General features: G+C 39.8%; 1 protein-coding gene across 4 annotated transcripts; it reads left to right on the top strand.

Annotated features, from left to right (window-relative positions):
- The first annotated feature begins 8,712 nt into the window (after positions 1–8,712).
- On the top strand, positions 8,713–92,840 carry GAUT7 (galacturonosyltransferase 7). Of its 4 annotated transcripts, none has more exons than XM_010280589.3 (10): positions 8,713–9,290; positions 9,934–9,965; positions 10,080–10,136; positions 10,292–10,351; positions 31,920–32,004; positions 32,132–32,181; positions 32,313–32,617; positions 60,079–60,433; positions 60,551–61,096; positions 91,964–92,840. In XM_010280589.3, exons 1-10 carry the CDS (start codon positions 9,155–9,157, stop codon positions 92,240–92,242), a joined length of 1,905 nt encoding a protein of 634 aa, XP_010278891.1. In that variant the 5' UTR covers positions 8,713–9,154; the 3' UTR covers positions 92,243–92,840. The 4 variants fall into 4 exon arrangements, with proteins under 4 accessions (XP_010278891.1, XP_010278893.1, XP_010278892.1 ...); XM_010280591.3 differs by having other exon boundaries at positions 31,920–32,001; XM_010280590.3 differs by having other exon boundaries at positions 8,820–9,290; positions 10,083–10,136.
- Positions 92,841–144,179: the final 51,339 nt, after the last annotated feature.

Consider the following 144,179-nt stretch of genomic DNA (forward strand, 5'->3'; position numbering starts at 1 on the left):
AGAAAACTTTTCACCAAAGAAGAAGGCTTGACCAGACACCATTTTCTTTGAAAAATCTTTATCCAATTTTGTGAAAAAGCTATTTTCAAACCCCAGTCCTTTGATTGGACAAATTTCATAACTCTTCCCCTTCCCTTCTCTATAAATACTGATCCTACTAGTGCTTAAGGAAAGGGGGATCTAGAGAGATGAAGACAAAAAGAAAGAGCCAAAGGAGCACTCCCAACTCCTATAGATGCCCCATTCGCAAGAAAACCCCCAAACATTTGAACTTGAAATTCCGAATCCACTCACCACATTTCAGATCTAAAACTGGCTCAACATACCCAAACTTCCAACTATCAGAAAGCTCTTCCAAGCTCATTCAATCTTTCTCTTCTTTAAGTTCAGCTATAAGAATCTCAATAACAAGGTAACATACAAGAGGTAAGCCTCTTACCACATTTGTAGCTCGAGTTTGTCTTTTTTAGGTTGTTTGAAAGTTCTAAGACCTCAGAGAACCACTGTTCTTGACTTATTTAAGACTGAGAATAGAGGAAAAGAGACAAGGGTCTTAGGGAAATTAATACCTAAAACTTGATAACATCTCCTCAAAATCGGTCTCAATAGAAGTTGAGATCATGTTTCTACAAATCTCAAAAATCCCAATAACTATTTTTGTTGTTTTTCATATGAAATAGAGCCTAGCCAACTCTCATATTAGGTTGTTATAGCAGCTTGGAGAAAGGGGTTCCTAACGTCTTCCCTCTCCCAATCCTTGGGATCCAAAATCTCTTGGTCAGGTGCTTTTCCTATTGAAGAATGAAATCACTATCAAAGCAAATAAATCAATTTCCAAATCTAAAAATAAAGGCCTATTTCCTTTAAAAAAAATGAGTGGCTACTCCATTCCTTTGAGCTAATTATGAGCTTTTTGGAGCTTACACTCACAATACTCCAACAGTGAGTAAAAAAAATGACCCAAGAACCTATCCGGGCCTGGTGCACTATCCTTAGAGAAAGATAGAAAATGGTCTCCTTGATTTCTTTAGAGAGGGAAGTGCTAAGAAAAGATAGTTATCAGCTGGGGAAATCAAGCTAGGAATCACATTCAAAAATTCATCATCAACCGTACATACCTCAAATGAGAGAATCCGCTCGAAGTAATTAACTATTTCAGATTTAAAGACATTAATATTAGTAATAAGAGCTCCATTAGCATCTTGGATGTTATGGAATGAGGTTCTCTGCCGCTTAGCCTTTACCTTTGCATGAAAGAACTTAGTGTTATTGTCACCATCAAAGAGCCACTATATCCATGATTTTTGTTTCTAGTAAATCTCCTCTTGCAACAAAGCATCATGTAACCTACTTTTTGCATATTTCACATGAAACATTATTCTCATTAAAGTGTGTGACCTCAGCCCTCAAAACATCATCCTACAATTTTTTTTTTTATATATATTTTGAAAGAGGTTGCCAAAAACATCTTTATTCACTCCCACAGAATACCATGGAGACGCTTTAATTTGAATACCACCTTTTGTAGAGGGTTACTTAGTGCAAAAGACATGCAAGAATGTTCCACAACTGATAAGAAATCATCATGCTTCAACCACATTTGTTGGAACCGAAACATGGATGGACCTGTCATAGAATTCTCTTGCAGTTTATAAATAATGGAGAATGATCCAAATATTGCCTATTTAGATGTTGGATAGGCTGCATCGGCATAGAGGAAACCCAAATCGGATTAACTAGAGATTTGTCTAATCTGGCCTACAAATAGGCATTCCCTATTAACCCATGTCAAGGAGATTTGTAGAGCTAATAAAGTCAGAAAAATCATGGAGGGAGTAAATATTTGGAGGCTCCCCACCTAACTTTCTAGAATTACTATTAATGGCATTAAAATCCTCCATAAGTAGATAAGGCATATTTAAAGAACTGAGCAACTGACATAAGTGGGACCAAAGAGTCCTACGCTCATTCAGTGAACACTTGGCATGCACAAAAACCACAATAAATGGATCCCAAGGATCCACACAAACTAGGCAACAAATAAAGCAATCATGAGCATAAATAAGAAAAACCGACCAGCCATCCTTCCACATAACAGCTATCCGACAAGAAAAAGAACTACTAAAAAGGACCCTGATACATCCAAGCTTCCTCGACACCCTCTTAATCCTACTGCAAGAAATTTTTGGTTCCATATATAATCATTTAAGAAAAGCTGGAAATTTGGGTTTAAAAATAAGCCATTATTTTTAAAATAAGCACTTATTTTAGGTTTATTTCTCAAACACCAATAGGTGCTTAATGGTGTGGTCCCGACCCAAATAAGCACTTATTTTTAAGCACTCCTAAACATGGCCTTATTCTGCCACATGTGCCAAATCAATGATTTAATGGGGTTAATATGGTCATTTTCCTTTAACCCTTAATGGTTAGCATTGTGCAAATGGGGGGATTTGAATTTTTCATACTTCAAGTAGTAAAGTGACACATAACCCATGGATTAAGGGCTATATAAACTTATATAGTGAATTAAGTTTATGAGTTTATATATATATGTGTGTGTAGATATACATATATATAGATAGATAGAGAGAGAGAGAGAGAGAGAGAGGGGGGGGGGGGGATTGAATTGAATTTGCAACTAATGCCTTCCAACCATGTAAGAAAACCCATGCAAACACTTGGGATTGAATAGGATTTTGGATATATTTGGGTTGAAAAATTTAGGTTTTGACATCAATCTTGTTCCAAGCCAAGGTTCTTGTTCAAGGTTGCTCTAGCATTGGCCCTTAACCCCACCCAACCCATCTAATTTATACCCATGCTTTATTATACTCTATGTGGGGCTTGTAGTGATAGATCCTTGGTCTCTACACACTGCCCTTTCTATTATATACATAGATAAGTAATTTATAACTAAATTTGCTAGTTAGATACAGACATAGACACAACAAGGTCTTTAATCCAATTAACAAGTATATATCGAGGAGATACAAAGTATAAACTCTGGAACCTCGCTATACGGTTTGCATTTGAGTGGCCTTAATATTTTCCTCCAAGCTATTGCTTGTGTTGGTATTAAACATGTTCATAGGTCGGGGCCAGGCTGATATTTGCCTCTATATTAACAGAACATGCTCAAGCTCAAGCCTGAGCCTGGCCCGACCATCAGGCCTAGGTCTTAAGACTAAGCCCAACCCTCATATAAAGCCCGAACCTATCCAAAATTTTGGAAAAAATATTTGTTTCCTTTTTATTCAATTAAAATTCTTTTTATTTATATTAAAAGACCTCAAAACCTAAAAAAGTAATGAAAGATCTCACAAGGCTGGGCTCGAGATGAGATTTTTTGAGAAGTCCCAAGGCTGGTTTGTATTTTAGGCCCGAGACCGAGTCTACAGGCCTGAAATCCTATCCAAGCTGGACTTAGATCAGGCCAGACCAGGCCATCAAACTACTCGACCCATGAACAGGTCTAGTTGGTATAAGGTGCAACTTGGGTCATGTTGGGTGAGGGATTAATTAAATTTTCAATGGGCTTAAATCGTAACCCAGGCCCTATGAACTAAGCTTCAGAACTGCAATAGTGGGGATGCAATTTAGTTGGGTTTGATTTAACAAGAGAAAGTGAAACAATAGAAATCGATGACTATTATAAGGAAGAAATGTAATATTGTTGTTTAAAATAACTAATCTTTATTTTAGTATTTTGTTACAAAAATAATTTAGTAATTTAGATTAATTATATTAATATTTTTTAACCAAAAATAATAGCTTACTGCTAATTACTTAATAAAATAATCTTTCCATATTATCTATTAGTGTTCTATTTTATTCATTAATGGTTAAATGTTACAATTTTTTTTTTGTAAATATTACTAAAATATTAGTAAATATATAAAATTGGGTTGTAGTCATGATTAAGTGCATCTATAGATTAACTTTTTTAGTCATAAGTAAAGCAATCTAAGCTAGAGCTCGAGGTTTAAGACTTAAAGTTGGGTTTGGGTTAATCCTCAACCTGACCCAGTCCACCCAAGTTGCACCCATGAGTAGGCCTATAAATGGATTGAATTCGAATCGAATCAGGTTAGATTTGATTTCGAATTCGATTCGATATTTGACGGATATCGAATGTATCAATTCGAATTCGAATTTGATTATTAAATCAAATATTTGAAACGATTCAAATTCGACTAGCATGTGACCTAGAATCTTAAATGACTGAGTTTGCAAAGAAAAGCAAAGTGATTAGCTTGAGAAAAGAGGTAGGGGATTGACGGTAGTAGTCGTGGGTGCCAGACAGTGGGCTAAGTGTGAGTGTGTGACGATGGCAGTTGTGGGTTCTTGATGGTGCAAATGCGATGGTAGTGAGCAATGTAGGCCGGTGATGCGGTGACTGTTGCAGCACAACGACCGGTCATGTTGGACTGTTGAGGGCCTTGAGGCATTGAGTTTTAATTTGAGTAGTGGTGAAAGAGATGGTAGTGGCCGATGATCGGTGCTCGACTAATAAAAAATTATTATCTTATGTATATTAGTATATATGTAGTATACTTATGCATACATATATTATGTATAATTATATAAAGTTTATAAGTGATAAATTTAATATTTTATATTTATATACATTTTTTATACATATATACTTCAAATATTATTTTTGTAGCTTTTTTAATTTTTTGGTTATTTTAAACACAATAAGATGGTTGTGGATTAAATCCAAAGTCCAGCATAATAAGAAAATGTGGATGTAGTTGTATTATGTATGGGTTTGATGCAGATCCAAACAAGACATAACTCAAAAGAAAATAATTGCTTGAGCCAAAAAAAATTATAGGTTTATCCGGATTGGGCTAAGTTATAAATGATTGTCAACACCCAATTTTTGTTTGCTCCATCCACGCTACCTTCTTAAACCCTCTATTTAAACCTCAAAACTTGAAAGCATAACCAAGTTAACTTACCAAAACCCAAAATCCCCTATTTTGGTACAATCCAGATGACAATAATAACCTTGAGATCAACATCAAACATAATTCCTAGACTTAAAAATCTATAACTTAGTTACACGTTAAATTTCATCACCATATCTTGGAGACTCGTTGTTCATCACACCAACCTCTTCTCTAATGGTCCCGATCTATACAACATTAAAAACCTTGACTCTACAAAGTCAAACCCAACACATTCATTTTTGTGAGGTCACTAGAATACACTCAACCCCCTAATCCCACCTCAAATCTACGATGATCAACATTGAAAATACCAAGATTCCATTTCAATGACCCAAAATAATTAGAGCCAAGCAACCAAGATAAATAAATTCTTTCTTAAATTTGAACCTTACACATGATTCATCATCTTAATTCATGTCTATCCACCGAATTTGATCTTAAAATTCCATCATTTGACCCTCCATTAAGCTAAGATTTTGTTTCAGCAAATCTTATTATTAGAGGATATCACCCGTAGATCTCCACCATCCAAGATTTGTTTAACTAACCAGACCTCAACATCATCTTTAGAGACCCAAAAAACCCAAGTATGCTAAATTTAATAACTTAACTCCTCCGTTTAACCATTAAAAAAACAAGATTTGATTTAAACAATACAAAATAAATAAAGCCAAATGATTAAGATCAATAAATTATTTCTTAAATTAGAACCATTCACTTGACTTTTCACCTTAATTCAAGCCTACATTCGAAAAAACCCTAGCACATCAAATTTCACAACCTCATTCAGTCATTTGACTATTAAAGTAAAAAGATTTCGTTTCAATGCACTAGATTAAATCACCACATCAATTGTCCCAACCTATGACTTCAAGAGGATGGGGGTTGACATCAACCCCTTACTTGACCTGTTAAAACACCTAGACCAATACAGTTAAGCCAAGTAGACTTAAAAAAAAAACTAAAACCCAAAGATACCCCACTTAAAGTCAAAGAAAAGACAAAATGACATTGATGGTTAAGTGAATTTTACATTTTATGCCACTAACAACCCCAAATACGAGAATGCAATGATAGGTACACCCCAATCTCCCATTGGATGCACAAAACCTGTGAAAATCAATCTCAAATCAAAGAGAATCATTTCACTAAAGAGGAAAGCTTGTTTGAGCACATTTTTTCTTTACCTATTTTAATGAAAAAACTTTCTTAAAGCACATACTCTCTGATTGGGTGATATTCGAACCTTTCCCCCTTTTCTTTATAAATAGAGACCCAACTCAAGATTGAAGAAAGGGAGAGACATAAAAAGCATCTCTTGCCTTTATAGAGCCTCTATTTGTTAGAAATCTCCAAACACTTAAGCCTCAAAGCTTCAATTTTGCCTCCCCTATGTTCGAACTAAAGATTGGTAACTAGAAGCACTCTCCTACTTAGTTGCTTGTCCAAGCTTCATTCTAACCTATCTCAATTGTTGGAACATTCTTTATCAAGGTTGCATGCGAGAGGTAAGCCTTTCATTATACTATTTAACTTAAATTCATAGTCTTTGTTTTTTAGTGTGGTTTTAGGTTCCTCAAAATCTTGAAACCATGGAGAACTCACATTCCCTATTTCCTCCAGATTGAGAGAAACAAGGTAGGGAGGAGAGGGTCTTAAGGAAATTAGTACCTAAGTCCTGATAACATTACCTCAAATCAGTTGTGGGAGAAATTAAGGACATTTTCACCAAATTTTAAGAATTCTTAATAATCATTCTTATTAGCTCTTTTGTTAGAAATTGGGTCCGAAGAATTACCATATTGAGTAGCTACAATGGCTTGGAGAAAGGGGTGCCTAATACCTTTCCTCTCCTAATCCTTGGAATTAGGAATATTTCATTTAAGTGCTTATCCCTTAGGGAATGGAGTCACTACTTCTAAGTTGAAAATGATGGCCCATATCCTCTAAAAAAAATTGGTGGTGACTTAATCTTTTTGAGTCGATTCGACTATAAGCTTCTCAAAGCTCACAATGATCACATAAGTAGGAATGTAATGACATTTGTAATTGGGCCATTATTAATTTTATTCAATGTTCAAGGAACCAACCAAGCATAAAATTGAAGAAGGGAGAGAGAGAGAGAGAGGCTCGTGAGTTAGAGCTTCAACTAGGGTTGAATTGTGGTGACAATGACATGGCATATACATACATACTCTTAGTTTACATTTTCTTTAAAATACATGCATAATAAAGTAATATGTATAATAAGGAGCCATTAATTAATGGACTAATGATGATTAATGTGCTATTTGGCAAGTCTTTTTTGAAAAATCTTTTAGAAGATCTGACAACAAAAAGATGATGTAAGCTTTTTGCATAAAGATCTTGATAGCCCACAAACCATTTGGTGGAGGCACGTCTTTCCATGCGTCTTTCGCACGAAGATGAAGCAAAAAGAAAAACGAAAAGCTCCATTTGGAGCTTCTCGAAAATAGCCCAAAATGGGTTTTTCATGCCTTTTTCGAGGCTATATCTTTTGGTAGCTAGATCTTTTTCCAACCAAATGGGAGAAGACAAAAATGCGAGTTGTCGGGCTTCTAAAGCTAATAGCCCATGTAAAAAGATGGTGTCACACGGAGACTAATCAATATATGGAAATAAGGAGTCATGGGTTTAAATCCTATTGAACACATTTTAAAATTTCAATTGGTTAAAGACCCATGCAATTCAATGTAACCAGGACAGGTTCATCGTTTTTCTGATTAACCTAGTTGATCAACTAGTTTTCACCAATTTTTAGCAAAGGTGGTTGTTGGGATAAGATTGAACAAGTCAAAATCTCGAGTCATGATTCAATCGATCAGACCCAATTGATTCAGTCTGATTTTCTAAACAGTGGTTTTACTATATTAATAATTGGACTCGAGCTTTGGGCGATGCCAATTCAAATTGTGTTAGAAGTCCAACTTGAGACCACATAAATTTCACCCCTGAGGTTGCGTTTGGAAGCGATATAAATAAAAAACGATGTAAATATTTACGCCGATTCAATTTTTTTGGCATTTAGGAGTGTAAATTAGGACCGTTGTAAAACTCTACTCTGCGTTTGGATGGAGTGAAGTTTTATGTCATAAATCAATGTAAAACATAATCTAAAGTAGAGTTTTACATCGATTATCAGTGTAATTCTATATCAATAAAATCAATGTAAAACTCGACTTTTCTTGTCACATTTTTCGAAACTCAAATGATCACATTTTATGATTCGATGTAAAGCATCTTCTACGATGGGCTTCCTTGAAACCGTTTAGAGCCCCAACAAATTAGCTATCACCTTCACCATAATTGGTAGTTAGTAATTTCAATATGGAGTATGTTACCTTTTAGACCCTTGGAGACTAGGTAGCAACTACACCTTTTCAGTCCTTGGTCTTAGTTTGGGAAACTTAGTGCCCCAATTTGATTTCCAGATTGGGCTGAGATTTATCATTGGTATATTGGTCTTGGCTCAGCCCCTCTAAGGGGATGTTGGGAACTGTGGCCGTTTTTCAAAAAAACGGTGTCACATTGGATCCACACAAGAGTTTCAACAAACACCTATGTATCTCTTTGTTTGGTTCAATTGATTATTAAAAAATCGGGCATTGCCTCGAAAATCGGGACCCCATCGTTTCCTCTAACGGTTGACTGATGTATATCCTATATGGTGCTTACCTATCGCACATACATGAAAAATGGTGATGAAAATCACGTTTCCCAAGAGCATAGTATTAAGCATTTTTTTTTTATGAAAAACAAGTATTGGAAGCATTGTCATTTTTTCTTGAAAATCTATCGCTAAATTGTTATAACTATTGGGCTTATCATATCTAAGGAATCGCCCAATTTGCATAGGTTTTATTCTGAAGTCTAAATTCTAAAGAGGTGAAGAAATGGTACAGTTAAGCAAGCATTGGATGGATGAAATATGAGATTCGAGGCATCTCATCCTTCGTACTTCCCAGTTCAATTTCTGCATGCGTGCCATGGTGCCATGGGTACGGGTGCCTGATTAGTTTATGAAGCCCGCTGGTTAAAAACAATAGACAATAATACTAATAGATATCAAATTTAGAGAGAGAGAGAGAGAGAGAGAGAGAGAGAGCATATGGAGGTGTACAGTGTGCAAAATTATGGTTACTTCATGACTTCTAAGTAGGTAGGGAGAGGAGGAGATGAAGGGTGGTGGCTCCCTTCCTACGAAGAGGGGATGGAGAGGACTTGTGGTTGCAGTGCTGGGTCTCGTCATACTCTCGATGCTGGTTCCCTTGGTTTTCTTGCTTGGCCTCCACAACGGTTTTCACTCCTCTGGTATTTCACCAAACCCTAGAATCTTTAGATCTATTCTCCTCACTTCATTTCCTCACCTTTTCTTCATTTTCCTTTCCTCTCCTAGATCCTTCACATCAAATTCTCTAGGATCAGGCTTGTACATAGGTTCTTTAGGCTGTGTTTAGTTAATACATTTTCCTTAATTTAGTTCCATATCTACTGAGCTGCTTTAGTTATTTGTATTTTTATATATTTTCTGGATGGTAGGATCATTCCTCCTTTCTTTTTCCTTTACAATGGTTGTTAATATTCCTAGATCTCGTTCGGTGTCTCACAGGCCCCCATTTCTATATCTCTTCAATGGGTTATGGAATTTCTATTTTCAACAATGTTTTTTTCCCGATGCTATGTTCGGTTTAGTAGAAAATAATTAAAAAATTCTGTTTCTTTCTCTCTCTCTCTCTCTCTCTTTTCCATCAAACCAAACACACTGCTACTTGGTCGATCCACTTCTGTTATGTCAATAATCTTTGCTGTTAGAATCCTGGTTATGTTTCATAATCAAGGATATTTAAGATTTTCTGCTTATTGGATTTTCCATCACTTCAATGTCGGGGTTCGTTGCTACTCCGATTTTGATATTGCAATCAAGATATTGACGTGCTGTTATTCTCTTTTGCAGGATATGCAACTGAATATCAAAGTCATTCTTCTGTGAGTATCTTTCTGTTGATTTGATGGCGTTGTTGAGTTATATTCTATGTTGCACTTAATTATTTTTTTTTTTCCTTTTTCCCATCTAAGTTTCTTGTATTGGCTGATAACCAGAAGGGCGTTGGAAATTTTGATGCATTGGACCATGGTAATTCTGGGACTAAATCAGAGGTGCTGAGTTTTACTCGATTAGTTCCCCTCTTCTCCCCCCCACCCACACACCCACACACGCACACGCACCCACACCCACACCCACACCCACACCCACACCCACCCACCTTTAAATTGGGTTTACCATATGCTGCTGCTTCTGCTTATTTCTACAGGGTGATCAATTGGAACATCTAGATAATCTTATGAGAAGATTGGGTCCGGCCCTTTCCAAGGTTCTCTCCATACTATTTTGATGATCTGATTTCAATTCCTTGTATTCTGGACTTGGTAAAGTGGTTATGGCATGCCACTCTGTTTGTTCCTAGCTATTGTAGTTCCTATTAAGAGAGGTCAAACTTTAAGAAATAACAACACAAAACTGGTCTCTTTATTCTTGCCTTTTCAATTGGGTGAATTGTTTACAATTTGCATGGTAAAAGAAGTACTTTAGATTTATCCATATTGATCACTTACATATTTCTGTTTTCCTGCTGATAAACTTTACACAAGTAAACATGTGGATGATTCATTTGAAGTTAAAAATATCATGCCACAATTATTCTGATCAACAACACTCTGTCAAAGTAGTTTTTGAAATGGTGAAAGTATGAGTGTGAAGGGTAGCCCAGTGCATGAGTCTCCTGCCAGTGCAGGGTCTGGGGAGGGACAGATGTATGCAACCTTACCCTGCACATACAGAGAGGCTGTTTCCAAGATTTGAAACCTGGTCACCCAGGTTGCAATGGAGCAACCCAACCATGCTACAAATTTAGCACCTTTAGAAAAGTTTAGGTGATCCTTCTTTTTGGGATTTTAAGCGTTGTATTCTATCCGATCTTTATGCCCCTCGGTTGTTACTTGGTCATGCATTTATTTGAATGTTGTTATTGTCTGGTGCAGTTTGGCCGTGACTCTAAGTATTTATTCTCCAACATTGGTTATTTGAAGTGTCACATGTTCTGTTTGAATAGCACTGTCATATTGTCCATATTGGTTTGGCTTAAAGGTTTTTATGCTGCTTGCCAACCTATACATAGCATGACAACCATTTAACCATTTAATGATTTAGCCTTTTTTCTTAGGGCGTAAAAGTATTTTCTAGTTTACCAGTATGGTTAATTGATTTTTCAAAAGCAGATGAATTATATGGATTTCTGATACAAGCTTTTATATCTATAGTGATGTCGAAATTCTTAAGTGAGGCTGGACATTGGATCTTTCAAAATGCCTAAGAATTATTCTATTTCTAGGCGATGCCTACTGTTTCATGGACTCTTCAAGTGGAGTAGTGGAAAAAGTGTGTGTTCATATTCTGATACTATGGATTCTTGATGGGCACTTTTCTTCATCTCTCCTTGTTTGTTTGACATAAATCAATAAACATCTAAGTAAATATTGACTAATGATGGTGGGAGAAGGAATTGATGATTTGAAGCAGTTTCTGGATTAAGAATTAACATTCATGAAAGTGAGCTAATGGCAGTGAGTGAAGGAGTTGATATGGATCAGTTGGCAGATTATGTCAGGTGTAAGATAGGCAAATTGCCTGAATGCGTGCAAAATACTTGGGGATGCCTCTTGGACAGAGTTGTATTTCAAAGAAGATTTGGGAGTTGGTGATGGAGAGAATCGAAACGAAATTAGCCTCTTGGAAAAGAAGATACTTGTCAAAAGGAGGAAATTTGAGCCTAGTCAATAGTGTTATGTCTTCTCTATCTACATATTTATTATCCTTATTCCAAATCCCGGCAAGTGCAGCCAAGATAATTAAAAGGAGAATGAGAGATTTATTGTGGAAAGGATGGAAGTGGAAGGATGATTTCAATTTCCACCTGGTCAAGTTGAGTAAGGTTTGCAACTCAAGTAAGGCAGGGGGTCTAGGGATGAAGAGAACTGGAAAATTCAATGTGGCTTGTTTAGGTAAGTATTATTGGAGGTGGAATGAACAGCCTAACAGTTTTTGGTGAAGAACCATTTTGGCAACAATATGGTTCAAGCAATCTGAATTGGGAACCAGGAGAGATCAACATAATAAATGGGTCTGCAGTATGAAAGGGTTTACAGAAATCAGCAAGAGAGTTTAGAAAAAGATATGAAGTTTGTAGTTGGAGATGGAACAGGGATAAAATTTTCATAGGACAGCTGGTCTGGAAATCAACCTCTTAAAGAGATGTTCTCAACCCTGTTTGAGATCGCGCAGAACAAGGAATGCATGACCTAAGAAGTCTTTTCCTATGACAAGGATGCAGGCAACTGGTGCTGCATTTTTAGAAGGAACCTGAATGACTGGTAGATAGGGCAGTGGATAGGGACGATGCAAAGAACCAGCACAATCAAACCTGATAGATCAAGGAGTGAAAAAGAATATGGGTGTGGGAGAAATCAAGCAACTTCACAGCAACATCTTTCTACAATAGGTTGGTTGTGAAGAGTTGGAGAAATGAGAAATTCCTTGAGGCCAGAGTGTGGAAAACTGTAGCACATCTTATGTAGCTGTTTTGGTATGGACAGCCACATTATGAAAGTGTGAGACATCGATGCCACGGAAGAGTTAGCTCATTTATTTATTCAGTATTTATTCATTGCAAGTTTGCAAGGGTGCTGTGGGCAAGGACAATGGGTTTTTGAGGTGGTGTTGTGGTGCTGGCAGCTGAAAGGTTTGTCAAAAAAATGGGAAGATCATATGGGGAGTGTTGCCTGCAGCAGTGGTTTGTTCAATATGGACACAGAAGATACTGTAATGAAGGGATTATGGCTTATGGGGTAGGCTTTACTCATGGGTAGCAGTACATAAGCAGCTCAAGGGTACATCTTAAAGTTCTCTGTCTCTCTCTCACTCTCTCTCAAAAAAAAAGGATACATTGTGAAGTCCTTTTTTGATCTTAGTAATCTTTTTGTAACTACGAATACAGAATACTTGGTCTACAGAGAGGACGATGGTCCCTGCACAGTATCTTATTGAACAGGGCTTTATATATGTTATTATATTTTGATCAGATTAATACAATACATTACCTTTTCTTCAAAACAAGTAAATATCAACCAATATCTTTTTCCTATTTAAAGTTCCTAGGGTAGCAATTAAACCTTGTAGATGTGATTTTAACTGCTTGTTACAATACACAAGATGTACTTTTTATTAGTAATTATTATTTTCTGGATGCCTCTCTGCATCCATTGTCTTTTAATCTTGTCCAATGATCCAATCCAAAGTTTGCAGATTCAGATTGGATATTGACTTGTGTTGCATACTGAGTTACAGATTGAATGGTCCTACCATTCAGTTCAATCACCCAACTTGCTCAAGTAAAAACTGCAAAAAAATCAGAAGTCATAAAACATAATACAGACACACACACACACATATTATATAGTCTTAAAACAAAAACTATTATAAGGTACAACACCCAATAATATAGTCATTTAGGGAAAAAATGACAAGAGAGGAGGAAGAGTGAGCAGTTGATGGTAGAGGAAACAAAGAACAAACAGACACAGAAGGTGGGGAAGGTGGTGATGATGAGAGCAAGACATGGAAGAGGTGAATAGTACAGTTGGGGAGGCTAAACACGGGTTTCTTTCTTTTCTCCTTTAGCAGCGAGGATGAAGCTCTTGATATTCTTGAGCAAGAACAAGATTAACTATGGGTTCCAGAGTTAAGGTTGGGGAGGTGGAACTTGCTTGTTGGAGCTTTGAGAAACGTGGGATCTTCAAGCTTTGTCTGGATAAATGTTTTTGGTATTCCATTACATGCCTGGAGCTTCCAAACATTTAGGGATGTTGGGGATGCTTGTGGGAGGTTCAGGTTTGTTGATTCAAGAACCATCGAGTGGAAAAGTCTAGTATGTGCATGGATTTTAGTCGAGGTGGTGGAAATTTACCTTGTTTCAGCATCTTTGATGTTTCATTTTGGCGGAGAAATCCTTGATTTAAGAGTGGTGGTAGAAGGAACTTACCCTGGTTGCTGTGTTGAAAATTTGGTTTTTTTGGAAGGAGGGGAGTGGGCCTCTGTGATCTGTCTTCGATAGGTTTGAATACGCAGAAGTTGAACTGGTTCATAGCAGTGGAGAAGTCAGAGGTTGAAGATGAGGGTGTATTGGGAAAAAATTCTAAAAGTCAATGGTGGGGTTGGTGATTTGAGGCTAATTGATTTCCAAGACCTTGGGATGGTGAAAAGGGGAGTTTCGGGAAGGTTCTAAAATAGGAGAGATGGGTGGCGCCCATACAAGATCAGCTAAAGGAAAAACTGAAACTGGCCCGTTGAACTTAATGAATTATGATATTAGAGGAGAGATAGAGGCTGAGATATATGTTCCAGGTCAAGAGGGAATGGGATTTGGGCTGGGAGAGGGAGATGAAAAGATGTCTTTGTCGCGAAGGGGAGGCTGGAATTGAAGCTGGGGCCCACCTTCTAAAGACCAGACCAAAAGGTGCGGGGAACTCATTCGATCCACCCAATCTAGGGGTAAGTAGAAAGAGGTCAGTAAATTTTAAACCCTCAAAGAATGTTAGACGCAAGAGATTGAACAAGCTTAATTTGAATAGTTTTGAAGGAGAAAAGAAATAAGGTGGGAATGGGAGATTTTCAGATTTGTTGAAGGCAAAAAGAAGAAGATTAATGTGAAATCGATAGAGGGGCATAATATCAAAGATGATGTTCAAAGCCTTGACAATGGCAACAGCGATGAGGATCAAGTTTGCTGCATGCGAAATAGGGATAAATCTGTGGAGGAACTTAAATCATTGACATTAAAAGAGAACAATGGTATGTCGTCCTCGAACCTTATTCCTATTGTGAAAGATATTTTGTTTATTGATTCCTGTGGGATCCATAAAGAAGAAAAGAATGGTCTGGTGAAGAAGGTTTCAAGGGAGGTCATTGTTGTCGAAGTAGGATGAGATTGTGGTGTTGGTGATGTAAGTAGCGGAATCTTGGTCGCGAACTAATGTGCTTTGATACAAACTGAGGGTGTTGAAGTTGGTCATCAATTATTTGAGGAGGTGGTGATAAGAATTAGGAAGTTTAGGGGTGGATTTGGTAGGAGGAGGGAGGCTAATAAAGAGTTAGCTGTGGCCAATTTAGTAAATCTCAAGGAATCTGGAGTAGCCTATGGAGTGAAATAGTCACATACAGTTCATGTTACCAAAATATTCTCTAGGTTGAAACTTGGGTTGGTAGGTGCTGGTCCTACAAGGAACTACAAGAGGGTGTATAAGAGGAGGGGCAGTAAGACTAATACATCGGCAAAAGAAGCTATTTGATGAGGAGGATTCTTTTGCTGCTCCTAATCTGGGTTTGCAATTGGGGACTTGACAACATGAAGAAGTAATAGAAGGCGAAGTCGTATCTACGGGAAAAGACATCAATAAAAGCTGTGAAGAGAAGGCAGAGATATGGAAGTACTTCTGTTGAGGAAACGGCTAAAAAAGATATAGAGATTGGCAAAATGCTGGGACTGTTTTTCTGGGAGGTAAGGAATTTGCCGGGAAAACTTTTGAAGTGTTTGAGAGGAAGAAGAGGGAAGAAATTTTGAAGAAAGGTCCTTTGGGAGGAGGGAAGTGGGATGAAGAGGTTGTTGTTCAGGAGGAGGTCTTTGAAGGGGAAGATTAGGATCCTATTTCCGCCAGGTTGGTTTTGTTTTTGTTCGTTTGCAGGCAATCATTTGGGAAGGTGTCAGAGTTTTACTTTAATGAAATTTCTGCTTATTCTTCAAACATATGATTTAGTCAACATTTCTATGAGTTGGGTCTCAATAACAGTTTTCACCAGCAGTTTCTGGTTCAGAGATTCCAACTATTTGGTCTGATCCAAAGCTGGCAACATTGGCTAAATCATACATTCTTACTTCTGGGCATGAGTCTGATTCTGATTCCTATGTCCATACCCATGTAACAATGAGCTGGCACTCATACAGGGACACAAGTTGTTCCAGAATCTAGGAAAAATCCAAAATAACCTTCATTAATACTTATTTTCTGATGCCGGCACTTATGCTCATCTGATTTTGTAATGCTGTGGTAAATCTTAAAGGAGAGGTCGCATCTTGCACCTCTCCTTTGGTTGCCTGCAACTCTTATTTACAGGATTAATAAAATGCTTATTCATTTATCAAAAAAAAAACTTATTTTCTGATGAGTATCACTACCAACAAAAGACATCAATTTTGATGGTTGGCTATTGGATGGAAATCAGGACTGATGAAGAAAACGTTGCTGGTTGTTTATGGGAAATAAGTTAAATAGTGCGTTTCTCTGGTTCACAAGCATCAGATTGCTTATTCTTGGGAGGGCTTCTGGGCTTTGTTTTATCACTAACAACTAACAACAAACAAAGAGGTTGAAAAAGGGAGGATCACTTTTGGCATTGCTACAAGGGAGATTGTTTGGCAAAGGGGCTAGCCAAGCAACTGGGGTTTATGTCAAGAGAGATAGCCACAATTTCCAAGGAAGTGGGAGATGTGTTTAAATGGGTTAGAAGAGCAATTAATGGACTGGCAGATTGTTTGGCAAAGGGGTTAATAGGGAATGTCTTTTCTGGGATGAATTGTAAATTGGATTGTTCTTGTAAAAGTAAAAGGGTGGCTGGGAAAGTCGCTAAGTACTCTATCTCTTTTAAATTAATGAATGGATTTTCAATTATTGATCTAAAAAAGGGAGGATCACAATGCTTGATGAAGATCAAGAAAAGGGAACAGAACACAATATACAATCCACTGTCAAGCAATAAGAGGGAAAAATAAATATACTCTTTTTTGATCAGCAACACAAAGAAGAAATTTTGTTGATTAGAAGAAGAAAGAGTAGATTACAAAAAGGAGTTGTGAAGGACTGTCTGAAATAGGGCTAGCCCCTCAAAAGATTACAAATGCGCCCAGTATATCCATCTGATTTGGATATACAAATCCTTGGAGATCCATTTGAACTGCCTGAATTAATCTTTGAGTTGCCAAATCACCCCTGCACTATTCCTCAGACATCCCACTATAATCATAGGAGTTGTGAAGGATTATCACAGGTGTAAATGCAACCATGAAATACTTCCCAATAGAAGGCACTGATCTTCAAGGGGATAGGGAATCACCAGATTTCCTTAACAGGAAAGGAGGGTGGAGAGGAAGAGGAAACAAGGGATTTAAAAAAGGATTTACAAGAGAAGGAACCACTTGGGGTAAGCAACCACACACAATTATTGCTTTCCTCAAAATCAAAGAAGACTGATCCCAAAATGCTTAACAAAATAAAAACTAGAGGATCCTTAGACTCTAAGATTTCTTTGAAAGCCCAAGTTCCATTTTAGCCCTGAAAGAGAAAAAGGAGTAAGGGAATCCACAAGACTGCAACAGGTCCATCTTTAAAAGAGGAAAGGGCAAAGAGAGAAGGAAAAACATCTTTAAGGTGGGCTTTTCCAATCCATACTTCCCAGAATCCTAATTTAGAGCCAGAAGCCAAATCGTACCTCACATGACAAAGGAAAGTAGGAAGGATATCATGTATAGCTTTCTAGGGAGCAGCAAAAGTAGACAGAGTCCTTCCGACAAGGTAAAAAACAGATGATTTGTGTACCAGAAGGTAAAGAGAGGCAAGTTTGGAGGAAGTTGGCTGAAGTACTGGGGGAGATGATTATCATCGAAGAGGAGAAGCTGAGAGTAGAGCAGAGGGCTGGTATGAAAGAAAAAGAAGACCCAGACACAGTGGAAGGAAGTTATGGAACAAGGTTGGAAGGAGAGAAACATAAATGGTGGCCTCTACCATGGGCTTAAAAATATTTTGGGAAGGGAAAACAACAGATTGGACTAGAAAAAAGGTTGTGATTGCAGAAACTAAAGTGAAAAGTTGGAAATAAGTGTTAGATGCTATAGTGGAAAAGATTCGTCTAACGAAGAAGGTGATCCTTATACCATTTGATGAAAGGAGAGCAATCCTTGATATTGGAAAACTTCCATTGGATCTTTTGGTGGTGGAAACAAGTTTTGGTCAAACAACTATTGAAAGTTTGTCACCTATCTGTAATGAAAAGTTAATCCCAATGGGAAAATTGTTGGACTGCTGTTCAACCTCTGGCAGGAGCAGTTCTTCTATAAAATCGCAGCAGTGTGTGGAGGGGTTTTGGAAGCATACTGTTTGAGGGACCTTCGTGCTACAAAGATGAAAGTGGTCAGGGTAAAGCAGGAGAACATTCCTCGAGCTTTACAAATCTTTACTGATGACTGTTGGAGAACAATCTGGCTGGTTACAGAGTTGGAGATGAAGTTTTGGTTCCCAGAGCAGAAGGAAGAAGACGACGATGATGTGGATGGTTGGGTGACACGTGATAGAAACTGGGTGGATAGACCAAGGGCTCAGATTGGGGCAGAGGTAAAGGAAACTGAAGAGTCCGAAGACTTTGGTAGAACGAATCCCTTTCCCCTTAAGGTTAATTTTTCAAACGCCTTTGAATTCAATTCAAAGACTCAATCAAAGACGTTTGCTGAGGCCCTTAAGACAAATGTAAATCTGGACCCTCCACATGGAGGTTAACAAAGCGGTGAAAGGACTGAAGCCTGCCTCTCCACTGAAACGAGCTGACCAGAACCGGGGGTTCAACTAGACAAGCTGGTTGGGATCGGGGGTAGCTAGGATAACTTAAAGAGTCACGTACATGGTCATGTGACTTCTCTTGGGGGTGATAGTTGTGGTCTATCATCGTCCCATTCAACTCCCAGATCTCCTGCCAGGACCTCTATAAAGGGAGATAGATACTAACAGAGGTGCTTTTCCCTCGGTTTCCATGGTGCCAGATAGCCTGAAAACTTCAAGTCAGAACCTCCTCTGGAATCATTGGGGAGGAGAGAAGTCAACAACGCTAGAAAAGCCAAATCCACGGTACCATAGAATGCTCCATGAGGAGTTTGAAGATGAGGCAGACTGGGAGGAACTCAGAGACGTAGAGGAAGAAGATTAACACCTGTGACTTGCTACAGAAAAGAAGGCCAACAAAGTGCCTTTCTCCTAGTGTTTTGTATCCTCTGTTTGGCTAGTGGTAAGACCCTTCCTCATTTACTGATGCTCTTTTGTATCTTGTATTTGGGATTACTTTTCCTCACTTTTTGGATGCAGATGGAATCCTCCACGAGATATGATGAGCCTTTTTAGACCCAATGTACTGTGGCAACAGAAAAAAGGGCAAAATGCTTATGGAGGACAACAAGAGCAGCTGTAGTTTGGACCATATGGGAAGAAAGAAATCAAAGGATTTTCTCTGAGAAAAGTAGATCTAAAGAGGAGGTAATTGAAACTGTAAAAATCAGATCTGCATACTGGGTAAAGACATTAGACATCTTCAAAGATGTTTCAACAAATGATATAATAAGAAAATGGAAGGAGGAGGTACAAATGGAAATGCATAAAGGAAGGACCAAGGTGGATTGGAAACTGCCAGAGCCAAATAAGTTGAAGTTGAACTTTGATGGAAGCTCCTTTGGAAACCCATGGAGGGCTGGAATAGGGGGAGTTTTCAGAAATCATCTTGAATAGTTGTGGCTTTATTCTCAGGACCAATTGGGTATGGAGACTCAGTTCAAGCAGAGACAATGGCACTCCTACAAGGTTTGAAATTAGCAATGCATTTAGAAGCTAGAGAATTGGAAGTAGAAGGGGACTCACTGTTAGTCATTTCTTGGGCTAAGCAAGTGAGCTTAGAACCATGGAAGTACAGATTTGCATTAAGGGTTATTGAACTACTGGCCAAGAAATTTAACTCTACATTTGGGTGGACTAAAAGGACAGCAAATGGACTGGCAGACATAAACAGGGAGCTGATAGGCCTTCTCTTTTTTGGGCAAAACTGTAGCTGAATGTGTTAAAATGGAGGATAGATGATTTTTGTATTATGGGGACTTCCTATACTGTATTACTCTGGAAAGTACTTGTAATCTGTTTTTAAATTAATAAAATTATCTTTCACTGATAAAAAAGTAGCTCTGTACAGGCAACTGACTTCCCCCGTGAATGCTAGCCACCACTTTGTGCCACAATCTCTCAGTTTCCACAGGGAATTGCCAACGCAATTTGCTTAAGAGAGACATATTTTTCACTTACATTACCAATTCCCAAACACCCTTTGTCTTTCCTTCTAACTACTATATCCCATCAGATCAAGTTATCATTCTTACTTTCCCCAGGCTCCCAAAGAAGATCCCTCATGAGCTTCTCAATTCTTTTCACCATTGGTGAGGCATCTTAAACACAGACATGGAGGTTAGCTAAAGTAGATTTAATCAATGTTGGTCTCTCCCCAAGATTTAAGAATAAGTACATTATAGTCTGTTGGCTGAAATTCTGCACCTACACCCCCCCTTTGAGACTGCTCTGTCCACCCATTTATCGTTGGCTGGGTCATTGCCTTATTGGCTGGGGAAGCCATCTGAATGAGCTGTTCATTGGCAATAATGATAATTTTAAATAGGCTGCCAGCACCTAGGTTCTATCTTTGTCATAGTTTGAGTTTGTTAAAAGTTTGCTAGCCATCCAAGCATTGTGGGTCAAATTTTTTTTTTTTTTTTCATTGATGACAAGAAAGTTGTTGGATAATTGATGGCAACAAAGGTTTTCATTACACCAAACATGCAATGGTATACCTACAATGTTAAATCTATACATGCTTTGAACTAGGCAGATGCTTATTGAACTGGTCAATGGAAACCAGTGGTTAGTGATAAAAATCAGGATCTGACCTCTGTACCTATCTTCTCACTTCTACTGGGCATGGTATTCTAATTAGGCTGTCACCCAACTTGCTCTCTCTTCTACATCTGGATTAGAGTCAATAAATTCCCCAGCCAAGTAACTTTACAACAAATCTAATCAATTATCACTATTTTACTTTTCCCTTATGTGTAAAAACCACTCTTTTATGCTTAAATAATGCTTCATTTATGGCAGTCACCTTTGAAAGAGAAGCATCATCCATGGCTTGGAAGTGGTAAATGGTAAGGCATTTTACTCGTGTGTGATCCAGGTTTGCAAGGATACAATAATGTGGCAACTACTCATGTATCTTGCATCATCTTCTACAATGTCAAATCTTGTACTTGGAAATCCTTTAGAACTTTTATGCCGCATTTTTGGATCACATGTATACGATTATTCACTTTATTGAATACTCTGATGCCTAACAAGTCTTGGTTTCCATTGTTCTCCACTAGGCCTCTCTTCCACTTTTGTATACTGCATAGAAAACCTTGAATATTTTTGACTTTATAAAGGCTCTATGAGTTGTGACATTAGGTTGACACTATTTTAACCAGATACAACAAGGGAAAAATTGGACAAGATGTTAGATATGGAATTTATACTAAAAGTTGAGTTATTATGATATGATATGACACCTGGGAAATACTAGAGGAGGATCTATTGTTATTGTTTGAGGAATTTTACAAAAGGGGAGTATTTAGCCCAGGGTTGAAATTGAACTCCATTTTCATTGCTTTGGTTCTAAAGAAGGATGCATCTCAACCAAAATATTTTAGACTAATCAGCTTGGTGAACAACCTGTCTAAGATAATTGCTAAGGTACTATCTCTCAGGATCAAGCAAGTCCTCCCATTTATTAATTGCAAATGAGATTGTAGAGAATTTTAAAAAGGTCAAGAAGAAGGGAGTGGTATGTAAACTGGATCTAGAGAAGGCTTATGACTTGGTTGATTGGTCCTTCTTGAGGGAGGTGATGGTTAACTTTGTAATTGGAGAGAGATGGTGCAAATGGATTATGGGTTGTGTTAGGAATTGTCACTACTCTGTGCTGGTAAATGGAACAATGGTGGATTTTTTCCCATCTTTAAGAGGCATAAGACAAGGAGACCCACTTTTCCCCTTCTTGTTTACCTTGATTGCTGATGTTTTAGGGTGGTTGATTGATAGAGAGCTTATTCGAGGAACCTAGTAAGAGGTTGGACACTAGAAGGGAAGAGATACCACTTATCCACCTACAATTTGCAAATGACAATCTTATTCTGTGAAGGGGGAATTTGGATTGGATAAGGAACTTGAAGTTGGTGATACGACTCTTTGAGAAGATGTCCAACCTTAAGGTGATCTTTGAGAAGAGTTGTATAGTGGGAGTGAACTTGGAAGGGAGGGGGAGATGGGGGAGTGTCTAGATATTTTAGGATGTGTAGTGTCAAGCTGGCCTTTGACCCACTTAGGGCTACCTCTAGGAGATAACCCCATGAAGGGAAGTTTCTGGAATCTTGTGGTGGAAAGATTTGAGAAAAGAGTTGCCTTGTGGAAGAAGAATTTTCTCTTGGGGGGAGGATGACATTGATTAGGGCAACCCCAACCAACCTACCCATCTATTTTTTATTTTTTATTTTTTTGTCAATGTTCAAGATTCTTGCAAAGGTTTCTAGTAGATTGGAAAAATTGACGAGGGACTTTCTGTGGGAGCCAGGAGAGGAGAAGAGGGACCATAGAGCGGGTTAGGAGTGTTAGACAGTTTTGTATGCCCTTAGCTTCAATCTGATTTGATGTACTTTTGTTATTTAGTGTAAATAAATAAAGTGCATGTTTGATTAATGTTGTTTGGTATGATTCTGTGTAAGACCCTAAAACTGGACACTTATAGAGACTCGTGTTAGTTTTAAATGTTCACAGCCATTGGATAAGTCTGGGGAGATTTATCTTGCCAAGGCTGATACTGGTGTGCCACCAAGTATTGGGATGGCTTGTCTCGGCCACCAGGGTGAGACCCGAGGCACATGCAGTATGGGATTACTCGAATCCTTGAACCGGACCAGATTTCCAATATTGCCTTGGACCTTGGAGATAGATGGGCAAAACTGGAAAGTTACACCTAACCCCTAGACTCGATTATGACACTTCACTAGGTGTCGGATCGGGCTGTTTTTGATATGCCAATCAGTGAGATCCTTAGATGGGGATCAAAACCTGGGTATGTTGGGACAGTCTGAGAATTCATCTGAGTGGGTGATCATAGTGATAGGATCAGCCCCTTTGTTGGACAAAGGTAATGATCGGGAATGCACTCTCTCTGATGGAAACCAAACTGCCGACAGTTGATTTCAATCGTTGGAATTTTGTTTTGCAAAATTAATATATATATGTATGTGTACGATTTGGAAATGTTTGCAAATGGTTTTAATTCCCGGGATCCATGTGAGTGGAGAGTGCAGTACTGTTCCTTGCAGCCGAGGTAGAGGTCCTCTCTTGTCGGACAGTGCTTGATAATTAAGGGCTGAGAGGTTAAGTGTAAGACCATTTAGGATAGTACCTGATGGGCTAATCTTGCACCTGCCCACAGTCCCTGGGTTTTTATAAGATGGCTTGGCCCAGGGACCACTTAATGTAAGTGTTGGGCCCATAGGGTCCATGTGATGGCTCAGGGGTTTACTGAGCTTTTCAGTGAATTCGGCTAGGCCTTGTAATAAAGGCTGGGCCGAACCCATGTGGCTGGTGTGTAGATCAATGCTTGGGTCCCACGCCATACAAAGAAGCCCAATTGTGTAGCAGATTGGAAACCAATTAAGCACTGAACACTTAATGGGCCAAAAGCCCATTTCGAGCTGGGCTGATATGATCACCCATCTATGGGGCGGATCTGAGATTAATGTTAGCAAAAGGATAGGGCCTTTTAACCTTATCCACTCTGGGAGACCAAATTCAAATCAGATTTGAATATGGTAACCTCCTGATAAGAACAGGAGTAAGCTAACTTAATCTGTAGATAGGATTAAGATAATACCCTATCCAAATACTGATTTGGATTGGGATAACTCCTAATTAGGAAGTTTCTTAATCAAGAAGAAAAGAGGAGAAACCCTAAGAGAGAAAAATATCAGATTTCGAACAAAGGGTTTCAGAGAAAGCAAGAAAGCTTCCTGTGAATAGAGATTAGATCTCATTCATACTCCAGAGAGAAGAGAAGCAATTCTTCTGTCTTCGTCCTTGGAGTTCTCCTCCAGCCGCCGCCGCCATTGCTTCTCACAAGATTCGATCTTTGTAGAGGAAAGAAGTCAAGAAACCAGTTCTTGACATCAGTCTTGCAGAAAAGACTAAAGAAGATTTGGTGTTCAGAGTTTCTAGAGGATTCTTGCAAAGGATCCAGTGTGTAGGACGCACTCTGCTGGTTCCGTTCCACCCATAGCTGTGTCATCTTCAGCAGGAGCGGATCTTGGTTTCTTCTTTGGGCGTGAACACCAACTTTGGGAGATACTGCTTATCCGAATCAAGTATATTCCTCCCTTTTGCTTTTTGGTTTAGATCTGGTTCGATTATGGTTCAAGTAGGATCTTTGAATATAGTATTCTAAATTTAGGGAATATGATTCCCAGTTGGAAGAAGGTAGGAAAACTTTTGAAATTCGCCCACCCATTCCGCAACCTTATTGGCGTCCATTAGATGGATCCTACCATTCTTTCAAGGAGATAGTGACTAGAAGTAAGAAGCTAGGAGGGCTTGGAATTGGAAATATTAGGAAAAGGAACATGGCTTTGCTAGGTGTAATGCAAGAGTAAATAGAGGAAGAAGAAGAATTTGTTATGTGCATTCATCAATCTTGTATGTATACAAGTTACAAATTCTATGTTAGGAAAGAAGACTAATCAAATTCCTACAAATCAGTCCTTTAATTAAGGTAAATCATATCTCCTACAAATCAGTCCTACAATCAAGGTAAATCATATCTCCCTAGTATTTACTTGCTATTCTGTAACACTCCCCCTCAAGCTGGAGCATAGATATTAATCATGCCCAGCTTGTTACAAAGATAATCAACCCGGACCCCATTAAGAGCCTTCGTGAAGATATCTCCCAGTTGTTCTCCTGTTTTCACATAACCTGTGGAAATCAAACCTTGCTGAATCTTTTCACGAACGAAATGGCAATCGATCTCGATATGCTTAGTTCGTTCATGAAAAACAGGATTAGATGCAATGTGAAGAGCAGCTTGGTTATCACACTATAACTTGGCTGGTGCTGAAGTTTTAAGACCTACTTCAGTCAGAAGCTGATATATCCACATTATTTCACACACAGACTTGGCCATAGCTCTATATTCCGATTCTGCACTCGAACGTGAGACACCATTCTGCTTCTTGCTTTTCCATGAAACTAGATTCCCTCCAACAAATACACAATAGCTTGAAGTAGACCTTCGATCTTCCTTGGATCCTGCCCAGTCAGCATCTGAAAAACATTCAATTCTAGTATGACCATGATTGCCATACAAAATTCCTCGCCCAGGTGCTCCTTTTAAGTAGCACAAAATTTGTTCTACAGTTGTCCAGTGATTAACTGTTGGAAAGGACATGTACTGACTCACCACACTAACTGAATACACAATATTTGGACGAGTTACAGTAAGATAATTCAACTTTCCAACCAATCTTCTATATCTCTCAGGATCTTCAAATAATTCACCATCTTTTGTGAGCTGCAAGTTAGGAACCATTGGAGTGCTACATGGTTTAGCTCCCAACTTTCCTGTCTCAGACAACAAGTCAAGTACATATTTCCTTTGAGATAAGAATATTCCCTTCTTGCTTCTTGTTACCTCAACACCCAAGAAGTATTTCAATATTCCCAAATCTTTGGTATGAAACTGAGTGTGGAGAAAGGATTTAAGGGATGAAATCCCTGTAGTATCACTCCCAGTAATGACAATATCATCCACATACACAACTAACAAAATGATACCGGCAACAGAGTGCTTGAAGAAAACAGAATGATCAGACTTACTTTTCTTCATACCAAAATTCTCGACTGCTTGACTAGACTTTCCAAACTAGGCGCGAGGACTCTGCTTCAACCCGTACAGACTTATGAAGATATCAAACTTTCCCATACTCCCCCTGAGCAACAAAGCCAGGCGGTTGCTCCATATAAACTTCCTCCTGAAGATCCCCATGAAGAAAAGCATTCTTGATGTCTAACTGATGAAGGGGCCAATTATAAGTAGCTGCCATAGAAATAAACAACCTGATAGAAGTAAGTTTAGCAACAGGAGAAAAGGTATCAAAATAATCCACTCCATAAGTCTGAGCATACCCTTTAGCAACAAGACGGGCTTTCAATCAGGCAATGGACCCATCGGGATTGACTTTAACTGTAAACACCCATTTACACCCAATAGCCTTCTTATCTACAGGTAAATTTACCAAGGTCCAAGTACCATTGTCCTCTAAAGCATTCATCTCCTCAATCATAGCATTATGCCATCCAGGGAGAGAAAGGGCTTCTTTAACAGTCTTAGGAACATAGATAGAATCAAGAGATGCAATAAAAGAACAGGAAGAGGACGACAAATGATTATAAGACACAAATGAAGATACTGGATAAGTACACTTACGCTTACCTTTACGAAGAGCAACAGGAAGATCATCATTAGAGACTGGTTCTGATGACGAAGGAACAGGATCAGTTGAGACTGGATCTGACGACGAAGGAGCTGGTGTAGGACATGGATCCGGAGGGGTTGGTAGCCGAGAATAAACCTGTACTGTAGGTGGCTTAGGCCTAGCAGGAGCAGATTCAATAGGATGTGAAGCAGATGATGTGGCAGTATAGATTAACAAATCATCATCCTCCCCCTGACTTGAATGAGTAGATGGAAAGAAAGGTGTATCTTCAAGAAAATTAACATCAGCTGACACAAGATATCTGTAAAGAGTAGGACAATAACATCTATACCCTTTTTGAACACGAGAATACCCAAGAAAAACACACTTCAAAGATTTTGGATCTAGTTTGGTAACCGGAGGACGAACATCCCGAACAAAGCATGTACACCCAAATACCCTAGGCTCAATAGGAAACAATGTTTTATTTGGAAACAGAACATGATAAGGAGTCTTACCCTGAAGGACAGACGAAGACATACGGTTAATCAAAAAACATGCTGCGGAAATTGCATCAGCCCAGAAAGGTTTAGGAACCTTCATTTGAAATAACAAAGCTCTAGCAGTTTCAAGAAGGTGTCTATTTTTCCGTTCAACAACCCCATTTTGAGATGGTGTATCTACACAAGAAGTTTGATGAAGAATGCCATGCTGAAGCATGTAAGTTTGAAAGGATTCTGACAAGTACTCCTTAGCATTATCACTTCTCAATATTTGTACAGAAACATTAAATTGAGTTTTAACTTCAGCACAGAAAGCAGAAAAATGAGAAAACACCTCAAAACGATTTTTCATTAAATATAACCATGTCATACGAGAGTAATCATCAACAAAGGTAACAAAATTCTTAAACCTAGTTTTGGATTCAACTGGACACGGACCCCAAACATCTGAATGGACTAACTCAAAAGGAGCACAAGCTCATTTATTGACTCTAGGACTCGAACTAAGACGATGGTGTTTAGCAAACTGACAAGACTCACAATTTAATGACGGCAAACTCTGAAATTGAGGACAAATTTTCTTTAACACATGGAGAGAGGGGTGGTCCAACCGACAATGTGCTTCAAAAGGGGTTACAACTCCAAAACAGGCTATGGATCTTGGAACTTGTGTATCAAGGATGTAGAGACCTCCAGACTCATGTACCTTACCAATAATCTTCTTCGTCGTAAGATCCTGAAATAAACAATAATCAGGAAAAAATGAGACACAACAATTAAGGGTACAAGTGAGTTTGCTAACAGAAATTAAATTAAATGATAACTGAGGTAAACTAAGAATAGATGACAAAGGAAGTGATGGTGTTGGACTAATTGTGCCAGACCCAATAACACAAGATGTTGACCCATCTGCTAAAGTAACAAGAGAGGTAGATTTATGTGATTGAAAGGTAGAAAACAGACTTGAATTACCTGTCATATGATCTGTAGCTCCAGAATCAATGACCCATTTTGAAGAGGAGGAAACAAGACATGTATTGGGTTTACCTGACTCGACGATTGCAGTAACAGGAGTAGATTGAGGTTTCAATGATTCTTGGTATTGAGCAAATTTGGGCAGATATCATAACAGACTTCTCAGAAGTATCCGTGGTGGATGCAATATGGGCAGACTGAGTTTTCTTATTCTGCAACTTCCTGCAATTCCGCTTCATATGTCCTGGCTTATGACAGTAATGACACACTATCTCTCCTGACTCCTGTCCACGAGTATTAGTATTCCTGTCATAGTTACTTGACCTGTCATAATTGTTGGATCCTCTACCACTACCACTCCTGTGTTGTTGTCTCCCTGATTCAGATGTATTATTGCGGCTGACAAGGGCACTACTAGGCTGAATAGGTGGAGAACTTTCTGTACGAAGGACCCTACTGAAAGCATCTTGTAGAGAAGAGATCTCTGAACTGGAAAGAATCTGAGATTTAGCAGTCTCAAATTTAGAAGGGAGGCCAGTTAAAAAACTCATAACAGCCATCTTTTCTCGCTGAGCTTGTTGAACAGTCACATCAGTTCTAAACGGAAGCAACATATTAAGTTCTTCATATGTTTTCTTGAAATCCATGAAATAGCTTGTAAGAGATCTATCACCTTTATCCGCCCTGTAAAAGGCTTTGCACACATCATAAATGCGGGAAATATTCCCCTTTCTGGAGTACAAGAACTCTAGATAGTTCATTAATTCCTTAACAAATCCACAGTGAGTGACTAAACCAACCACCTCACTTTCAATGGAGTTGCGTATCTGCAAGAACAAACGAGCATCCTCCCTCAACCAAGACTTTCTTGAGTCATCATTAGGAGGGTCATCAGTCAAATGGTTATCCATAGCAATACTCAACAAATATAGTTGAACGGTTTTACTCCAATCCAGATAATTAGAGCCATTAAGCTTATGCTCAGTTATTTTTGACATTACTGGAACAACATCCGACATAACTACTGATTTCTTGTCTGCCATAATCTCAAAATTCAAATAAATAGAATATTTTGAACACCGAAAATCAATGGAGCACACCTGTTGAAAACACTGGAATGGATATGCACGTAACAAAGCACAAATATGTGCTATACAGGACGAGGCGAGCCAAAAGACAATGACCGAAAAATTTTCTGGCGACAAACGCGCCTCCACGTGCCGGCGCGTGAGACGCACGCGCAGGGCTGCTGACTGCCGAACTTTGCAGAACCTCCGATCGGTGGGTGGCGCTTCTTCTTGGATGGGCGGTGAGAGTAAAAAATCTGCTCCAAGGAGGTGACCCGAAACACTCAAAAATTTTCCTCTACCTACTGTTTACTTAGGACAAAAACGAAAGGGTAGGCAGAGACTAGATGCTCTGATACCATGTAATGCAAGAGTAAACAGAGGAAGAAGAAGAATTTGTTATGTGTATTCATCAATCTCGTATGTATATATACAAGTTACAAATTCTATGTTAGGAAAGAAGACTAGTCAAATTCCTACAAATCAGTCCTACAATCAAGGTAAATCATATCTCCTACAAATCAGTCCTACAATCAAGGTAAATCATATCTCCCTAGTATTTACTTCCTATTCTGTAACACTGGGGAAGTGGTTATGGAGGTTCCCTCTAGAGAAGGATAAACTGTGGGCCAAAGCAGTGACTAACATTCATGGGCTAGAAGACAATGGATAGGATCCTTACATGATTTGTTTCTAGATTGATCCCCTTGGATCATGTATGATTTAAATTCAAGCATTCTTATAAAATTTTGGGAACAAACTTGGGTGGGGAATTCCCTATTGAAGACCCATTTTCCTTCTTTGTATGCTCTCTTTGATTTGAAAAATGAGCCAATTTCATCCTTCTTAGTTCCTTCAAACTCGACTTTTGGTTTTGGGTGGAATCTGGGTCTTAGAAGGGCTGTAAGGGACACAAAACTAGATTGCACTTTGTCTCTATTGGGCTTGCTTGATTCTCTCCCTCAATTGAATTTGCAAAGCTCGTTCTCTCCCTCTTACTTCAGATGGCCTATGAAAAGGAGGGAGAGTTTTGTGGAGGTGCATAAGGCCTGCTGTTTGCCGGGCTTTATGGGAAGAAAGAAACTCAAGAATATTTCTCAGAAAAGGAGAGAAGTGCTGAAACTTTAATAGAGCTAATCCTTGTAAGGGTGGTCCATTGGCTGAAATATTTGGGTCTTTTCTCTAGTGTTATTTTGGATGAGTTGTTGAGAAATTGGAAAGAAGTAGCTAGTTTTGCCTAGGTTAAAAGGACTATAAATCCTTCCTGTATACCTTCCCCCTACTGGCTTTATAAAACTGAACTTTGATGGTAGTAGTAGAGGGAATCCAGGACAATCAGGTATTGGGGGAGTCTTTAGGAATGAGGATGGGAATGTTTCAGCAATTTTCTCAGGACCAATTGGTGAAGGCGGCTCTTTTAAGGCCGAGGTTTATGCTGCATTGGAAGGAATCCAAAGAGCAAAAGAATTGAACATAAGGAGGCTTGTAATTGAGGGTGATTCAGAGGCAGTAGTAGGTTGGTTAAAAGGGGACAAGTCTGGTATGTGGAGTTACAACAATGAAAGGAAAACATTCAAATGGCTGGCCTAGGACATTTAGATAATGTACAGTTGGGTGAAGAGATCTGTTAACTCATTTGCAGATGGTTTAGCCAAGCAAATGGTGCTTAGGGATTCTTTGTTTTGGGCTCATTTTTAGTTCTGTTTCACTGTTTTTCTTTTGGGGCCCCAGCCTTTTTGGGGGGAGTTAAGATAGTTTATCTCCCCTGTCGAACTTAATTTCTTTTCTGATTGCTGAAAGTTTCTTGTTATTGGTTAAAAAAAAAAAGAATATGACACCCATGCAAGAGGCATCTGGGTATCATAGGGCTGAGCCTATTGATCTCTAGGGACCTTTCCAAATCCTGTGTTACAAAGCCTTGGGGTCAATGACTTTTCCCCATAAAAGTTTGCCAGCCTTAGGGTTAGAGTCAAAGACTCAAAGCTTTTTAATTTATTTAATCTTTCTTCTGAAGGCCACTCCTTATTTCCGTGTTACTGAGATAGATTTTATTTTGTAACTTAGTTTTCAAGGTGCCAAGGTGAGCCTAGGTGATGGGGCATCTAGGTAATGCCTTTCTTTTATATAATATAAACCATAAGTTCTATGGTAATTATCTAGGCTCTTTAGCAACCAGATGCCATCTTTCATCAACAATTATCTATAATATTTATAAAAATGTGTAAACTTCATATTAAAACATAGTCTCAGTTTGGAGGGAGTACAAATTCAAATATGTACAATGCAAATGCATACAAAATAATACAAAACACTTGGATTTGCACTCTACATATTTGTATTTGTACTTCCTTCCAAACTGAGCCATAGAAAATCAACATATTCATGAGAAGAAAAAAAAAGAAGGAAACGAAGAAGAAGATGCTTCTTTTTTGAGTTCTTCCTTGCTTATTGGTTTGGGTTTTGAAGTCTTTGAGGGATTAAGACAACATACACCAATACGTGTGTTCATTGAACCCTAACAAATAAGAAAATAATAAAGGAAACTAGTCTATAAACCAACAAAATGAATATTTTAGTTTAGTAATGTTTATTTTATTGTTGTAATGTAAACAAAATAAAGAAAATACATGTATTCCATAGGGCAATGAACAAAATAGGTAGGTCATTAAGCAAGGTGACCATGGGTGCTTTTTTGGGAACAATTTGTGAAGTTAACTGTAGTAAGCTATGTAGACTTACGGTATCTGTTCTTAACTCAAATTACTTACTTAAATCAAGAACGGTGAAGTTGCAAAGAGAAAAGCCACCTATATATATAAATGGTGCTTCTTTCCTGGGCCAGAGTTCATCTCTTTTTTTGTTTATATGTTTTCTTTTCCTTTTTTTTCCCTATAAATCTTTTAATACGAGTGATCTGTATGTCAGGATGTTCTGGAAAACTTCACCAAGGAAGCTGAGAATGGAACCAAGAGCAGAGGTGCCGTGCAAGTCAATGCTGAACCGAAAAGTGGTGCGCTTGTTCTTGGGTTTTCATTTATCCTATATTCATTTTATTTTTGAGCTTTTCCTGACGTCTCTGGACTTCTAATCTCTTTGGTGATGTCTTTAACCATGTATTACATTCTTGTCTCATGCAGATTTGCCAGTCCTCCCAGAGGTTCTGCAGAAATCAGATTCTGGTACAAATGTAAGCACTTCTTATCATGAATGCTTTGTTGATAGGTTCTGTTGGTAGCTTAATTTCTTGTCCTTGTATGCCTCTCAGGCTAGCAACTTTACAAGATCCCTTTTCAGGATTTTCTTTTAAATCTGTGACAGAACAAAATGGTTGGTGGTGCTGTTGATGTTACCGTGTATGTGAAAGATGTTACTGGCGGTGAAAGTGGAAAATCATGTCAGATGGAATTTGGAAGCTATTGCCTTTGGTCAGTAGAACACAAGGAAGACATGAAGGATTTGATGGTAAAGAAATTGAAGGACCAGCTTTTTGTAGCAAGAGCTTACTATCCTAGTATTGCAAAGCTTCCAGCACATGAGAAACTATCACGTGAATTGAAGCAAAACATTCAAGACTTCGAACGAATTTTCAGTGAAACAACCACAGATTCTGATCTTCCACTGCAGTAAGTGATCACAAAACTTGCATAATTACCTTGTGATCACAGAACTTACATCTTCCCCTTAACTTTTTGTATTTCAGCACTTTGTCTCCGCCATTAGCATTTCGTCAGTTAACTATATGGAATATTCTGTTAAGCATTTTTTAACCCCCAAACTGCCGTTATGTTATTTTTTTATTTTTATTTTTTAAGTACTCTCACATGTTTCTCTCAACTTTCCTTGAACATACAAAGTTCTTCAACAAGACCTTGAGAACAATTTATGCTTTAGAGTAGTTATTTTCATCATTTTGGTTTTTGTTATTGTTAGTCCATAGAATCTTGAAGGGAAGTTTTAATTATGCTTTCACTGTAAACCAAGGTTCAAAGTATCGATACGTATCGGCCCGTAATGGCTGATATGTATCATATCGGGAGCTTTCTGATACGCCTCCACAGAGGGTGTATTGGGGTTTTGACTGGTTCAGGGGGTGGATGGACCTTAAACCAGCCCCTCTGAACCAGATTTGGAAAAAAAACTACCGATACTGCCTGATACGCCTCTACCGGTGTATTAGGCGTATCGATATTTTGAACCTTGCTGTATACTTTGTTAGCGTGTCAGGGGCAAAGTGCTAGAACTTAGAAGTTTAAGGGGGGTCTTTATCACAAAACAAAGTTTGGGGGACTGTGTTACCACCTCCTAAGTACAGGGTAGCTATATGTAATTTACCCTAAAAATTGATTTGCGATTTTATTTCTCTGATTAGTGTGTTTTCCATGACTTGAACACTAAAATGATGATTACCCAATACGTCTTTGGTGGTTCAAGCAAGTAGTCCTGATGGGTGCAACTTGGGTTGGCCCAAGTTAATATTTTACACTACTTAAAGGTTGGGCCTTAGATGGCCGAAGTCCATTCAAATTTTGACAAAAGTTCTACCCAATCCTGCCCAAGTTGCACCCCTACTGATGAGTCTGTTATGTTTGGGAATGTGGTCAGAATTATGTTATGTCATACAGACTTGGTTGAGTTGGTTCATGTGTCTTTTGGGTCATTAATACATTTTTTTTTCCTGATTTGTTAATTCTATTTCATCTTTAAGGTTAGAGTTTGAGGTCTATCAAATGGCTAAACAATGTAGAGCTCTCTATTCATTATGCTTTTTTTTTTTTTTGATAGTTGAAAATTAAATCATTTAACGAAAGGATGGATCTGTTACAAATAAGCTCAGAGAGAGGCTCAAGATGCAGCTTCACTATTAAAAAGATATCAGAACTACAAGAAAATACCAATATAAATAACCCACTAGAAGATGGAATAAACAATTACAAAGCTGCCCAGAACAGAGAATCCCTGTTAACCCCTTGTTTTGCAAAAGAATCAGTCATCTCATTAGCCGATCTTCTTACCCAATGGATCTTCAAACTCTCTATTCATTATGTAATAAAAGAAGTTAAATTCCTTTCAGTATTTTTTTTGACAAGTAAAAGGAAAATTCCATTTAAGGGAAAAAGAAAATTACAAACTGAGTAGGTGTTAAGGCAACACCTAGAATCAACTCAAATAACAATAAAAACAAAACTATTTTCACCAATTGTTCAAATTACAACTTTATAATCCCAGCACCTCCCATAGACTATCCCCAAGGTTTTCTTATTTGTGTGTCATCACCAAGACCCAATCTGCTATAGATTTACCAACAGCTGCCACCAACCTATCCAATTTCCATTCCTTATCTGCAAAGAGTCTTCTGTTTCTCTCCTTCCGAATATAGTTTTCAAGGCGCCAAGGCGAGGCTAGGTGACAAGGGGGCACCTTGTTGCCTTGTCGCTTAGGTGGGCACCTAGTTATGATTTTTTTAAGTAAAGACCACATATCCTAGGGTAGTTCCCTAGGTTGCATAACCATCTTTCCTTGATAACTATCCATAATTTTCCTAAGAAAATTATAAACTTCATGTTTAAGTCTAGAAAATCAACATATTTATGAAAAAAAAAGAAAGAAAAGAAAGTTCAGAAAAATATAGGGGCTAAACCCCTACTTTTGTTATAGGAAAAGAAGAAAAGGAAATGTGGAAGAAGAAGAGATGTGTTGATTAGACAAAATTTTAAGTTCTTCCCCTACTTTGGTTCAGATTTTGAGGTCTTTGAGGGTTCAATACAGCAGTTTGCAATGTTTGTCTAGGCATCGCATGGACAACCATGCCTCCAAATATTTCAGCATTTGGCAAATGGTTGACAGCTCCAAATTACCCTAGCCATCTTACAGCCTTTGAGACTTGACCATGAATGAAAATCTCTGCAGGAGACCTTGGCTGAAAATCCCTAACCCCAACCCAAACATTGCAGCTTTGTCTCTTTTAGCAGCACCACATCTGGACTGAATTTTCTCACTACACTCCTTACTAAAACCTTTCTTCCATCTCTCAGACCCATAACATTCCAAGATAGCAGTCTCATGTCATGCATACTGATGTGTGGGGGCCATATCATATGCCTTCTATGGGAGGTTTTCCCCATTTTAACTTTTTTTATAGATTATTTATCAAGATATACATGGTTGTATTTGTTCAATAGTTGAAGTGTTTGAGACCATTAAAAATTTTTGTCATAATTGAGACAATTTGGGGGGAGGATAAAAATGTTTGGTTAGATAAATACTAAGTAGTATGTTGAGTGGAGTTTCACCTTGTGCCTCAAAGAAAAGGGTGTAATCAATGTCTTAAAACATGGATGCGTGACGTGTGGCATTCCACTACCTTGAGGCTTGAGGCTTAGTTCAGAACACAAGAGGCAGTGTAAGCCTCTCAACCACAAGGAGGCATAAGCCTCCTCGAGAGGAGGGGGGAAGGAGTTCTTTTTGTTGTTTCTTTTTGATAAACGACATCTTGTATTAAATAGAATGAGAATGCATAACACTAGACTTCCTTACCCTTCCCTTTGCTTTTCTTTTGTGTTCTTTTCTTTTCTTTCTTTGCTTCTCCTTTCCTTTCTTTGCTTTTTTTCTTTATTTTCTTTTTCTTTCCTTTCTTTAAATGCTTCCAACATGCACCTCAGGGTGTTTTAAGGGCACTTTGTTTCGAAGCATGCCTCCCACGCCTTTTAAAACATTGATGTAATACATTTGAGATAATTATTTTTATGCTATAACAAAATGGTGTTGGTGAAAGGAAGCATAAACATATTTTGGAAGTTGCTTGTCTAGTATGGACATTCTTGGGAAGTTAACAAAATGGTGTTGGTGAAAGGAAGCATAAACATATTTTGGAAGTTGCTTGTCTAGTATGGACATTCTTGGGAAGTGTTGGGGAGATGTGGTGGAAAAAATTGCTTATTTGATAAAATAAGATGCTTTCCAAGGTTCTTGTCTATAAGTCACTTCATCAAGTCCTTTATAGTAATGTACCCTTGTTCTTCCTTCTTTTCTATGTATATGGGTGTGTTTGTTTGATTCATGTTGTAGTTCCCTTGACCTACACAATGTTTTAAAAGCACAAGATGCAGAAAAGCGCAAAGGGCTTTTGGATTTTTGTGCCTTAGGCACAAGGCGCTAGGCGAGGCACGTGCCTTTTCAATGCAAGGTTCAAAATTCATAAAAAAATCAAAAAATTGCACAAATGTAAACCATTCAAAATAAATCAAGAAAATATGAAACATAGTATTAATTAAGATAATGCAAACTTTAAATTTTTACTAAATGTTTTAAAAAGTCTGTTAGCTCAAATTAAAATACGTAAACATAGCACAAAACATATTCAAAGTGAAAATGCAAACATAAAATCAAACATAGCATATTAAACATTGATGATTGGAATAAGAAAATTTAGAAATAGCAATCTCAATATTAATATAACTTTCTTCTCGACATGGGGACAGTGATGGAGAAGTGGGTGACAATTGAAGAAGACTGGAAGAAGATGTGTGTGGTCAAATCCAAGACGTTTGTGTTAGAGGAAGTTACGAGACTTTATCAGCATTGGTTGAAGATAAGGGAAGTAGGGAAGGCAATAATTTACCTAGACTTGAGCTTGATGAAATGGTTTAAGGAATTTGTCAATTATGCAACCTATGTCAGCTGGAGAGTACTTTGGAAGGATTCTAAAAGAGCTTCAAGAAAAAAATTTGAGTGGAAACTGGAAAGGAAAGAAAATGCCAAAGGAAGAAATATTTGTTGCAAGGAGTTTTTTGGAGACCAATGACGACAAATGATATGTATTCCTCAAGGGAGAAGATTGAGTGGTTGGTTAGAGTTAAGGAGAGGTGGGTTAATAAGTTAAAGACAAAGGCAAGAGAGAGGAAATGGTAGTACAAAAGGAATAGTAGAAGTTGGTTGAGAAAGATGAGGAGAGCCCCTTGGAACTTAAGAATTGGAACCCTATTTTTGTTACAAGGGTACAACCCTTGGTGGAGGTGGATGGCGTTGAAGAGAAATGGAAATAGGCACTCATGTTCTCGTCAAAATAGGGGGTAGCTGCTGATTGGGGAATAATAGAGGAGTTAGAAACAAAGTTTGTAGGTGGATGGGAGAGTTGGGTTGAAAACTTCTCAAGTTTTAAATCACTTTGATTGCATCTCAGACTTGAAGGTGGATGCCAAAATTCTATCTCTGAAAGAGAACAATTATGATTTCCAAATGGAGTCTGGTGTCTAACGCTGTGCAAAGGAAGTTTTTGATATATCTGATTGAGGTCATAATCTTTGGATTATTGTTTAATTTTTTGACAACAGAGATGTTTAAAAGAGTTGGTGAACTTTGTGGTGGGTGGACATGTGAAAATTGATGAAAAAAGGTTATGTTTCTCTAACCTGGGGTGAGTGTTGATCTGGGTGGTGGGAGACAAGCCGGAGATGCTTGGCAAGGTTGGTTTCCATTGGAGGAACTTCAGTTGTGTGAGGAAGAAGAAGATGATGAAGGCAATGATAGAGCCTCATGGGAAAGTTTGGCCCAACAAGGAACCAACGATGGAAGGTTTCACCTTTTTGGAAATCTTAAGGAAGAAAGGTAAAGCTCCTTTGTAGGGGGTTGATAATATAGAAGCAACTCCATTGTTGTTTTTGAATTCAAAGGTGGGTCTGTTGGCAAATGAACAAGGCCGGTCCATCCAAGCCTTGGTCTAAGCAGTCATGTGAGAGCTTTAAGAATCATGTGACCATGTCCACTTCTGGAGGAGTTATGGGTATGGCTCCTTTCGTTGTTTGGGTGTAGTTGGAATCTACCAGGTGATGTATGCATGATTTTTGACCACTCTACCTTCTTTTGGCCCCAAAAAAGATGGAGAATAATGTGGAGATGTGCCTGGGCAGCTTTGTTATAGACTATGGGAGGAAAGAAACACCAGAGTTTTCCAAGAAAAGAAGAGGAGTTGCCTATTGTTGAAGGACTGTGTTCTGAATAGGACAGTACACTGGCTAAAAACCACAGAGCCCTTTCAGCAATTCTCCTTTAGTGATCTTTGGAGAAACTGGTTATCAGTAACAAGTAGCTCCTCTTCCTAGATCAGGGCAGTTGTGAGGTGGCTTCCCCCATCTGCAGGTTCTGTGAAGCTGAATTTTGATGGAAGCAGCTTGGGCAATCCATGTCCATCTGGATTTGGGGAGGGGGTGGGGGGGTATTGAGGAATCAGATGGGTGAGGTTATCCTTCTGTGTTCGGTTCAAATGGTTGATAAGGAATATGTCTACTTCTATACAGTGGATGGGGAGATCTGCAATTGCTTTGGTGGATGTGTTAGCCAAACCAAGCAAGGGGCAAACATGGAAGACCTTTTCTGGGCTTAAACATGATCTGTTTTGCTTTTTATTTTCCTTGTATCTTGTTGGGGAGGCTGCAACTCGTGTCTCTCTGAGGGATGTATGAGCTTTCAATCTCAAATCCACTTGATATAATAAAATTATCATCATTTATCAAAAAAAAAAAAAGAATCATGTGGCTCTGCATCACGATGATGTGATACACCAAAACTTGAGTGGATCATCATCCCCTTCGAGCTATGCTTACAAGTTACAACTAGGCGTCAAGTAAATCTGCTACGATAGCAATCAGCAGCTTATAATGGAGGGAAATCCCATTGGATAGGCAAAACACAATCAAGAAACCCAACTCTATGATATGATAGAAACAAGGAAGATGCAGGTGAGGTAGAAGGCGACTTTGTCGAAGATTGGATGGATTGTAATAACAGTGAAGATGAGATTTGGGACGGGGACTAGAAAAACGAAGGAAAAGGAAATGAATTTGATGTGCAACTGAGATCCTACAAACCTTGGGGCTCCTTTTCGATGAAGATGACCCATTTGGAGGATCCTCTTGTAGCCAAAAAAGTTTTACCTTCTGCCTGCTAGAACCTTGCTTGGGTTCCATTGATGGCTAAAGCAGTGTCAGAAAACTCTCCTCCAATCGATTGTTGTAAAAACAAGATTTTTGTACATTGGTGGATTCTCCCAACTGATGAATCATTTTAAATATATTTTCTGCCATGGCCCCCTAATAGATGGATAATGGATATTAGAGCATTTGGGTTGGGAAAGACTAAATCAATCACAAGTGGAAGGCTTAGAAAATCCTGAGTTGGAAGAGATTAAAAGAACGGTCTTTTCTATTGATATATCTAAGGTACCATGCCCCCCCCCTTCCCCACATGTCTGTTGCCTTTGCTTAAGATGGTGAGATGGTGACTCATATTTTGATTTCTTGTCCTTTTGCTTCTTACTTGTGGGATTGGTTCTCTTCTGTTTTTAGTTGTGGGTGGAATCCCCCCTCGTGTGTGTTGAACCTTTTTGACTCTAGGTTCTTCCAGCAACCGAAAAAAAAGAGGTAGGGTAATGTGGAGAATAACAAGAGCAGCTGTCCCCCACATGTCTGTTGCCTTTGCTTAAGAAATGGTGAGATGGTGACTCGTATTTTGATTTCTTGTCCTTTTGGTTCTTACTTGTGGGATTGGTTCTCTTCTATTTTAGTTGTAGGTGGAATCCCCCCTCATGTGTGCTGAACCTTTTTGACTCTTTCTTCTCCCAACAACCGAAAAAAAGAGGTAGGGTAATGTGGAGAATAACAATAGCAGCTGTCTTTTGGTCGATTTGGGAGGAGAGAAACAATAGGATTTTCCAAGGGCAAGAAAAATCCAAGGAAGTACTTGTTGAGGGAATTACCATCCAGATTCTGCATTAGCTGAAAGTGCAACAACTTTTCAAGGATTTCTCCTCAGCAGATTTAATTATAAACTGGAGTTCTATAGCTGTATCCTCTCCTTACTCCCCTGTAGTTCAAGAGAGTTTGTTACTACCGCCTCAGTTCAGGGTGGAATTAAACTTTGATGGCAGCTCCTTAGGTAATCCAGGTACGTCAGGAGTTGGGGGTGTCTTTAGAAATGAGGAAGGAAGAGTTTTGGCCCTTTACTTGGGTCTGATTGGGGTGGGAGATTCTCAAGGGTAGAAGTCATGGCCTTACTCCAAGCCTGAGATTGGCGAAACAATGGGGAATGCAACACTTAAAGGTGGAACGAGACTCCAAGTTGGTAATAGGGTGGATGCGATCTTGAAACCTGGGAGTATGGTTACTTAGACAGCCTCTAAGAGAGATTGTAAACTTAGCAAGGGAGCTTAGGGTGCAATTTAAATGGGTAAGAAGGTTAGCGAATGGAATGGTTGATGCTTTAGATAAGCAAGGAGTTAATAGGGAGGCTTTGTTTTGGGCTTGTTTGTAAGGCTTGTGTGTTTTGGGATTCTCCAACACAAAGGTGAAAGTTGAGCTTCTAGAAATGTTAATGAATTCTTTAATAGAGGCCGAATTAATAATGGTCTGGATGCTACTTTCATCACTTTAGTCCCTAAATGGTTGAAGTTATTCACTCAAAGGACTTTAGGCCAATTGGGCTTATTGGAAGCCCTTATAAGATTATAGCCAAGGTGCTTTCCCTTAGGCTCAAAGAAGGCCTGGCATCCATTACCTGTCAGAATCAATGGACTTTCTTGACTGGTAGACGAATTATTGATCAATGTTTAATGGTAAACAAATGTTTGAAGGATTTGAAGAGAATTGGGAAAAGTGATGGGTGTGCAAATTGGACGTTGAGAAGGCATGCAATCATGTGGCATGGTCATTCCTAGAAGAAATGTTTAATTATGTGGTTTTGGTGATCGATGGAGACTTTGGATGATGATGTGCTTGAAATCTGTGAATTATTCAATCCTGGTAAATGGGGTGGCTAGAGATTACTCTGAAGCTAAGAGGTGTCTAACTGTCTAAGACAGGGGGCCCCCTTTCCCCCCTTTTTGTTCACCTTAAATGGAAAATGCTTCTAGTTGCCTAATTACTAGAGCAAATGATAGTGGTCTAGTTAGGGGTTGGAGGATTGGAAGGAATTGGGCCATTGTAAACCACTTGCAATTTGCTAATGACATCATGCTCATTTGTGAGGGCTTATGGGAGGTAGGAGCTAGGAATGTGCAGCTTCTAATTAAACTATTTAAGAAAATGTCCAATTTGAGAATCAACTTTGACAAGAGATGGGGGGGGGGATTAGAGAATTTTGCCTCTATATTAGGTTGCGGAATGTTGGGTGGCCTTTAAAGTATTTAGGGAGGGAGAATTACTTGGGATCCAAATGTTGAGAAGTTTGAGAAAAAATTGTGAAATGGAAGGCAAATTACATTTTCTTGGGAGGGAGAATTACTTTGATTAGATCTACGTTAGCTAAGCTTCCAATTTTAGAAGTGGTGGAGTTAGGTTCGACCAAGGACAATGGGGGTGGCATTGAAGTTGAAGGAGGTACAATGGAGATGGGAGAAGATGCTTCAACAATGTCTATTAATGCTAACATGGTGGAGTAAAGGTTTGATCTGGAAAAATTGGTTGGGAGTGACTCAGTGAGGTCAAGTTGGCAAAATGTTGGGTTTGTTCTTCTTGGGTGGGGAGGAGTTCACTAGGAAGGGCTTTTTGGCTTGGGATAATAAAAAAGAATGGAGAGCACTTCTTGACTTCTAGTGATATCGAAAGCATTACTGATGAAACTTTGGAGGTGGTTGTAGATGTGATTCTGTCCTCTAAATCTGATATTAATTTCTGATTAGAGCAATAAAGAGGAAGAAAAAAGGAATACAGTAGAAAAGAAGAAGATTGAGAAGAAAAGAAAGGAGAAGAGAGTTCAATGATGTTCTCTCCTCTCTCACTAATCTTTTATTAATCTAACTTAATTAGGATTAATTACAAGTCTGCCTTTAAGCGGGCGGCCAGCTCATCAATAACTTAAGAGAAGTTAAGTTCTCTAAACCTAATATTAATTTCTGATTACAGCAATAAAGAGGAAGGAAGAAAAGAGGAATATAGTAGAAAAGAAGAAGATTGAGAAGAAGAGAAAGGAGAAGTGAGTTCGATGAGGTTCTCTCCTCTCTCACTAATCTTTTATTAATCTAATTTAATTAGGATTAATTACAAGTCTGCCCTTAAGTGGGTGACCAGCTCATCAATAACTTAAGCAAAGTTAACAACTCACCAAAGACGTGTTAAGCATTAGGGTCCATTCGGCCTTGTCTCTTTACACTCCCCCTCAAGTTGAGCATAGATATCAATCATACCCAACTTGCTTATATAGTGTATCAGTTTTCCTTTTGGAACACCTTTGGTCAAGACATTAGCCAACTGCTCTTCTGAAGCAATGAACGACAAGCAAACTTTCCCTGAAGCAACTCTCTCCTGTATAAAATGTCTATCAATCTCTATGTGCTTGGTTCTATCATGCTGGATGGGATTATGTGCGATGTTGATAGTTGCTTGGTTGTCACAATATAACTCTCATTGGCTTCTCAAAGTCGATACTCAACTCTCCAAAAAGTGGTCTAAGCCACAATAATTCTGAAATTCCATGTGCCGTTGCCCTATACCTTGCCTTAGCTGAAGATCTTGCTACTATAAACTGCTTCTTACTCCATGAGACAATGTTTTTTTTCAACAAAGTACAATATCTTGAGGTGGGTCTCCTATAATCAATACATCTTGCCCAATCAGTAGTAGTGTATGCTTCCAAGTTCATATGTCCATGCTTGGCAAGAAGAATACCTTTCCTTGGAGTGCCTTTCAAGTAACACTAAACCCTTTTTGTAGCTTCTAAGTGTGTATCTCTAGGTGAATGCATAAGCTGGTTAATGATAGTCACTGCATACGAAATATTTGGCCAAGTCAATGCAAAGATATAACATCCCAAGCAGTCTTAGGAACACTCACCTATCGGAAAATAGTTCACCATTAGTGGCAAAAAGCTAGTGATTTAAGTGTATAGGGGTGGAGACCGGTTTATCACCAAGTTTGCCAGTTTCTGCAAGTAGATCAAGGATGTACTTGCATTGAGAAATGAAGCTACTATCCTTAGATCTGGCAACTTCAATTCCCAAGAAATATTTGCGATCCCCCAAGTCTTTGATCTCAAACTTAGTGTTAAGGAACCGTTTGAGTTTAACCACTTCTTGGCTTTCATTACAAGTAAGCACAATGTCATCAACATAAACAATCGAAAAAGTCACCAAGGACTTGCTCCTCTTATTAACAAATAAAGTATGATCAGATTGAGTCTGTGTGTATCTAAAAGAAACAAGGGTAGCTCGGAATCTCTTAAACTAAGCCCTAGGTGACTATTTGAGACCATAAAGGGACTTCTTCAATTTACACACCTTCCCTTGCATTTTCTTCCCATACACCCCTAGAGGTAAAGACATAGATTTCTTCGTGTAGGTCTCCATTCAAGAAGGCATTTTTAACATCAAATTGGTGAAGTGACCAATCAAAAGTAATAGCTAGAGATAACAAAACCTGAACTTAAGTCATTTTAGCCATAGGAGCAAAAGTCTCCAGTTTATCAATACCATACATCTGAGTGTAGCATTTAGCAACCAACCGAGCCTTAAACTTTTGAATAGTACCATTAGAATGATACTTGAGTGTGAACATCCATTTACAATCAGCTGGTTCTTCTCCTTAGGTAAGTCCATGATATCATAGTTATGTTTCTTATGCAAAACATCTAGCTCGATCATCATAGCATCTCTCCATTCTGATTTGGATAAGGCTTCTGGTATGGATCTAGGAATCACATGTGTAGAAATAGAGGCAATAAAGGAATAATAGGTTGGAGAAAGAAGGTTTTAGGACAAGTGTTTGGAGATGGAATTAGCGGTACACTTCCGTTTGCCTTCGTGAAGGGCAATAGGAAGGTCAAGGTTTGGGAAGGTATTATAAGGGTTAGAGGAAGGCTGACCTATGACCTTAGTAGTGATGGCTGATGGGAGGTGTAAGAGGCTCTGTTGAAGGAGTGGAAACAACTTGCTTATACTTGAGTCTTTGTCTTTGGTACCACCTTTGGACAATAGGATGTGAAAAAAACGTGGGAGGATGAGTTGGAGGATGAGGGGGAGCTGGAACATGTGGAGTAGACACAATGAGAGGAGGTGCAACAGAAGTAGATGACTGGACAGAAGACTCAATAGGAATTGGAAGAGTAATAATCAGGGATATAACAAATAACTTCTCAGAATCCTTTAAGAATAGTACCAAAGAAAGGAATAGACTCAACAAATGTGACACCCTAGAAACAAAGCGGGTGCAATGTACTGGATCAAAACAACAATATCCCTTCTGTGTAGAGGCATATCCTAGGCATAGTTGTCAAGGTGACGCCTAGGTGACAAGGTGCCCATGAAAGCTCGCCTCACCTAATCACCAAGCAGTTTTCTATAGCGTGTTATATAAAACTTTTTTATATTCTTAATTTTTTGATTTTATAATTATAAAATAGACATTTTTAAACTAAACTATTCATTTTGTGTGTTTACGTACTAATTTCTTTTTATTATTTTCTTATTTGTTAGGATTTAATCAACACAAACATTGTTAAATGCTGTATTGAACCCTCAAAGACTTCAAAATCTGAACCAATAAGTAAGGAAGAACATAAAATGTTGTCCAATCAACACATTTTCTTCTTTTAATTTACTAATTCTGTGTGTATATACTAATTTTTTCTTCTTCTTCTTCTTCTTCTTCTTCTTCTTCTTCTTCTTCTTCTTTTTCTTCTTCTTCCACCTTTTCTTTTCTTCTTTTCCTATAACAGAAATAGGGGTTTAGCCCCTATATTTATATTTTTTAATTTTCTTTTCTTTCTTCTTTTTCTTCTCATGAATATGTTGGAAGATGTTGATTTTCTATACTTAAACATGAAGTTTATACTTATGAAAATTATGGATATTTGTCAAGGAAATATGTTGATTATGGAACCTAGGGAACTACCCATGATACACGTTTTTACTTAAAAAAATCCTTGTGTGCTTTAGGCTCAAATTTGTGTTTCTGATGACTGTAACATGCACATAGCAGGTGCACCCAACAACTCGGAGAGGAAGAGAGAAGAGGTCCTCATTTGGAAAAAGAAGGCTAACGGGGTTTTGAAATCCAAAACTTGGGATGACATACGGTTAATCAAGTATGTAGTAGTAAGAACAACATTACCCCAAAACTTACTAGGAACATTAGATGCAAAGAGGAGGCTTCTAGCAACCTCAACCACATGACGATTCTTCATTTCCACCACTCTAGTCTATTGTGGAGTGTAGGAACAAGAACTCTGATGAATAACCCGAAAGTATCAAAATAGGATGAAAGGTTCTTCTCAAAATATTCTTTGGCATTATTAGTTTGGAATATTTTGATCCGAGTGTTAAATTGGGTAAGAATATATTCATGAATTTTTGCACAATGGTTGGTACTTCATTCTCGGATGTCATAGGGTAAATCCATGTATAGGGAGAAAAATCATCAATAAAAAGGATAAAACATTTGATTAACCCTCCATTGTAGGTAAATAATATGCCCCTACACATCAAATTACACAATATGGAAAGGAGAAATTGATCTTTTATTACTCATTGAATAAGATTATGTACAATTTTTTGCAAGTTCACATGACTCACAATGAAGACTTGACAGAGATATTCCCATAAACATGTCGGGAAACAAATGACTCAAAGCATAAAAAGGTAAATGACGAAAACACAAATGACATAACATGACTTTATCAATCGACTTTGATAAAACAAACACCAAAGCTACTCCCTTAGGTTGTCCAAGACTTCTATCAGGTGTATCCAACAAGTATATTCCATTCGTCTCATCGCCATTCCCAATCATCCTTTGAGATTTTAGGTCTTGGAAAGCACAATGAGTAGGAAAGTTATGCTGTAGTTCATGGATTTAGTCAAGCTACTAATAGATAAGAGGTTGGTATTTAGCTTAGGGACATGAAGTACAAAGGATAAAACGAGGGTGTCAAAGGCTTTGATATCTCCTTTGCCAGAGATGGGAGCAAGAGACCCATCAGCAAGGGATATTTTCTCTCTACTAGAGAGGAGTTGATATGAACAAAAGGGGTTTGTGTGGAATTCTTGCAGAATCTACAGAGCATTTGTGTATCCACTGCCCAATTTCTTCTTTGGTCTGGGGACATTTCCTAAAGGCTTTGGAGATTAGTTGGGTTATGTGAAGATTAGTAAAGGAGATACTGAATTGTTGGAGAATTAAGGGCCTTAACAAGAAAGGAAAGCTTGTTTAGAGTACCATTCTGGCAGCAGTGCTTTGGTCCATTTGGTTTGGAAGAAATAATAGAGTTTTCTGTGGTAAACTTAAGAGTCCGGATGAAGTAGTGTAGAGAGCTGTGGGCAAGTTATTATCCTAGGTGTCGGTGAAGGAGGGATTTAAACAGTTGAACATGTCTCTTTTGTTTTGCTCTCAGTCCTGGGTGAGTTTGTAATTTGAATTATGCCCAGTCAGCTTGTATGGTCTGGGTTATGATGTAACTCTCATTTTATGTGCTGAATAAATTACTTCACCTTTTTCCGAAAAAAAAAAAAACAAGAGGTTAGGTATGTTGGTCATATGGTTTGATGCAAGTGTTTTAAAAGCACGAGGCACAAAAAAAGTGCAAGGGCCAATTTGCACCTAAGGTGAAAGGTGAAAGGCGAGGCATGTGCCGTTTCAAAGCAAGGCCCAAAAATACAAAATAATGCTAAAAAAATAAAAAATGTCAGAAAATTCGAAAAACATTAAACATAATAATAATAATAATAATAATAATAATAAATATAAATATAAATATAAACTTAAATTTTAAAATAAATGTTTTAAAAAACCTATTATCTAAAATTGAAATATATAAACATAACATGTAAAGTGCATTCAAATGAAAATTTAAAAATTAAAGTAGACATATAAAGAATTTTTAAGCATGTAAAACCCACAATCTCTTTTTTTCCTCAGTTGTATTACTTCAAGTAGCTAATGTGATGTAAAACATATTGCATTCTTGATTCTATGAGCTGCCTTTGTACCACGCCCCTCGAGGCAAAGTTCGAACACGTCCATGTTAGGGTCTTAAATTCTTATTTCACACAAAAAATAATAATTTTATAAATTTATTTGCCTTTCAAGAAGATATTTTATTGGAATGAATGAATGAACAACATTAGCAAATAGGGGGTTCTCGGAGCACGCCTGGGTTGAGGCGCAAGGCGTATCAGGTGCACGCCTAGGCACACTAGGCATGTGCCCTTTGAAAGGGGTGCACCTAGGACCTGGGCCAGGTGCATACCCTAATATGCACCTCGCCTATGTGCTTAGGTGTGCCTTAGGCACATCTATTAAATCATTGTTTGATGCACCAGAGTCGATACACCAAGGGATTTTATGGTTACCTGAAATGGTAGCATGATTTGCAGAAACATGAGTACTTGAGTGGGCAAATGCAAATGAAGAGGTGTTGCCCGAGGCATTGGATGCTGCAACAGTGGTCTCCAAATGATTAATTAACCTCTTGTACCTTTCAAATTCTGCCTTTATTATTGCTAGCTGCTCCATAGTAGATTTCTCTTCACTTTCTCTATTTCCGCCTTCAGGTACTATAGGAACATTTGCATCTTAGACTTCCCTGTTTGACCATTCTTCTTAAGATTGTTGCTATTGATATTCCAAAACCTTTCAGGGGAAGATCTGGATGAAGGGTTCCAACAAGTGTCCTTAGTATATTTTAGTTTCTTGCAATATTCACATATCACTTCTTTCTTCTCATTCGGCCCTTTCAACTTTATCCCAACATGTGCAAAATACTCTAAGGGTGGTCCTTGTAATTGTACTTGCTGCCTACTTTCTTCACTGTTAACCATAGAATATCCTTGGGCAAGGGGGACTTCATCTCTGGCCAAAATATTTTGCCTAGTAATGTCAAACTTAGGGTTGAGTCCTGTAAAACTTGAACACCCTGTTTCTTTCTACCAGTTTCCTAAATGTCTCTGCATCCTTGGTGCTCTCCCACAACCATCTCCATAACATCAATCTCCTGCCATAAAGACTTTAACACGGAATAGTAAACTGCCACACTCTTCTCCCCTTGTCTTGGATTGTTGACATCATTCTTTAACTTATAGGCTCTTGCAACATTTAGCTTCTGAGAATATGATTTTGTAACACTGTCCCAAATCTCCTTGGCTGAAGTTCTCTAGTGGTAATGCTAACTTATGTGAGGTTGCATAGAATTGACTAAGGTGGCGTTTGATAAGTTTGAAATCTGAAAAGTTAAAAAGATATTAAAGGGGTCTGAAATCTGAAAGAGACATTTTTGTTTTTTGACTTTTTAGAGGCTCTGAATAAAGAAGGTTGTTTGTGTTGGATCAAACCTTCAGCATATAAAATTCACTAATTTTACTATTTTACCCCTAAATTAGACTATTCGGTTGCAGCGGCGAGAGAAGAAGAGGAAGAAACTCGCTGCGGCCAGGTCTGAAATGCATCTGAACGCGTTCAACACCTGGCCCATGTCTTGTTATTTCTGATCTGAAAATGATTTTCAGACCCAAATTCAGATACACTTCCAAACACCTCTGGCGACTTCAGAGGTCCGAAAGGTGTTATGAAAGGCCACCTAACCATCCAATCAGTCTGTAGTTCTCCTGTATCCATTTTTCATACATAGGATCAGTCTCTGCAGGTTTTTCCTTATTGCTTGTGAGCATAGTTTTCAAGGCATCTAGGTGATTCTGGGCGACACTGGGGTGCCTAATCGCCTAGGCGATAAAAATTTTATAATATAAAAATCTGACTTTTGGCTAGTTTCCTAGTTTTATATACCATTCAGCATGTATGTTAATTGAAAAAATAGCAATTCTCTTTATTAAGAACATTAAAGTTCCTCTAAAAATGTGGCAAATCATCACATCTAAAAGATACAAATCTTTTACATATATTAATTTCATAATTATCAAAAATAATACTACTGTAATAAGTATTTAATAGAGAAAATTCATATTAATTTGCAGCTAAAGATGGTTATCAACTTTATATGATAAATATTCAAGATGAAAAGTAAAATAGAAAAAAACAAGGATGAAGTTTCAGTTTTATTTAATTAGAGAGAGAGAATAGAAAAAATAACTTTATTATTCTATTCTTTCTTTCCTCTTTCTTTTCTTTTTTTCTTTTTCTCTTCTCAAAACCCTTTGATCTTTTAAATTTCAATAGTAAAACATTAAAACAAAGTATAATTGATATATATAGCATATAATAAAATGTATTAACACATACATTAATAAGATACAACAATATAAATGATATTATAAAAGGCGCCTGCCTTGTCATTTTTGTTGCCTAGGTGGGCACTTAGTTGCCTAGGCTAGCGCCTTGTCGCCTAGAAGGGTGCCTAGTTAGTCAAGGTGTTTGGGAGAGGCGCCCAGCCAAGGGCACCTAGTCACCTAGGCGACGCCTTGACATCTATGCTTATGAGATACCTCAACTTACCTCTACTGCAAACATAAATCCGTATAAAATGTGCCCAGACTAGGTAATTTGTTCCATCCAGTTTAGTTGTAGTTACATCAGTTAAAAAGGAATTCGTTGGACCAACCTTGGATATTGGAATCTACTTCATCTCACTTCTAGATTGCTCAATTGACCAAACGAAATTAAAAAAAAAGCTTTCAAGTCTTTATGGACTTAACTGAGGTTAGTCAAATACCCAAAGGATCAAAATGTGGGGTTTCACTGCACCTAGTTGCCTGGAAGAAAGGGAGAAGAAGCAACCTTTCTTACCAGAGCTCTCCAAACTTCTTCCAACCTCAACTGCCTACTTCTAGAGATCAAAGGAACCCCCCAAGCCCTGATTGCCACACCCAATCCTTCTTTTTTTTTTGATCAATAACACCCAATCCTTCTTTTTAACCTGTAACTGCAAATCTCTCTAGTCGGCTAGGGTTTTGGGCAAAAAGCAACAGCTTCACTTCTTGGCAATGTACAACCAGATTTTGACTCTCCAAACCCTCTACCAACTAGGCTAAAAGTTTTCTGATCAATCAGAAATGTATCTCTCCATACACTCTTCTAATTGATGGGTGTATGAGAAGGGGGTTTTTGTGTAGTCCACGGTGGAAGGGTTGTTATGGTGTTTCTTTCTCTCAGGTGATTCTTTATCACCATCCTGTTGTATTCTCCTTTTATTTTTAACTTTAATTAAGTTTTTATTTTACTATAAAAAACTTCCAATCTATTGCCTATCTGGCTTTAAAACTCCAGTGGTGGCAGCAAAGGCGCTATAAAAAACTTCCAATCTATTACTATAAAAACATCCTGTTGCATGGTGATTCATAAAAAAAGATCACTTAGTGAATTGGGCGGTTGTGTGTAAAAGCTAGAAAGAATGGTGTCTAGGCATTGGGAATTTAATGCTGAAGAATAAGGCTTTATTGGGCAAATGGTTATGGAGGTTTCCCTTGGAAGAAGAGAGGTTATGGAAGCAAGTTATTCAGAGCATTCATGGGCTGAATGAGAGTGGCTAGGGTGTGGGGCTAATTGCGAGGGCTACACCATCAACTCCTTTGGAAACCAATTTCAGATTTGCTACCTTGCTTCCTATCTTTCATAAGATTTGAACCTTGCTCTGGGTACAAAATGAAGGATAGGTAGTATACGTGTTGGTGGTGGGGATGTTGGTTTAAAAGAAAATTTTCTCTCGTTGTTTACTCTTTCTTTGTTTAAAAACAAAACCATTTTTCACTTTGTTTCCCCTTCTTCTTTTGCTTTCTCTAAGTCTCTTGGAACTTTGGGTTTAGATGAGACTTGAGTGAAGTGGAAATACCTTTGAGCATTCATCTTGTGGAGTTGGTTGAGAAAGTTTTGTTGGATCCTCAAAAGCCTGACTATAGAGTATGGCCACCTTGTTCCTCTGGACTTTTGTCTTGCTCTTCCTTTTTTGATTCTCTCCTCTCCATTGACCCTGACCCTAGGTTTTCGACGAAAGAAATTTGGAGTGCGCTGGTCCAGCCCAAAGTGGGGGCTTTTCGCTGGGAGGTTTATCATTCTAAAATTAGTTCTTCTGAAACTCTTCAAAAGAAGAGGCCAAATTGATGCTTCTCCCCCAATGCCTGCCTTCTTTGCAATGCTAGTGGGGAAAATTCTTTCCATTTAAAATCCAATGCTAGTAGCAATGGATAGCATATTGATAGTTGATCATTTGAAATCCAGAGGATTCCATATGGCTAGTAGGTGGTGTCTTTGTGAGGAGCAGGTGGAAAATGCTAATTACTTTTTTATAACCTGCAAGTTTTCAGGTTTCTTATGGAAAGTGTTCTCATCTATGTTCGGGGTCTCTGGTTTTCACCCAACTTGGCAGAGATATTCTCTTCTTGGCCCAGGCTGAGTGGAAGCAAGAAGGTGAAGGTGATATGTAGCTGTATTCCATTTGCAGTATGCTGGAACATATGGAAGGAGAGGAACAGAAGAGTTTTTGAAGAGAAAGCCTGCAGTATGGACAAGATGGTTGCTGCTGCTAGCAGACCAGTGGCAGATTGGGTGCTGATTCTCCCAGACTTCAGGCAAGATAAGGAGGACTTGGGAAATAGGTTGGGGGGGGGGTCCTGGGTTTTCAAATATGTAATGTGGAAATATCTCATTGATCTCAGTTGGTTCTTGTATCTGGCTGATGATTTGCCACCCTTAAAACTGTAATCATTTTTTTTTTCTTTAATAAGATTTTTTATTTACTCATAAAAATAATCTTTCCATTTACTTGTTTCTTGTTCGTTTGTGACTGGCATTTGGGAACAGTTTTTTGATCTATTTGGGTACAGGTGGACTCCTCCACAAGACTTTCTATTTTTAGCACTACTTTCTTCAATTGTTGCACAAGGGGCAAAATACTTTGGCATCTAGGATGACTGTTTGTTAGGAAAAAATGGAAGACTAATTCAATTGTTCCATTTACTTGTTTCTTCCTCATTGATCTCTTTATGGTGAGAGTCACACTTTAGGTGAAATTAACAAGCGTTTTCAGCCTCTTTACTACTGATGATATCATTAAAAATTGGTGGTTAATAGCAAGCTTCCCTGTTAGTAGAGTGACTTTTCAGCTTCTGTGGGTTCTGCCTTGACATCTGTCAATAAAGGTTAGGTTTGACTGTCGTAACAAAGGCAATCCTGGACCTTCTGGCGTTGGAGGAGTTTTTAGAAATGAAGAGAGCAGTATTTTTGGCTTATACTTAGGTCCTAAAAGCCATGGAAATGCAGTTAGATTAGAGCTTCTTGCAGTTCTACAGGGTTTAAATCTGGCAAAGATGAATAACTACACCAGTATCATTGTTGAAGGGGACTCCAAAGTTGTGTTGGGTTGGGTCAGAATGAAAGGAAGTGTCGTTGGCAGTATGGACACATCTAAAGAGAAACCGATGAGCTTAAAAGAAACAGGGTAGCAGCAGTCCAATGGGTGTACATATCTGCAAATGGATTGGCAGATGGTTTAGCAAAACAAGGGGTTGAGAGAGAAAAACTGTTCTGGGGGATGGGTTTGTAGTTTGATGTAATCCTGGAAAGGGGTGATAATTTGAGCATAGTTTCCTTTGGGTATCAGTTATCTCAACTTCTGGGATGACTGATTTCTTGCATCTTCTTGTTTGTTTTTGTAAAATAATTGTTGCTGTTATCCATAAAAAAACCCAAAGCATGTGCAACATATTCATGCACTCAACAATTCAAGCATTTCAAACTTTCAATTTCTTTCTTTCCCAATATAATTTTCATTCCTAATTTTATGAGCCGCCTTTGTACCAAGTCCCTTGAGGCAATCCCAAAGGAAAGTCCATGTTAAGGTCTTAAATTCTTAATCCCTACCAAAAATGGTTTTATAATTTAATTATCTTTTAAAAAATGTCTCGTATTAAGAAGAATGAATGAATAACATTAGCATAAAGGGGGTTCTCAGGGGTCTGGGGGCTCCCCCAGCCTCGCCACTGTGCTTCAAAAAGCACAAAGAAGTGCAAAATTTAACTAAACACCTGAGTTGAGGTGCAAGTGGCACCAGGTGCATACCTAGGCGCATTAGGCATGTGCTTTTCCAAAGAGGCTATGCTTGGTCCTAGGTGAGGTGCAGACCTTGAAATGTACCTTGCCCATGCACCCAGGCTCACCTTTTAAATCACTGGATCTATGTTTGATCCTTAGTTTGTCTAGGGTGTTTTCTTGGTTATTCCCTTTCTCAAAAGGCTATTGTTGTTTTGACTGTATCTGCAAAGCAATTTGTTACAAGGAATGCCACTTGTTTTGATTCCACTCCTTTCTTTTCTCTTCAGTTCTCTCTTTATGGTGAGAGTTCTAGTGAAGAGAGGTACCCTTTATTTCCTCTTCCTATGCTTGTTTCAGATTTGTCTGTTTCTGTTCCCAATTCTTCTTCTGATGAGGTTGGTGCTCATGATGATATTCCAAAGGAGTTGCAGATCTACAATTGGAGAAGGAAAAAGAATCACCATGCCAGTTTGATTCCTCTTCTGGCTTAGTTCCTTTTGCTTCTAGTAATATTGTTGTTGTTTAGACTTAGTTCTCTTCTATACTTGATCTTCTATTGTCTTATGTAAGGGTAAAGATCAATTAACCCAAACTTGGTTCTCCTCTCTTCTATACTAACCTTGATCTTCTATTGTCTCATGTAAAGGTAAATATCAAATAGACCAAACTCGGCTCTCTTATACTACTCTTTATCCATTATTTGATTATATTTCTATGAGTCATGTCTCCCTCTTTTCATGATTGTTTTTTCTTCTTTTTCTTCTTATGTTCCTTTTCCCACTATTGTTTCAAAGGCAATGCCTAATCCTAAGTTCAAAGATGCTATGATGCAGGAGCTGAAGAGTCAAAAATGGAATTTTATCATATTTTATGTATTTCTGTATTTTTGGACAGTAGGGTATTTTTGTCATTTTGGAATTTTCTGTGGGGTCCAATGGTAGGGTTTAAATTGTCTAGTTATAATTTGTTTATATTTAAAAATTTTAGAGTCATTGCATAAGTAGGATTAGAGTTATTGAGTCTTCTTTGAATTGAAATAGGATATGACAACTTAGTTTGAGTCCTACTAGGATTATTGAGTCTAACAGTTTGACTCCTAGGATTATTATGAGTTTAGAGTCTATAAATATGTATGGTCGTTTTACAGAATGGCAATGAATCATATTGAGTTTTCTTCAGCTTATGCTAGCTATGGTGAGTGATTCCCATGCCCTAGAGTGATTCTAGGCACCCATGAGTGATTCCAGGTATTTTCTCTCTTCTTTCTCTTCCAATTTTCTCTCTTATTCCTTCAAGAAGCCATTGACATCCATAAAACTCTGATCAAGAAGACCATTCAACATTCTCTAAGGACTAGAACTAAGCTGGTCCTACATCATGCTATGAACCAAGAGATGGAAGTATTCATTAAGAACAAAACCTAGGAACTTGTTGACCATCCTAGTAATAAGACACTAGTTGGGTGTAAGTGGATATTCACCATTAAATACTGAATGGTGAAGGAGAGCTTCTCAATGACAAGAACTTGTTTTAGAGGTTGATTGGTCCTTTATTATACACATACATGACCAGACATGACATCTTTTATCTCCTTCGTAAAGGTAAATGTGCTTACACTGAACACCTATTTCTCGCTATATTTCCTTTGCTCATTTATCTCCCTCGTATCAGAAGTTTGTGCCATTGCTTTCATCTATGGCTGTTCCCAGGTCGGTTCATGATGTTCTTCTCTCACTAGAAGGGTAGAAGGCTTCATGCTCTTTAAACTAACTACACTTGGGACCTTACTTCTCTTCTCCCTAGGAAGAAAGCAATTGGTTGTTGATGGGTTTATACTTTATACCTTGAAACACCAAGTTGACTGAAGTGTAGATATGTTTAAAGCACATTTGTTGGCAAAAGGGTATGCACAGATTTATAGAGTTGACTATATTGATACCTTCTCACCCATAACTAAGATGGGTTTGAGTTCGCGCACTTATTTCTCTGGCTGCTCACTTTGAATGGGTGATGCTTTCCTCCATAGTGCCCTCGAAGAGGAAGTTTATATGGAGCAACTTCTTGGGTATGTTGCTCAAGGGGGGGAGGTAAATGTTTGTAGATTAAGAAAAGCAATTTATATTGAAACAATCTTCGAGAGACTGGTTTGGAAGATTTAGTAGTGTCACACAACAATTTAGGATGAAACAATGTAGTGTTAATCACTTGTGTTTAGTATGGATCAAGGATAAAAAAATTGCAATGTATCGGGGCATATCGGCCGATATGTATCGTATCAGGGGGTAAACTGGCCTTAAACTGATGCCTCTGAACCAGTTTCAAAGAAAAAAAATAAAAAAAAAGTGACCAAAGATGCAGGCTGATACGCCCCTATCGATGTATCGGCTGGTATCGATATTTTGAACCTTGGTATGGATACTGCTTCAGGGAGAATTGTTTTGGCGGTTTATGTTGATGGCATTATTATTATTATTATTATTGTTGTTGTTGTTGTTGTTGTTGTTGTAAGTGATAAACAAGGTACTAAATTGTTGAAACAGTTTTTGTGGAACCGATTTCAAGCTAAGGACTTGGGGCATTTGAAGTATTTTTTGGGCATAGAAGTAGCGAGGTCAACTTGGGGAATCTCTCTCTCACGAAGGAAATATGTGCTTGGTTTGTTAGAAGATACAAGTCTATTAGGGGCAAAACTAGTAGATGCCCCTACAAGTCCGATTGTAAGGATGTCTAATAGTGAGTGGGAGCTTCTAGCTGATCCTGGAAGGTATTGGAGGTTAGTAGGGATACTAATTTATCTCACAATTACAAAACTAAATATCTCCTTCAATGTTGGACTGTCAAGCTAGTTTATGCTGAATCTGAGGTCAACCCATTGGGAAGGTATCATTAGAATGCTGCTTTATTTAAAGGTTTGTTCTCCAGGTCAAGGGTTGTATAAGAAAGGAGGAGAACTCTCTTTAGAGGTATATGCAGATGCTGACTGGGCAGGATCAGTCACAGATAGAAAGTCTACAATTAGTTATTGCACTTTCTTGGCAGGGAATTTGATTATTCGGAAGAGTAAGAGGCAGAGTGGCAAATTCAGCACCTTTCTCTTCAGTTGCTCCCTTATGGTCTCCACAGGCCCAGGGTGTGTAAAATTAAATTTTGATGGCAGTAGTGAAGGTAATCCTGGGCCCTCGGGTGTTGGTGGGGTGTTTAGAGGTGAGAATGGTGAGGTGATTGCTTTTTTTTCAGACCCCATTGGGAATGGTGACTCTGTAAGAGCTGAGATATGTGCCTTAATGGAAGGCTTAAGGAGGACAGGAGCTGAGTATTCATAGACTAATTGTGTAAGGAGACTCAAAGCTGGTTTTAAGCTGGTTTCAGAAGGACAATGGATTGTGGAAATATGTAAATGATAGAAGGGAGGCTAAATGGCTAACTAGATTGTTGGAGGTTCACTTTCAATGGATGAAGAGGACTGCAAATGCTTTTGCAGATACATTGGCGAAACAAGGGGTGGGAAGGGAACAAATGTTTTGGGCTGTATTGTAATTTTCTTTTCTTTTCTCTTTTTCGGGAGAGTTAAGCCTCCTTACCTCTTCCTAGATTGTTGTAATGTTATTGTCCATTAATAAATCGATTCTGTTATTGATAAAAAAAAAAGAGTAAGAGGCAGAGTGTGGTGGCTAGGAGCATTGTTTTAAAAAGATTTGAGGCGAGGCTAGGAAAAAAGGCCTGGCCTCAATAGCATCAGACCCCACCATTAAGGCTTAGGCCTTGAGTTGTTTGAGGCTTATGTCTTTGGGCCTTTGGCCTCATAGTGTCCGAGGCTTAGCTCAAATTTTCAGCATGCTAATGTGGAATATGAAGGTTTACATAGAGGAAAACATAAATTTAAGACAAAAAACACCTTGTTTTGTATATATTAGTGTAATGAGAAAATGAATAAACATTCAAATAACAAAAAACTTGCATATAAAATGTGTAAGAAAACAGCTTGCTTTATTATTCATGCTTTGTTATTATTCATTTGCCCATTTATTTCTTCACTAATGCATACTAGTACAAGAAAGGAAATAGGAATGCCTTGCTCTTAAAACAATGTTGGTTCATATCCCTAAATTTGATAAGTTTGACTTCTATGGTTTTGTTCTAGGAAAAAAATAGGGAAAAGATTAAACTACTTTGCTAAGATTCTAACCCAAATTGTAATGTCTCTTTGGGGTACCGATACCCCTTTTTTACAGTATTTTTAAACAACTTTTTAATAATTAAATAATATAAAAATAACCTTGTAAAATTAAAAAAATTGAAAAAAAGGTATGCATTATTCAAAGTGTTGATACTCAATACATCCCTTTCAACATATTGGAGTGTGTGGATACTTTGAACCATGAATCCATGTCTAATATATCATACAAGACAATCCATATAAGACCCTAATTTTATGGATACCTTGAGGCTTATGCCTTGCCCGTATGAGACGCAACCGCCTCTGCTTTTAGCCTTTTAGAACTTAGCTAGTAGTAGTGCAGAGGTTGAATACAAGGCCATGGCCCATACTACTTGTGAGTTGGTGTGGCTAAAACAAGTATTACAGGAGATAGGAGTAGCTATTTCAACTCCCCTTAAGTTGTTTTGTGATAATCAAGCAGCTATTCACATTCTTCCAATCTAGTGTTTCACGAGAGGACTAAACATATAGAAGTGGATTGTTACTTTGTAAGGGAGAAAGTTGTTAGTGGAGAAATTGTTACACCCTACGCTTGAAGATTAGCTAGCCAATCTCTTGACCAAGAGGTTAAGTTAGGCATAGTTGTAACAAGTTGGAACTTTATCATATGCTCCAGCTTGAGGGAGAGTATTAAATTATAAGTGCTGGCCATAGGGGTATTTTAGTCTTTTTGCATTTATTTTTCTTTATTATTTAGTTGCTTTTCTATTTCAGGGTAATATTGTAACTTCAATTCTATTTTAATTAAAGGAAAGTGAGGCGGCAGTTTGAGATTACTTGGGTTTGATATCAGCTTGCTTTGATCTCTTGTTCCTCGACATCTTATCTACTTCTCTTCTACTTTGATCTGAACTGAATCAACACTATTGCTAGGGCTTTTAGCTCCCTATTTATTTTGTTCTTGTTCTGATACTAAAAAAATTCTTGTTTTATTGTCTTTTCATTAGTAGGGATATTTCTATCATTTGGTTTCTTGTAATTAAAAATGGGTATATAGGTCATGACACTTTATTTTGTATACAGCTACAACTATTTTGAGGAATAAAATCAGTTGTGAGAGAGATATTTTCTTTTTGTCTCAAACCTACAACTTTCTCCTTTCCTCTTTCATCTCTCTCTCTCTCCCCCCCCCCCTAGTGCTTCTGTTGCATCTATTTTTCTTGTTCAGTTTCTTTTTCCAACTTTATCTATTTGATTTAAATTGGGTTTGGATTGATTATGATACAAAAGAAAAAGAAATACAATTCAAGAGATCAAGAGGGTGATAAGAAATCACCATACAACTTCCACAACAAAGCTAAAAGACTTCTAAATCAACAACCAAAAACAAAACCAGCCCTATCCAATACAAAACTAGAGATAAAATAAAAACTAAACCAGAACAACATCCTTGGCTCATAGCTTGAACCACTGCACAAATTGCACTACATAAAATGGTTAGTTTACTTTCCAGAACAGCAGAAATCAAGGCTTTCACCGAAACTTTGAGGGCAACAAAGAGAACCCCCTCCAAAACTCGAACCTGCTGATGCGCCCCTCCTCAAGGAAAGAATAATCCAACATAATCCAAGAGACTTTCCAATTTCCAGCTGTCTATCTACTAGTCTGTCAATATCCACTCTTTCCTTATTATAACTGTCCTCCTTGGGAGACTCTTCATCTCCACAGCCTCCTAACATCCTTCCCTCCTCTCTCCTTTCCCCACTGTATACTTTTTACAAGCCCCCCAACACAAAATCTTTAAGGTTAAGCAATTGGTTAATCTTAGTCCTTGTGTAAGAACTATCAAATTTTCTATAGTTGAATCTCCATGTCCAAGAGGTCCAAAAATAATTCAATCAATTTTCCTTCACTACAAAAATTTCCTCCAAATCCTGATGTTCCCAGATTGCCAAAAATGCAGCCATCAAAGTTTAGCTTGATTCAATTTATTGAGGGGAGGGGGGGATCAGAGAAACTGCTAGGATATTCCCTGATGAAGAACTTGCCACTGCTTGCAATTCCTTATAATATCATTAGTAGAGAAATCTTCGAGCACAAAAAGGATTTCACCCATTAGCCACTTTAATACAAATGTTCTCGATGATGGCTGCAATGTTGTTTGACTTTAAGATCTGGAATTCCTTTATTCCCATACGTGCCATCAAATAGGAATATTATATATTATTGATAAAATAATATAAATATTTCTTTGATATTGTATGCAATGAATAAAATGACTCAAAATTAACTTCTATGGACTTGAATGATGGGTCTGTAATAAATCTCCAGTATTTGTACTGATTTTATAGATAGATAAATATTATTCTTTGTAGATATGATCATTTATGCTTAAGTATTATTTGATTGGATCGAATCATGTCAAATTGGATTGGGGCCAATCTGTTCAAGTTTTATTGGATTGGATTAAGTCATACCAGATTGTTATGGAAGATGATGGATTTGGCCGGTGATGTCTTTCAAGTAAAAATAATAAGTTTTTAAGTACAGTTCAATGCAATCATTGGTTCATTTCAATCATAATTCAATAATTGTACATTTCTCCAATCATAGTTTTAATTAATTAATCATTTCTTTCTTTTTTTTTTTTTCATTCTTGCAGATCGAGCAGGCTTCTTGATAGTGTATTTGCCCTTTCCCCCTGGATATAAATCTCATCTTTACCTTATGATTGTTATTAAAAAAGGAAGAAAACAAAGGCAATTAGTTTATCCTTTACCTACAATTATGACATTGTTCATGATTACCATAACATATGACAGATTTTGTCTTTTACTTTTGCACTTTTTAACTACAATTGGTTATTATCTGGATGTTATGGTCTGTAATAGTTCAAGTAAAAACTTTGATAAGGTTGTCTTTATTTCCTCATCTAGGAGTTTAAGCTATATTTTTCTTGTTCTTCCAGGATTGAAAAGAAGTTACAAAAAATGGAGGCTGCAATTTCAAAAGCTAAATTGTTTACTGTGGATTGCAATAATGTTGACAAGAAACTGAGGCAGATACTAGATCTGACAGAGGATGAAGCTCACTTCCACATGAAACAAAGTGCCTTCCTTTATCAACTTGCAGTCCAGACCATGCCCAAGAGTCACCACTGCCTATCAATGAGATTGATGGTTGAATATTTTAGATATCCCTCACTGGATATGGATTCACAGGTTGAGAAATATGTAAATCCAGAACTTCACCACTATGTCATATTCTCCAACAATGTACTTGCAGCATCTGTAGTTATCAACTCAACTGTAGTGCATGCAAAAGTATGCAGTTCTTCATGCTTCCCTCATTCACATTATCTTTTTTGGGCGTTACAATGTGTTCATATTATTAGTTTTGGGTGTTGACATGTGTATCTTTGATTTATTTGAATGTGACAGGAAAGCAGTAATCAGGTTTTTCATGTGCTGACAGATGGCCAGAATTACTTTGCCATGAAATTTTGGTTCTTACATAATTCTTTCAAGGAAGCCACCATTCACATTCTCAACATTGAAGATCTTAACTTGGATTTTCATGATAAGAAAAACCTACTCCATCTATCATTGTCTGAAGAGTTTCGTGTTTCCTTCCGTAGTATTAACAAACCGGATGCAGGTCAAATGAGGACCGAGTACATATCAGTATTTGGTCAGATCCACTATCATCTTCCTGAAATATTCCACAATCTAAAGAAAGTAGTAGTTCTGGATGATGATGTTGTTGTCCAACAAGACTTATCGCCCCTGTGGAGCCTTGACATGGAAGGAAAAGTAAATGGGGCTGTGCAGTATTGTGCACTGAGGTTGGGTCAGCTAACAAGTTATTTGGGTGGAAACAACTTTAACAGAAGTTCTTGCATTTGGATGTCTGGATTGAATATGGTTGATCTGGTGCAGTGGAGGGAACAAAACATCACCGAGGCTTACCAGCAGCTGCTGCGATCAGTAAGTAGTGTTTTTCTATGAATAATCATATCCACGAATCCTTATATTTAATGCTTACTAAACCAAACTCTTGAGCATGCTTTGGATTCCAATTCCCACATCTAGGTCCATGCAATATAGCTTTACCTCCTCATAAGCAGTATCAAATTTTTTTGGTAGCTTCTGCTTTTCACTCTGTGTTGATATATCTAATAGATAGTTGATAAAATATTATACATTTGTATATATGTATTTATTCAACTACAAATAGTATACCATGTTTGTTTGTGGCAATTCCTCATGTCTGTTAATATAGTACTTGTTTACTGGTAGGTTCTTGGATTCTTCTTTATGTCTGATACTATAGTGATAGGATTATCTTTTCTATTCTTCTCAATTTGTTTCTCTAGGGTTCATCATGTTTTAGCATGAATACTGAGCTTTAGGCATGAAAGTTTAATCCTCTGTTTATTAGACATATCATACTAATCAAAGTACAATTCCAGTTTGCCTAACCAATCAAATAATACTTGCAGATTGTCATCTTTCTTGAAGTTAGGCACCTCTTCATTATAACAATTTTGCTAATGATACCCAATCTTTTATTTATAAAAAAAAAATGATACCCCAATCTTTCTGAAGTTTGGCACCTCTATATTATTTAATTTATTTTCTTCCGCCATCTCGAACAAAACGGCCAGTGATCTGAGTCTGTTTTAGAGAGTTTACTGTTGATTCTTGACCAATTTGATTGTTTAGAAGATACCATAGGCATATAGAATGGGCTATTTTGTGACAACATAGTTTCTAGCCATTAGTCCTGATACCAAATTGATGTAGGATTGTTTACTAGGTACCAATTAATGTAGGACAGAGACCTATAGTTCTAAATTGATGTAGGACTGATTGCTCTTTTCCATGGGTCCTGATTGAATCTTTTCCTATAAGAATCTTACGATTTTTGATAATGGGCTCATGATTTATATGGTCAATGCAATTAGAAGAAATAGAAAATAACAATAAATGTTGAGATTTTAGGAAAAAACGAGCAGAAATAGGAAGAGAAGTTTAGAGCAAAAAAAGGGAATAAACAAAAGAAGAAAAGGGAGGAGATGAGAGAACTGGAACCTCTATCCAGCCCCTAATTGGCTTTTATTTGTTCTTGTTATGATTCGACCTGCCTTGGAGTTCTATTTGTCTGAGATCAGTCACGTAGAAAGGTGGAAGAAAGAGAGAGAGAGAAAAGGAGAAAGTCTGGTTCGAATTGGAAGTCAAAAAACCTAACTCCCGTTCGGCAACACATGTGCTTTTATTATTAAAATAATGTAAAAGACATATGTGCCCTTATTTAAGTAAGGAGCACTGGTTCTAACATAATATTACAGATCAGCAACCTTAATATAAGTATAAAGACAGAAATACCCCTACGCTAACACTCCCCCTCAAGTTGGTGAATATATATCATATAATCCTAGCTTGTTACATATGTAGTCCACTCTTCCTCGACTCAAGCCTTTTGTAAATAAGTCTGCCCACTGGTTTCCTGTATTAACGTATGCAGTGTCTAGCTCTCCATTCAGCACCTTCTCCCTCACAAAGTGACAGTCAACCTCAATGTGCTTGGTTCTTTCATGAAACACCGGATTAGAAGAAATATGAACTGCAGCCTGATTGTCACAATAGAGCTTCATTGGAGTATTGATGTTGTACCCTACTTCCTGTAGAAGGTTCCTTAGCCACACTAATTCACAAGCAGTATGCACCATAGTCCTATATCCTGCTTCTGCACTACTTCTTGCCACGATTGTCTGCTTCTTACTTTTCCATGTCACTAGGTTACCTCCCAGGAAAGTGCAATAGCCTGTGGTAGACTGCCTATCAGATACAGAATCGGCCCAATCAGCATTAGAATACCCTTCTATTTCAAGTTTTCCGCCACTTTTGTATATCAAACCGCAACCTGGAGCCCCTTTTAAGTACCTCACAATTCTCAGAACTGCATTCCAATGAGGAATCAGAGGTTTCTGCATGAACTGACTTACCACACTAACCGCAAATGAGATGTCTGGCCTAGTAATGGTTAGGTAGTTTAGTTTACCTACAAGTCGTCGGTATCTGCTGGGGTCTTCAAACACTTCACCCATATCACTACTTAGCCTAGTATTTGTGTCCATAGGTGTTTTAGTTGGTTTAGCACCCAACAAGCCTGTTTCTTCCAGCAAATCAAGCACATATTTCCTCTGGCACAGGTTAATACCATACTTAGATCTTGCTACCTCTATCCCTAAGAAGTATTTCAGTTTACCAAGATCCTTTGTCTGAAAATGATCTTGTAGATAAGTCTTTAGCCTGGCAATACCCATGTTATCATTTCCGGTAATAACAATATCATCTACATACACCACCAACAGTATTTTTCCTCCTGGAGAGTCGTGACTGAATACAGAATGATCAACTTGGCACTGTCTCATACCAAACTTCTTTACCACCTCACTGAACCTACCAAACCATGCTTGAGGAGACTGTTTAAGCCCATATATAGCCTTCCTTAGTCTGCACACCTTACCATCCTCCCCCTGAGCAACAAACCCTGGAGGTTGCTCCATGTAGACATCCTCGAGTAAGTCACCATGCAAAAAGACATTCTTGATATCAAGATGATATAGCGGCCAATCATACATAGTTGCAAGAGAGATCACAACACGAACCGACCCTATCTTAGCAACTGGTGAGAAGGTCTCTGTGTAATCAATGCCATAGGTTTGGGAGTATCCTTTTGCAACCAATCGCGCTTTCAGGCGTTCAACACTACCATCAGGCAGATACTTAACTGTATAAACCCATTTACAACCAACAGCCTGCTTTCTAGGAGGAAGAACGGTGAGGTTCCAAGTATGATTATGATGAAGGGATGAAAGTTCTTCCATCGCACAACACCACCCTGGAGAGGCAAGGGCTTCTTGGACATCTTTAGGGACAACAACTGATGATAACAAGGTGACAAACTTGTCACGGGGCTAAATGTTGGGGCCCCGTGCGGCACTCACTAGTCGACGAGTAAGCCTATGAAGTCAATAAGAAAGCAACAAAGCAACAACAAATGCACACAAATTAGACAAAATGCTCTTTGTATTCAATGAATTGGTGGCAAGCACAAGCACAATTTAATGTCGAGGGGATCTCGTGCTTAACCTTTACACGCTACTGATTCACTCAACTACATACCTCCCCTCAAAGAGTACGTTAAGCTTTAGGGGAAGTGATAGAAGGATACAACAAAATATTGAATATGCATACTACTATTTACATAATTGCCATTGGCATACCCCCCTTTACAAAGAGTCCAATGACCCCACCCAAGACACATGAAGACACTTAGATGGCGTGCTAATGGCGTGCTTGATGGTGGTGATGGTGGCTGATCCGTCACAGTCTCCCCCACTCAATTCAATCTTCATCCTCGAAGATTCTTCCTAAGGTACTCGTCCAGCTTCACTGCGAACGGAAGGAGGTCTTCAGCAAGCTTCCAGGTGACTTCTTTTGCAGGTCCCTTCTACTTCACCAGGTACTCCCATTCTGATGTTTGGGAGGATTGGGACAACCTATGGTTGAGGATGGAGTCAAGGGATTGGTTCTTGGGTGGTCGGTAATTTGGATGTGCGCGTTGACTTTGGTTTCGGGAGGTATCTTGGTTGTCAGCATGGTAGGGTTTAAGTTGGCTTACATGGAAGACGGGGTGGACTTTTAGCCAAGGGGGTAGTTTGAGTTTATAGGCTGATGCACCTACTTTGGCTAGGATTTCACCGGGTCCCTCATATTTTCTCACAAGCCCGGGATGCACTCTTCGAAAAAACCTAAGGCAATGGGTATGGAGTTTTACTAAGGCCAGGTCACCTACTTGGAAGTTCTCAGGTCGTCTACCCAAATCAGCCCACTTCTTCATTCTTTTGGAGGCTTTCTCTAGTGAGGCTCTAGTAAGGTCAAGGCATTCTTTCCATTCCTTGGTGAAAGTGAAGGCTCGAGGGCTTCTTCCTTGATGGTCGTTGACGGTGCTGTGTGGACATCTTGGTAGTTGGCCGATGACGACTTCAAAAGGAATCTGATTGGTGGAGGAGCTCTTCTGCGTGTTGACGGAGAACTGTGCAATGTCCAGCAATCGAACCCAATTCTTCTGTGTAGCTGATACAAAATGGCAGAGGTACTCTTCAAGGAGGGAGTTCATTCGCTCTGTCTGCTCATCTGACTCTGGATGGTTGCTGCTGGAGAAGTTCAAGTTTGAACCAAGTAGCTTGAATAGCCCTGTCCAGAAAGCACTAGTAAATCGGGGATCCCGATTACTAACAATGTTCTGTGGGACTCCCCAATATTTCACAACGTGCTTGAAGAAAAGATATGCCGTGTCTTCAGCTGAGAGGTGCTTTGGTGTTGGGATGAAAGTGGCATATTTGGAAAATCGATCAACAACAACAACAACAATGGATGTATACTCTCCCACCTTAGGAAGGCCGCTGATGAAGTCCAAGGAGACACTCTCCCAAGGTTGTGATGGGGTTGGAAGAGGTTGTAAGAGTCCAAGTGGCTTGGTGTGCTCAGGCTTGTCTTGCTGGCAAATCAGGCATGTCCTTGTATATTCCCGAACATCTTCCTCCATACGAGGCCAATAGTAGGCATGTTGTAGAAGGGCCAAGGTACGCTGCCACCTAGGGTGTCCTGCCCACAAGCTGTCATGACATTCATGTAGGAGAGTCTTCCTCTAGTCTTCAACTCTCGGTACAAACATTCGCCTTCCCTTTGTCAAAAGAAGGCCTTCATCAACCCAAAATCACCTAGTCTTTCCTTCACGAGCCGCTGCCAATAAACTTTGAGCAATGGGGTCCTTCTGGAGTCCTTCCTTGATGCACTCAATGAGGTCCAGTCTGATTTGGCTTCTAGAGGGACCTTCGCCTACGGATAAGGCTGCAAGCTCGGCCTTCTTGCTAAGTGCATCAGCAACCCTATTCATCGGCCCTGGCTTGTACTCTAGAGTCATGTCGAACTCTGCTAAGAAATCTTGCCATCGCGCTTGCTTAGGGCTTAACTTCTTCTGTGACTGAAAGTAACTAGTAGCTATTGTTGTCAGTCTTGACCACGAACTTGGAGCCTAGCAGGTAGTGTCGCCATGTGCGGAGGCAGTGGACAATGGCGGTCATCTCCTTCTCTTGCACATTGTACCTCCTCTCAGTGTCATTCAGTTTGCGGCTCTCATAGGCGATGGGATGCTCTTCTTGCATCAAGACCCCATCGATGGCAAAGTCAGAAGCATCTGTGTGTAGTTCATATGGCTTGCTAGGGTCTGGTAAGCCGAGGATGGGTTCTGCCAAGACAACTCTCTTCAAATCATCAAAAGCTGTTTGGCAACCTTCATTCCTGGTCCAAGTGCTAGTCTTCTTCAGTAAGTTGGTGAGGACAGTGGCTCGTGCTGAGAATCTAGAGATGAATCTCTGATAGTAGTTCACGAGGCCAAGGAAGGAGCGAAGCTCGGTGACCCTGGTGGGAGGTGCCCAATCTTGAATGGCCTTGACTTAGCTGGATCCATGCTGATCGTGCCTACTCGAATCACATGGCCTAGGAAGGCCACTTCTTCTGTGGCGAAAGAGCATTTCTCCTTCTTTACAAACAGATTGTTGTCTCGTAAAACCTCCAAGGTTCTACTATAAATTACAATATCATCAATATACACCACAACAAATTGGTCTAGATAGGGATGGAATATCCTATTCATCAATGTACAAAAGGTGGCCGGAGCATTAGTGAGTCCATAGGGCATGACAAGAAACTCAAAGGACCCATATCGGGTAACACAAGCTGTTTTGTGTTCATCACCTTCGGCTATACGCACTTGATAATACCCTGATCTCAGGTCTAGCTTGGTGAAGTACTTGGCCTGGCTGAGCTGGTCAAAGAGGTCGGCCACCAAGGGTATGGGGTACTTGTTCTTGATGGTGAGCTTGTTGAGGGCTTGGTAGTCAATACAGAGCCGAAGAGATCCATCATGTTTCTTTTGAAATAGGACCGGTGCTCCAAAAGGGGCCTTAGAAGGCTGAATCAACCCAACATCCAATAACTCACTCAACTGCTTCCGAAGCTCGGCCAGTTTAGGAGGAGACATTCTGTATGGCGGGTGTGCTGGTGGTTTGGTTCTAGGCTCCAACTCAATCTTGTGATCAACTTCTCTCCTTAGGGGAAGCTTCTTCAGCAATGTGGGAGGCATGACTTCCCTGAATTCTTCTAGCATTGTTGTAACTGCAGGCGGGATATGCCCAGTTGGTTGACTAGGCAGGTCGGAGTCCACCAATGTGGCTAGGTAAGTGGTTTCTCCTTTCCGCACTCCATCTTTGAGTTGCAACGCTGAGAGCATCTTGGGGGTAGACTTGGTCTCTGGCACAACTGGAACCATGCAAGGAGCCTGATCTTTGAATATGCACATTGAATTGAGGAAGGGCATGGGCACCCCTTTACTTGAGTTAAGAATTCCATGCCAAGAACAACCTGAAAATCATCCATGGGCACGACTGAGATGTCTATCTTCCCTTCCCAGTCACCAAGTTGCAGGACCACCCCGCGAGCTACACCTTGTATGGGCTTGGCGTTCGAGTTCTCAGCCTTCAACCACCCCCCTTGGTAGGTGCAAGTTCTACTCTGGATGCCTCCTCCATAGAGATAAAGTTGTGTGTGACACCTGTAACCACCATGGCTCTTGTGGGTTTACCATTCAAGCAGATATCTACATACATCAGTCCCTTCGGCTCGCTTTCTTCTTCATTGCATTGAGTCTTTGTAGAGCCCCCATTCTTGTCTCCTCTGGTTCCTTCTCCTCCGCGCTGTGCTCATCATCACTGAGTTTTGCAAGCAAAGCGTTGAGCTTCCCCCGGCTAGGACAATCCTTGGTCCAATGTTTTCCCTCATAGATGAAGCATGGTGAGGGAGGTGTCCTCTTCCCAAATTGGCCACCCCTGTAGCCAGAGTCCCCCTCAGGTTTCCTGTAGAACTTGAATGTGTTGGATTTACTTGGCCCAGAGTCCCCCTTGGGCCCATAGTAAGGTTTCTTATCACCTCCTGTCTTCCCTTGGCCCTGATATGGGTTGGATTTAGGGCCATCCTTGCTTGGTCGCCTGTTGTCTATCAATTGTTCAGCAACAGCCATGGCTGTGCCGAGGTCCTTCACACCTCGTCGCTGGAGTTCAAGCTCAGCCCATTGTTGTAGGCCGTCCATAAAGTTGAAGAGCAAATCCATGTCTGACATGTCCGTGATCTTGAGCGATAGTGCAGAGAACTCCTTCACGTACTCATGCAATGAGCCTGTGTGCTTTAAGTTCTTGAGCTTCCGACGAGCTTGGTATTCCACGTTCTTTGGATAGAACTGGCGCTTTATCTCGCTCTTGAACACAGACCAGGTATCAATGGAGCATAATCCTCACTCTGCATCGGCACATCTCCTGCGCCACCATAACATAGCAACATCAGTAAGATACATTACAACAGTACGCACCTTGGCCGCCTCCTCAACAAGTTCGGTGGCGGTGAAGTATTGTTCCATTTGCCATAGGAAGTTGTCAAGTTCCCGGGCATCTCAGGTCTCTGCATATGGGGTAGGCTCGTGGACTTTGATCTTTGGCGAGGCTGGAGCAGCAGGGGCGCTGGCTGCACTGGCCATCAGTCTCTTCAAGAGGGTGACTTCACCCTTCAAGTCGTCGAGCTGGGTCTGTAGGCACTTCACCAAGTCTTCTAGTGGGTTGCTTGGTCTGTTGGAGCTGTCAATGGAGTGGTCCTCCAATCTTTCAATAACTACTGCCATGGTCTCAAGGTTGAGTTGAAGCTCGTCCACACGATCACGAGTTTCTCCAACCACTGCTTCACAGCGCATGATGCGCTTGTCCATGGTCGCTAGCTTGTCAACCGACTTGTCACGCTTTCTAGGCTTTGAGCTGGTGCTTTTGTCCTTGGGAGAGCTACCTCTAGGCTCGTCCTCACCATAAACCTGTGAGATCCCTTCTTGAATCTCCTCTAGCGTATCTCGCTTCTTCATCGGGTTGGTGTTGTTGCAGGGCACGACAGAGACTCGTTGGGCTTGATACCAACTGTCACGGGGCTAAATGTTGGGGCCCCGTGCGGCACTCGCTAGTCATTGAGTAAGCCTATGAAGTCAATAAGAAAGCAACAAAGCAACAACAAATGTACACAAATTAGACAAAAGGCTCTTTGTATTCAATGAATTGGTGGCAAGCACAAGCACATAGTTTAGTGTCGAGGGGATCTCGTGCTTAACCTTTACACGCAACTGATTCACTCGACTACATACCTCCTCTCAAAGAGTACGTTAAGCTTTTGGGGAAGTGATAGAAGGATACAACAAAATATTGAATATTCATACTACTATTTACATAATTGCCATTGGCATACCCCCCTTTACAAAAAGAGTACAATGACCCCACCCAAGACACATGAAGACACTTAGATGGCGTGCTGATGGCGTGCTTGATGGTGGTGATGGTGGCTGATCCGTCACAAACTAGCGATGGGAGGCGGAAAGGTAAGTGTAACATAAGTAGAAATAGGATGAAGGGTGCAAGTGTTTACCTTTCCGCAAGGCAATGGGGAGATCAAGCTCAAATGCGGGGTTTGGGTCTGGAGCCGGATCTGTCGATGGTGATGTAGCTGGAGGAGTAGTAGCTGGTACGCGTGGGTGATGTGTATACACTTGACGGATAGGTGGGTGTTCAACAGGTGGTGGCACTAGAGGCAAGTATTTGGTCATGGCTGGAACAAGGGGAAGAGGATTGGCAACATGAAGTGGAAGAGGAGGAGGTGACGAGGAAGAAGAAGCATCACCGGACCCCAAAAAGAATGGAGTAGACTCAAAGAAGGTGACATCAACACACACAAAGGACCGTCGAGAACTAGGATGGTAACACTTATACCCTTTCTGGGTTCGAGAATAGCCAAGGAAGATGCACTTGAGAGAACGGGCATCGAACTTGTCAATCCTGGGACCCAGATTATGGACGAAGCAGACACACCCAAATACCCTAGGCGTAAGAGGAAATGGAGACAAGGCGGGAAACAAGATCGTAAACGGAGAATGACCATCAAGGATGGACGGGCATCCGATTAATCAGAAAGCAAGAAGTTAGCACCACATCACTCCAAAAGGGTTTGGGAACATTCATGTGATGCATGAGGGATCGTGCTGTTTCCAAGAGATGGCGATTCTTTCTCTCAGCCACCCCATTTTGTTGTGGGGTGTAGGTACATGAGGTCTGATGTATAATGCCGTGTTGGTCCAGATATTCTTGAAATGATGAGGATAAATATTCACGGCCATTATTAGAACGAAAAACTTTAATGTGAACACCAAATTGATTACGAATCTCAGCATAAAATTTCTGAAAAATGGTAAACAATTCACTTCTTTCTTTCATTAGATAGAGACGTCATCCTTGAAAAGTCATCTACAAAAATGACAAAATATCTATATCCATTATATGACATCACTTTATAAGGACCCCAAACATTGGAGTGAATCAAAGAAAAAGGACTCGGCACACAGTTATCAACCCTAGAACTAAAGGGAACACGATGGTGTTTCCCAAACTGACACAACTCACAATCCAAAACAGAAAGTTGATTCAAAGACGGAACCAAAGACTTCAAAACTTTTAGCGACGAATGACCAAATCGGTAGTGCCACTGGAGAGGAGAAAGAGATGACTGGAGAGCTGTTGAAGTTCTTCCACCACCGTCAAGGTAATACAGTCCACCAGCTTCATGCCCTCCACCAACTTCATCCCTGTCTTGAGGGTCAGTTAAGTGATTTGGTCAGTTTACTAACAGACATAAGATTAAAAGGCAATTTAGGAACATACAAAACTGAGGAGAGGGATACAGGGTCTAGGTCAACATTACCAACACCACAAATTGAGGATGTGGAACCATTAGCAAGGGTGACAGATTGTGATGTTGAGCAATGAGATAGGGAAGAAAACACACCTGGAGTTCCAGTCATGTGATCGGAGGCTCCAGTCAATGATCCAGGAATTGGGTGTGGATGCCAAACAAGCCATACCTGAGTGAGTGAAAGTTGCCGTGTTCTGCTGTTATGTGGATTGGATAAACCTCTCATATTCATCACAGGGAACACTCACCATCTCCTTCACGGGACCATCTGTGGATGGAGGAGGTATCTGATCAGATGAACGGTTCTCCTCTCTAAAGCTGGAACTGGTGTCACTAGTCACGGCATGTTGGCTTAGGTTGAGGGTGGACACCATGTAGATCATAACAATAGTTAATGGTATGTTCATCCATACCACAATGAGTGCACTTCCTCGGGCCTGAGCCACGTCCTCTACCACGGGCTCCTCCTGAATCTCTGCCCCCAATACGACCACCACCATGATTATAAGTAGGCCCACCATTGCCACTTTGGCCATACACCGGACCACTACTACCACCACGGCCAGACTGAGCTCCCCGAGCTCCACCTCTAGCACCATGGCCTCTTGACACAACAAAGGCAGATCTATCTAAGATATTAGAGTTCTCAGTAGATCCGATAGAAGTTCTCCGGAGTCGAGCAAATACCTCTTCTAAAGAAGGGAGAGCTGATCCTCCTAGTATCTGAGCCCATACTGGTTCATATTCAGATTTTAGTCCCACCAAAAATCGAGTCACATCAAGCTGTTCTCTCTGTTGTTGCTGAATTTTGACATCAGAAGTGAGAGGGTGATAGACATTCAACTCATTACGTATGTTTCTCATACTGGCATAGTACTCCTCAAGACTCTGATTGCACTGTTGCAGATTAAAGTACTCCTGATACAGCTGATACACTCTGGTTGTATTGTCCTGACTCGAATACAATTTCTTCACATGGTCCCACACATCTTTGGTAGTGTCAAGAAACATGAAATTTACACTAATCCTAGGTTCCATACTATTCCATAACCATGTGATGATCTGAGCATCCTCTTGCACCCAGTCTTCTTACTCGTGAGATTTAGTGGAGGGTTTCTCCTCTCTTATGTGTTTTGCCTTCTTCTTTGCCTTCAGAAAGACTTCGACAGATTTAGCCCAAGGCACATAATTTTCTCCATTTAGTTTAATAGAGGTCATCTGAACATTCAGGTAGTCTGTAGGCACCATCACATTAGGTTTACAATCACTGTTATCTCCCATTCTGTTATCACCAATTCTGCACACTTGCTGAATTCCATTATCACTGAATTCTGCACACTGCACACAACTAGATCACACTCGTCACACTGATTTCAGCACTTGTTGTTGCTGAAAATTGTACTCTTTACACCACAAACCCTACTCCTACGGCTACCTGAAATTTCACCACTATATGATCACAACTCTTCCTTCGAATTACAAAAAAAACAGCATAAACCCTAGCACGCTACTGTTTGAAACCCCAACATATGATCTGAAACATACTTCCCAGTTGATCCACAACAGAAATCATGCATAGAAATCTCTTACCTTATCACTGAAGGAACCACACGAGAAGAAAATAAGTCCAGACAAGACACCCACTGCACCACACGAATCAGCCCTACATTGATTAGGGGAGGGCTTAGAAACCACAGCAATCGACCACACAAGACATGACTGGAGGCATAGAAACCTCCAAGGGGAGAGGGCGATCACTCCTTTTCAGCCCTTTTCCTTATCTCCAGTTGAATGCAGGAAAACCAAGAGAAACCCTAGATTGGGTGCGCAGAGAATAGAAATCTAGGCAGATTCAAGTTGCTCTGATACCATGTTATGATTCGGCCTGCCTTGGAGTTCTATTTGTCTGAGATCAGTCACGTAGAAAGGTGGAAGAAAGAGAGAGAGAGAGAAAAGGAGAAAGTCTGGTTCGAACTGGAAGTCAAAAAACCCAACTCCCATTCAGCCAGACATGTGCTTTTATTATTAAAATAATGGAAAAGACATATGTGCCCTTATTTAAGTAAGGAGCATTGGTTCTAACATAATATTACAGATCAGCAATGGGCACATAATGGGCAGCATCCATAATGGGCAGCATCCATAGTTTTCAAGGTGCCAAGGCGAGGCTAGGCGAAAGGGGGGGGGCGCCTAGGTATTGCCTAGGTGGTGGATTTTTTATGTAAAAATCACATATCCTAGGGTAGTTCCCTAGGTTCCATAACCAACTTTCTTTAGTAACTATCCATAATTTTCATAAGAAAATTATAAACTTCATGTTTAAGTCTAGAAAAGCAACATGTTTATGAGAGAAAAAGATGAAAGGAAAGAAAATTCAAAAAATATAGGGGCTGAACCCCTATTTTTGCTGTAGGAAAAGAAGAAGAAGATGTGGAAGAAGAAATGTGTTGATTAGACAAAATTTTAAGTTCTTCTCCAGTTAGCAATGTTTGTGTTGATTAAACCCTAACAAATAAGAAAATAATAAAAAGAAATTAGTTTATAAACACAAAAAATGAATATTTTTCTTTAATAATGTCTATTTTATAATTATAATCTAAAAAAATAAAAATATAAAAGTATTTTATTACACAATATGCAAAACTGCTTGGCGACTGGGTGAGGTGAGCCTCCAAGGGTGCCTCGTCGCCTAGGCATTGCCTTGACAACTACGGCAACATCTTACAAACATGAAAAAAAGGCTAATAGGCCCTTATAAGAAAAGACTCATTAGCATAAATAACAAAAATAGGACAAATGATTAGGTCCCATTTGGCCCAATATCTCTACAGTCCCCCTCAAGTTGAGCATAGATGTTAGTCATGCTTAACTTGCTTACATGATGCTGAAGCTTTCCCTTTGGATTGATCAAGGCATCTACTAACTGTTCTTCAGATGCAATAAATGGAAGGCATACTTTTGGTTTTGATAGTAGAAATAAAATGTCATTAGAAAAGAAAAAAATGATACAAGTTATCAAAAAAAAATTGATACAACCTAGCCAGGTGTTATGGGAACACCTGCAATCAGACAAATATCACAAACAGCCCAAGCTTATCCCCAAGGTCCTCTTTGGTAACTTGTCTAAATTCTGGTAATACCAGGACCCAATCTGCAGCGGATTTGCTAACAGCTGCTGCCATCCTATCCAGATTCCAAGCTTTGTCTTCAAGAACTCTTCTGTTTCTTTCCTTCCAGATGTTTCAGCATATGTCCAATGGAATGCAACTCCAAATCAGCCTTGCTTACTTCCTCTTATCTTTGGCCATGATGAAAAAAATCTCTGAAGGGAGACTTGGCTGAGAGTTTCTACTCCAAACAGAGCTGTGAATAAATTCCATATGAATCCAGATATTTTGCAAGAAATAAATAGATGGAAAACAGTTCCTCATGTTCTTTGCATGGGAATCATATTTTAGCCATATTGAATCCCCTATGTTTTAAGTGATCCACAGCCAAGAGGCCATCCATGGCCACAAGCCATGCAAAGGCTTCAATCTTAGGGGGAACCGGATTTCCCCACACACTTTCAGCTTGATTTAAGCTGGACTTACATAGAACTTCCCATTTGAGCGCTCCTTCCAGCATAGTTCATCCCTTGACTGAGCTGAAACTTTCACCCCTTCCAATTTCCCCAACAATGCAATGCATTCTTCAATTTCCCTATCCAGCAATGGCCTTCTAAACCTTGGGCACCAAACCAATTTATCCCCCCTTCTCTCATAACATTGAGAACAGTCACTTTAGTCTCAGTCAGCCTATACAGCCTTGGACATAACTCAAACTTTCTAACCCCACACTAATCATCTTCCCAAAACCTGGTCCATGCTCCATCTGCTACTGAAAAGCTTGTTAGTCCTCTAAATTCCTGTTTAAACTACATTATCCCTTTTCAAACACTTACCCCATAGGAGGAACTCACCTCCCTTGGTTCCTACTCAAACCTGACCCCTCCCCCCCAATATTTCCCCACCACCACTCTCCTCCTTAATAAATTGTCCTCTCTCCCCAATCCAAATCTCCACAACCACTTCCCTATCAATGCTTTATTGAAAATCTTCACCCTTCTAAAATCCAACCCTCCCCATTTCTTTGGCCTATGCACCTTTTCCCATTTGACCAAATGAAACTTCTTGCCCCTTCCTCCCTCTCCCACACCTTCCTATAAGAAATCCCTCTGAATTTTCTCCACTCTGCAACTTGTGATGTCACCCTCAATAGGTAGTATGTTGGTAAGCTTGATAAACAGTTTTAATTAATTTTATCCCCCCCCCCCCCCAAGTAAAGATATTTTGCTTTCCACCCATCCAGCCTTCTTTCAGTTCTCTCAACTATTGGTTTGTATAGAGCAACTAAAGCTGAATTTCCTCCAACCAGCATACAAGAGAATGGAAGTTCCCAAATCCTGCATTCAACTCAGCACACCCATCCACCTTCTTGCTCCACCCATGCATTTAGAAAAATCAAAGTATCATCTGTATACTGTAAATGAAAAATACATGGTCCATTTTCACCCACCTCGAAACCTTCAACAAACCTGAACTGCACACACCTTTTCAGCAACATATTCAACACCTCCATGATTAACACAAAGAGCATAGAAGAAATTGGGTTCCCTTGTCTAAGACCCCTTGATGCTTGGAAAAAAAATTCAATGAACAACTTTTATAAGGGATTGAGAATGAAACTGTAGATCAGTGTTTTAAAAGGTGTGGGAGGCATACGACTAGAGGCGTGCCTCTAGGCAAGGCACTCCCAAAACGCCCTGAGGTGCTGACACCTCTGAGGCATACACCTCTTGTGTTTTTTCATTAGGCATGCTAGAGGCATACACCTCATGCACCTCATGCACATCTGATATAAAAAGACAAAAAAAAAGAAAAAAGAAAAAAAGGAAATGAAAGGAAGGAAAAGAAAGGGAAGGGAAAGAAAAAGAAAGAGAAGAAAAAAAGATAAAAGGAAAGAAAAAGAAAGGAAAGGGAACGGAAGAAATGATAAGGGGAAAGAAAATGGTTTGCCCCCTGCCCCTTCAGCTGGGGGGCTTCACCCCCCAGACTCCCCACTCCCTTTCAACTAGTGTTATGCATCTTTATTCTTCTTAACATAAAAGATATTTATTAAAAATAAAGAAAAAATGGGATCCCCCATTCCTCTTCATCCTCGTCCTAACCCCCCTTCTCTTAAGGAGGCTTACGCTTCTTGCGTTCTGAACTACGCCTCACACCTCTAGGTAGTGGAACGCCTCGTGTCACGCTTCCGCGTTTTAAAACATTGCTGTAGATACACATGCAAACATCCAGCTTCTGCACTTCTCTCCAAAACCCATTAACCTTTGAACGTCTTGTAGGATTCCCCATTCCACATGGTTATAGGTTTTTTCAATATCAATCTTACAAACCAAACCCATTCTTCCACTCCTCATTCTTGAGTCAATACATTCACTTGTCACTAAAACTCCATCCAAGATCTGTCTACCTTCCACAAAAGCCATCTGCCTCTCTCCCACCACCTCATGCAGTGTTTTTGATAAAATCTTTTCCAACAATTTATACGGGCTGTCATTCATTTATCAAAAAAAAAGTGCTGCTGATTAAACTTATTGGTCTGAAATCTCTCAACTCCATAACACCATCCTTCATTGGAATTAAGGAAACAAATGTGGCATTAGCCATCCTTTTTAGCACCTTTTCGCTGTGGATTTCCTTAAACATCTGAACAAACTCTTCCCTATCGAATTCCCTCTCAATCCAATTTGTTGAAAACTCAATTTCTTGGGAACCATCTCCCCACCACCTTTTCTTGGATTTCATTCCATGACTCCACCATTTTCTCCACTTGTATTCTTGAGATAAAGTTCCTCCTAGCACTAGCATAGGCATGAAAGAAGGCAGTATTTTTTGTCACCTCCTTTAGCCATGTCACTCTTGACTTTTGCCTCCAACTCTCCCCTTCTCTATGAATTATCCTTTCCAACTCAGCTTCCAATCTTTCTTTCTCCAGCTTCTCCTCCCTAGATACAGATCCTTCCCTAGTTTGTCCAAATTAGCCATTTTTTTGAGAACCTACTCCTTCCTGTTCCCTGCACTTCCAAACATAGCTTTATTCCACACATTTATCCTAACTAACTTGAAATCAGTTGACCCATTGACTTGCAGCCCACCCTACTTCTCTTCCACTCATTCTAGAATGTTTGGGTGCTCAAGCTACACATTTCCAAACTTAAACGGTTTTGGACTACCACTCACCAAAAACTTTGTAAGAATTATTGGATTATGATTTGGTAGAAAAATGGTAATGCTTCTTGTACCATCTTACCCATGTGCTCCTCCCAATCTCCTAAGAAAAGAAACCTATCCAACCTTTTTAATATAGGTGCCATTGCCCATTTGTCCAGATGAACCTACAACCACTCTGTAAAGGATCTATTAGGCTATTTCTCCTGATAAAGTCGCCAAACCTTCTCATTCCCAAGCTTTCTCTCCCATCTCTTCGCCCTTTCATTCCCCCCCTTTGCTTTACTATATTAAAATCACCCCCGTGGCACCAAGGGATCCCCTGTTCCTGGCTTACCCCCTCCAATTCCTTCCAAAATCATCATCCATAGCATTAAAGCATGATCGGAAAAATAGGGTGGGGGGGTGAGCAGAATGAGGGGCGACGAGAACTTCAGAAAAACAGGTAGGTGGAGGTCTGAGTTGGTGATCAAGGCAAAGAGCTTCAGGTTCAAACAGGGTTGGTCCAAAGGTAAGAGTATATTGAAAATCAGAGAAGGAAGTAGGGAAACAGTCTTCTTACCAGAGGAGGCAATTCTGTGTGTGAAAGGATTTGTTGATGGTGCACTGAACTCCATCAATAAAGAGGGTTGGAAAAACACCATCACTTTACCTGGGAAAAAAATTGATGTGGCATTGAGACGGAATGGAAAGGGCTGATATATTATTGTAACAGAATTTTTTGGCACAATCAGTAGACAAATGGTATGTGTGCTAGAAGGAAGTCAGCAGATGGGGTGGAAAGCCTTTTCTGAGGAAGTGCAACTCTTTCTTATAGTTGCAGAGAGGAAGGAGCAAGAGCAAGAGGCTGTCTCTGACATGAATAAGGTAGAGCAGGATAAAAAGGAGCAGGGGGAGGCGAGCAAAGCTGATGCACTTGATAATATTGAAGATCAGAGTTCACCGCCTTGTTGTCTTATGGTTACTTGCTCAAATGGACATAGTAAAGTAATGGTTGAAGCCGGGAGTGATAAGTGGTAGAGATGAATGGCTCTAATGGCTGATAAGGGGGTGAAGGACTAGACAAAAGTTTTGGACTCTGTAGCTTAGAAGGTAGGATTGGAGGTTGATGCAATCTTGCTTCTGTTTGCAGAAAGAAAAGCAGTTCTTGATGTTGGCAATATGGAACTGAGCTTCGACACAGTAACTGTAGATAGTGGTTTGATTCAGGTCCAAAACTGGAGTCCAATTTGTAACGAGGTAGAGCTCAAAGAAGAAAGCACTCTGATGAAGTTGTTTGGGCTCCCCTTTAATCTGTGGAGCGAACCTGTACTTGAATTACGAAGTTTGGGCAGAGTTCTATTGGAGACAAATCAACAGAACTTGACTGTAGTCGAGCTTCGAGTGGCAGGAATCTGACATGTAAACCTACCCCGCTCTTTTGAAATACGTTCCGAAGATGCCTGGTATAGTGTGTGAGTGGCTTCAAGAGTCAAAGTGTCATTGTGTGGAAGCCGACTTGAGGTTGAAGACGATGCTGTGCTGGAAAGGTTGGAGAACACATGGCAGAAGGGGAAGAGGGAGAAGACTGACCTACAAGAGAAGATAAAAAAGAATTGGTTCAGTCAATTGACAAGTAAGCCAATTAAGGAAATGAATTCAAATTTTTTTTTTGAATCAAATAGAGACTGAGAAGGCAAGCTCTCTTATGCTGATGTGGCAAAATATGTTTGGGGCCATGCCAACTTAAACCGAGTTGCCTTGTCTGAACTGGTCGGGGTCTTGGGCGGGTTAGCCATAGAGCCGAATAAGAAACAAATTGAACCACATGACAACTTAAGTGGTCACGTGGCTCGGGGTAAGACAAGGGAGTTGAGGGAGAAGTCAGATGGGAATTCCCGTCTATCATCTTCTAAAACGAGGGGTGGACCGAGAAAACTCCATGCAATGGGTTTCCTGCCAGAATCTAGATGAAACTAATGTCGCATTAAAGTCTTTGGGGGTTCAATACAGCATTTAGCAATGTTTATATTGATTAAGCCTTAACAAATAAAAAAATAATAAAAAGAAATTAGTATATAAACACACAAAATGAATATTTTAGTTTAATAATGCCTATTTGATAATTATAATGTCAAAAAATAAAGAACAAAAATGTATTTTATAATACATAGTACATAACTGTTTGGCGATTAGGCGAGGTGAGCCTCAAAGGGCGCCTGCCTAGTGCTTTTGCCTAGGTGACAATGTTGCATCCCCCCAAAAAATGAACAAGAACTAAAGCACACACCATAACACTTATTGCCACCTCCATAATGTGTCTATTTTTCGTCTCTGCTACCCCATTCTACTGTGGTGAATATGTACAACTACTCTGATGAATCATCCCATGCTCCAAAAGGTATCTGGTCAAATCCTTTCAGAGTATTCTTTAGCATTGTCTGATCTGAAAACCTTAGTCCTTACTCAAATTGGGCGAGAACCATCTCGTAGAACTGTTGCACCAAAATAGGTACCTCATTATGTGATCTCATAAATTTATCCAAGAATATCTTGTGTAATCATCCACAAACAAAAGAAAATAACGGTAACCACCCATCAAAGAAATATGATGAGGTCTCCATACATCAATATGAACAATATAAATAGCAAAAGAACTTTTATTACTTGGTTCAAAAGAATGTCTACAATGCTTTCCCAACTGACAACTTTCACACTCCAAATTAGATAATTGAACATGCTCAAACAACTTTGGAAACAAAGATCTTAATAAACTGAAAGAAAGATGAGCCAAATGATTATGACAGAACATAATCTGGCCAAGGTTTAAAATTTTGATACGATACACCCGATACGAGGTGTATTATATCGTATCTTTGAAAAACAGATACGGGATACGCATGGAAATTGAACATCTCATCTTTTTTTCATGTGTATCGGACCCGTATTGGGGTGTATCGGGGCGTATCGGTAACGTATCAACGAAAAGATACAACCAAAAATTGAAAAAACATAAAGGGGAAAAGCAAGCTTATTTTCCCTGAAAAAAGCGTTCTTTCACCCCCAAATGACTTTTCAAAAATTTGCAAGAAACAAGTGTGAATCGTTAATTTTTTTTGACTTTTTTTTCAAATTTTGAAAAAATATGGCAAAAATAGGCAAGTTCTTTCAATTTTTTATAATATCTTGTGATTTCATTTTTTTTTCTTGAATATTTAAATTTAAGTTGATCTACGTTTCTCACATTCAAAATCATATTTTTTTGTGTTATTAATAAATTTATGGAAATTTCATTAAGATATTTGGGGAAATATAAATTAATAAAAAAATTTGAAAATGTAATTTTTCTCTGCATAAAGACTAAATATGTTTTAGATCTATGGGTTTATCTATCATATCCATAGAGCAATTAAAATTTCTTCTTTAGTATTTTTTTGATGTTTTATATTTTTAGAATTAAGAAGTAAATAATGATTAATTATATTTTATCATTTGATAAAAAAAAGTGAATATATTATAATTCTGTGGATGATCTATCATATCCACAGACCAATTGAAATTTCTTATTTAATAATTATTTTTTTTTATGTTTTTAGAATTAAAAATTAATTAATTAATTAATTATATTTTATCATTTGATTACAACGATTGAATATTTAATTCTTTGGATGATCTATCATATCCACAAAGCAATTGAAATTTCTTCTTTAATAACTATTTTTTGATTATATTATATAATTTTTATTTATTTTTTATAATTTTTTGAAATCGATAATAAATAATTATTATTATATTTTCACTTAGAAGTTGTGCCAATGCATGTTTTATGGTTGAATAAGAGAGTTGGGTTTTTCCCATCCCATAAAACATTAAAACTTAAGAATTATAATTTATAAATTATAGATAAGTATATGTTTAATGAAATTATAATTAGCTACAATATATTTCTTCATAAAACCATTAAAATATATTAATTTAATGTATATACACCTCATTGAGGTCTTATATTTAGTGTTATTGATATACTTTTATGATTTATTAAAGTATTTATAGTGTTTCCAAGCGTATCTACGCATATCTTTGTTTTTCTCCAATACTCGTGTATCTTGATACATCTCTTAAAATTGCCTTTCTGATACACTTGGCATTTTCGATACTTTGAACCTTGAATCTGACTCACTAACTCTTATCCATTACTGCTACTAACATGATGGCTCTGATGTCTCGGAATCTCATCCAGAAGGTAGACTCCATTCACCTCACGACCACTCTCAATCGTCCTCTGTCTCTAGATCCTGCAAAACACAATTACGAAGAAGGAAAGTCATTGAACAGTTCAAATTTCTTGTCAAAGATCTCACAAAAAGAAGATTAGTATGGAGTCTAGGGGCATGTAAGACAGGATAAAGTGATGTCATCAGTCACTTTAACTGTCCCTTTCCCAACAATGGGAATATGGGAACCATCTACTGACTCTATTTCTACCAGAGCACAACTGGATGCATAATTTGCAACTGCATATGAACTACCTATATGAGCAAAGGAAGTAGTGTGATTGGATCCTGCACTCTGCTCCCATCTGAAGAACTAGAATCGGTTGAATCCTTCTTGTTCATACTTCTCCAGTTCAATTCTAATTGTTGCTACTACAATGGACTCCAAGTCAGCTTGGGTAAGAGGTCCCGAAGAGTCTCCTGTAATTGCCACATTTGCATTTCCCTTTTTGTTTTTGACCCAAGCTGATATGAAGTGTGGGTAGAGCTTTCAACAAGTGTCTTTAGTATGCTTAGTCTTCTTGCAATAGTCACACACCAAGTCCTTATCCTCCCTCCTAGTTTCACTACTCCCCTTGTCTCCATTTGGCTTAAGATTTGACTATACTATCATAACCGGCTGGTCAATCCCAAGCTGTCTCAATATGACATTCCTCTTGCTCTCTTCTCCAGAAAAAAAGGCATAAGTTTGAGAAAGAGTAGCACTTTTTCTCGAAAGGATGTGTTGCCTAGCAATATCAAATTCGGGGTTCAATCTAGCCAAGAACTCGAAGACCCTATTCTTCTCCACCAACTCCTGATAGGTTGTTGCGTCCTCCATATTCTCCCAAACCATAGTCTCTAAGTGATCTATCACCTGCTTAAGTGTTTTTAGCATGGAGAAATACATAGAAAGTGGTTTATCTCCTTGTTTTGTATTAATCACCTGATTCTTTAACTAATAGGCTCTAGCTACATTTTGTTTTCGAGTATAGTTTTCAGTCACTCCATCCCAATTCTCCTTTGCAGTATTAGCCCACAAAAAAATATTACCAATGTGAGGTAACATAGAATTACACAACCAGGACATCACCATGTAATTCTCTTGTACCCATAGGGAGGAATTTGTCTTAGGTTTCTTCTCCTCCCCAATGATGTACCCCAATCCCATTCTAAATAATTTCTACCATCCAATTTCACTGTGGTAATAATTCTAGACCCAAAAATATCACTAGTACCTCCCACACCTAGACCCTTGTTACTAGTGGACATCTGCTCAGTACTCCAACTCTCCATTTCAACTTCAAACAGTTCAAAAACAAGAAATAACTAGGTAGAAAGCCTCTAGATCAAATCGATCTCACACAAAAGGGTAATAGACCTTTCCAGAAGAAGAAAAGCCTATCTAGAGAGAAATCCCTCTTTGCCCACCGGTGTGAAAAGTGAGTCGATCAATCTAGAAGGTTCATAAACTCCTAGAAAAGTGAATCCAACAAGGTACAAGCGCCCAAGATCAGATCAAAATTGAAGAGTCCAAATTGACTAGGACTCTTCCCCACACTCCAGTTCTTCCTGATTTTGATGCCGAAACACAGATCACCCTCTTGATGATTGAAACCCACCAAAAAATCCAAGAACTGGGCAGTCTGAAGTAGATCAATCAGCCCTTTATCTCCTCATGCAATCAGCTGATCTAGGACTGCATGGAAGAACTCCAAGAAACCCTAGCCTTGCTCTAATACCATGTAGAAAACTGCTGAATCAAAGAATTTGTAAAGAAAAGAGATGTTTCTTGAAGAAGAAGAGAAAGAGAAGAAATTGAGAGAAAAAGAGAGCAATCAATTCTGGCTGCTCTCCTCACTAGTATTTATACTTTTAATTAGGGTACAATGACTAATATGCCCTTATAGGGCGGCTAACACATAAAGCTGCATAAATAACTTGAAAGAACCACTAAAAAGGGACCCAACAAGAGTGTTGTGGTTCCCACTTCCTATCTAAACAATAAATAAACAAAAACAACTACTAAATCTGCACAAATCTGATAAAGAAACCTCAACAGTTCTCATACCTCGTTACAACCTAGATCCTGTAGTTTTTGCACTCACCTACTTCCCATCATCCTTTCCTAATGAACTGAATCCCCCACCCCCTTCAAAATGATATCCCCCTTTCGAACAGTACCCTTCATTGGTAACCATCTACTCCCATAGGTTGAAATGCCACAAACAAAACAAGGATTAAACTTTTGCAAATTTGCTACAGCCAAACTAGAAAAGCTAGCTTTGAATTCAAGAACCTCATAGCACTCCAGGAAATCAGTTTCCTTTATCAATCCCTCTTATATTCCCCTACAAGATTCTTCCACTACCCTCTTTACTCTTCTTCGACCCAGTGATTTTCCATCTCTTCTCTTCCATCCCACTCCTCTCCTCCCTCCCGAATTGTATGTTTCTTATTCATTTCATCCCTTCTACATCTATCAAATATCTCTATCGGTTTCCTAACCACACTCTCCCCTTCCAAAAAGTGCAGGCCAAATGACTTACCCACCTCCGCCTGTTTCTCAACTAGCTTCTCAATCTCCACCCTCTTCTCCCCTCTAACTTTGTCCTTACGGATTTCCCCCTTCTCGTTATCCACCTCCACCTCATTTTCCCCTCTTTTAAATCCATTCCTAAGCTTTCTGGATCATTTTCCTTGTCTCCTACCTCCACCTGATTTTTCTTGTCTCCTTGATAGTTTTTACATTCTTTTTTCTAATGTAAACTTTGCTCTGTTGCCCATCGCTATCCTCCCCTATTTCCTTTATCTCAAACTTACCTCAGAATTCAGGCATGCTATGATTTCCAGTGTTCACTTCCATCCTTTCTTTGAGCGCTTCATCCTTCTGCCTACCACCTTCAATAGCTCTAGTAGGCTCTTGGTTCTAACGGTGATTTAAAAGGCGTGCCTAGGCACACAAGCGAGGCACATTTTAGGGTAAATGCCTCGCCCAGGTCCTACGTGCAGCCTTTTCAAAAGGCACACACCTGGTGCGCCTAGGTGTGCGCCTGATGCACCTTGCGCCTTAGCCTAGGTGTGTGTCTTTTTAAAATTCCGAGAACCCCCTATTTGGTAATGGTCATTCATTAATTTTACTAAAATATCTTCTTAAAAAGCAATTAAAATTATAAAATCATTATTTTTTGTGTGAGAACTAAGAATTTAAGACCCTAACATGGATTTGTTTGGGCTTGCCTTGAGGGGTGTGGCACAAAGGTGGCTTGTAGAATCAGGAGTGTAATATGTTTTACATCACATTAGCTACTTTAAGTAATGCAATTGAGGAAAGAAAGTGATTGTGGGTTTTACATGCTTGAAAATGTTTTATATGTTTGATTTTATTTTTAAATTCACATTTGAATATGCTTTACTTGTTATGTTTATGTATTTTAATTTTAGATAATAGGTTTTTTAAAACATTTATTTTAAAATTTAAGTTTATATTTTTTATTAATATTATGTTTATTATTTTTTTTTGCACTTTCTTTGAATTTTTGGCATTCTTTATTTTTTAACATTTTTTATTTATGTGCCTTGCTTCAAAAAGGCACACGCCTCGCCTTGTGCCTTGCACCTCAGGTGCAAATTGACCTTTGTGCCTTTTTTGCACCTTGCACTTTTAAAACACTGGGTTCTGTGTCGCTGTTGAAAGAGTGTTTTTCCTTGGATTTGAACCTCCAAACCATGACATAGATCAAACATTTGCTTCCTCTTCTCTCTTTGCAAACTGCCATCTTCTTCGATCATGATGATCTTCTTTCCTGCTTTGTATCTCACCATTTACCATACCCATTTGTCCAATGAATTCTTCGAAGCCAAAGTTCTTTTATTGCTTTTCCTTCTTCTTGTAGTTGTAATCGAGCCTAAATTAAACTTTCCATGAAAAACCCTTATTATTTCCAACTTTTTGATCTAGTTGGGTTTCTTAAAATTTTTGCTGAGCATTCTTAGATGGCGGGCCCCATCACCCATTTATATCTGTTGGCCGCCCTCTAGCCCCTTATATTCTTTCTCCCTCACCTGGACCACATTGACTCTTGACCGCGTTCTGGGCCCTTAAGTGGCTCACATATCTCCCCTTTGTTAAGATTATTTCCCCGACCCAAATCTTTTTTTTTTTTGTTTCGTCATCGAGGTAGATGGATCAGACCTGATTGGCCCCTTTTTCTCCTTAGAAAGTGGTACCCTTGTGGACCTTGATGTGGCCCCAAATTTTTAAACCTCAACAAAAGATTTGTTGTTTGCCTTCTTATCTCCTTTTCCAATGGAGATTGAATTAATTTCCATAGAAGGGCAGACCTTTGTAGGAGAGTTCGGAGGAGGCTTTTCAGCTTCCCACGAAGCATGCCCCAACTGGCAGTTCTCTTTTCCCAAGCCCCTTTCGCCACTTGTCACCTGTCTAGCCAATTGTCCTCTGTCTTCAACCTTCAAACATTTCTCCCACCATGACACCCGTCAACAACCAGATTACCATGTACCGTCGAAGAACAAATCCATGGCTTGAGGGATGTCATTTGGTTTCCGCTCCGCCACTTGAAGGTTAATTACCTACAGATCATTGAAGTGCCAATTGAGGAAACTCTGCCTATTGCCCTGACAATTGCATCCACTGTTACCATACCTTCCACGATTTCCATTGTTTCAAAGCTTGGACATCTTGTTTTAACAACTATGTTTAAGTAGTTCGAACTAGTAGAGAGTAAGGGAGAAGGAAGAAGAAGAAGGAAGAAGAAGAACAGTCGAACCTGATAGCTAAACCCTATCAGTCGACCATAATGTAGATTAGTCTCTAATTAGTTGTACAATGACTAAACTGCCCCCACTTAAGTATGGACAGGAAGTCAATATTAGAACTTCCACATAAGCACATAACATAACTGAATAAAATGACTAATCTACCCTTATTCGGCTAGCTCTAATGCTCCCCTTCAAGCTAGAGAATATATGTCACATAATCCCAAGTTGTTACATATAGTTCACTCTCCCTAACCTTATGCCTTTTGTAAACAAATCTGCCCATTGATCACCTGAACCCACATGTTCTGTGCTAATCTCTCCAATAAGGACCTTCTCCCTCACAAAGTGGCAATCAATCTCTATGTGCTTTGTTCACTCATGAAAAATAGGGTTAGATGAGATGTTTAGTGCAGCTTGATTGTCACAGTACAATTTCATAGGTCTGTCCATGGAGAATCCGATTTCTTGTAGGAGATTCCTCAACGATACTAATTCACATCTAGTGTGTGCCATGGCTCTGTATTCGGCTTCAGCACTACTCCTTGCCACAATGGTCTGCTTCTTACTCTTCCATGTCAGATGATTTCCTCCAAGAAATGTGCAATAATCTGTAGTAAATCTTTTATCCGACACCGAGCCTGCCCAATCCGCATCTGTATACCCAATTACCTCAAGTCTTCCTCTTGGTTTGTACAATAACCCACGGCCTGGAGCTCCCTTCAGGTACCTTACAATTCTAAGAACTGCATCCCAGTGAGGTATTCGAGGGTTTTGCATAAATTGACTCACCACATTGACTGCAAAGGAGATGTTTGATCTTGTGATAGTCAAATAGTTAATCTTCCCCACTAACCGTCTGTATCTTCCAAGATCATCAAATATTTCCCCTGTATCACTACTCAACTTAGCATTTGATTCCATGGGAGTTTCGGCCGGTTTTGCACCTAGCAATCCCGTTTCATCCAGCAGATCAAGAACATATTTTCTTTGGCACAGGTTTACACCTTGTTTTGATCTAGCAACTTCTATACCCAAGAAATACTTTAACTTCCCAAGTTCTTTTGTTTGAAAATGGTTTTGTAGAAAGACCTTTAGTTTATCAATCTCCAATTTGTCACTACCAGTTATTACAATATCATCCACATAGACCACTAATAAAATCTTTTTGGATTCTGAATCATAGTTGGAACACTTAGAGGTCAACTTGACATTGTTTCATTTCAAAATTCTTCATTACTTTACTAAACTTCCCAAACCAAGCACGAGGCGATTGTTTCAACCCATAAATTGCCTTTTTCAGTCTGTACACCTTACCATCCTCCCCCTAAGCAACAAACCAAGGTGGTTGCTCCATATATACCTCTTCCATAAGGTCACCATGAAGGAAGGCATTTTAAATGTCAAGTTGAAACAAGGGCCAATTATACGTAATTGCTAGGGAAATAAAGACACGGACGGAGCCAATCTTAGCCACTGGAGAGGTCTCTATATAGTCCACTCCATACAACTGTGAATAACCTTTAGCAACAAGTCTGGCCTTCAAACACTCCACACTACCATTTGGCAAGTATTTAACAATATACACCCATTTACAATCCACTACATGCTTACCGGGAGGAAGAGTAGTGAACTCCCACATTTAAGTTTACTGAAGGAGAGAGAGTTCCTCCTCCATTGCCTGATGCCACCCAGGTGAGGTAATAGCCTCCTGGACATTCTTAGGTATAGAAATAGATGGCAATAGTGAAACAAACTAGTGATGTGAAGCGGAAAGGCGGGAGATTGAAACAAAATTAGAAATGGGATAGAGGGTACAACTACGTTTACCTTTTCGTAAAGCAATGGGAAGATCAAGTCCTGAAGGTTTTGGGGCAGGAGCAACAACAGGATCTGTAGACAAGGTAGAAGTTAGAGGAGGAGCCAGTGTTTGACGATGAGTATACACATGCTAGATCGGTGGTCGTTTAGTAGGAATCTGCACTGGAGTAGGTGAAAGGTCAGCCCCAACTGGAACAACTGGAACGGGATCACGAACTGGAAGAGGAAGAGGAAGCAAGGGTGGAGATATCGATACTTCAGGTCCTGAGAAGAGGGGGACAGACTCAAAAAAGGTGACATCAGGACAGACATAGAACTTCCGAGTAATGGGATTGTAACACTTATACCCTTTATAGGATCTGTAGACAAGGTAGAAGTTAGAGGAGGAGCCAGTGTTTGACGATGAGTATACACATGCTAGATCGGTGGTCGTTTAGTAGGAATCTGCACTGGAGTAGGTGAAAGGTCAGCCCCAACTGGAACAACTAGAACGGGATCACAAACTGGAAGAGGAAGAGGAAGCAAGGGTGGAGATATCGATACTTCAGGTCCTGAGAAGAGGGGGACAGACTCAAAAAAGGTGACATCAGGACAGACATAGAACTTCCGAGTAATGGGATTGTAACACTTATACCCTTTATGGGTCCAAGAGTAGCCAAGAAAGACACTTAATAGAGTGTGCATCCAACTTGTCTATCCAAGGACTCAAATTGTGAACAAAGCACATATAGCCAAAGACCTGGGGTGTTAATGGAAAGGGAGACAAGGTGGGGAACAAAATAGAAAAGGGAGACCAACCATGAAGGATGAAGGAGGGCATCCGATTAATAAGGAAACAAGCAGTAAGCACAACATCACTCCAAAATCATTTAGGAACACTCATATGATGAAGAATAGACCGAGCAGTTTCAAGGAGACTGTTGAGTGGATGCACATGAAGTTTGATGAATGATGCCATGTTGTTCTAAATATTGTTGAAAGGAAGTAAGAAAGTATTCACGACCGTTATCTAAACGAAGAACTTTGGTTGGAACACTAAATTGTATACGTATTTCAACATGGAATTTTTGAAAAATGGAAAATAATTCACTTCTTTCTTTCATTAAATAAATCCATGTCATCCTTGAACAATCATTAATAAAAGTGACAAAATACTTTTAACCATTATAAGACTATTTTAATCGGACCCCAAACATCTGAATGAACCAAAGCAAAAGGACTCAACATACAACTATCAACTCTAGGACTGACCCATACTGACACAACTCACACTGTAAAGACGACAAATGACTCGAAGATCAGTGTGCCGTTAACCTGTTCTCCTTGCCTGACTACTCAGACATTGACTCAATTATGTTTTACAAAGGAAGGTTAATACTTCCACCCCACGAGGGAAGACATTTCTATGGATTTTATCACCAAGCTCCCACCTTTCAGTGGCAAGTTTGTCATTCTGGGTATTGTAAATAGACTTAACAAATATGGCTACTTTTTACTACTATCTCATCCCTACAGTGCAACTCAAGTGGCTGATGTGTTTGCCCCAAATGTTTACTAACTCCATGGTACCCCAAGGACTATGGTCATCAGTCATGACCCTACATTTATGAACTGGTTCTAGGATGCATTTTTTCACTTACAGAGTCTCAACTCCACAAGTCAACAAGTTATCATCCTCAGTTTGATGACCAAGCTGAAGTGACAAATCACTGTATTGAAGCTTATCTTTGATGCTTTGCTGGAGAGAAGCCTTAGTGGTGGTGAAATGGCTACCATGGGCTAGCCTATGGTACAATGCTTCCTTTGGGTTTTGTATGTCTGCAACCTGCTATCAATACTTACCTACAAGAAGGGATCCATTGCTGTTGCATCAGTGTATGGACACTTGACTCGTACAGATGTGATACTTTTTTTTTTATCAGTCTTAGAAATGAGATACTGATCTATTTTGAGCCCAACAATTGATGAAGTTCAGAAACATCGGTGAATAGATTTCCAGTTGGCTGATTATGTCTGCCTGAACCCTGCAAGCTCATGGGCTTTAAGATGGGTTAAATAAGTAAAGAAGATTATACAAGAAGCACTGGTAGAATGGACTAACCTCCCTCCTGAAGATGCCACTCAGGTGTACCGAGTTGTTGCAGAACCAGCTCCCTCTCCTCAACATTGAGGGTAAGGTTGAACTGAAGGAGGGGAGAGATATTAGGGCCCAACATGGCCCCAACTCCCAGTTTGCAGCCCACACCTGAGGATCCACAACATATTGGGCCTTCTGAGAGATTGAAGACCATGACCGTGCATCAAGGGGGTCTGTCAGAGCAACCATGAGAATGAGATGTTTGTTATTTCTATAGTTTGAGCCCATGCCATCATACTTGGTTACTAAATCATGTGTATCTTGAGTAATCATTACTTAGTTACTAAAGCTTTTGCCGGACATGCCAATCAGTTGGGATGATGTATGGCTATATAACATGAAAACACTTGGTAAAAGAGAACAAAGCATGAGTCCCCTTCACTAATCTCTCTCTCTCTCTGTGTAGGACACTAAACTCCCTTGAAGTAGCCTGTGTTGGGCAGAAACCCAACAATCTGGCACCAGATGGCATAGGATAGTGAAACAAGTTTTGTGTAGATGACCTCGTATAGTTTGGGGCAAGGCTTACATCTGATCGGACTCTGATTGTTATTGTTTCAGATGTTAGATCGGGTATCGGATTTTCTTTCTGTCGACAGCCTTCCTAAGAAGTGCTCAAAACCCTTGAGATGATTGGAAATTTACCTTGCTTTCCTATTTTATCTCAGTCAAGTTTTGAAAATGTATTTCCTTTAAAAATTATTAATTTTGAGATTAACTAGATACCTTTGCCACATAGACTGCTGCAAACAGGTAACTTGGGAAGAGTTTTTGAGGACTTACTTTCCAACTTAAAGATGCTTGTCCACATATTAGTTTTTCCTCTTCATTTGACACTTCACTGGATCCTGCACTTTGTTGAGAGGGAGTCATGATATATTTAAGTTGTGTTTGGTACCATTGCCATTTCTTCTAGAAACGTTTGGTTGATCAAATACAAATTGGTGAGAAAAATGTGCTCTCACTTCACAGAAGAGTCATTTACTAAGAAATTCATGTGGGGGAGTGGGGGACTAGTCATTTCTGTTTAGAGTTGAAGCCTCAATTTGTTGTTTTACCACTAAACAGCAATGACATGCATTTTTTTAGTTGAAGTCTCTTATGTTGATGTTACAAGAAATGTCTCACCAATTTGTATTGATCAACCCCTAATGTGTCAAGAAGAAATGACAATGGTCTGCTTCAACTTCAAAGTCTTATTTATCAAAAAACAAAAGAAGAAACGACAATGGTATCAAACACAACCTTAATCATACCCAGGTCTATGGTTTCTAAAATTACAAGACTGTTCTTGAAGCCGTTGGTTTTATGCAATGCAATTGTGTATTTTATTCTATTTTTTCTCTTTTCCCGTTTTCTGTGTTTTTTTTGATAGAATATAAGAGAGACAGAAAATTGAGGGAAAGTCGAGGAATTTCACAAAAATCCTTGAGAACTTACCCTCAACATTCTATTTCTCTTGTTTTCTATCAAAGCAAACGTAGCCTTTTGGTGGGGGGGAGGTGGAAGAACTACTTGAATACCCTATTAGTGAAGGGATTTTACCCCTAGAACAATCCCCAAGGTTGATAGCAACTTGAATTTGCCTGAGGCAAAGATGGTGTACTATATAAAACTTTACTGCCAAAACCAATAAATAGAATATCTGGATAAAATAGTTCACATCTAGTTGTACTTTCTTACCTTGACATTTGGTTGTTTGCCTTTGCTGCAGGGTGGCATGAGGGTGGCATCGAAGAGTGCTGGAGTATTGCTTGCAAACTTGCTAACATTCAAGGACACGGTTCATCCTCTGGATGGTTTGTGGGCATTGTCAGGACTTGGCCACAACTACAATATTGATGCTCAAGCCATTAAGAATGCTGCAGTGTTGCATTACAATGGAAACATGAAACCATGGCTTGAGCTGGGCATTCCAAAGCATAAAAAACACTGGAAGAAGTTTCTGAAGCAAGACGATCAGTTTATGGGTGAGTGCAACGTTAATCCATAGCTGGCCAGCCTATAGTCCCTAGTGATGAGATGTCAGCAGCTTAAAATCCTCGATATTTGAGGGCTTAGCAGGAGGGGTGCTGAGCTTTTTAGATATATTTCCAGTGCAAAGAGAGATTTTAATTGCTAGGGTGGCAAAGCTAGCTTGTGCTGAAGGAATTATCACCATTATCAAAATCGACAATGGGGATACCAGTTGAAGAGAATTGTCACTATCATTACAGCGGGGACGGCTGTTTTCTTGGTAAGTTCTTAGAATGAAAACGATTTTATCTGCAATTGTGGCTAAAAGCAGAAAGTACGGTGAAAGAGTGTTGATGTTAAGTTAAAAAAGGTTCCTAGATGAGGTTTTCTGTGCAATGTGTGATCATCTAGAGATAAAAGAGAGTTTAGATGTGTTGCCTAGTTTGGAAAATATTGTACAAGAGGTGGGAGAGTACGAGTCGCAACAAATGCATTTGTACATGGGAGGTGGTTGGGTGCAAACTTGTTACAAAGGCATTCAATTGCTGATATTCATGTGATACTAGTGATTGTTGGTTCAAAGCCCCGAAATGGGTTACTGCTATTCAATTTCAAATACATGCAAATTTGTTTAATCCTGTGAGTTTAATCCTTCGACAGAATTGCTATAAGCCAGTTTCTGTCTACTCTAAATGGATTTCGATTCATGATGGAACGAAATGGTAAATGGACATTAACATTTTAGAAACTTGTATACTCGAAATTAATGTTTTCAACTCGTCGTTGACCCGGTTAGTGGGACCGTTCAAATCATCACCCAATCCGGATTTTGGGTCTGGCTCAGTCAAGACTAGTCAAAAACCATTGATTTGGTCAAGAACTGTTCTACCTGAATGGTTTGAGAATTGACCCATTTGACCTTGTGATCGGGTTGCGGGTTGCATACTGAATGCATACAAACTTTTAGAGTACATAACTTTGTACATCGATATCTGATTGGGGTAGTTTTTTTTTTTTTGATTTTGGATAACTTTGCACTCTGATGACTTGTCCCACTATTTAAAAAAAAAAAACCTTTTTTATGGTATCAAATTGTAATTTCTAATGTTTTTATAAATAAAAAAAATTGAAATTAAATGAAAAAGGGAAAATTCCCAATCAGTATCTTGTACTTTGGCTTCAGTGACAATTTGGTCCCCAAACTTTAAAATGTGACAATTCAGTGCCCAAACTTTCAAAGTGTGACAATCCACTACTTGAACTTTCAAAATGTGACAATCCAATATCTATCGTTAACCAGTTCGTTAATCAGCTGTTAAGTGACATTTAAAAAGTCAAAAATGCCCTCCGAATGCCATCTAATTCTCTTTATCAACCATCCAAGCGTTGACAAAAAACTAAACAATACCAAATCCTATCCTCTTCTATTCAGAAAACATGGTGATTGTTTAGAAGAATCTAGAATTTGGAATTGTTCATTTTATTGTCAATGTTTAGATGGTTGACAAAGAGGATTAAATGGCATTCTTAGGGCATTTTTGACTTTTCAATTGTCACTTAACAACTAATTAACGGACTGGTTAACAAGTACAGGATTGTCACATTATGAAAGTTTAGGTACTGGATTGTTACATTTTGAAAGTTCGGGTACTGAATTGTTGCATTTCAAAGTTCAAGGATAAAAAATTGTCACTCAAGCCAAAGTACAAGGTTAAGGAATTTTTCCAATTAAAAAACATAAATTAAATATAAAATAATATATATAACATATCTAAAACATATTGCTAAAACACACACACACACATATATAGACATGTTACGGTCTGAACTATTTGACCCGACCAGTCAAACCGGTGATTTGTGACTCGAAGGTAAAAACGGTTTCACCTATGGGTCGGTTTTTAAAACGTTGCTCGATTATCTCGCAAGGTGTTACAATTTCTAACAGTAGGATGATTTGTTAAGTTGGATTTAGAGATGGCAATTTCATGGGAATTCTTGTACCTGAGTATAAACCTGGCTACGATATATATATATTGTTAGACAGTGTATGCCCTTAGCTCCAATTAGCATGATGTACATTTTGACATTTATTGTAAATGAATAGAGTATTCATGTTATTATGGTGTGTTTCTGTGTAATACCCTTAAACTTGACACATATGAGACTAGTGTTAGATTAGAATCTTCACAGTCGTTGAATAGATCTGGGGAGATTTATCCTGCCAAGGCTGACACTGATGTACCGCTAAGTTGGTTGGGGTGGCTTGTCTCAGCTGCAATGGTGAGACCTAAGGTACATACAGTGTGGATTTTCTTGAAACCCTGAACCGAACAAGAATTCCAGTATTACCTTGGACCTTGGAGATAGATGGGCAAAACTGGAATGTTACACCTGACTCCTAAACTCGATTATGATACTGCACTAGGTGTTGGATTGGGCTGTCTTTGATATGCCAACCAGTGAGATCCTTAGAGAGGGTCAAAACCTGGGTATGTTGGGACAGTCTGAGAATTCATCTAAGTGGGTGATCATAGTGACAAGATCATCCCCTTTGTCGAACAAAGTGAATGATCGGAGATGCACTCTCTCTGATGGAAACCTAAACTGCCGACAGTCGATTACAATCGTTGAAATTTGTTTTGCAAAATATATTTATATAGAGATATACATATATATATATATATATATATATATATATATATTATGGTTTCAAAATGTTTGCAAATGGTTTTAATTCTTAGGATCCATATGAGTAGAGAGTACAACAGTGAATTCGGCCAGGCCTTTTCTTCCTGCTCTTGCCGCCCCACCCTATTTGATCTCCAGTTCTTGGATTCGATCATAATTGGATCTTGATATTGTTTCTTGCGAGAAGAATCAATCTAGAAGCCCTGTTCACTGTTCTATTCGATTCTTGCTGAAAAATCTCTAGTTCTTGGTGAAGAACTACCTACTGATCCTGCCTCACCCTAAGTTGTATCATATTCAGTGGAGGGAGGATTTGGTACTCCCTTTGGGCGTGAACACCTATGTTGCGAGGAGCATTTTTGCGTGGATTTCATATCAGGTATATCCCTCCCTTAATTTGGTTGCAAATTTGGTCTGGATTGGTTACAAGAACGAACCTTGAAAATGCAGTTTTCTAAATTGGGAATAGGATTCCCGAATGGGAGTAAACAAATTTTTGAAATTTCGCCCAACCTTCCTACAGGGTTCGACCATCCATATGATGGATCTCCCATACCCGATTTGCGCAGTTAGCGCTTTTTTTGGGAATTAGTTCCCAGATTATGGGTAGATGATATGGAAAATAAATCTTTATTATTTTCTGAAATTTATAGAATTGTTTTGTAATTTTTTCTTGAATTTTTGGGTTGCACATGTGATAGAGATCGAATCTTTGTGGTGCCAAGGTTGGCACACCTTGTGATTTCTATTCAATTCAATTTTGGTCTATAAATATTTTTTTTAATTTTAGATAAATTGTATAGGGATTTGATGTGATGTAATAATAGAAAAATTAGGTTTTTCTATAATATTTCCATCTGGAGATTGCTAGAACGCACAACAGAGGAGAAAAATTTTTCGCAAAAACAAGTTCTGCAATCTACGATTTTGCAGATATCGATTCTGCAATCTGCAATTAACTATTCTTTACAAGTTTGCAAGATATCCAAGAAAATCACAATGCAACCCTCTGATATTATTTTCTTAATAATTTGATTATCTTGAATTGATTTATTTTCAAATCATTATTCTTGAATTAAATCTTGAACTGGACACCAAAACTTGGGTTGATTTACACCAGATTTTGGTCCAAACTGGTTGGATCAAATTGTTGGTTCGATGGGGTTTGTTTTTCTAACCCTAATTCGATTTAGGCTAGAGAGTTGATGGCTCACTTCAACCTTTAATTCGGCCCACCTCTCTAAAAACCTACTTTCAATATGATAATGAATAAATCAGCCCTAAATTAGCTATAAGGACCGAACTGCCTTTTGTAATACAACCCATGTACGTAGATTATGTTATATGAGAACATTATGGGCCCTATTGGGCTGGTACCGATTTAATCTAATTAATTAAGGTTTTTACAGATATTCTAATTGATTGGATCAATTTATTTCATGCATATGATGTATGGATGTGTGATGTGCTACCTACATGGACCATAAGTACTTGGCCCATGATTATTTCGATAGTGGCTCTTTCGCACACCATGACTGAATGCACATCATTGCCATGGTGTCCATAAGATCATTGGCTGATCTTCCTGTTTGGTGGGACCCACATCAGTTTCCTCCCCAAAAGGAACCGTGCGGAACCCTAGCTGTTAAGGGCCCATTTGAATCGGGCTTTGAGAAAGTCAGTAGGAGCCACTTTGGTTTGACCTAAATAAACTAGGGCGTAATATTTAGTTCCCTCCACTAAAATATGAGTGCATGTGATAGGGAAATTCATATGATGAACTCTCTAAAGGCCTTCCATCATTAAAATGAAGATGGGTCCTTCAGTAATGAGGAAATGCACCATAAAATTGGGTTATCCATTTGCTGTTGGATCTGTTGGATTGTTTCATAAGATGATAAGGGCATCATAGACCGATGGGGGAGGGGCCTATCCTAAAATGGAAAACTCTCTCACGGTACTTTGGCGTTCACGAATATGATGAGTAAGCACTCACTGTACAAAAAGTTTTAGCCTAAAATGGCAATGAACCTTGTTTGACAGAGGCCAAAGGGAAAGCTCATTAGATGAGTGGATGTGATCCTTCACAGAAGGTGGTGGGGTTTCCCACCACCTTATGTGGTTTCCCACATTTCTAGAGACATAGTTCGCACTCTCCATCACTGAGATAGGAGGGAAATCTCAGAGATGAACAAATGGAAATGGAACATAGATGAAAAGCCATATCTATGTGGATAACATGAATCAAATCAGGTTGTGGACTAATATTTTCTTTGCCTTTTATCAGAAATGGCAAACAGACAATTTGCCAAACTGTTGGACGACAATAAGCTTAAGGACCCAAATTATGCTGATTAGTATCGTAACCTTGTTTTGGTCTTGACATCCAAGAAATTGGACAATGTTGCTAAGAACCCTGCTCTGGATCATCCGGGTGATAGGGCTTTAGAGGCCTGTAGGAGGGAGTGTCAAGAATGGGAGGAGAAAAACTCTTTTGCCCGGTGCTATATCATAGCCTCCTTAGACAATCAGAAACAACGACAATTCGATCAAATCAAACTGTCCAAAGATATCTTGGATAGTCTAAGGACAATGTATGATGAGCATAATCGTTCTACTCGTGAGAAGGTCCTAAAATAGTTTATGACCGAACAAATGTCCAAGAACCAGCTAGTTCATGACCATTGTCTTAAGATGATGGGGTACATCAATGAACTGGAGGCTCTTGGATCTGGGCTAGATCATGTCACCATAGTTGATGCCATGCTGAACTCTTTGCCTCCTTCCTTCAATCAGTTCATCATGAATTATAATATGAACAAGTTAAATGTTAGCATCCAAGAACTCAGTAATATGTTATAGAGGGCCGATGAACTAATAAAGAAGGATGTGCCCATCGCCATGCTTGTTGAAGGTGGAAAATCGGGCAAGAAGAAGAGAAGGCAAAGAAGAAACCTCAAAAGAAAACTAGCAAGCCTGAAAGGCAGAGGAAGGACAAGACATCAAATGCTTATCACTTTTGCAAACAGGCCGACCACTGGAAGAGGAACTATCCTCAGTACTTGGAGACCAAGAAACAAAGTAATTTCGAATCTTTTGTCATAGAAACCAATATGTTGGTGACTTCTCTTTCCTGGTGTATTGACTCCGGGGCTTCTACTCATGCATGTAACACATTGTAGGGGTTCAGGACAAGTAGAAAACTGAGTGACGGTGAAGTGATTCTTTACTTGGGGCCTTCTACAAGTGTTGCAGCTACAGCCATAGGAACTGTAGAATTGTATTTCAGAGAATGATCAATTACATTAAAAGATTGTCTTTATGTACCCAATTTGAGAACAAATTTGATTTTTGTTTCAAAACTGTGTGCGGATGGATATTCTGTTCTCTTAAGTAATATGATTACTATCAAAAGAAATAACAAATTCCTTGCATACGGAGAACTTGAGAATGGTCTCTATGTTCTCCATCATTCTCTGGAAACAAATATAACCGAAACTACGTTGGACAATAACCCCAAGAAAAGAACCCGTGATATAATTAATCCCACGTGCATGTGGCATTACTGACTTTGCCACATTAACATAGATCGTATCACATGGTTAGTAAATGATGGTCCTTTGGATTGTCTAACTGTATAAGATCTTCCAACCTATGAACCTTGCCTTCAGGGTAAGATGACGAAACAATCATTTAACGGTGAGCTTGAAAGATCGACAGACACACTTAACCTTATACATATTGATGTATGTGGTTCCATGAATGTTAGGACACAAAACTAGCACATTTATTTCATAACATTTACCGATGATCACTCTCGGTATGGTTATGTGTACCTAATGAGACACAAGTCTGAATCCTTTGAAAAGTTCAAAGAGTTCAGGCAAGAGGTCGAGAAACAGTTGGGGAAACACATTAAGGCCCTTTGATTAGATCGATGAAGCGAATATCTTTCTAACGAATTCAGGGACTACTTAAAGGAAAATGGGATAGTATCACAACTATTTCCTCTTGCTTCACCATACTTAAACGGTGTGTCAGAAAGAAGGAACCAGTTTTTATTGGATATGATCCGATCACTTCTCGTACACTCGGAACTACCCGCATCCTTTTAGGGTTATGCATTAGAGACTATAATATACATGTTGAACCGAATTCCAACCTAATCCATTCCGAAGACTCCCTATGAGCTTTGGACCAGTAAGAAACCAAGTGTAAGACACTTGAAGATTTGAGGTTGTTCGACACATGTTAAAAGAACAAGTGCTGACAAATTAGAATATAAAACCAGACGTCACCTATTTGTAGGTTACCCAAAACTCTCCGTAGGGCATTTATTCTATGACTCAAGAGAAAAAAAAAGTGTTCTGTAGTCGAAATGCCCATTTCTTGGAGGAAGATTACATCTTGAACAATCATCGTCAGAAAGTTGTTCTTGATGATGAGAGCTCAGGAGCAGTAGGAGATATCCCACAAGTTTCAGTTAATAACCAACCTAGAAGATCTACCTGGGATTCTAGGTCCTCAGTTCGTTACGGCTATGACCAAAAAAGTTACTTGATGAAAGCCACGACTAGTGAGGAGGATCCCGTAACTTATGCGAAAGCTATGTTAGACATAGATTCCTTGAAGTGGGTAAATGCCATGAGAGTTGAGATGGACTCAATGGAGACCAATGGAGTTTGGACTCTGGTAGATCTGCCCCTGGGGTAAAATCAATTGGTTGCAAATGGATCTATAAGAGGAAGAAGGGCCCCGATGGTAAGGTTGAGACCTACAAGGCTCGTCTTGTGACGAATGGGTATACTCAAAAAGAAGGAATCGATTATGAGGAAACCTTTTCGCCCGTGGCCATGCTTAAATCTATTAGGATCCTACTAGCTATAGTAGCATACCATGACTACGAGATTTAGCAAATGGATGTCAAAACTGCGTTCCTGAATGGAGATCTTACTGAAGATATCTATATGCAGCAACTGCAAGGTTTTATAGCTGCAGGTCAAGAACACATGGTATGTAAACTCAATTTATCCATATATGGAATTAAGCAAGCTTCTAGGAGCTAGAACATCCGGTTTGATTCTACTGTCAAACAGTTTGACTTTGAGCAAAATCCGGATGAGCCTTGTGTTTATAGGAAAACCAGTGGGGATAAGGTTGCATTCTTGGTTCTGTATGTAGACGACATTCTACTCATTGGGAATGATGTAGGAATGTTGACTGCGGTGAAAATATGGCTTTCAGAGCAATTCTCCATGAAAGATCTTGGAGAAGCCTCTTACGTCTTGGGACTTCAAGTCTATAGAAATAGATCGAAGAGGATAATAGGATTATCCCAGTCTACTTATATTGACAAAATAGTCTAGAGATACAGTATGGAGAATTCCAAGAAAGGAAATGTTCCTTTTAGGCATGGAGTCACTCTCTCTAAGGGTATATTTCCTAAGACACCTGAGGAGATTGAGGACATGAAAGAAGTTCTCTATGCCTCTACCATAGGGAGCATCATGTATGCCATGCTGTACACTCGGCCAGACATTGCTTAGGCCGTGAGTGTGGTAAGTAGATATCAGTCTAACCCAAGGCAGGAGCATTGGACCGCTGTAAAGAACATATTGAAATACCTTCGAAGGACAAAAGAGTTTTGTCTGGTAATTGATGGTAGTTCACTACAAGGTATATCGATGCCGATTTCCAGTCAGATCCTAATGATAGAAAGTCTACATCTGTATACATCATTACGATGGGGTCTTGTGTAGTAAGAAAAATAGTCCACAACCCAAGTCGAGCACATTACCGTAAGTGACGCTACCTAATGAATGAAGGTGTTCATTTTAGAATTTGGAATTCAGCATATCGCCCATTCTACTGTTGTATGACAACACTGGATCTACGGGAGATTGATATTAAAAGGTAGCATAAGCGAAGAATGTGGCAGACCCATTGACTAACCCACTAACACAGAAAGTGTTTAAGAAACATGTGGAAAGTATGAGACTCTGGCTTGTACCCGATTGGACCTAGGTGCAAGTGGGAGTTGTTAGATAGTGTATGCCCTTAGCTCCAATCAGCATGATGTACACTATGACATTTATTGTAAATGAATAAAGTGCATATTTGATTCATGTTGTTATGGTGTGTTTTTGTGTAATACCCTTAAACTGGACACATATGAGACTCGTGTTAGTTTAGAATCTTCACAGCCATTGGATAGATCTGGGGAGATTTATCCTGCCAAGGCTGACACTGATGTACCGCCAAATTGGTTGGGGTGGTTTGTCTCAGCTACTAAGGTGAGACTTGAGGTAGAAACAGTGTGGGTTTTCTTGAAACCCTGAACCGGACCAAAATTCCAGTATTGCCCTAGACCTTGGAGATAGATGGGCAAAACTGGAATGTTACTCCTGACCCCAAGACTCAATTATGATTTTGCACTAGGTGTCGGATTGGGCTATCTTGAGGGGATGAGAAATCCATCATATGGATGCCTAAATCTTGCAGAATAAAGGGGGCGAATTTCAAAAATTTTTCTCTTCAACTAGGAATCGCATTCCCTATTTAGAAAATCATATTTTCAAAGATCATTCTTGAACCATAAACTGAACCGGATCTAAACCAAAAGGAGTAGGAGAGGATTATACTTGATACGGAGAAATAGTATCCCCCAACGAAGGTGTTCACACCCAAGGAAGGATCCAAAGACTGCTCCCACTGAAGATGGCGTAGTGCAGGATGGAGCAGAATCAGAAGTATTCTTCTACCAAGAATTCTATCCATCGCAAGAAACAGCAGGATGGCACATGAACACAGCTTCCTATCAATTCTTTCTCAAAGAACTGATGTCAAGATCGAATCTTGACTTCTCCCACAACTGGAGATCGAACTGGCAAACAAGGCGGCAAGAACAAGGAGGCGGCAAGAAAGAATTCTGCAGGGTTGCTTAATTCTTTCTTATGTGATTTCAGCTCTGAAGAGGATCTGATTATGTGTGTCTTCTAAAGGCTGCCGCCCCTTCCTTCTTTTGTTAACCTAAAACATCAGTTCCTAATCCAATTAAGAGCTGCTTATCCAAATCATATTTGGATCAGCCCTCTCTTTAGGTGATAAGGATAAACCCTTATCTTATCTGCAGATTAGATTAGCTTTCTCCTAATCTCATTAGGAGGTTTCTAGATCTGAATCACATTCAGATCTAGACTCTCTGAGTGGATAGAGTCAAGACCTTATCCTATCTGCTAATCCATCTCAGAATTCGCCCCATAATTAACTAATTAAATAGCCCAGTTCGAAATGGGCTTTAGGCCCACTAAGCTTATGTGCTCACTTAACCTTCCTAACTATTGCCCAGTTGGGCTTCCTTGTATGGCGTGGGACCCAAGCATTGATCTACACATCAGCCACATGGGTTCGGCCCAGCCTTTGTTACAAGGCCTGGCCGAATACACTGTTATGGACAACGCACCCCTGAAACCCGTCAAATGGGCTCTATGGGCCCAACACTTACCCTAAGTGGTCCTTGGGCCAAGCCACCTTGTAACACCCAGGGACTGTGGGCAGATGCAAGATTAGCTCATCAGGTATTACCCTCAATGGTTTTACACATAACCTCTCAGTCCATAATGATCATACACTGCCCGACAAGAGAGGACCTCTCCCTCGGCTGCAAGGAACAGTGTTGCACTCTCTACGTATATGGATCCCGGGAATTAAAACCTTCTTGCAAACATTTTAGAAACTATAATATATATACTTTTATATCTCATATAAAATATACTTTGCAAAACAAATCTCAATCATTGAAATCGGCTGCCGGCAGTCTTGGTTTCCACCAGTGAGAGTGCATCCCCGATCATTACCTTTGCCCGACAAAGGGGCTGACCATGTCACTACGATCACCCACTCAGATGAATTCTCAGACTGTCCCTACATACCCAGGTTTTGACCCCCGCTAAGGATCTCACTGATTGGTACATCAAAGACAACCCAATCCGACACCCAGTGCAATATCATAATCGAGTCTAAGGGTCGGGTGTAACATTCCAGTTTTGCCCATTAATCTCCAAGGTCCAGGGCAATACTGGAAATCTGGTCCAGTTCAAAGATTCAATTTATCCTACACTGTATGTGCCTAGGGTCTCACCCTAGCAGCTGAGACATGCCACCCTAACCGACTTGGTGACACCACAGTGTCAGCCTTATCAGGATAGGTCTCCCCAGACCGACCCACTGGCTGTGAACATTCTAAACTAACACGAGTCTCATTAAGTGTCCAGTTTAAGGGTATTACACAAAAACATACCGAGGGAACATGAATCAAATATGCACTTTTATTAATTTACAATAAACTCATAAAGTACATCATTCTGATTGAAGCTAAGGGCATACAAAACTGTCTAACAGCTCCCACTTGCACTTAGGTCCAATCAGGTACAAGCTGAAGTCGCATGCTTTCCACGTGTTTCTCAAACACTTTCTGTGATTGTGGCTTTGTCAATGGGTTTGCTACATTTTCTGCTGACGCTACCTTCTGAATCAGGACGTCCCCTCTACCAACAATCTCCCGCAATACGTGGTATTTCCTCTCGATGTGCTTCGACTTCGAGTGGGCTCGTGGCTCCTTAGCCTGAGCAATGGCTCCATTGTTGTCACACAACAATGGGATGGGTGATGTGCTGGATGGAACTACTCCCAACTCGTGAACAAACTTCTCCATCCACACAGCTTCTTTGGCAGCCTCACTTGCGGCAATGTACTCGGCCTCGGTCGTGGAGTCTGCAGTGGACCCCTGTTTGCTGCTTTTCCAGCAAACAACACACGATCCTATCATGAAAACATATCCAGACGTAGACTTTCTATCATCTGGATCCGACTGGAAATTGGCATCTGTATACCCCTGGATCTGTAGTGAGCTACCGTCGAATACTAAACAAAACTCTTTTGTTCTTCGGAGGTACGTAAGTATGTTTTTCACAGCAGTCTAGTGCTCCTGCCCTGGGTTGGCCTGAAATCTGCTTACTGCACTGACTGCCTGAGCAATGTCAGGATGAGTGCATAGCATGGCATACATAATGCTCCCTACGGCAGAGGCATAGGGAACGTCTTTCATGCCATCAATCTCCTCAGAAGTCTTGGGAGACATCTTCTTGGAGAGAGTGACTCCGTGCTTGAAAGGAACATTTCCTTTCTTGGAGTTTTCCATGCTGTATCTTTTGACTATTTTGTCAATGTAAGCAGATTGGGATAATCCTATTATCTACTTCGATCTATCTCTATAGAGTCGAAGACCTAGTATATAGGAGGCTTTTCCAAGATCTTTCATGGAGAATTGCTGTGAAAGCCATACTTTCATTGTAGTTAACCTTCTTACGTCATTCCCAATGAGTAGAATGTCATCTACATACAGAACCAAGAAAGTAACCTTATCTCCACTGTACTTCCTGTAGACACAGGGTTCATCCGGATTCTGCTCGAAGTCAAACGATTTGACAGCAGAGTCAAAACGGATGTTCCAACTTCTAGAAGCTTGCTTAAGTCCATAAATGGATCTATTAAGTTTACATACCATGTTTTCCTGACCTACAGCAATGAAGCCTTGCGGCTGCTACATATAGATATCTTCAGTAAGATCTCCATTCAGGAATGCAGTTTTGACATCCATCTGCCAAATCTCATAATCACGGTATACTGCTACAACTAGTAGGATCCTAATGGATTTAAGCATGGTCACAGGCGAAAATGTTTCCTCATAATTGATGCCCTCTTTCTGAGTGTACCCTTTCGCCACTAGACGAGTTTTGAAGGTCGCAACCCTACCATCGAGGCCCTTCTTCCTCTTGTAAATCCATTTGCAACCGATTGCTTTTACCCCGGAGGGTGGATCTACCAGAGTTCAGACTCCATTGGTCTCCATTGAGTCCATCTCTGCTCTCATGGCCTCCACCCACTTATGGGAATCTATGTCCAACATAGCTTCTACGTAAGTCACGGGATCCTCCTCACTAGTCAAGGTTTTCACCAGGTAACTATCCTGGTCATAACCATAACGAACTGGTGGCTTGGATACCCGAGTGGATCTTCTAGGTTGGTCACTACCTGGAACTTGTGGGACATCTCCCACTGCTCCAGAGCTCTCCTCATCAAGAACAACTTCCTGACGATGGGTGTCCAAGATGTAATTGGTTTCCAAGAATTGCGCATTTCGACTGCAGAACACTTTCTGCTCACTTGGGTCATAGAATAGGTAACCTACAAAGCCTTTTGGGTAGCCTACAAATAGGCAACGGCTGGTCTTGAATTCCAACTTGTCTGCACTCATTCTTTTAACGTGTGCTAGACAACCCCAAATCTTCAAGTGTCTGACACTTGGTTTCTTTCCGGTCCAAAGTTCATATGGAGTATTCGGAACTGATTTGGTTGGAACCCGATTCAGCACGTAAATCGCAGTCTCTAATGCGTAACCCCAAAAGGATGTGGGTAACTCTGAGTGTATGAGAAGTGACCAGACCATATCCAATAAGGTCCTATTCCTCCTCTCTGAAACACCGTTAAGTTGTGGTGTAGCAGGAGAAGCTAATTGTGATACTATCCCATTTTCCTTTAAGTAGTCCCTGAATTCGTCAGAGAGATACTCGCCACCTCGATCTGATCGAAGGGCTTTAATTTCTCTCCCTAACTGTTTCTCGACCTCTTGTCTAAACTCTTTGAACTTTTCAAAGGATTCAGACTTGTGCCTCATTAGGTACACGTAACCATATCGTGAAAAATCATCTGTGAAAGTGATAAAATACACGTGTTGATTCTGTGTCCTAATACTCAGGGGACCACATACATCAGTATGTATTAGGTCAAGTGTGCCTGTACATCTTTCAGGCTTACTGTTAAATGGTCGTTTCGTCATCTTGCCTTGTAGGCAAGGCTCACAGGTGGGAAGATCTTCTACAGTTAGAAAATCCAAAGGACCATCCTTTACTAACCTTGTGATTCGGTCAACACCGATGTGGCCAAGTCAGTAATGCCACAGACACGTGGGATTAACTGTATCACGGGCTCTCTTCTTAGGGATTTCAGCCGACATAGTTTCAGTTATGTTAGTTTCTAGAGAAGGATGTAGAACATAGAGACCGTTCTCCAATTCCCCGTATGCGATGAATCTGTTGTTTCTTTTAATAGTAATCGTTTACTAAAGAAAACAGAATAACCATCTGCACACAGTTCCGAGAAAGAAATCAAATTTCTCCTTAAATTTTGTACATAAAGACAATCTTTCAGTACAATCGTTCATTCTCTAAAAAATAACTCCACGGTTCCTATGGCCACGACAAGTAGAGTGTGACTTCTCCTTCACTCAGCCTTCTGCTTACCTTGAACCCCTGCAGTGAGTTACACACATGAGTTGAAGCCCCGGAGTCAATACACCAGGATGCAGAAGCTACCAACAGATTGGTTTCTATAACACAAGTTTCAAAATTACCTTTCTTGGATTCCAGGTAGGTAGGACAGTTCCTTTTCTAGTGGCCAGTCTTCTTGCAGAAGTGACAGGCATCCGATGCTTTGTCTTTCTTTTGCTTCTTGCCCTTAGTGGCTTTCTTCTGAGGCTTCTTTGTCTTCCTCTTTCTCTTGCCTGTCTTGCTAGCTTCAACAAGCACAGCTACGGGCTCGTCCTTTTTAATCAGTTCTTCAGCTCTTTGCAACATATTGTTGAGCTCTTGCAGGCTGACATTCAGCTTGTTCATGTTATAGTTCATGATGAACAGATTAAAGGAAGGAGGCAAAGAATTAAGGGTGGCATCTATCTGGGTCGCAAGGTCCAGCCCGGATTCAAGAGCCTCCAGTTCGTTGATGTATCCCATCATCCGAAGACAATGGTCGTGAACTTGTTGGCCCTTGGACATTTGTGCGGTCATGAACTGTTTCAAGACCTTTTGTCGAGTAGAATGATTCTGCTCTTTATACATCGTCCTGAGACTATCCAAAATGTCTTTGGCAAGTTCGATCTGATCGAACTGCCTCTGTATTGGGTTGTCCAAGGAGGCAATGATGTAACACCGGGCAAGGGAGTTTTACTCCTCCCATTCCTTATAATCTCTCCTTCGGGCCTCAGAAGTCCTATCACCTGGATGCTCCGGGTCAGGATTCTTTGCCACTTTATCTAACTTTTTAGAAGCTAGGACCAGCATAAGGTTCCTGTACCAGTTGGCATAGTTTGGGCCCTTCAACTTGTTGTCATCAAGCAATTTTGTAAATGATCCGTTTGCCATTTTTTGATAAAAGAGCAAACATCAGTCCACAACCTAATTTGATTCATTATCATTTCATAGATATGGATTTTAATCTACGTTACATTTCCATTTATTCATCTCTGAGATTTCCCTCCTTTCTCAGTGACGGAGACTACGGGTTGTCTCTGGAAATGTGGGAAATCACATAGGGTGCATGGAGCCAATTGTTTTAGCTGAATAACCCCACCACCTTTCTGTGAAGGATCATATCCACTCATCATATGAGTTTTCCCTTTGGCCTCTGTCACACAAGGTTCAGAGTCATTTTCAGGTAAACCTTTTCTGTCCAGTGAGTGCCTACCCATCATATTCGTGAACGCCAAAATACCGTGAGAGAGTTCCCATTTTCTGGTGAAGCCCCTCCCACATCGGTATATGACGCCCCTATCATCTTATGAAACACTCAGACAAGCCCAACAGCAAATGGATAGCCCATTTTCTGGTGCGTTTCCTCATTACTGAAGGACCCATCCTCATTCTAATGATGGAAGGCCTTTAGAGAGTTCATCATATGAATCTCACTATCACATGCACTCATATTAGCTGGAGGGAACAGTTAATTACGCCCTAGTTTGATCAAGGTCAAACCAAAGTGGCTCCCACTGACTTTCATAAAGTCAGATTTCGGTGGGCCTAAATCGGCTAGGGTTCCGCACGTAACCTCTTGATAAGGTGTGGGGCCCACCACTGAGGGAGGTCATCCAATGACCAAAAGGGACACCATGGCAATGATGTGCATTCAACCATGGTGTGCGCAAGAGCCACTGTCGATTGAGCATGGGCCAAGCACTTATGGCCCATGTACGTAGCACATCATACATCCATACATCTCATGCAGGGATAAATTGATCCAATCAATTAATCATCTGTAAGGCCCATTTGAAGCACATTTTAAATCCATCATATTAACCATTAATATTATCTAGGTATATGGGCCGAATGGTTCAGCCCATATAGCTTTATGTGTTAAGTGGGCTTTTAGCAGTTTTAACTATTTAAAACTGGGGCTTTACAAGTTGGTCCGAATTAACCATTTAATTAAACATCAATCCTCAGGCTCATTAGTGGGAAAATTAGGGCTGACTTTCAGCCTTGATTAAACCCTAGATTCGGTCCAAACAGTTTGAACCAATCTTGGTTCGAATGGGTCTAGGGTTTGATCTTTAATTAAATCTTTAACCATTTAATTAAACATCAATCCTCAGGCCCATTAGTGGGAAAATTAGGGCTGACTTTCAGCCTTGATTAAACCCTAGATTCGGTCCAAACAGTTTGAACCAATCTTGGTTCGAATGGGTCTAGGGTTTGATCTTTAATTAAATCTTTAATTCAAGAAAATAATCTAAAATTAAATACTGATAAAAGAAATTCAAGAATTAGTCAAACAGGGCTGTTCACACAATCCATCCTGAAAAACAGAGGTTAGGTCACAGTTTGCAGTTTCATAAACTGCAAATCGCAGATTGCAATTCTCCCATCTGCAAAATCACCTTCTCTGCGAAATCTCCTTTTCTGCGCCGCCATCTTCGATCCAAAAATAAAATAAATAGAAATCCTAATTTCTATTAATAATTACATCAAATCGAATACCTATACATTCAGTCTAAAAAAAATAAAAAAAAAATTTTACAGACCAAATGTAATAAAGCAATCCAAAAACTGCAAAAACGCAGGTTCCCTGCGCAAATCAAGATTTCGATCTCCTCTTGTACGAACAACCCATAAATCAAGAAAATCATAAAGAACAGTTCTAAATAATAATCATATTTATATAAAATTAATTTCATATTATTCGCCCATTAATTTTGGGAACAAATTTCCCAAAACCCATATCTGCGCAAATCGGGTAGAACGCCTTCTGCCTATTTGCGCAAGTTCAGATCTGAAACAAATTGGTTCAAGATTTGAACCATGGCTCTAATACCACTGAGGGGATGAGAGATCCATCGTATGGACGCCCAAATCTTGCGGAATAAAGGGGGCGAATTTCAAAAATTTTTCTCTCCCTTCAACTGGGAATCACATTCCCTATTTAGAAAATCATATTTTCAAGGATCATTGTTGAACCATAAACTGAACCAGATCTGAACCAAAAGGAGTAGGAGAGGATTATACCTGATACGGAGAAATAGTATCCCCCAACGAAGGTGTTCACGCCCAAGGAAGGATCCAAAGACTGCTTCCACTGAAGATGGTGCAATGCAGGATGGAGCAGAATCAGTAGTATTCTTCTCCAAGAATTCTGTCCTTCGCAAGAAATAGCAGGATGGCACGTGAACACAGCTTCCTATCAATTCTTTCTCAAAGAACTGATGTCAAGATCGAATCTTGACTTTTCCCACAACTGGAGATCGAACTGGAAAACAAGGCGGCAAGAACAAGGAGGCGGCAAGAAAGAATTCAGCAGGGTTGCTTAATTCTTTCTTATGTGATTTCAGCTCTGAAGAGGATCTGATTATGTGTCTTCTAAAGGCTGCCGCCCCCTCCTTCTTTTGTTAACCTAAAAGATCAGCTCCTAATCCAATTAGGAGCTGCTTATCCAAATCATATTTGGATCAGCCCTCTCTTTAGGTGATAAGGATAAACCCTTGTCTTATCTGCAGATTAGATTAGCTTTCTCCTAATCTCATTAGGAGGTTTCTAGATCTGAATCACATTCAGATCTAGACTCTCTGAGTGGATAGAGTCAAGACCTTATCCTATCTGCTAATCCATCTCAGAATTTGCCCCATAATTAACTAATTAAATAGCCCAGTTCGAAATGGGCTTTAGGCCCACTAAGCTTATGTGCTCACTTAACCTTCCTAACTATTGCCCAGTTGGGCTTCCTTGTATGGCGTGGGACTTAAGCATTGATCTACACATCATCCACATGGGTTCGGCCCAGCCTTTGTTACAAGGCCTGGCCGAATACATTGTTATGGACAGTGCACCCCCTGAAACCCATCAAATGGGCTCTATGGGCCCAACACTTACCCTAAGTGGTCCATGAGCCAAGCCACCTTGTAACACCCAGGGACTGTGAGCAGATGCAAGATTAGCCCATCAGGTATTACCCTCAATGGTCTTACACATAACCTCTCAGCCCATAATGATCATACACTGCCCGACAAGAGAGGACCTCTCCCTCGGCTGCAAAGAACAGTGTTGCACTCTCTACTTATATGGATCCCGGGAATTAAAACCTTCTTGCAAATATTTTAGAAACCATAATATATATACTTTTATATCTCATATAAAATATACTTTGCAAAACAAATCTCAACGATTGAAATTGGCTGCCGGTAGTCTTGGTTTCCACCAATGAGAGTGCATCCCCAATCATTACCTTTGTCTGACAAAGGGGCTGATCCTATCACTACGATCACCCACTCAGATGAATTCTCAGACTGTCCCAACATACCCAGGTTTTGACCCCCGCTAAGGATCTCACTGATTGGTACATCAAAGACAGCCCAATCTGACACCTAGTGCAGTATCATAATTGAGTCTAGGGGTCGGGTGTAACATTCCAGTTTTTCCCATTAATCTCCAAGGTCCAGGGCAAAAGGAACTCCTAATTTTATTGAGATAAAAGGAACTCCTAATTTGATTGGGAAAGCTGATTTTTATCTGCAAATAACATAAGGGATTATCCTTATCACCTAAAGAGTCTAGATCCAAATAAAAGATTTGGATTAGGAAACTCCTAATGGGATTAGGAAGTTGTCTCTTTAAGGATATAAATAAGAGAGCAGGGTGAACCTCAAAGGACACATTTGCTGAATACAGAGAGAAGACAACACAGTTAGACTGCTCTTGCCTTCTGCTCCTTTTCTTCCTACTCTTGACGCCCCACCTTGTTCGATCAACAGTTATTGGATTCGATCAAGATTGGATCTAGATATTGTTTCTTGCTAAAAGAAAACAATATAGAAGTCATGCTCTCTGTCCCATTCAATTCTTGTTGAAGAATCTCTAGTTATTGGTGAAGAACTACCTATTGATCCGGCCTCATCCTAAGTTGTGTTATCTTCAGTGAAGGGAGAATTTGGTACTCTCTTTGGGCGTGAACACCTACATTGGGAGGAGCATTCTTGCGTGAAAGTATTCTATGTAAGGTAGCTTTTGTTTTTGTTAGATAGTTGTATGCCCTTAGCTCCAATCGGAATGATGTGCACTATGACATTTATTGTAAATGAATAAAGTACATATTTGATTCATGTTCCTGTGGTGTGTTTCTATGTAATACCTTTAAACTGGACACTTATGAGACTCGTGTTAGTTTAGAATGTTCACAGCGTTGGATAAGTCTGGGGATATTTATCATGCCAAGGCTGACACTGGTGTGCTACCAAATGTTTGGGTGGCCTGTCTCAGCCGCCAGGGTGAGTGAAAGAATGGTAGGATCCATCTGATGGACGCCATAAAGGTTGCGGAATGGGTGGGGCGAATTTCAAAAATTTCCTACCTTCTCCCAACTGGGAATCATATTCCCTGAATTTAGAATACAATATTCAAGGATCTACTTCAACCCTAATCAAACCAGATCTGTACCAAAAGATAAATGGGAGGATTATACCTGATCCGGAGAAGCAGTATCTCCCAAAGTTGGTGTTCACACCCAAAGAATGCTCCAAGATCTGTTCCTGCTGAAGATGACACAGCTGTGGATGGAACAGAACCAGCAGGGTGTGTCCTACACACTGGATCCTTCACAAGAATCCCCTGGATGTACTAAACACTGAATTCTTTCAGTCTTTCTTGCAAGACTGATGTCAAGAACTGGTTTCTTGACTTTCTTTTCTGCAAAGATCAAATCTTGCAATAATGCAGATGGCGGCGGCAGGAGGAGATTTCCAGAAACGAAAAGGCTGAACTGTTTTCTTTTCTGGAGAGTATGAGATCTAATTCAAATCGCAGGAACCCTTCTTGCTTACCAAAAACCCTTGGATCGAAATCTGATTTCTCTCCCTCTTGGTACATTCGAAGATCTCCTCCTTTCTTCTTGATTAAGAAATCTCCTAATTAGGAGTTATCCCAATCCAAATCAGTATTTGGATAGGGGATAATCTTAATCCCTTTCCCAGATAGAGTTAGCTTACTCCTATTCTTATCAGGAGGTTACCAGATTCAAATCTGATTTGAATTTGGTCTCTAAGAGTGGATAAGGCTAAGAGCCCAATCCTTTTTGCTAACTTCAATCTCAAATTCGCCCCATGGATGGGTGATCATATCAGCCCACCTCGAAATGGGCTTTTGGCCCTTTAAGTATTCAGTGTTTAATTAGTTTCCAATCTGCTGCCCAGTTGGGCTTCTTTGTATGGTGTGGGACCCAAGCATTGATCTACACACCAGCCACATGGGTTCGGCCCAGCCTTTAATACAAGGCCCGGCCGAATTCACTGAAAATCTCAATGAACCCCTTGAGTCCATCGTATGAACCCTATGGGCCCAACACTTACATTAAGTGGTCCCTGGGCCAAGCCATCTTATAAAAACCCAGGGACTGTGGGCAGGTGCAAGATTAGCCCATCAGGTATTATCCTAAATGGTCTTACACTTAACCTCTCAGCCCTTAATGATCAAGCACTGCCCGACAAGAGAGGACCTCTCCCTCGGCTGCAAGGAACAGTGCCGCACTCTCCTCTCACATGGATCCCGGGAATTAAAACCATTTGCAAACATTTTGAAACCGTACATATATATGTAAATATATTAATTTTGCAATAACAAAATTCCAACGATTGAAATCAACTGCCGGCAGTTTGGTTTCCATCAGAGAGAGTGCATTCCCGATCATTACCCTTTGTCCGACAAAGTGGCTGATTCTGTCACTATGACCACCCACTCAGATGAATTCTCAAACTGCCCCAACATACCCAGGTTTTGATCCCCGCTAAGGATCTCACTGATTGGCATATCAAAGGCAGGCTGATCCAGCACCTAGTGAAGTGTCATAATCGAGTCTAGGGGTCAGGTGTAACTTTCCAGTTTTGCCCATCTATCTCCAAGGTCCAGGGCAAGACTGGAAATCTGGTCCGGTTCAAGGATTCAAGCAATCCCATGCTGTATGTGCCTCGGGTCTTACCCTGATGGCTGAGACAGGCCATCCCAACACTTGGTGGCACACCAGTATCAGCCTTGGCAGGATAAATCTCCCCAGACTTATCCAACGGCTGTGAACATTTAAAACTAACATGAGTCTCTACAAATGTCCAGTTTTAGGGTTTTACACAGAATTAAACCAAACAACATGAATCAAACATGCACTTTAGTTATTTCCACTAAATAACAAAAGTACATCAAAATGATTGAAGCTAAGGGCATACAAAAACTGTCTAACAGCTCCCACTTGCACTTAGGTCCAATCTGGTACAAGCCGGAGTCCCATACTTTCCACGTGTTTCTCAAACACCTTCTGTGTCAGTGGCTTAGTCAATGGGTCTGCCACATTATCCGCTGATGCTACCTTCTGAATTAGGACGTCCCCTCTACCAACGATCTCCCGCAGTACATGGTACTTCCTCTCGATGTGCTTTGACTTCGAGTGGGCCCGAGGCTCTTTAGCCTGGGCGATCGCTCCATTGTTGTCACACAACAACGGGATGGGTGATGTGTTGGATGGAATCGCTCCCAATTCATGTATGAACTTCTTCATCCATACAGCTTCCTTGGCAGCTTCACTTGCGGCAATGTACTCGGTCTCGGTTGTGGAGTCTGCAGTGGACCCCTGTTTGCTGCTTTTCCAGCAAACAGCACACGATCCTATCGTGAAAACATACCCAGATGTAGACTTTCTATCATCTGGATCCGACTGGAAATCACCATCGGTATACCCTAGAACTTGCAGTGAACTACCATCGAATACCAGACAAAACTCTTTCGTCCTTCGAAGGTATTTGAGTATGTTCTTCACAGCAGTCCAATGCTCCTGTCCTGGGTTTGCCTGGAATCTGCTTACCACACTCATCGCCTGAGCTATGTCCGGGCGAGTGCACAACATGGCATACATGATGCTCCCTACAGCTGAGGCATAGGGAACGTCTCTCATGCTCTCAATCTCCTCAGAAGTCTTGGGAGACATCTTCTTGGAGAGAGTGACTCCGTGCCTGAAAGGAACGTTTCCTTTCTTGGAGTTTTCCATGCTGTATCTTTTGACAATTTTGTCAATGTAAGCAGCCTGGGATAATCCAATTATCCGCTTCGATCTATCTCTATAGAGTCGAAGACCCAGTATGTATGAAGCTTCTCCAAGATCTTTCATGGAGAACTGCTGTGATAGCCATACCTTGACCGAAATCAACATTCCTACATCATTCCCAATGAGTAGGATATCGTCCACATACAAGACCAAAAAGGTGATCTTATCCCCACTGGATTTCCTGTAAACACAGGGCTCATCCGGATTCTGCTCAAAGTCAAACGTTTTGACTGCAGAATCAAAACGGATGTTCCAACTCCTAGAAGCCTGCTTAAGTCCATATATGGATCTATTAAGTTTACATACCATGTGTTCCTGACCAGCAGCAATGAAGCCTTGCGGCTGCTGCATGTAGATATCTTCACTAAGATCTCCATTCAGGAACGCTGTTTTGACATCCATTTACCAAATCTCGTAATCATGGTACGCTGCTACAGCTAGCAGGATCCTAATGGATTTAAGCATGGCCACCGGTGAAAAGGTTTCCTCATAGTCGATGCCTTCTTTCTGAGTATACCCTTTCGCCACCAAACGAGCTTTAAAGGTCTCAATCCTGCCATCGGGGCCCTTCTTCCTCTTGTAGATCCATTTGCAACCAATTGCTTTTACCCCGGAGGGCGGATCCACTAGAGTCCAGACTCCATTGGTCTCCATAGAGTCCATCTCGGCTCTCATGGCCTCCACCCACTTCTGGGAGTCTATGTCTAACATAGCTTCCGCGTAAGTCACGAGATCCTCTTCACTAGTCAAGGCTTCCACCAGGTAACTATCCTGGTCATAACCATATCGGACTGGTGGTCTGGATACCCGGGTGGACCTTCTAGGTTGGTCATTACCTGGAACTTGTGGGACATCTCCCACTGCTCCTGAGCTCTCCTCATCAAGAACTATTTCCTGACGATGGGTGTCCAGGATGTAATCGGATTCTAAGAATCGGGCGTTTCGACTGCAGAACACTTTCTGCTCACTAGGGTCATAGAATAGATAACCCACCGAATCCCTTGGGTAGCCTATAAACAGGCAACGGCTGGTTTTAGACTCCAACTTGTCTGTACTTGTTCTTTTAACATGTGCAGGACAACCCCAAATCTTCAAGTGTCTCACACTTGGCTTCCTTCCGGTCCAAAGCTCATATGGAGTTTTCGGAACTGATTTGGTTGGAACCCTATTCAGCACGTAGATAGCAGTCTCTAATGCGTATCCCCAAAAGGATGTGGGTAATTCTGAGCGTACGAGAAGTGACCGGACCATGTCCAACAAGGTCCTATTTCTCCTCTCTGAAACACCGTTGAGTTGAGGTGTAGCAGGAGGAGCTAGTTGTGACACTATCCCATTGGCCTTTAAGTAGTCCCTGAATTCGTCAGAGAGATACTCGCCGCCTCGATCTGATCGAAGGGCCTTAATTTCTCTCCCTAACTGTTTCTCGACTTCCTATCTGAACTCTTTGAACTTTTCAAATGATTCAGACTTATGTCTCATTAGGTACACGTAACCATATCGTGAAAAATCATCTGTAAAGGTGATGAAGTACACGTGTTGATTCCGTGTCCTAACACTCAGGGGACCACATACATCAGTATGTATTAGGTCAAGTGTGCCTGCACATCCATCTCGGCTCTCATGGCCTCCACCCACTTCTGGGAGTCTATGTCTAACATAGCTTCCGCGTAAGTCACGAGATCCTCTTCACTAGTCAAGGCTTCCACCAGGTAACTATCCTGGTCATAACCATATCGGACTGGTGGTCTGGATACCCGGGTGGACCTTCTAGGTTGGTCATTACCTGGAACTTGTGGGACATCTCCCACTGCTCCTGAGCTCTCCTCATCAAGAACTATTTCCTGACGATGGGTGTCCAGGATGTAATCGGATTCTAAGAATCGGGCGTTTCGACTGCAGAACACTTTCTGCTCACTAGGGTCATAGAATAGATAACCCACCGAATCCCTTGGGTAGCCTATAAACAGGCAACGGCTGGTTTTAGACTCCAACTTGTCTGTACTTGTTCTTTTAACATGTGCAGGACAACCCCAAATCTTCAAGTGTCTCACACTTGGCTTCCTTCCGGTCCAAAGCTCATATGGAGTTTTCGGAACTGATTTGGTTGGAACCCTATTCAGCACGTAGATAGCAGTCTCTAATGCGTATCCCCAAAAGGATGTGGGTAATTCTGAGCGTACGAGAAGTGACCGGACCATGTCCAACAAGGTCCTATTTCTCCTCTCTGAAACACCGTTGAGTTGAGGTGTAGCAGGAGGAGCTAGTTGTGACACTATCCCATTGGCCTTTAAGTAGTCCCTGAATTCGTCAGAGAGATACTCGCCGCCTCGATCTGATCGAAGGGCCTTAATTTCTCTCCCTAACTGTTTCTCGACTTCCTATCTGAATTCTTTGAACTTTTCAAATGATTCAGACTTATGTCTCATTAGGTACACGTAACCATATCGTGAAAAATCATCTGTAAAGGTGATGAAGTACACGTGTTGATTCCGTGTCCTAACACTCAGGGGACCACATACATCAGTATGTATTAGGTCAAGTGTGCCTGCACATCTTTCAGGCTTACCGTCAAATGGCCGCTTAGTCATCTTACCTTGGAGGCAAGGTTCACAAGTGGGAAGATTTTCTACGGTTAGAAAATCCAAAGGACCATCCTTTACCAGTCTTGTGATTCGGTCGACACCGATGTGGCCAAGTCGGTAATGCCAGAGGCACGTGGGATTTACTGTATCATGAGTCCTTTTCTTGGGATTTTCGACCGACGTAGTTTCGGTTAAGTTAGTTTCCAAAGAAGGATGCAGAACATAGAGACCGTTCTCTAGTTCCCCGCATGCGATGAATTTATTATTCCGTTTAACAGTAATCATATTACTAAAGTAAACAGTATATCCATCAGCACACAATTTTGAAACAGAAATTAAATTCCTTCTCAAGTTCTGTACATAAAGACAATCTTTAAGTACAAGGACTCCTTCTTTAAAAACTAATTCTATGGTTCCTATTTCCGCAGCTGCAACACTTGCAGTTGTTCCCAAGAACAGTGTCACTTCACCTTCACTCAACCTTCTGCTAACTTTGAACCCCTGCAGTGAGTTACACGCATGAGTTGAAGCCCCGGAGTCAACACACCAGGACACAGAAGTAACTAACATATTAGTTTCTATGACACAAGTTTCGATATTACCTTTCTTAGATTCCAGGTAGGTAGGACAGTTCCTCTTCCAGTGGCCGGTCTGCTTGCAGAAGTGACAGACATCAGATGCCTTGTTCTTCTTCTGCTTCTTGGGTTTGGTAGTCTTCTTCTGGGGCTTCTTTGCCTTTCTCTTTCTCTTGCCCGATTTGTTAGCTTCAGCAAGCATAACCACAGGCTCATCCTTCTTGAGTAAATCCTCGGCCCTCTGCAACATATTGCTGAGTTCCTGGACGCTGACATTCAGCTTATTCATATTGTAGTTCATAGTGAACGCATTGAAGGAAGAGGGCAAAGAATTTAGGATGGCATCCACTTGCGTGCCAAGATCTAGCCCGGATCCAAGAGCTTCAAGTTCGTTGATGTATCCCATCATCCAAAGACAATGGTCATGAACTTTCTGCCCTTTGGTCATCTGCGCGGTCATGAACAATTTCAGGACCTTCTGTCGAGTAGAACGGTTCTGCTCCTCATACATTGTCCTTAGACTGTCCAATATGTCCTTGGCAAGTTCGATCTGATCGAACTGCCTCTGTATTGAGTTGTCTAATGAGGCAATGACAAAGCAGTGGGCTAGGGAGTTCTTATCCTCCCAATCTTGGTAGTCCCTCCTACGGGCCTCAGAAGCCCTATCACCCGGACGTTCCGGGGCAGGATTTTTCACTACCTTGTCTAACTTTTCAGAAGTTAGGACCAGCATAAGATTTCTGTACCAGTCGGCATAGTTTGGGCCCTTAAGCTTGTTATCGTCTAGAAGCTTTGCAAATTGACCGTTTTCCATTTTCTGATAAAACAGCAAAATCATTAGTCCACAACCTTAGTTTGATTCATGTTTACCTACATAGATATGGCTTTTAATCTATGTTCCATTCCCATTTGTTCATCTCTGAGATTTCCCTCCTATCTCAATGACGGAGACGACGAAATGTCTCTGGAAATGTGGGAAATCACATGGGGTGCGTGAAGCCAACTGTTTCAGCTGCATAACCCCACCACCTTTCTGTGACGGATCATATCCACTCATCAAATGAGTTTCCCTTTGGCCTCTGTCAGACAAGGTTCAGAGCCGTTTTCAAGTAAACCCTTCTGTCCAGTGAGTGCACACCCATCATATTCAGGTTACGCCAAGGTACCGTGAGAGAGTTCCCATTTTCTGGTGAAGCCCCTCCCACATCGGTCTATGACGCCCCTATCATCTTATGAAACACTCTAACAGATCCAACAGCAAATGGATAGCCCAATTTTATGGTGCGTTTCCTCATTACTGATGGACCCATCATTGTGCTAATGACGGAAGGCCTTTAGAGAGTCCATCATATGGATCTCCCTATCACTTGCATTCATATTTGCTAGAGGGAACAAAATTACGCCCTAGTTCTAATTTAGGTCAAACCAAAGTGGCTCCCACTGACTTTCATAAAGTCAGATTTCTGGTGGGCCTTAATCGGCTAGGGGTTCCGTACACATCCCTTTTCAGGGTTGTGGGGCCCACCAGGCAAAGAGGGGGTCATCCAATGACCTTCAGGGACACCATGGCAATGATGTGCATTCAGCCATGGTGTGCGCAAGAGCCACTAACGAGTCATCACGGGCCGAGTACTTATGGCCCATGGTCGCAGCACATCAAACATCCAAACATCACATGTAAAGGAGGAATTGATCCAATCAATTAATTGCTATAAAGCCCATTCAACGGCCCATTTAAAAACCAAGTCATTAACGATTAATGTCCACTAGGTGTATGGGCTGAATCGCAGATAGCAGTTCGGCCCATACAGCTTATCTCACAATAATGGGCTTTTGCAGTTTTAACCCTTTAAAACTGGGCTTTACAGGTGGGCCGAATTAATCCCTGTAATTGAACATCAGATTTGGAACAAAAGTGTGAGACAATTGGACTGAAAACAGCCCCTTTCGAAGCCCAGATTCGGTCCAAACAGTTTTGGTCCAATCTAGTCCGAAATGGTCCAAAACTGATTTTCAATTCAAGAATTAATTATTGAATGATCTGAAATTAATAGTTTTGATTCCTAGCAAACACAAAACAATTATGGACTGTTCGCACCACCTGCAAAACAGAGGTTAATCACAAGGGTTGCAGTTTCATAAACTGCAAATCGCAGAAAACGATTTCTCCATCTGCAAATCTCCAGCGCCGCCATCTCCTTCCATCTTCTTTAATCAAAAAAAAATAACAGAAATCCTATTTCTATTAATTACATTCTTGATCAAATCCTATACATTCAGTCTAAAAATAAAAAAAATTTATTTACAGACCGAATTGAATGAAATAAATAAATAGAAAAGAAAAAGGGTGCGCAGACCATCTGCGCTAAAACTGCACTGCGATCTCCAGGTTTGAACAGTCCATTAAATCAAAATAAATAAAGAACAATTCCAAATAAATTTTGGATTTAATAGAAATTAATTTCAGATCAATCGCCCTTAACAAGAAACAGTTTCTTGAAAAAAAGAAAACAATCTGTGCAAATCTTGAAAGAACACCTTCTATCCATCTGCGCAGGGTCAGATCTGATTTTCTTTTGGTTCAAGATTCGAACCTGTGGCTCTGATACCACTGAAAGAATGGTAGGATCCATCTGATGGACGCCATAAAGGTTGCGGAATGGGTGGGGCGAATTTCAAAAATTTCCTACCTTCTCCCAACTGGGAATCATATTCCCTGAATTTAGAATACAATATTCAAGGATCTACTTGAACCCTAATCAAACCAGATCTGTACCAAAAGATAAATGGGAGGATTATACCTGATCCGGAGAAGCAGTATCTCCCAAAGTTGGTGTTCACGCCCAAAGAATGCTCCAAGATCTGTTCCTGCTGAAGATGACACAGCTGTGGATGGAACAGAACCAACAGGGTGCGTCCTACACACTGGATCCTTCACAAGAATCCCCTGGATGTACTAAACACTGAATTCTTTCAGTCTTTCTTGCAAGACTGATGTCAAGAACTGGTTTCTTGACTTTCTTTTCTGCAAAGATCAAATCTTGCAATAATGCAGATGGCAGCGGCAGGAGGAGATTTCCAGAAACGAAAAGGCTGAACTGTTTTCTTTTCTGGAGAGTATGAGATCTAATCTCAAATCGCAGGAACCCTTCTTGCTTACCAAAAACCCTTGGATCGAAATCTGATTTCTCTCCCTCTTGGTACATTCGAAGATCTCCTCCTTTCTTCTTGATTAAGAAATCTCCTAATTAGGAGTTATCCCAATCCAAATCAGTATTTGGATAGGGGATAATCTTAATCCCTTTCCCAGATAGAGTTAGCTTACTCCTGTTCTTATCAGGAGGTTACCAGATTCAAATCTGATTTGAATTTGGTCTCTAAGAGTGTATAAGGCTAAGAGCCCAATCCTTTTTGCTAACTTCAATCTCAAATTCGCCCCATGGATGGGTGATCATATCAGCCCACCTCGAAATGGGCTTTTGGCCCATTAAGTATTCAGTGTTTAATTAGTTTCCAATCTGCTGCCCAGTTGGGCTTCTTTGTATGGCGTGGGACCCAAGCATTGATCTACACACCAGCCACATGGGTTCGGCCCAGCCTTTAATACAAGGCCCGGCCGAATTCACTGAAAATCTCAATGAACCCCTTGAGTCCATCGTATGAACCCTATGGGCCCAACACTTACAATAAGTGGTCCCTGGGCCAAGCCATCTTATAAAAACCCAGGGACTGTGGGCAGGTGCAAGATTAGCCCATCAGGTATTATCCTAAATGGTCTTACACTTAACCTCTCAGCCCTTAATGATCAAGCACTGCCCGACAAGAGAGGACCTCTCCCTCGGCTGCAAGGAACAGTGCCGCACTCTCCTCTCACATGGATCCCGAGAATTAAAACCATTTGCAAACATTTTGAAACCGTACATATATATGTAAATATATTAATTTTGCAAAAACAAAATTCCAACGATTGAAATCAACTGCCGGCAGTTTGGTTTCCATCAGAGAGAGTGCATTCCCGATCATTACCCTTTGTCCGACAAAGTGGCTGATTCTGTCACTATGACCACCCACTCAGATGAATTCTCAAACTGCCCCAACATACCCAGGTTTTGATCCCTGCTAAGGATCTCACTGATTGGCATATCAAAGGTAGGCTGATCCAGCACCTAGTGAAGTGTCATAATCGAGTCTAGGGGTCAGGTGTAACTTTCCAGTTTTGCCCATCTATCTCCAAGGTCCAGGGCAAGACTGGAAATCTGGTCCGGTTCAAGGATTCAAGCAATCCCATGCTGTATGTGCCTCGGGTCTTACCCTGATGGCTGAGACAGGCCATCCCAACACTTGGTGGCACACCAGTATCAGCCTTGGCAGGATAAATCTCCCCAGACTTATCCAACGGCTGTGAACATTTAAAACTAACATGAGTCTCTACAAATGTCCAGTTTTAGGGTTTTACACAGAATTAAACCAAACCACATGAATCAAACATGCACTTTATTTATTTCCACTAAATAACAAAAGTACATCAAAATGATTGATGCTAAGGGCATACAAAAACTGTCTAACAGTGAGACCCAAGGCACATGCAGTGTAGGTTTACTTGAATCCTTGAACCGGACCAGATTTTCAGTATTGCTTTGGACCTTGGAGATTGATGGGAAAAATTGGAAAATTACACCTGCCCACTAGACTCGATTATGATACTGCACTAGGTGTCGGATTGGGTTGTCTTTTGAAGGAATGAGAGATCCATCCTATGGACGCCCAAAGATTGCGGAATAAGGGGCGAATTTCAAAAATTTTTCTCTCCCTTCAACTGGGAATCGTATTCCCTATTTAGAAAATCATATTTTCAAGGATCAATCTTGAACCATAAACTAAACCAGATCTGAACCAAAAATAATGGGAGAGGAATATACCTGATACAGAGATGTAATATCTCCCAATGGAGGTGTTCACGCCCAAGGAAGAATCCAAACACTGCTCCCTCTGAAGATGGCGCAGTGCAGGGTGGAGCAGAATCAGCAACGTTCTTCCAAAAGAACTTGACCCTTCTTAAGGATCAACTGGACGACTTGAGTACAGCTCCAACCAATCTTTTCCCTAAAAGATTGAAATCAAGATTCAATCTTGATTGCTCCTAAGAACTGGAGATCGAACTGAAGGAATGGCAATGGCAGGAAGGTGGCGGCAGGAGAGAATTCACAGTATGCAGGAAATCTCTCAATCTCTCTTTCTTTAAGAGAAGAATGCTGTTGATGATGTTGTGTAGAAGGCTGCCGCCCCCTTCCCCTTTTATAATCTCAAAAGGGATCAGCTCCTAATCAGATTAGGAGCTGCTAATCCAAATCATATTTGGGTTAGAAGTCCCTTAGTGATAAGGGATAACCCTTATCTTATTTGCAGATAAGATCAGCTGTCTCCTTATCTAATTAGGAGGTTTCCAGATCTAAATCCCATTTAGATCTTGGACTCTCTGAGTGGATAGGGTCTAAGCCCAATCCTTTCAGCTGACCCTCTTTAGAATTCGCCCCCTTTAAATGACTGATCAAATCAGCCCAGTTCCAAATGGGCTTAAGGCCCATTTAAGGTTATGTACTCAAAAGGCTTCCAAATTGCTGCTCAGTTGGGCTTCCTTGTATGGCGTGGGACCCAAGCATTGATCTACACATCAGCCACATGAGTTCGGCCCAGCCTTTGTTACAAGGCCTGGCCGAATACACTGTTAATGACAGTGCACCCCCTGAAACCCATCAAATGGGCTCTATGGGCCCAACACTTACACTAAGTGGTCCCTGGGCCAAGCCTCCTTGTAACACCCAGGGACTGTGGGCAGATGCAAGATTATCCCATCAGGTATTATCCTCAATGGTCTTACACTTAACCTCTCAGCCCATAATGATCATACACTGCCCGACAAGAGAGGACCTCTCCCTCGGCTGCAAGGAACAGTGTTGCACTCTCCACTTATATGGATCCCGGGAATTAAAACCTTCTTGCAAACAATTTAAAAACCATACATATATACTTTTATATCTTATATAAAATATATTTTGCAAAACAAATCTCAACGGTTGAAATCGGCTGCCGGCAGTCTTGGTTTCCATCAGTGAGAGTGCATCCCCGATCATTACCTTTGTCCGACAAAGGGGCTGATCCTGTCACTATGATCACCCACTCAGATGAATTCTCGGACTGTCCCAACATACCCAGGTTTTGACCCCCGCTAAGGATCTCACTGATTGGTACATCAAAGACAGCCCAATCCGACACCTAGTGTAGTATCATAATCGAGTCTAGGGGTCGGGTGTAACTTTCCAGTTTTGCCCATCAATCTCCAATGTCCAGGGTAATACTGGAAATCTGGTCCAGTTCAAAGATTCAATTAATCCTACACTGTATGTGCCTAGGGTCTCACCCTGGCAGCTGAGACAAGCCACCCCAACCGACTTGGTGGCACTACAGTGTCAGCCTTGTTAGGATAGGTCTCCCCAGACCGACCCACTGGCTGTAAACATTCTAAACTAACACGAGTCTCATTAAGTGTCCAGTTTAAGGGTATTACACAGAAACATACCAAGGGAGCATGAATCAAATATGTATCTTTATTCATTTACAATAAACTCATAAAGTACATCATTCTGATTGAAGCTAAGGGCATACAAAACTGTCTAACATCTTTGATATGCCAATCAGTGAGATCCTTAGCGGGGGTCAAAACCTGGGTATGCTGGGACAGTCTGAGAATTCATCTGAGTGGGTGATCATAGTGACAGGATCAGCCCCTTTGTTGGACAAAGGTAATGATCGGGTTTGCGCTCTCTCTAATGGAAACCAAGACTGCCGGCAGCCGATTTCAATCGTTGAAATTTTGTTTTGCAAAATATATTTATATACCAATATACAGATATATATTACAGTTTCTAAACGTTTGTAAAAGGTTTTAATTTCCGGGATCCATGTGAGCAGAGAGTGCAACACTGTTCCTTGCAGCCGAGGGAGAGGTCCTCTCTTGTCGGGCAGTGTTTGATCATTATGGGTGGAGAGGGTAAGTGTAAGGCCTTTAAGGGTTATACCTGATGGGCTAATCTTGCATCTGCCCACAGTCCCTAGGTGTTACAAGGTGGCTTGGCCCAGGGACTACTTAGTGTAAGTGTTGGGCCCATAGAGTCCATGTGATGGGTTCAAGGGGTTCATTGGGCTTTCCAGTGAATTCGGCTAGGCCTTGTAACAAAGGCTGGGCCGAACCCTTGTGGCTGATGTGTAGATCAATGCTTGGGTCCCATGCCATACAAGGAAGCCCAACTGGGCAGTAGTTTGGAAGGCTAAGTGAGCACATATACTTATTGGGCCTAAAGCCCATTTCGAACTGGGCTAATTTGATCAGTTAAATAAAAGGGGTGGATCTGGGATTAAATCAGCAGATAGGATAGGGTTTTATCCCTATCCACTCAAAGAGTCCAGATCTAAGTAAGATTTAGATCTGGAAACCTCCTGATGAGACAAGGAAAGGGCTGATCTAATCTACAGATAAGATAAGGACTTATCCTTATCACTTAAAGGGAATTTAGATCCAAATATGATTTGTATAAGAAACTCCTAATAGGATTAGAAGCTGATCCCTTTAAGGTTTTAAAAGGAGGTGGGGGCGGCAGCTTATAACACATTCACATTCTCACCTACAGAGAAAAGATTACAGAAGAGAGAAAACAGCATCCAGTAAGACTGCGCTGATTTCTCCCTACCACCTCCTTCCTGCCGTCGCCGCCATTGCCAGTGCATCTCCACGATAGTAGGAGTGATCAAGAAAAGTTCTTGATATTAGTTCTTTGTGAAAGGGCTGATTGGAAGTCGTGCTCATGTGCCATCCTGCTGATTCTTGCGAAGGATCAAGTTTTATGGAAGAACGCTATTAATTCTGCTCCATCCTACACTGCGCCATTTTTAGTGGGAGCAGTTTTTGGTTCCTTCCTTTGGTGTGAACACCTCCATTGGAAGATATTGTTTCTCCGTATCAGGTATATCTCTTTCCTACTATTTTTGTTCAGATCTGGTACGGTTCCTGGTTCAAGATTGATCATTGAAAAATGAGATTTTTCTAAAATAGGGAATACGATTCCCAAAAGGAAGGAAAGAAAATTTTTGAAATTCGCCCATTCTATTCCACAAGATTCAGGCGTCCATGCGATGGATCTCTCATCCCTTCAGTGGTATTAGAGCCATGGTTCGAATCATGAATCAAAATAGTTCAGATTTGAACCTACGCAAATGGGCAAAAGGCGTTCTACCCGATTTGCGCAGATTATGTTTTTTGGGAAATTGTTCCCAGAATTATGGGCGAATGATCTGAAATTAAATTTTATATAAATCTTAATTTTATTTAGAATTGTTCTTTACGATTTTCTTGATTTATGGGTTGTTTGTACAAGTGGAGATCAAAATCGTTTTCTGGCTCGTGGAGATTTGCGATTTGCAGATTCTTGATTTATTTATTCATTCAGTTTGTAAAATATTTTTTTTTTTATTTTTAGATTGAATGTATAGGATTCGATCTGATGTAATATAATAGAAAAATTTAGGATTTCTATTTTATTATTTTTGGATCAAAGATGGCGGCGCAGAAAGGAGAATTCATAGATGGGAAAATCGCTATCTGCGATTTGCAGTTTATGAAACTGCAAACTGTGATCTAACCTCTGTTTTGTAGGATGGAATGTGCGAACAGCCCTATCTGACTGATACTTGATTTTCTTTAATCAGTATTTAATTTCAGATTATTTTCTTGAATTAAAAATCAAACCCGGACCAGTTCGAACCAGATTTGGACCAAATTGTTTGGACCGAACCTGTGGTTCGATGGGGGCTGTTTTCAGCCATGTTTTCTCCCACTCTTGGGTCAGGGATTGACTTTTATTTGGAAGATTTAATTCGGCCCAAAATATAAGGCCCATTTTTAATTGTTAAAACTGTGAAAGCCCACCAACTGCATAAAAGCTATATGGGCCGAACTACTAACTGCTATTCAGCCCATATACCTAGATAATATTAATGGTTAATATTATGGATTAAAATGGGCTTTATAGATATTAATTGATTGGATCAATTTTGTCCCTGCATGTGATGTATGGATGTGTGATGTGCTACGTTCATGGGCCATAAGTACTAGGCCCATGCAGATACGATAGTGGCTCTTGCGCACACCATGGCTGAATGCACATCATTGCCATGGTGTCCCTTCTGGTCATTGGATGACCTCCCTTAGTGGTGGGCCCCCACACCTCCTGAAGAGGATATGTGCGGAACCCTAGCCGATTAGGGCCCACCAAAATCTAGCTTTATGAAAGTCAGTGGAAGCCACTCTAGTTTGACCTAAACTGAACTAGGGCGTAAATTTTTGTTCCCTACAGCAATATGAGTGCATGTGATAGGGAGATTCATATGATGAACTCTCTAAAGGTCTTCCATTATTAGCATGAGAGATGGGTCCTTCAATAATGAGGAAACGCACCAGAAAATGGCTATCCATTTGCGGTTGGATTTGTCTGAGTGTTTCATAAGATGATAGGGGCGTCATAGACCGATGTGGGAGGGGCTTCACCAGAAAATGGGAACTCTCTCACGGTACCTTGGCGTTCACAAATATGATGGGTGAGCACTCACTGGACAGAAAGGTTTAACCTAAAATGGCTATGAACCTTGTCTGACAGAGGCCAAAGGGAAAACTCATATGATGAGTGGATATGATTCTTCACAGAAAGGTGATGGAGTTTTGCAGCTGAAACAGTTGGCTCCATGCACCTTATTTGGTTTCCCACATTTCCAGAGACAAGTTGCTACCTCCATCACTGAAATGGGAGGAAAATCTCATAGATGAACAAATAGGAATGGAACATAGATTAAAAGCCATATCTATGTAATGAACATGAATCAAATTAGGTTGTCGACTAGTGTTTGTTGTTTTATCAGAAATGGCAAACGGACAATTTGCAAAGCTTCTTGACGACAACAAGCTTAAGGGACCAAACTATGCCGACTGGTACCGTAACCTCATGCTGTTCCTAACTTCTGAGAATTTAGATAAAGTGGCTAAAAATTCTGCCTCGGAGCGTCCAGGTGATAGGGCTTCTGAGGCCCGAAGGAGAGAATTTCAAGATTGGGAGGAGAAAAACTCCCTAGTCCACTGCTATATCATTGCCTCCCTGGACAATCCGATACAGAGGCAATTCGATCAAATCGAACTTGCCAAGGACATATTTGACGGTCTAAAGACAATGTACGAAGAGTAGAACCGTTCTACTCGGCAGAAGATCCTGAAACAGTTCATGACCGCACAAATGTCCAAGGGGTAGCAAGTTCATGACCATTGTCTTCGGATGATGGGTTACATTAATGAGCTTAAGGCTCTTGGATCCGGGTTAGATCTTGTGACCCAAGTGGATGTCATCCTTAATTCTTTGCCTCCTTCCTTTAATCCGTTCATCATGAACTATAACATGAATAAGCTGAATGTCAGCGTTCAGGAATTTAGCAATATGTTGCAGAGGGACGAAGAACTAATTAAAAAGGATGAGCCTGTGGCTATGCTTGTTGAAGCTAGCAAATCAGGTAAAAAAAAGAGGAAGGCAAAGAAGCCTCAAAAGAAAGCCACTAAGCCGAAAAAGCAGAAAAAAGACAAGGCATCGGATGCATGTCACTTCTGCAAGCATACCGGCCACTGGAAGAGGAATTGTCCTCAATACCTGGAATCCAGGAAAGGTAATTTCGAATCTTGTGTCATAGAAACCAATTTATTGGTGGCTTCTGCGTCCTGGTGTATTGACTCCAGGACTTCAACTCATGCGTGTAACTCACTACAGGGGTTCAAGGTAAGCAGAAGGCTGAGTGAAGGTGAAGTGACGCTCTACTTGGGGACTTCTGCAAGTGTTGCAGCTGTGGCCATAGGAACCATAGAATTGTTTTTTAGAGAATGATCTATTTGTTAGACAGTTGTATGCCCTTAGCTCCAATCAGAATGATGTACATTATGAATTTATTGTAAATGAATAAAGTACATATTTGATTCGTGTTCCTGTGGTGTGTTTCTGTGTAATACTCTTAAACTAGACACTTATGAGACTCGTGTTAGTTTAGAATGTTCACAGCCATTGGATAAGTCTGTGGAGATTTATCCTGCCAAGGCTGGCACTGGTGTGCTGCCAAATGTTGGGGTGGCCTGTCTCACCTGGCACTGGTGAGACCCAAGGCACAAGCAGTGTAGGATTAATTGAATCTTTGAACTAGACCAGATTTCCAGTATTGCCCTGGACCTTAGAGATTGATGGGAAAACTGGAAAGTTACACCTGACCCCTAGACTCAATTATGATACTACACTAGGTGTCGGATTGGGCTGTCTTTGATATGCCAATCAGTGAGATCCTTAGCAGGGGTCAAAACCTGGGTATGTTGGGACAGTCTAAGAATTCATCTGAGTGGGTGATCATAGTGACAGGATCAGCCCCTTTGTCTGATGAAAACCAAGACTGTCGGCAGCCGATTTCAATTGTTGAGATTTGTTTTGCAAAATATATTTTATATGAGATATAAAAGTATATATATATATATATATATATATATATTACGGTTTCTAAACACTTGTAAAAGGTTTTAATTCCTGGGATCCATGTGAGTAGAGAGTGCAGCACTGTTCCTTGCAACCGAGGGAGAGGTCCTCTCTTGTCGGGCAGTGTTTGATCATTATCGGCTGAGAGGTTAAGTGTAAGGCCATTGAGGGTAATACCTGATGGGCTTATCTTGCATCTGCCCACAGTCCCTGGGTGTTACAAGGTGGCTTGGCCCAGGGACCACTTAGGGTAAGTGTTGGGCCCATAGAGCCTATGTGATGGGTTTCAAGGGGTGCACTGTCCATAATAGTGTATTCGGCTAGGCCTTGTAACAAAGGCTGGGCTGAACCCATGTGGCTGATGTGTAGATCAATGTTTGGGTCCCACGCCATACAAGGAAGCCCAACTGGGCAGTAGTTTGGAAGGCTAAGTGAGCACATAACCTTATTGGGCCTAAAGCTCATTTCGATATGGGCTGATTTGATCAGTTAAATAAGGGGCGAATTCTAAGATTAAATTAGCAGATAGGATTGGGTCTTAACTCTATCCACTCAGAGAGTCCAGATCTGAATGTGATTCAGATCTAGAAACTTCTAATAGGATTTGGAGGAGGCTGATCTAATCTGTAGATAAGATAAGGGTTTACCCTTATCATTTAAGGGGAATTCTGATCCAAATATGATTTGGATCAGGAACTCCTAATGGGATTAGGAGCTGATCCCTTTAAGCTTATAAAAGGAGGAAGGGGCGGCAGCCTTTAGAAGATATTCAGATATTCACATCCTCTTCAGAGCTGATATCACAGAAGAGAGAATTCAGCATCACTGCGCTAAATTTCTCTTGCCGCCGCCATATCTGCCAATTCGATCTCCTGTTGCCAGTAGGAGTGATCAAGATTGGATCTTGACATCAGTCCTTTGTGAAAGGGCTGATTGGAAGTAGTACTCACGTGTCGTCCAACTGATTCTTGCGAAGGATCTGGTTCTTGTGAAGAACGTTGTTGATTTTGCTCCATCCTGCATTGCACCATCTTTTGTGGGAGCAGTTTTTGGTTCCTTCCTTGGGCGTGAATACCTCCAATGGGAGATACTATTTCTCCATATCAGGTATGTCCCTCTCCTGCTGTTTTTGTTTAGATCTGGTTTGGTTCTTAGTTCAAGATTGATCCTTGAAAATTTTGATTTTTCTAAAATAGGGAATACGATTCCCAATATGATGGAGAGAAATTTTGAAATTCGCCCTTTCTATTTCGCAAGATTCGGGCGTCCATACGATGGGTATCTCATCCCTTCACTATTGTACTCAAAGATTGTCTTTTTGTACAGAATTTTAGAAGAAATTTGATTTCTGTCTCAAAACTGTGTGCGGATGGATATTCTGTCTTTTTCAGTAATACGATTACTATTAAAAGAAACAATAAATTCATCGCATACGGGGAATTGGAGAATGGTCTCTCTGTTCTACTTCCTTCTCTAGAAACTAACATAGCCGAAACTACGTCGGCTGATATCCCCAAGAAAAGAGTACATGATACAGTTAATCCCACGTGCCTGTGGCATTACCGACTTGGCCATATCAGTGTTGACCGAATCACAAGACTGGTAAAGGATGGTCCTTTGGATTTTCTAACTGTAGAAGATCTTTCCACTTGTGAGCCTTGCCTTCAGGGTAAGCTGACAAAGTGGCCATTTAACGGTAAGCCTGAAAGATGTACAGGCATGCTTGACCTTATACATACTGATGTATGTGGTCCCCTGAGTGTTAGGACCCATAACCAGCATGTGTTCTTCATTACATTTACTGATGATTATTCTCGGTATGGTTACGTGTACTTAATGAGACATAAGTCCGAATCCTTTGAAAAGTTCAAAGAGTTCAGACAAGAGGTCGAGAAATAGTTAGGGAGAGAAATTAAGTCTCTTCAATCAGATCGAGGTGGTGAGTATCTCTCTCACGAAGTCAGGGACTACTTGAAGGTCAATGCGATAGTATCACAGTTAGCTCCTCCTACTACACCACAACTTAATGGTGTTTCAGAGAGGAGGAATAGGACCTTATTGGATATGGTCCGGTCACTTCTCGTCCACTCGGAGTTGCCCACATCCTTTTGGAGTTTCGCATTGGAGACTGCGATATACGTGTTGAACCGGGTTCCAACCAAATCAGTTCCGTAGACTCCCTATGAGCTTTGGACCAGAAAGAAACCAAGTGTACGACACTTGAAGGTTTAGGGTTGTCTCGTGCACATTAAAAGAATGAGTGCAGACAAATTGGAATTCAAGACCAGTCGTTGCCTATTCATAGGCTACCCAAAAGGCTCTGTGGGTTACCTATTGTATGACCCAAGTGAATAGAAGATGTTCTACAGTCGAAATGCATAATTCTTGGAAAATGATTACATCCTGAACAATCATTGTCAGGAAATTGTTCTTGATGAGGAGGGCTCAGATGTAGTGGGAGGTGCCCCACAAGTTTTAGGTAGTGATCAACTTAGAAGATCTACCCGGGTATCCAGGCCACCAATCCATTTTGGCTATGACCAGGATAGCTACCTAGTGGAAGCCTTGACTAGTGAGGAGGATCCTGTGACTTATGCGGAAGCTATGTTGAACAAAGATTCCCTGAAGTGGGTAGATGCCATGAGAGCAGAGATGGACTCAATGGAGACCAATGGAGTCTGGACTCTAGTAGATCCGCCCCCCGGGGTAAAAGCAATTGGTTGCAAATGGATCTATAAGAGAAAGAAGGGCAACGATGGCAGAGTTGAGACCTACAAAGCTCGTCTGGTGGCGAAAGGGTATACTCAGAAAGAGGGCATCGATTATGAGGAAACCTTTTTGCCTGTTGCCATGCTTAAATCCATTAGAATCATGCTAGCTGTAGCAGCATACCATGACTACAAGATTTGGAAAATGGATGTCAAAACTGCGTTCCTGAATGGAGATCTTACAGAAGATATCTATATGCAGCAACCGCAAGGTTTCATAGTTACAGGTCAAGAACACATGAGATGTAAATTGAATAGATCCATATATGGACTTAAGCAAGCTTCTAGGAGTTGGAACATCCGGTTTGACTCTACTGTCAAAAGGTTTGACTTTGAGTAGAATCCGGATGAACCCTATGTTTACAAGAAAACCAGTGGTGATAAGGTTACGTTTCTGGTTCTGTATGTAGATGACATTCTACTCATTGGGATTGATGTAGGAATGTTGACTACAGTGAAAATATGGCTTTCACAGCAATTCTCCATGAAAGATCTTGGAGAAGCCTCCTATATATTGGGTCTTCGACTCTATAGAGATAGATCGAAGCGAATAATAGGATTATCCAAATCTGCTTACATTGATAAAATTGTCAAGAGATACAGCATGGAGAACTCCAAGAAGGTAAATGTTCCTTTTAGGCACGAAGTCACTCTCTCCAAGAAGATGTCTCCTAAGACCTCTGAGGAGATTGAGGGCATGAAGGAAGTTCCCTATGCCTCAGCCGTAGGGAGCATCATTTATGCCATGTTGTGCACTCGTCCTGACATTGCTCAGGCAGTGAGTGTGGTAAGCAGATTTCAGGCCAACCCAGGGCTGGAGCACTGGATTTCTGTGAATAATATACTTAAGTACCTTCGAAGGACAAAAGAGTTTTATCTGGTATTCGATGGTAGCTCACTATAGACCCAGGGGTATACTGATGCCAATTTCCAGTCGGATCCAGATGATAGAAAGTCTACATCTGGGTATATTTTCACGATAGGATCGTGTGCTGTTTGTTGGAAAAGCAGTAAACAGGGGTCCACGGCAGACTCCACAACCAAAGCCGAATACATTGCCGTAAGTGAAGCTGGCAAGGAAGCCGTGTGGATGAAGAAGTTTGTTCATGAATTGGGAGTAGTTCCATCCAGCACATCACCCATCCCATTATTGTGTGACACCAATGGTGCGATTGCTCAGGCTAAGGAGCAACGAGCCTACTCAAAGTCGAATCACATCGAGAGGAAGTACCATGTACTACGGGAGATTGTTGGTAGAGGGGACGTCCTGATTCAAAAGGTAGTGTCAGCGAAGAATGTAGCAGACCCATTGATTAAGCCACTCACATAGAAAGTGTTTGAGAAACACGTGGAAAGTATGGGACTCCGGCTTATACCAGATTGGACTTAAGTGCAAGTGGGAGCTGTTAGACAGTTGTATGCCCTTAGCTTCAATCAGAATGATGTACACTATGACATTTATTGTAAATGAATAAAGTACATATTTGATTCATATTCCTGTTAGACAGTTTTGTATGCCCTTAGCTCTAATCTGTTTTGATGTACTTTTGACATTTAGTGTAAATGAATAAAGAGAATGTTTGATTCATGTTGTGTGGTATGTTTCTGTGTAAAACCCTTAAACTGGACACTTAATGAGACTCATGTTAGTTTAGAATGTTCACAACTATTGGATAAGTCTGGGGAGATTTTTCCCGCCAAGGCTGACACTAGTGTGCTGCCAAATGTTGGGGTGGCCTGTCTCATCCGCCAGGGTGAGACCCAAGGCACATGCAGTGTAGGATTACTTGAATCTTTGAACCGGACCAGATTTCCAGTATTGCCCTAGACCTTGGAGATTGATGGGCAAAACTGGAAAGTTACACCTGACCCCTAGACTCGCTTATGATACTGCACTAGGTGTCGGATTGAACTGTCTTTGATATGCCAATCAATGAGATCCTTAGCGGGGGTCAAAACCTAGGCATGTTGGGATAGTCTGAGAATTCATCTGAGTGGGTGATCATAGTGACAGGATCAACCCCTTTGTCAGACAAAGGTAATGATCAAGGATGCACTCTCTTTGATGGAAACCAAACTGCCAACAAATGATTTCAATCGTTGGAGTTTTGTTTTGCAAAATTTATATATAAGATATATAGATATATACGGTTTCAAAATGTTTGCAAATGGTTTTAATTCCCGGAATCCATGTGAGCAGAGAGATGCAACACTGTTCCTTGCAGCCGAGGGAGAGGTCCTCTCTTGTCGGGTAGTGTTTGATTATTATGGGCTGAGAGGTTAAGTGTAAGGCCATTTAAGGTTATACCTGCTGGGCTAACTTGCATCTGCCCACAGTCCCTGGGTTTTTATAAGATGGCTTGGCCCAGGGACCACTTAGTGTAAGTGTTGGGCCCATAAAGTCCATGTCATGGGCTCAAGGGGTTCACTGGGCTTTCCAGTGAATTCGGGTAGGCCTTGTAACAAAGGTTGGGCCGAACCCATGTGGCTGATGTGTAGATCAATGCTTGGGTCCCATGCCATACAAAGAAATCCAACTAGGCAGCAATTTGGAAGCCTATTGAGCACTTGATGCATATTGGGCTTAAAGCCCATTTCGAACTGGGCTGATTTGATCAGTCACTTAAAGGGGCGGATCTGAGATTAGGTCAAGCTAAAAAGGATTGGGTCTTAACCCTATCCACTCATGGAGACCAAATTCAAATTAGGATTTGAATCTGGTAACCTCCTGACAAGATCAGGAGTGGGTTGATCTAATCGGCAGATAGGATTAAGAAGACTCCTTATCCAAATACAGATTTGGATTAGGATAACTCCTAATGAGATTAAGAGGTTTCTTAATCACTAAGAAAAGAGGGGAAAAACCCTAATTCGAATTACAAGAATTTGAACCATAAGGGATTTCGCAGATTAGACTGCATTCTTGATATAGGATACCACAAACCCTAGATAAGAAAAGCAGTTTGCCATCTTCTTCTCTAGTCTTCTCCTCCAGTAGCCACCACCATCTACTGCCAGTTCGAGTTCTCTATGAGGGAAGATCAAGAAAAGTTCTTGATTGTGTGTGGTGCTCACCGCTTCCATCGAGTTCTTCAGAAGAACCTGGTTCGTGGAATGAACATTGCTGGTTCTGTTCCATCATCCTTGTGTCATCTTCAGTGGGAGCAGTTCTTGGGATTTTCTTTGGGCGTGAACACCGATGTTGGGAGATACTGCTTCTCCAGATCTGGTATATCCCTTCCCTTCTCTTTTGGTTCAGAATTGGTTCGGTTTTGATTCAAGATAAATCCTACAAAATTTAGGGAATATGATTCCCATTTGGAAGAATGGCAATAAATTTTTGAAATTCGCCCATCCATTCCGCAACCTTTTTGGCATCCATATGATGGATCTTACCATTCTTTCAGTGGTATAAACGTTTGCAAAAGGTTTTAATTCCCGGGATCCATGTGAGTATAAAGTGCAGCACTGTGCCTTGCAGCCGAGCGAGAGGTCCTCTCTTGTCGAGCAGTGTTTGATCATTATGGGCTGAGAGGTTAAGTGTAAGGCCTTTGAGGGTTATACCTGATGGGCTAATCTTGCATTTGCCCATAATTCCTGGGTGTTACAAGGTGGCTTGGCCCAGGGATCACTTAGTGTAAGTGTTGGGCCCATAGAGTCCATGTGATGGGCTGAGAGGTTAAGTGTAAGGCCTTTGAGGGTTATACTTGATGGGTTAATCTTTCATCTGCCCACAGTTCCTGGTGTTATAAGGTGGCTTGGCCCAGGGACCACTTAGTGTAAGTGTTGGGCCCATAGAGTCCATGTGATGGGCTTAAGGGGTTCACTGGGTTTTCTAGTGAATTCGGCTAGGCCTTGTAACAAAGGTTGGGCCGAACCCTTGTGGATGATGTGTAGATCAATGCTTGGGTTCCACGCCATACAAGGAAGCCCAACTGGGCAGCAGTTTGGAAGGCTAAGTGAGCACATATACTTATTGGGCCTAAAGCCCATTTTGAACTGGGCTGATTTGATCAATTAAATAAAAGGGGCGGATTGGGGATTAAATGAGCAGATAGGATAGGGTTTTATCCCTATCCACTCAGAGAGTTCAGATCTAAATAAGATTTAGATCTGGAAACCTCCTGATGAGATCAGGAAAGGGCTGATCTAATCTACAGATAAGATAAGGACTTATCCTTATCACTTAAAGGGAATTTAGATCCAAATATGATTTGGATCAGCAACTCCTAATAGGATTAGGAGTTGATCCCTTTAAGGTTATAAAAGGAGGAGGGGGCGGCAGCCTATAACACATTCACATTCTCATCTACAGAGAAAATATTACAAAAGAGAGAAAATAACATCCAGTAAGACTGTGTTGATTTCTCCCTGCCGCCTCCTTCCTGCCACAGATGCCATTGCCAGTGCATCTCCACAATAGTAGGAGTGATCAAGAAATGTTCTTGATATCAGCCCTTTTCATGCTCACGTGCTGTCTAGCTGATTCTTTCGAAGGATCTGGTTCTTTGGAAGAACATTGCTGATTCTGCTCCATCCTACACTGTGCCATATTTAGTGGGAGCAGTTTTTGGTTCCTTCCTTGGGCGTGAACATCTCCATTGGGAGATATTGTTTCTCCGTATCAGGTATATCCCTTTCTTACTATTTTTGTTCAGATCTGGTTCGGTTCCTGGTTCAAGATTGATCCTTGAAAAATGAAATTTTTCTAAAATAGGGAATACGATTCCCAATAGGAAGGAGAGAAAATTTTTGAAATTCGCCCATTCTATTCCGCAAGATTCGGGCATCCATGCGATGGATCTCTCATCCCTTCAGTTTTTGTTTTTTTTTTGGTTTTTTGGTTCTTTGAAATTATAAACTTATTTGTTTACCAATTCTCTTATGACACTTGGTTTTCTTTTTTATTTACACTATCTTTTTTTTTGCTCTTTTATATGGAAGTATTCTATGTAATGTTGGTTCTTCTTGAATGTTATTGGTAGATAATGAATTGCGAAGAACATTCTTCCATACACTTAATATTGAACCAATGACTAAAGTATCAATATTGTGTATCATTTAAAACAACTTAGATATGGATACAGATATGCAATGCATGGATACAAATGAAAAATATGAGAAAGCTTGGATATACTAGGGAAACACATACAAAATTCATAAATGCATAAATAATGCATAAATATATATATATATATATATATATATATATGTATGTATGTATATGTTGACGTATATGAAAAATATATTACAATTAATATAGCAGGATGCATGAATATCAAACAATACATTAAATAAGAGTCTAAGACACAAAACATAAGAACCTATTATATTTATACAAATTATTAAATCAATTATTTTCTATTTTATTATTTTTACTTTTAACATTAACAAAAAGGTTTACCAAATATTAAATTCTGAAATATAAATTAAATTATCATTTAATGATTTATAGAAATATATATTTTTTACTCAAAATATATCAAATCTGTTAACTTTTATAAGATATATATCATATGTAAATTAATAATTTTAATTACTAAAATAATTATTTCATTATTAAAATTTGAACATCTATAAAATTTTTTGAAACTAAAAGTCATTTTTTCATATAAATGTAAATTAGTGGATTTGATAGATTCAATTTAATATTATATTCTTGAATATTTTGTAAACATTTTTTTATTTCTTTTGTTAATGGTAAATATAATGTTGTTTAATATAGATTAAAATAATAACTAATAATTATAAAAATATATTAAAATTGTAAGATATATATCATGCACAAATTTATAAATTTTAAGTACTAATATATTTATTCTATTATTAATATTTTATTTGTATAAATTTCTTGGGTTTAAAATCATCATTTGATGTAAATTTGGTTTCGATATATTATTTATTTCATTTAGTTATAAAATGCTAATTTTAAATATTATTTTTTAATTTTTTGTTGAAATTGTTAATCATAAATATGTATTGTTTGTTTGGATGAAAATAAAAGTTTAGGAAACTTATTTTCTTTCATTAAATAACACAAAAGGTGAGATGGCTTAGTGGCTTACAGTAGTGTTAAGAGTTCTAGTGCTATCATTAGCTGATCTAGTTTCAACTCATGCTGCAATAAACTTATTTTAGTAGAGTGCTAATTTACCTTTCAAATTGGGTGGGACAGGTGGGGACGTGTTTGGGAAATTGAGAGGAAAAGTTAAATAGGTTTGGGATCAGTGGTATATAGGTGGGTTAGGGAATGGGGAGGGAAATTTGCACGAGTACCCTACCCGTTGCCATTCCTAGTTGGATTTTGCAATTTTGTTAATTTTTATTTAGTTTTCTATTTGAAGTTGCACTTTTAGTAAATTTTTATTTAGTTTTGAGAGAAAAGAGCTCTCACAAAACTGCTATAGATGTAATTTCCATGGATTTTATTTTCTTTTTTTCTTCTACTTATTAATTATTATTGAGAGAAAACCACATGGATATCTTTTCCTTACCTCTGTTTTTGGAATTTATTAACTTAGGGGGCTTTTTTCATAAAAATGACTAAGTTTGGTTTTGAAAAGGGAAAATCTATGATGCCATAAAGATATGGTTCTGGACAATGTTTTAAAAATCAATATGGAATTGGAACCACTTTGGCCACTAGTTTCCAGGTCAGTAGTTCGACCATCCGGTCTGAGTGGACAACCGGTTGCAATTTAATAAAAGTGAAAATTAAAAAAAATAATTAAAATAAAAATGGCCAAAAAACCATTGTTAAGGTCAAACTAGTTGATGTTTTAACCACCTGAGTCAGTGGGTCACTGACTAAGTCAGTGATTTTTTGGCAAGATTATGGTTTAGGGTGAAACCAAACCGGTTGACTAGACAGTTTCTAGGCCGAATAATCCGACCATTCAAGTCAACGCTGGTTCAAAAACCATGTTACTTGAAGAGCATTGACTAATCAAAACCAGCCTGTAAAAATCGATATATACAACCTGATTGATTAACACATTTATGATACTGGTTGATTGATAGCATGTCTTTTTTTTTTGGATATTATGTCTTTCAGGTATCATAGTATAATCCTTTTGAAAATAATAACAAAAACGATGAATTGAGATTAAAAAATATTTTTTTATGACCAAACTTCCCTTTTTAATATCCTAATGTAAGACCATATGCTCTTTGTTTTCTCTCTTTCTCGGCCCGAGAGTCTCTCTTCTAATAGATTATTGTTCTTGTTGTAACATTTTCTCCTCTCACATGCCCACTCTCCTCTCCTCTCTCGTATAAAAAAAATCTTTAAATTTGAGTAAAAGGTAGCTCCAAATTTAAGATAATAGGTTTATAGATGGATTTTTTTATCAATACCAAAGAAAAAGTCATTAATAAGAAATAAGGTACAATAGGGAGAGGTAAGCTCTCTTAACTCTCCCAAGAAAACAGTAAACAAGCCATAAAAATTACAATTTAGAATAAAGACGCCTTATTCACCCCTTGTTTGGCTAATCTACTAGTAAAGTAATTGGCACTTTTGATCCAAAACACTTTAAATTCAATGCCTTGAGTCAGACACTTGAATTTCTTCTCTCCATTACTATATACCCATAGTCCATTCTACTCCTTCAACCAATTCACCACCAGTTTGGAATCCCCTTTTATTATCAATTTGCTAATGTTCAGCTCCTTGGCTCTTTGTACTTCCAAGGCATCTTGAATCCCAACCCTAAGAGAGTCACATATTCTAATTGGTCTTGAGAAAAGAGCAACTGAATTCCCTTCCTCATTCCCTATAACATCCCCAATGCTTGAGGGCCTTGGATTTCCATCATTGCTTCTATCAAAGTTCAGCTTGAAAAAACCATTGGGAGGAGGGGTCAAAGACAAAACTGAGGCCTCCCTAACTAGGGTTGAGATGGCAATTGTTCTCCAACTTCTATGCACATCGTCCATTGATAAATCTTGACAGAGTTCCAAAGACATCATCTAGTGTATTGTTCTGGTAAAAATCACCTCCATAATAGCTTCTTCTTTCATTCTCTGAATAATTCTTAATTTCTATTCTCCCAGATGGTTCAGCTAATGGCAGCCCTTACACATCTCCATTAGACCTGTTCATGGGCCGGGTGGCCCGACGGGCCGGCCCCCGGACGGGCTTGAATGTGGTTATAGGCCCGCGGGTTTAAATGCGGGCCAAAAAGCCCAGCCCCCAATAAATTCGAGCCGGGCTCGAGTTTTGTCAAAATAGCCCAGCCCGAGCCCGGCCCGACCCGACCTAATATTAGACTTAAAGTGAGTAATGTGATTATGTCCATTTGAATACATTTTTTTTTATTTAAGAATGTAAAACTGTGTTTTAAAATATAAAAGAAAGGGGAAAAAACCATCTTGTGGGCCCATTGTTCATTTAAATAGGAAAAAAAAACTATATGCATTTTTAATTCTAATTTGAATAGGGAAAATTGTTTTTTTTTTATTACGTCAGGCTTCGGGCTCGGGCTCAGGCTTCGGGCTTTTTTATCAGGGCCGGGCTTGGGCCCAAGTTATAGGCCCATTGGTCGGGCCGGGCTCGGGCTCGGGTCTAGCATATTTCCCTTAGTGACAAGTGAAAGCCCGGCCAGAGCCCAGCCCGGCCTGGCCCATGAACATGTCTAATCTCCATATAATTTTTCCCTCTTCTTTGACCAACTAAAAAATGCAGAGGCAAATAAGTTTTACACATTCAGAGTCGGGAGATCCATTTGCACCCAAACAAAGAAGAAAATGGCTCACAAGTATCTTTAACAAAGTTGCAAGAGATTAATAAGTGTAGAAATTCTCACCATTAGCCTTATAAAAAAATGCACCAATGAGGGGATAAACAACTTTTAGGTCTTTTACTTTGAACAAATTAGAAGTGTTTATTCTTTTTAGGAAATCCTCCAAATAAAAACCCCCAACCCTTGGGGGATAAGTTTACCCTGAACCATTTTGTAAGAAAAGACAAACCCCTAATACCATTTGATTAAGTTAAAGCTTTGGAAAAGGAAGCACATTTGAATGAACCAAAGGGAGAAAATGTCTAAATCATTTTATCATGCTTGGAAAAATAAAAGAAAAACATCAAAAACATCCATTAAAGTCAAAATACTAAACTTTATGTCCCTAATAGCCAATACAAGAATAGCTTGGATGGTACCTGGTGTGGGGTGACCCAACCCAGACCATTCGAGGCTGGGAGGCCCAGCCCAAGAGCACCAGACCTGGGAACGAGAGTTAGACAGTGTATGCCCTTAGCTCCAATCAGAATGATGTACATTATGACATTTAATGTAAATGAATAAAGTACATATTTGATTCATGTTGTTATTGTGTGTTTCTGTGTAATACCCTTAAACTAGACACATATGAGACTTGTGTTAGTATAGAATCTTCACAACCGTTGGATAGATCTGGGGAGATTTATTTTGCCAAGCCTGACACTGATGTGCCGCCAAGATGGTAGGGGTGGCTTGTCTTAGTTGCCAGGGTGAGACCTGAGGTACATGTAGTGTGGGTTTTCTTGAAACCCTGAACCGGACCAAAATTCCAATATTACCCTGGACCTTGGAGATAGATGGGCAAAACTAGAATGTTACACCTGACCCCTAGACTCTATTATGATACTATACTAGGTGTCGGATTGGGCTATCTTTGATATGCTAATCAGTGAGATCCTTAGAGGGGGTCAAAACCTGGGTACATTGGGACAGTCCAAAAATTCATCTGAGTGGGTGATCATAGTGACAGGATCAGCCCCTTTGTTGGACAAAGCGAATGATCGGGGATGCGCTCTCTTTGATGGAAACCAAAACTGTCGGCAGTCAATTTCAACCATTGAAATTTGTTTTGAAAAATATATTTATATAGAGATATACATATATATTATGGTTTCAAAATGTTTGCAAAAGGTTTTAATTCCCAGGATCCATGTGAGTAGAGAGTGCAGCAGTGTACCTTGTTGTTTAGGGTCCATCTAAATCTGGCTTTATGAAAGCCAGAGGGAGCCACTTTGGTTTGACCTAAATTAAACTAGGGCGTAATATTTTGTTCCCTCCACTGAAATGTGAGTGCATGTGATAGAGAGATTCATGTGATGAACTCTTTAAAGGCCTTCGAACATTAACATGAAGATGGGTCCTTTAGTAATGAGGAAATGCACCATAAATTTGGTCTATCCATTTGCTGTTGGATCTGTTGGATTGTTTCATAAGATGATAGGGGCATCATAGAGAGATGTGGAAGGGGCCTATCTTAAAATAGAATACTCTCTCACGGTAACTTGGCATTCATGAATAAGATGGGCGAGCAGTCATTGGACAGAAAGGATTAAACATAAAATGACAATGAACCTTGTCTGACAGAGGCCAAAGGGAAAGCTCATAAGATGAGTGGATATGATCCTTCACAAAAAGTGGTGGGATTATGCAGTTGAAACAATTGGCTCCATTAACCCTATGTGATTCCCACATTTCTAGAGACATAATTTGAAGTCTCTGTCACTGTGTTAGGAGGGAAATCTCAGAGATGGAAAAATGGAAATTGAACATAGATTAAAAACCATATCTATGTAGATAACATGAATCAAATAAGGTTGGGGACTAATATTAGCATTTCTCTTTATCAAAAATGGCAAACGGTCAATTCACTAAACTGTTGGACAACAACAAGCTTAAGGGCCCAAATTACGCTGACTGGTATCGTAACCTTATGTTGGTCCTAACGTCCGAGAAATTGGACAAGGTAGCTAGAACCCTACTCCAAAACATCCGGATGATAGGGCTTCTGAGGTCCACAGGAGGGACTATCAAGAATGGGAGGAGAAAAATTCTCTTGCCCAATGCTATATCATAGCCTCCTTAGATAATCAGATACAACAACAATTCGATTAGATTGAATTGTCCAAGGATATCTTGGATAGTCTAAGGACAATGTATGAGGAGCATAATTGTTCTACTCGTCAGAAGGTCCTGAAACAGTTCATGACTACACAAATGTCCAAGAACCAACTAGTTCATGACCATTGTCTTAAGATGATGGGGTACATCAATGAACTGGAGGCTCTTGGATCTGGGCTAGATCATGTCACCAAGGTTGATGTCATCTTGAACTCTTTGCCTCATTCCTTCAATTAGTTCATCATGAACTATAACATGAACAAATTAAATGCTAGCATCCAAGAACTCAATAATATGTTGCAAATGGCCGAAGAATTGATAAAGAAGGATGAGCCCATTGTCATGCTTGTTGAAGGTGGAAAATCGGGTAAGAAGAAGAGGAAGGCAAAGAAGAAGCCTCAGAAGAAAGTTAGCAAGCCCAAAAGGTAGAGGAAGGACAAAGCATCAGATGCTTATCACTCCTGCAACTAGACCGACCACTGGAAGAGGAAATGTCCTCAGTACCTGGAAATCAAGAAACAAGGTAATTTCGAACCCTTTGTCATAGAAACCAATATATTGGTAACTTCTGCTTCTTCGTGTATTGACCCCGGGGCTTCTACTCATGCATGTAATACATTGTAGGGGTTCAAGACAAGCAGAAGACTAAGTGACAGAGAGGTGATTCTTTACTTGGGGCCTTCTACAAGTGTTGCAGCTACAGCCATAGGAACTGTAGAATTGTATTTCAGAGAATGATCAATTACATTAAAAGATTGTCTTTATGTACTCAATTTGAGAAGAAATTTGATTTCTATTTCAAAACTGTGTGCAAATGGATACTCTATTCTCTTTAGTAATATGATTACTATCAAAAGAAATAACAAATTCCTCGCATACGGAGAACTTAAGAATGGTCTCTATGTTCTCCATTCTTCTCTGGAAACAAATATAACCAAAACTACGTCGGATAATAACCCCAAGAAAAGAACCCGTGATACAGTTAATTCCACGTGCTTATGGCATTACCGACTTGGCCATATTAACATAGATCGTATCACAAGGTTGGTAAAGGATGGTCCTTTGGATTTTCTAACTGTAGAAGATCTTCCAACCTGTGAACCTTGCCTTTAGGGTAAGATGACTTCTGCTTCTACTCATGCATGTAATACATTGTAGGGGTTCAAGACAAGCAGAAGACTAAGTGACGGAGAGGTGATTCTTTACTTAGGGCCTTCTGCAAGTGTTGCAGCTACAGCCATAGAAACTGTAGAATTGTATTTCAGAGAATGATCAATTACATTAAAAGATTGTCTTTATGTACCCAATTTGAGAAGAAATTTGATTTCTGTTTCAAAACTGTGTGCAAATGGATACTCTATTCTCTTTACTAATATGATTACTATCGAAAGAAATA

The sequence above is a fragment of the Nelumbo nucifera genome, chromosome 5, assembly GCF_055504915.1.
Source record: "Nelumbo nucifera cultivar China Antique chromosome 5, China Antique-T2T, whole genome shotgun sequence".
Classification (NCBI taxonomy): Eukaryota; Viridiplantae; Streptophyta; class Magnoliopsida; order Proteales; family Nelumbonaceae; genus Nelumbo; species Nelumbo nucifera.

What these genes read in the sequence shown, in the direction of transcription:
- GAUT7 (XM_010280589.3), top strand. Translation starts at nt 9,155, where the DNA reads ATGAAGGGTGGTGGCTCCCTTCCTACGAAGAGGGGATGGAGAGGACTT. An exon ending in ATTCTGGGACTAAATCAGAG is followed by an intron (nt 10,137 to 10,291) that starts GTGCTGAGTTTT and finishes TTATTTCTACAG; the next exon opens with GGTGATCAATTGGAACATCT. An exon ending in GATTCTGATCTTCCACTGCA is followed by an intron (nt 32,618 to 60,078) that starts GTAAGTGATCAC and finishes TTGTTCTTCCAG; the next exon opens with GATTGAAAAGAAGTTACAAA.